Source organism: Natrix helvetica (assembly GCF_964273705.1).
Source record: "Natrix helvetica genome assembly, chromosome: 6".
Lineage (NCBI taxonomy): Eukaryota > Metazoa > Chordata > Lepidosauria > Squamata > Natricidae > Natrix > Natrix helvetica.
The window spans coordinates 30,284,948-30,401,655 of NC_138553.1; the positions used below are offsets into that span (position 1 = coordinate 30,284,948).

General features: G+C 39.0%; 1 protein-coding gene and 1 long non-coding RNA gene across 5 annotated transcripts; one reads left to right on the plus strand and one right to left on the minus strand.

The window, feature by feature from the left end:
- Window positions 1–42,714: 42,714 nt before the first annotated feature.
- PDGFB (platelet derived growth factor subunit B) lies at window positions 42,715–80,742 on the minus strand. Of its 2 annotated transcripts, XM_081958546.1 has the most exons (8): window positions 80,441–80,742; window positions 79,817–79,917; window positions 60,266–60,362; window positions 57,238–57,327; window positions 56,490–56,695; window positions 49,018–49,153; window positions 48,702–48,869; window positions 42,715–45,960 (listed from the first exon to the last, which is right to left on the minus strand). In XM_081958546.1, the coding sequence occupies exons 2-7, from the start codon at window positions 79,904–79,906 to the stop codon at window positions 48,733–48,735; spliced, it is 756 nt and encodes a 251-aa protein (XP_081814672.1). In that variant the 5' UTR covers window positions 79,907–79,917; window positions 80,441–80,742; the 3' UTR covers window positions 42,715–45,960; window positions 48,702–48,732. The 2 variants fall into 2 exon arrangements, with proteins under 2 accessions (XP_081814672.1, XP_081814671.1); XM_081958545.1 differs by having other exon boundaries at window positions 79,817–80,742.
- On the plus strand, window positions 77,237–98,146 carry LOC309394884. Of its 3 annotated transcripts, XR_014175810.1 has the most exons (5): window positions 77,237–77,817; window positions 88,398–88,782; window positions 89,630–89,721; window positions 96,590–96,734; window positions 97,050–98,146. It is a non-coding gene; the product is annotated as an uncharacterized lncRNA (long non-coding RNA). The 3 variants fall into 3 exon arrangements; XR_014175811.1 differs by lacking the exon at window positions 96,590–96,734 and having other exon boundaries at window positions 77,241–77,817; window positions 97,060–98,146; XR_014175812.1 differs by lacking the exon at window positions 96,590–96,734 and having other exon boundaries at window positions 77,243–77,817.
- The last annotated feature ends 18,562 nt before the right edge of the window (window positions 98,147–116,708 follow it).

Genomic DNA, 116,708 nt, shown 5'->3' on the forward strand with positions numbered 1-116,708 from the left:
ATTTTAAAATCAAACCTTATTTCGGTATCTGTATAGTTGGCATCCGCAAGGTGGTAGTCGTGGGAAGTTTCTAGAACAGTATTCAAAATTGAACCCAAAGGGAACGTCGTCTGTCAAGTTGGAGCTGCAAAAACAGGCACCCTCCCTGCAGTGCACCAACTCCGTTAACTCCAGTCAGAAATCGCACATTTGTGCCCCTTTTCCTCCTCCCGTCAGGCGTTTTTTGCACGACTTTTTCTGCAGCTAAAGACAAGGCAGAATTTCCCGGTGTCCCGAGTTCTCGCATGGTTGGGAAAATCTGAACAGCAGAGTCTTCTGTGGGTTTACTTGGAAGTAAATTTGATTAAATTCAATAGAATGTAGACATGAAAAGGATCGATCCTAAATGCGTACCGGTGCCTGCAATTTTGCCTGCCCCTATCAGCATTTTTCACGTACGTCATAATCCTAGGTGAATAATGGGTGAAAAACAAAATGCAGTTTCTGCAGCGGGCGATTGCTTTCATGTGACCGCCCCGTTACGGTATATATACCTTTTTCATAAGAGGCCGTATGATTTTTTTAAAAAAGGCTTGCAATAAACGCTTAAAGGCATCCTGCGATGTTTACAAAGTCGGAACTTTCGTTTTCAACCTATCCTTCTACGTGCCCTTATTGGCCCTCAGTTACCCGGAGGCCTTCCTTCCTAAGCCTTCATTGGCCTGGAGCTCCGTTTGTTTCCTTCCTTTGCACTCTAATTGGTCACGGACTAATTATTTTGGTTTAATTGAAAAATCCTCGACAGATGAACTCGGGATGAAAGTCGGGTCTGGCGCCACGCCCAAGGGGGATGACGAATGTCTCCTGGCTGGAGAGAGCTTGTCCTCTGCGAATAACGGGCAATAATGAGATCTTTACTGAAGAAAGCCTTCTCCACTGGAGACTGCACAATTACAGTCCAGGCTGATATATTTTGTTGTTCTGAAATCTATAGTTTATATTACAATGACTGAGTTTATATTCAGTCACATTAAAAAAAACTACCAAACAAACTCATACCTTAATGTGATGTGTGATTCCAAAGACGACTGTGTGCCACTTGGGTTAGAATGTTTATTGTTCAGGGATGAACAAAATGTTCCTCTTTTTTGTTCTCAACACTGACTCAGACAATAGACTTGCCTCTAAAAGCGAGATTCTGTTCTTAATCATCATACTCTGTATCTTCTGTCAACCAATTTGAAACCATTCTGTTCTAACTAATTTCTCTTGCCTCTTTGTGGCCTCAATAAGAAGTGTAGTTACTTAAAAAGTCCCCATTTGTTTGGCTTTGATTCCATTGCATCTGATGAAGTGTATTTGGATTAATTTTATGTGAAAAAAAATGTTTTGGTTTGACACATATACCAGGAATCTTGTGTTTGTTTCTTGTGAAAAACAAATGTGGCAACCTCCCTTGGGAATTTACTTTTTTTAATTGTTTATGGTTAGAGGAGAAGGGAGAATGCAGATAACTTTTTTGTTGCTTGTTTGAATTTTCAGAGACATCCTAAAAAAAACCCACCCATGAAGGATTGATGTTGATTAATCAATTGTATATAGAAAGCCACGAACAAGACATGAATGCCATAGTTTAATGTGCTATCTATGAGAGGATATGGGTAAATTGGGAGGATTATCAATAATTTATTCGAAGTGTTGCATCCACATGCATTTCCCGTAATGGAATCAGCACCAAGCATCCTGGGACCGGGGTGGTGGGAGCTCATGCATCATATCAAGACCTACTGCTGATGTTTGTTCTGGAATAATCCATTTAACCCAGCACTTTTAAGAGAGGATTTTATTTTTCTCAAATTTCTCTAAATCTTATTTTACATAAAACATTTAGACTGCATGACTGATTATGTGCCATCAAGGCATTGATTCCTAGCACCCACATAAATAGATTTTCTCTATGAGAAACTATCCCTAAACTGGTCTTTCAAGTCTCCCACCAATGCGCTACTAGCCACTGAAACTGAGTTCATCCACTTTGTTTCTGTTTGTCCTCTTCTATTTCCTTCCACCTTTCCCAGCTTTTCCAGAGAGATAGGTCTTTGCATAATGTATCCAAAGCACTATAATTTGAGCCTGGTTATTTGTGCTGATATGTTCAATGATCCATTGTTTTAATTTATTGCTTGTCAGTGATACTCTGAGGAATCTCCTCCAACACCAAAGTTCAAAAGGGTCAATACTCTTTGCATCCTGCTCCTTTAAAGTCCAACTTTCACTTCCATATGTTATAAGAATATCGTGGCTGTAGAATTCTGATCTTTGTAGATATAGACACATCACAGTATTTGAATATCTTTTTCCAAATCTCCTTCATAGCTGCTAAGGTTGTGTTACTTGTTAAAGGCTCCATTGTTTATTTAATAGCCCAATTTTCTGGATTCATACAATACATCTGGCAAAAATGTTCCTGAGAAGTTTAGGCTGTCTTTGTTGTGCAAGTATACCTTACAGAAAGGATTTTACAAAATTAATAATTTGATCTATGTGGCTAGTGCTACTGGAGCGTGCCCTTTACTGTATAGTTGGAGTTCTCACTAAAGGGCTGGAATGCAAACTTGCTGGTTTCAGAAATACCAACTATTATACATCTCAAGATTGCCTGGTAAGATTGGGCATTGCAGACAATGTTTTGCAGTGATCCCAGTTCTTCCTGTTGTGCCACGTTCAGAAAATAATGCTGAGAGTTGATGAGTTATGGTGCCCTTCTGGGTTTCATCATGTTTGTCCTTCTGTTCAACATTTTGATTGAACCATTTGGGAAGGTCAACCAAGCTTGTGGGATGCTCCTTAATACCCATGTCTAAGTAACTAGACAGAAACTTTGAAAGTTGCCTAAGTTTCAGAGCAGGCTGGATGAAGAAGCTAACATTAAATCAAGGAGGTGCTACTAATCATCATAAAGTTGTGTTCTCTTAGAAAGTTCTTTAATTGTTATTAGATTCCAAATGATGGCTGCACCAAAGAAGCTTGGAAGAATTATTCCTGGTTTGCCAGTTGGAAGCCCTCCTGAGCTTCTCAGATTTATTGATGTGTTGGTTTATCTCATCTTCTGCAACATGGGGACACTAAAGTAAGTATCTGAAAGCTGCAGTTGGTACAAAATAGTTCAGCTAACCTTATAACTGGCCTCACATGTTGCAAAGATTTGCCCTGATGCCCAGGGCACACAATTGCTTATGTGTCACAATTGAAGGTGTTGATTCTGATCATGATGGGTCTTTAACTTACTGACATTTCAAGCCCTAAATAGTGTAGAATATGACTGAAGGATTTGTAATTTCCCTCCAATGTTAAAAGCTCATCTTTCTGGCTTTGCCGTGAGTTGCTCCCATGCCATGGAACACAACAGCTTTTACCTTCCATTCTCTCAGCATTTCGGAAATGTACAAGACATCATATCTTTTGCTAGATTTAGTTAGGCTATTTTAGATCAAAGTATTAGTGCTTTTCTTTGGTTTATAATATGCTAGTAGTCTCCTTGAGAACTTGCCAGAATAGAAAGGTGGGGTATAAATAAATAAACAAACCGTTCTGGCATATTCAGTAAAGCATCATCAAACAATGTTTGGCTTAGTGAAATATGTGAATCCAGACCCTATCTGCCTAGCTAAAATGATTATTTTCTTTTCTTTCTTTTTCTTCCTTCCTTCCTCATCTATCCAACTATCCATCCATATTTCTCTTTCTCTATATCATTACTCAAATCATCAATAACTTGCAGTGTTAGGGTGATACTTTTATTTATTTAAATTTGGATGATAGAAAATGCAACTTTTCCTAGTTTATTGGTAAGACAACCTTTATGGAGGAAGTCCCCAGCATATACACATGGAGCTCTCTAGCTTGTCTACATCTTTTAGGCTCTTATTTCTGTGCAATGATTTCTACATGCTGGAAGAGGTTAAACAATAAATGATTGTTTGATTTAATATAAGGCAGCAGAAAGTTTAAAACTTATTTATTATGGCTGTGCAAGCTTCGAAACTCGCTTGGAAGTTCTTGATCTACAAGCACAGTACTTCTTACTTATTCCTTATAACAGTCACCTTTTCCTTTTTGCACAAGGCTGAAAAAATGCTACTTGATAGATGTTCCGTCTTAATAACTTGATTCATTAAAGCAGGGGCTTCTTTCTCAGGCTCCCGCAGAAGCCTAAAAAAAGGAGAAAAAGGCTACTTTAAGGAACAGCAGAGAAGGCATGTCCTTGTATATGTGTGAAGTCTGAAGTATTTTTTCCAAATCATTTTGAAACCCTGCATAACTATAAGATTTATTATGCTGTTCTTAGGTTGATAGTAATAAGATTTGTAGCTAAATTAATAAGGTTTCTAAGTCATAATTATGGCTTGACATAGTATGTGAATCCATCTAGTTAAGGTTTATTCAATAAATCAGGGTTAATCAACCTATGACTTAGTGTGATTAGCCAAGTCATAAGATTACTTATTCTTGTATTGTTTTTATTGACTGCTCAGTTTCTAAGGCCTCTTGGTGATTGACAAGATACAGTTCCTGAAAAATCATGATTGAGTAATGTATTGCTTTGCCCACTAGATGGTACTTTGTCCCTTTGTCTGACAGGCAGCAGCAGCAGCTCTCCTCCTTATGTTTGTTCTGGTAGTGGCTGTTTTGCTTCTGCAGAAGCTTCCAGCGATGGCGCCATTTGCTCACATCCAAATGGCATCTGTGCATAATAGTGCACATCATCAGGAGGGAGAGGAGAAAAAGGGAAAGTGGTTGTCATTTTGACTTTTCGTATTAGGTGCAGAAAACTCTGTAAAACGGAATACAGCCAGAGTTCCAAAGAGAAGATCTCTGCCCGAAGCAGAAAACACTTCAGACTTATTCAAAGACATTGTGAATTTATGCTGCAATTCCAGGGTACTTTTTGCATGACTATTCCTGCAGTTCCCTTACAAAGATTCCAGAACGCCAACAGGGTATTTTGTAGCCTTATCTAGCCTATTGTTTTCAACTCTTAAAATAAATAACAATTCCTTCAAGTCAAGATTGACGCCTGGTGATTTCATGAATGCTGTACAGAGTATTTTTAGCAACAAAAGGGAGATGGCTTGTCTGTGCCCTGTTTGGGGATGTTTCAAGTGTCTCTTGGAGGTCGCCCAGCTCTATCTTAACTTCCATGCCCAGATGTAGTCACATGGGTGCTGCTAGCACTTTTTAGAGAACAGCAAAAACAGGCGTAGAGAAGAAGAGCAATGCAGTTTTCAAAGCATGAGAGAAAAAAAGAGTGCAAATACATTTATAAAATGGCTTGTGATTTCTGTGACTATTAATATGATCACGGCTCCAGCTGGGTTTAAAAGCTGGGAGCAGGATGATCAGAGCCTGATCATATCAGGGATGACTTTAAAAAAATACAAATGAAGGCGAGAGGTCCTTAGTGCTTTCTGAGCTTGTTTGTTTTCTTGGGAACATTTCACTGCCCAAACTAGGTAACATCGTCAGGGCTGGCAAGAAAGCAACCAAGTGTCTGGAAGAAAACAACCAGGCTCAGAGAGCACCAAGGACCCCCTCATTTCAACTCTAAGCTACAAATATTCTCCTTTATTGGTACAAATGAAGGTGCTAACAAGTTGAGGCTTATGACAGTTGCACAAACACATTCCAAGCTATAAGCTATATCCAAAGTTGAATGAATAGATTCCTGGGAACATAGCAGGAATTCCTTTGCTCTCCCTGTCCTTGGACCTGCTCAGGCCTAAATATGCTCTATTTCTATAAGGACTGTAACTACTTCAGAGGATATTTGAAGCATGTCCTTTCATGAATGCATCAACTGGGGTTAAAAATCTGATCTGCAGGCAGAACATCCATCCATCAACATGAATGACAAATTGAATGTAACAAAATAAAAATGGATACAAAAATAGTCACATTAATTACACACACACACACTGTCACACATGCGTGCGCACACACACAAGCACATACAAACACAAACCAATTGCGTGTAATTTATTTGGTTTAGCTTATTGTGTGAACTTGGTCATTTAACGATACTATGTGTGTGAATTCAGTCTCTCTGGCTTGCAAAACAGGTCTAAAAGAAAAATCAGTGTGATATGTGAGTCCAGTATACAGTTTTTAGAAAAGGCAACACTGCTAAACTCACAACTCCGTTATATGTGAAGATGTTTGGGGTACCTGGGGCACAAAAATAATACAGTTTATGACCAATTGTTTATCAACTATTCAAAGTGACAAAAGATCCCTCACAAGCTACTTATCACGCAGTTTCAAAGTTATAGCTTCTGCAGCACCCCCACAATCGTTCACCCTTATAACCATCCACAGAGACACTGCAGTGGGGCCCTCCCACCTACCTGCCCCGTCATCCTACTCCGCCAGGTCCCTGCAGACCTTGGGCCTGCTTTCCCCTATGGGCCACTGCGGGGCTTGGGCCTCTTCCCTACCCACCAGCTGCCATAGTTTATTCTGCAAAGGAAATTCCCATCTCATATCATGAGACAAATCTTTGCAACCAGTCTCACTGCTTACAACACAATTTTGCAAATCTTATTTGCCAAGTTCCCCTTTGGTGGTTTATTTGTTGCTATTTATTTACCATACTACAGTAGTTAATCATTCTTCAAGCAACCTCAGAGCATTCTCCAAGGGATGCTCAGAGGACATGGATTGAACTTAAATAGAATCATTGTTTTCTTTGAATTTCTAACACATAGATATGGCGGCGGAGGGAAGGTATAGGATGCCATTTGCATAATTATTAAACATTGCATATTTATTCTATTTGTATCTCCCAAAATCCAGAGAATCTCAGTGGCAATAACAGGATTCAAGTGGCATTATTGTGGCTTCTACCAGGATTTAACATTCATCTTTTTTTCCAAATTAGAAAATACTCTTGTTTTATCAGCCAGGACATCTGCACTTTCCTTCCATTACATTTTCTCTGTTAAGCTGGATATAGATTTTCAGCCGAATTGAGCATATTGTTTATTTAATGCATGTTTATATTGCTTCCTATGCAAATACATCTCAAAGTGGTTTACCCACCATGGAATGCAACCATAAAAGCAATCGATTGAAGGAATATATACAGTAAAACGTATTCAACAAGAAGGAAAGAGAATCCAAAAACACATTCATGTTGGCATCCATCCATGTGGGGAAAATCCCAATGAAGTGACCAACCTTTAGTAGGTGCTGAAATAATAAAGAATCACAAGTTTCAGAGGGAATTTATATTCCAGAATATAAGTGCCCCAATCAACTAGACCCACAAGTACCAGTTCTCCGTGTCTGTTGTAGAGGACACATGAAGCAAGGGCAGGGCTTCAGTTGTGCATTTGCCATCTTTAAATTTTTGATATTTCCTTTGCCCCTCTGATGTCTCTGGTCCAATTGTATAGACAGCCTGAGAGGAAGCTTTCCCACATAATCCTTTCATCTGTCCCTGATCTACAGTCTCAGAACTGGAGTTTAGACATGTCTGATATGATTCTTTAGATCAGGGGCCCCCAAAGTCTAACTGGCTCGAGAATTCTGGGAGTTGAAGTCCACAAGTCTTAAAGTTGCCAAGTTTGAAGACCTCTGCTTTCGACACTGCAGGTAATCCTTGACCTACATCAACCACAACTGAGCCTAACATTTCCACAGCTAAGCACGACAGTTAAACAAGTTGCACCCCATTTTATGATTTTTTTGTTATGGTGGTTCAGTGAATCACTGCAGTTGGGATTAAGTAAATCATGCAGCTGTTAAGCAAATATAACTTTTCTCATAGACTTTGCTGTTAGGAAGCCAGCTGGGAAGATTACAAATGGTGACAGTGCAATTATCATAAGTATATGCCAGTTGCCAAGTGCCTGAATTTTGATCATGTGACCATAAGGGGATGCTGCAACAGTCATAAGTGTGAAAACTAGTCATAAGTTTCTTTCGCCTGCCATCGTGACTTTGAACAGTCACTAAATGAATGGTGGTAAATCAAGGATTATCTGTATGTCCATTTCCTGCTTTGGGGCACTCCTATCTGCTTATTGCTTTAGATTCTGATCCATTCTCTTCAATTAGCCCCATCCTGAGTTTCTTGACCTCTAGTCCAACGAATGTATTGGGTGGGTGGCAGGTAAGGAAAAGGAAGATTTGAATGGTGCATTGTAATAGGTTGGGACATGAAAATATTTCATCTGCATGTGTGGGAAAGCTTTTTGTTTGGTTTAGGAAGCAATTAGGACTAAAAACGTTACGCTATACTGAACCATGTGTGTCTTTCTCTCTCTGCGTCTGTATAAATATAAAGCATAAGTGTAAAACCAGATTTTTAAAAAATGATATTTTGTCACAATCAATAGTCCATGTTTCCCTCCATGTGCTGACATGTTTCAGGGAGGATACTTGATTGCATCCTTTAACTTTTAAACAAAAATTCAGTCATTTGTGAAAGACAGAAGTGGAAAGAAAAGTAAATCAGCTTAATAAGAAAAGTGGAACTGGGTGCCAAATGGATTTATTCATAAACATTGTTAGGCAGGAGAATAGAAATTGTTATGTTTTCTAAATGGGAATACATGGCCATCTCCATGGTTCTTTATAAATGGGGTAATGCTATCTGGGTCCTTGGTAGGAAAAAAAAGCCCAAAACAAAATATGGAATTAGCATTTTATGAAGGCCAACAAAAATAGAAAAATTGGGCAAGCTTTTGAGAAATTAAATTGAAATAGTATTTTAAAAATACCTAATGATGTAACAGGTAGAAATTTTTAATCACAATCTTGAGAAAGCAATTTGTAGGATCCAGAAAGGAGAATCAAGTAAAGAACAGTAAAACTGCATTAATCAAAAGTAGACTTTCAAAGTTCTGACAGGCTCTAGTTCATTAATGTAACCGATGAAGCCCACTGTTGTACTTCAGTATGTTCCTCTACTTTGCATCTTTAATCACTTTCCTAGTTTAATGTACTGGTTAAGGTGTTTAATCTTCTATTGGGGCGTTTCAAGTTCAAATCTACCAGCAGCCATGGAAAATGCCTTCCAGGATTATTACTATTATTATAACCTTTAATTCAATCACACATGAAACTCAGTCAACTGAACATTTAAAAATGTATCATTAATATCATTGACTGGTTCTGATGGTGATATGGGTTGCTGCCAGCATCCTAGTATTATTATTATAGAATAGAATAGAATTCTTTATTGGCCAAGTGTAATTGGACACACAAGGAATTTGTCTTTGGTGCATATGCTCTCAGTGTACATAGGGAGAATAAAAATACATTCATCAAGAATAAAAATATACAACACTTAGTGATAATCAAGATTACTAATAAACTATCAAATTGTACTAGGAAACAAATAAAAACAATATAAATTGAAAGATACAAGCAACATGGTTATAGTCATAAGTGGGGAGAGATACTAGGAAGGAAGAGAAGAATAATAGTAATACATTTTTAGTAAATTATTGACAGGGTTGTGGGAATTAGTTGTTAAGCAGAGTGATGGCATTCGGGGAAAAACTGACCTTGTGTCTAGTTGTTCTGGTGTGCAGTGCCCTATACCGTCGTTTTGAGGGTAGAAGTTGAAACAAATTGTGTCCAGGATGTGAGGGGTTTGTAGATATTTTCACTTTTTATTTGTATTATTTTTTATTTGTATTATTTATTCATTAAACATGAACATTTAAAAATGTATCACAAATATTATGACTGGCGCTGACGGTTGATACGGGTTGCTGCCAGCATCCTAGGTATCAACCAAGTATCTTCTTAAGATGTGTGATATTCTGAGTAGTGTAGTTCTTAGTAGTTACGCTGGTGTTATTGTAGGAAGCTGTAATTTATTAATGTATTTTGTAAAATTCTTGGACATGGTACCAAGTGCCCTGATACATGTTTCACCCATAATCGCGTAGTTTCAATGGCCAGGTCACGATATTTCATGATTTTTTCCCCCAGTTCTATTTCTTCGACTCTGGCATCATCTGGTACAGTGAGATCAATAAATTCTACACTTCGGTTTTAAACAACTGTAATATCTGGTGTGTTGTGTTCCAAATGACGATCTGTCTGCATTCAAAAGTCCCACAAGATCTTCACCTCATTTTTGACAACTTTTTCCACCTTATGCTCCCATGACATCATCATCATCATCAACCTCATTATTATTAAGAGGAAATGAAAAATGATACTGTGTAAGACACTTTGAGCACATGGAGGCAAGATAAAATGTAAACCTAACAAATAAACAAATGATGCATGCACTCATACATGCATGCAGTACAGGTGAAACATTCATGGTTGGCTGTAGAGGTATTGCAGATTTCCAATAAGCTTAGCTAAATTCCAGTAGAACAACTTGATTTTAATGTATCTTGTCCATAAGAAATAGGTGAATATGTTATATTCATGAATTTGTCAAGTAAAATCCTGACATTTACAAGTCAGTAACGTTTGGGCTGACACACTCTCCTAATTACTCCTGCATGTAAGTGGCTTTAGTATAAAATTTCTCTCAGTGTTAACACAACTTTTTATTTAAGACCTAACTTTTCCCCCTTGTTTCTTTGCCACAATTTTTAAATAGTAGACTTAATGCGTCTTTGTTTTTCATTTATCTAATGTATTAAAATAGTAGATTTTCTGGAACAGACTTTTCTGTTAAACGGTTTTGGCTAGCTGTCTGGATCCTGCAAGTCTAAATGACCTCCAATTTTTTAATTTAAGTCTAGGTTCTGCAACAGATGTTCAAATTTCTCTCTCCCTGTTTCAGTTAGTATGTCAGGTACTTCACTAGCCAAGCCATAGGTTATGAATCAAATACAGACACTCCAAAATCCAGACAGAATCTGGTTTAAAACAGATTATAAGACATATTCCAAAGACTTAACAGCAAGGTTGTTCAGTGGCATCTTCAGATAATTTGCTGCTTAACTGATCCTTGACTCAGATCCTTATAAATAGAGCAAGGCACAAATGCCCTTCCAAAATTCTCACCAAATTTTCAAAGAAATTAGGTGGATTTCTTAGAATTTTGCTAACAATTTCTCATTGGTAGGAATGCCATTTATTGCAGTAAAACTCTGAACTCACCACTCCTAACATTCCTTGCTATTAACCATAATGGGTAGGATGGCTGTTGTAAGATGTAACAATACCTAAAGGGTCACAGACTTTATAACCAGTTTTCTTATCTTAAAAAGTCTTCTCTGTTGTATCTAGTCAAATAGTCAGTTTCAGGACTCAGGTTAGAATGCTATGTCTCCATGCACCGATGCACTGTGTAGTAGTCCACTAAGGCTACATATGAGAACATTTCCACTGATGATAAACTAGCCTTACTACATCTTGTTGATTAAGTCTAAATTCAGATCTTCTGCCATCCCCCATTTTGGCAAGACATCGGCCAATGTCTGGGTCTCCAGAAGTTCTTCAGTTCCAAACCTCATTAGTTCTAGCCACCATGGCCGACAATAAGGGATCTGGAAAGTGTGTTGAACTTTTGAAAGGCCATATGTTGCTCATCCTGAGAAAAATATGACTGATCATAGACAGCAGAAAACATGGAACCTGTATAAAGCCTTGACTTTGCCATGGATGCAACATTATAGAACAGAGGTTTGCCAACTAGACTAGTATAGACTATTCTAATGTATATAACTTCTAAGTTTCGGCATGGCTCCCCCAAATACCTGTGAAATTGACATCATACTGCAAAATCTGAATATATAGACTTTAGCCCTTGTTTCTCAAAATAATATCTTCCATATAATATCATATAAATAAAGACGGAACTGGTAGAAACCAACTTTCTGGTTCACTGTTTTGATCCAGGAGACCAGGAGACCATATATTTTCACTTATTCTCCCCTTCTATAAAACTGAATGCAAGTATTCAAGGAGAAAGGAAGAAGAGTCTATGGATGAACATCCAAACAAGACTCCTAGAATAAAGATGTACACAAAATGGAAAGTGTGTTTTGTTCCAGACATTCTGCCAAAATCTTCTGGATTATATATGGTTTACCAGGAACAAAATCCGCAACATTTTTATGTTTGGGATTTTGATCATAATGAAACCTACAGGAGTTACATAGTGATTTTATGAAGAAGGTAGGATAAGGCGGATATGCATTGCCTCTCCCCACTTCCCCCATCCTGTTCAGGAGCGCTCAGTACTATAGTACCACACCGCACAGGTCATTTGCCCCTCAACCCTTACTACCCCTCTTGGACTTTTGAGGTAGACACTGCAACGAATCCAGAAATGAAACTTTTTTGTTATGACGTATTACAGAAACTTGAAAAACTGCCTCAAAACTTCATTGCCTGTTTTTAAGGAGACCAATTTCAAGGCAGAGCTGTTCAAACTATTCATGCGTTTTCATAGTGCATCAAGAGTAGATGTCTTTTTAGCTGCCGTTTAGCAGCTATGATTGAAGTGGTCCACAAGCTTAAATAGTAAACAAAATGATAAGCAACAGGGCTAGGTAATAACCAAACAATAGCAATAAACAAACATAAACAAAGTTAGCCACATGGATTTTCTTGGCTTTGTATTTAGGTAGAATGCAAGAGAATAAGAATTTGCCATTAAAGTCTTATCATTAACAGAAAACCCCTGAATTGCTGTAAAAAACACTGTCTGCAAACAATCTCAGTCTTTGATACTGTATCAAAGAACATCTGCGATGGAGTAATAAGCACAGTTGTAAAATCACAGGCTTTGATTTTACTCCTCAGTTACGTAAACATCACCACTTCCTATAGCCTTGAATACAGTATATCCCACTTTCTGATGCCTTCTAGCCAGTAAAATCTCTCTCTCTCTCTCTCTCTCTCTCTCTCTCTCTCTCTCTCTCTCTCTCCCTCCCTCCCTCCCTCCCTCCCTCCCTCCCTCCCCCCCCTCCCTCCCTCCCTCCCTCCCTCCCTCTCTTATATTTCATTAATTTTATGTATGTTTTAATATGCAGTGTCTGGGATTTGAGGTGCATTTGTTGCTCCACTCCATATTTGAGATCCCTTTTATTCAAGGATTTGTTCAATGTGAACAAATTAACTACTTGGGTTCTCATAACATACAAAAGGAAACTCAAATATACTCCATTTTGGCTTGTGCAATGGCTGTCTACCCCTCTTTCTCTGCCTACCTAGCTACCTTACTTGGTTGCTTACTTTACAGACAGTATTTGTAATCTTCCCCAGTTATACTGACTCTAAGGAATGTCTACTACACAAATAGAGTGCAATGAAATAATAACAAAACCCCCAACCACCTAAAACTGAAGGCATGTTTGAACAGTTCAAGTGTTTACAAAAAATGTTAGGAGTCAAGGCCAAATGTACCTTTTAGGAAGAGGACACTAAGGCAGTCTGACTGCCCATTCTGTACCAGTTTTCCACTCACCTCCAAAAGGACTCACTCTTACATAACCATCTGTAATAGTGATTTAGTTACATGGTAATCAGGCATAAATTATCACTGCAAAGACACACTGGTTGGAGCAACAGGTCTTACCTTCCTTTTCCTGCTCCAGTAGGAACCATAAATACTGGGGCAGGGTTTTCCCCAAGTCTCATTAAGGGACTTAGAACCTTCTTCACACTATAATATTTTTAGTATAGTAATTTTTTTATTAACTGCATTTTCAACTGAACTCAGTTGAAGCAAAATAAAAACACAATGGACCAAAACCAATAATGCAATAATGTATAACATTTCTAAATCCTTGTACATTTAATTTAAAATCACCAATACATGCTTGCCACTGCAAAGAAAGGCTATTACCGCTTCATAAAAAATCTGGAAGAAGGAATGTTTTAGAACCCCCTTTAACCTCAGAATGCAAACGTACCTCAAGGAGGAGCTGATTTTGAAGGACAGGAGCTAGATGAGAGAAAGCTAATACGTAAAGTGGCCATTCCGTTGGAAGGAAAAACTAACCAAACCTGATTTTATGAGTGAGACAAGCTCAAAAGAACATTAACAGTAATCAAGTTATTCAAATAACTGGGTGTTCCTATACAGACGGCTCAAAGGTTAGCATCCAAATTTTAAATTGGTTACAGGTAATTATCAAGATCAATGTTAGTAGATTACTGAAAAGTTTATGGGTGTACAGCAGCTTTGTCTTGGTAGGATTTAATTTTACCTTGTTTCTCCCATACAATTCCTAACAGCCCCCAGTAACTACTACGGAACGTCCACATCTTGGGCTTGATCTGAGATGGAAAAAGTCACCCAACTGATAACTGACCTTCCCTAGTGATTTCCTGCAAAAGTTGCATAGATTGTGAATTTGAAAGCAGAAAACTTTTTACTGATCTATAAACCAGATTTAGAGCTTTACCAAGTGAATGGCAGAATATAAATATTTTAAATAAAGTAATGAATAAAATTCAGGTTTTGATTCTGCTCACAGTCTCCATGGTCTACCTACGTCTTGCCATGTTTTATCCTTGCTTTCTTTTTCCTTTTGGGTCAGAAATCTAAAAAGAATACCAAAAGAATACAAACAATAAAAAGAACCCACCTCTCAACAGAACTTGATCTAAGCAGATAATTTGGCCTACAGGACTTCTATTCTATGAAATATTGCACTTAAAAGCAAGAGAGGAAGCAATATATTATGTTCATCAATATTTTTTCTCTGTATTTGCATTGTGGTTTTAATGATTTCACATATGCTTTGTCCATAAGCAATAAGTTTATCTTTTGTATGTATGTGTGTGAGGATGTGTGCACGCCTTTGAGGTAATGTTGATTTCTGGTGACTGCCTTGACTGGTCCCCGCAGTTTTCTAGCCAAGGTTTTTCAGAAACTGGTTTGCCATTGTCTCCTTTCTAGGGCTGAGACGACAGAATGACTGGCCCAAAGTCACGAAACTGACTTTGTGCTTAAGGTGCAATTTAGCCTCCTGGTTTCTGTGCTGGCACCTTAATCAGTACAATATAACTAACTGGCTTTCTTGTCATAGTAGGGCGCTTCTTAATAATACTAATAGTAATTCTTTAGGAACTGAGTTTTCCATTTTCTGCAGGGTGCAGTCGAGATATTATGTGCTTGAGGCTGCCATCTTGACTCTTTTGACCCCTTCTCCTTTGATGCCCCTGCCTATTGAGCTCTTCAGTTCAGTTCCGGGACTGGTAATTTGAAGTAGCTATTGAGTGCTAAATAGCACTGTTAAGGCCTCAAAGATAGGTGTGCAATCAGGACTTCTAGGCAGGAGAAGAAAACGGGGAGTGGAAGGTGTGGATTGTGCTAAAGGGAAGAGTTCACTGCTAATATAGCCGTGATAACAGGAGCAATAATCCAACCCTTCGGTGCCTTTAATATAAGCAAAAGCCAGTAAACACTTCTGATAATAACCCTGAGAAATCAAGAACAGGTTGGTGCAGACAGAAGGATTCCTCCTGGCAACAGAGGGCAGGGAGCTTATAAAATACCCCCCTGCTTTCTGGTTGGCAGGAAATCTTTAATATGCATTGTTCTGAGAAACAAAACAGAAGGTCCTTGGCCTTTATCCCGTTATTTGGCCTTTTTTTTCCCCTTTTGTTTTCTCTAATTGTTTTTGTAAGTCTGTATGTTTGTGCTTAGAAGACCTGACAATGCCCATGGCAATTTCTCAACACACTTCCTGTGTTTTGGCATGTAAAAAAACCTGGTCCTTAGGCCTCACTTCCCGTTGCAGAGACACTTTCTGGAACAACAGAAGAAGATGGCTGTCTGTGTTAGGAGCAGAGAATAGGTTACATCACCACAATGGCAGGAGACTCTTGTTTGGTCTTGATTGTCTTCAGGAGAAGAGGGGGAAGAAAGAGAAAGCTGGTGTTAGGAGCAGTCGAATTGGAGTGACTCAATACCAAAAAGCAGCACATTTTTGAAAGCTGACTCATTAGCTATTAGGAAAAAATTCCAATCACATATTTTCCCAGAGAGGTAAACAAGGTCATCACAGTTAGCAAGATCCTGTTTACCTGAGAGTGGACATGTTTTTCATAGAGATAAGAATACTCATAAAACCTGGTATGAGTCAGTAAAGTAGAGGTGTTGTATTTTACCTGGGGAACTGAAAGTTTGATTCTTTGTCAGATATATTTCATAAAGAGCCAATGACACTTGTTTCAGCCAAAGTCAGAAAGTACTGTGAACATAAATACAATATGGATCACAATCCCCCCCCTCCGCTATTTCTCTCATCTTATTCTCTTGTATGAACAAGGAAAACAAAAACATATAGTTTATGTGTAGTAAATTAAGTCTTATATTGAAACATGATCTGAGTTTTGCAGATACAATTTTAAGCTATTATTGGGGCCTAGCTAGACACAAGATAGTTGGGATCATGCTTCTCTTGCTTTCTAAAATAAAAAATAAAAACACCTCAATTTTATACGAGGACAATCTTATTACTACTGTCGTCCTACATCTGCCTGAAGTTAGTAATGGACAAAAGGGAGTAAAATATTACATGATGCTCTCCTCTCTCACATCCCACTTGACATTGATGATAAGTTTTGCCATAAAAATATGAAAAAGTTTTGCAAATGAAAAATTGGCACCTTGACATACAAATAAGGATTTACGTGGAATTTCATGAGAATTTACAGTATCTGCTATACAAAATAACTGAAGGTTTTTCCTTTTAAACACCCATAAATTAAATGATTTCAAAGATGCCTTATAACAGTGATGGCGAACCTTTTGGGCAAAGAGTGCCGAAAAGGGAGCATGTACGTGCTCGTCTGGTATGCGATCCAGAACAGGAGCTGCCCAGGGGGCACGCGCATGCTGGAAAATACATTTCCGGTTTCCACTAGGCGCATGCATGCTGGCCAGCTAGACTTCTGGTTACTGGCATGAGCGCATGCATGCACACCGATCAGCTGGCTGGCATGCATGTTCACTCCGGAAAACAGAAGCCCATGGGTCAGATGCATCACAGGCTGGCCACGCCCACACCTGGTTTAGCGAAAGAGGGGAAAGTCCCGATACATCACATGATGCTGCCGTGACAACGTGGGTTTGACACCCCTGTTCTAAAAGGTCAGCAAAATAAAGGTTTAAATTATAATTTATTATCAAAAATAAATCTTACCTCCTTTTAGTGAATGATTGATATATTAGGCTAAGTCAAAAGTCAAAATAACAGTTTACATAGATTAGTGTTAGTCATCAGTCAGGCCACAATGTCTTCTTATTTCAATGTGATTGATGATTTTGTTTGGATATCAACATGCTTTGTTCTCTCTGCATTTATACAGTACATAGATATTATATATGAGTTATGAATAATCTGGATAAACATTAGATGGCAGTAAAGAGAAAGAAACAACTCTTGGCTGCCATCTCATGGTTGTCTAGATTTTTGCAGTCCATATATGGTAGCACACCTTATGGCAGCTAACAGTTGCTGAGCCCTGGCCAAATACTTTTACCAAGATAATATGTCCAGAGTTTTAATGATCAAACTGGTTGCCACATGATTCATCAACATCTAGACGCTGACTGGGTGTTTTTTCCTGATAACAAGGCTTGCCTCTTCTATGGCTCTGACCCCCCCTTGTTGGTGTATATCCTGTCCTTGTCCTCAGCGCTAGCTGGAGCGGGAAATTGTAAAGTGACTTCACATTCCTGGAATTTTTGGCAGACAGTCAAGGACCTAACTATAGCTAAGTGGCTTTGCGGGGGACTGCGTGGCACACCACAGCTCTAACTAGACGTACCTGGAAAAACAACTTGTCCTTGAGTGACCAGTCGCAACTGTATGAGCCATTATTGCCCCCCTCAAAATGAGAATCCAGTTGGAAGGCTATGGAGTTGTCAATGCTGCAAGCAAGTTATATAAATTGTTCAAAAGAATACTTTTCATATGCAACCAGTCCATAGTGTATATCTGATTTTTGCTTGCTTTTCAATTGAGGAAATACGTTATTTTCATTTCGAAGAATGAAATTAGGTGCTGAAGAACAATTAAATATGGCTAGTTGAGTGAGAGTTTGATGTTTAAACCCACAAAGAGTCATTGCTTTTCCGCTGCCTGATTCTGCATAATGCTAAAAAGAATTACTGTAACTTCAGATGTTTAACATCTGCACCTATTCATTTATATAGATTCAACAATTATAGAACCATTTTATCAATTTTTGAGAACAGGTTTGTAAACTAGACCTTATACTAAGAAGCTGGATCTACCTATAATTAAGTGAGAGAGATTTTCTACCAGCAGCATGAAAATGAGATTATCTGATCCAAAACTGATAGATCTTAAGGGGCTTCTGTAAGATTGAATTCGCAAAGGAACAGAGTTAAATTGACTTGGTATACCATCCACATCATGATCCCTGGCACCAGTGACACCAACATTGATAACACTTTACAAATGTTAAAAGTTGACTCTCCTTAAGTGAATAGGCATTTTTTGGGATACTTTTTATTGGCAGCAACCCACCCCTGCCTTAAGGTATTTGGTTTGGTTGTAGGCATTGAACCTAGCCAACTGTGATTTATTCAATAAACTATGCTTAAACAAACGATTGCTTAACACAACATAGAAACCCAGATTAAAAATTAACATTGTTCATTAGTCAGAGGCTGAACATGATGTGTGTATAGGCACAGTTTAGATGCTTACCATGAGGGCAGGTAGAATGCTTGATTATAATTTCTTAATAGCTTCATGCAATAAAACATTTTTAGCTATACTAGTAACAATGGAAAATATAAAAGCAGAACAAAATTTGGAAAGTTAGCAATAATCTTCTTAAAACAGGAATGGAGAGCCTCTGAGCCTTCAAATATTAAATGCCAGATGGCATGGTCACTTTTCAGAATTGCAAATACAGCAAAATGTGAAAAAGCAAAGGTCTACTCGTATATGATTCCTAATGCAAACCACCCCTCAATCTTAATAATTTGTGCTCATTTCTAAGGAGAAGGTCACAGCATACTGAGACACAAACACACACACATACACACACACACCATGCCAGGGAAGAAATACCTAGTTATAAAGCTCTTTTGTTCTGGTGAAAGAAGGGAACTAAGAGCCTGCATGGATGGATTTTAGAAATATTCTATATAGGAACATTAGGGGTTGTCTAACAATATTAGCTAGCTATCATAATAAAGTTGGTGTGGGAATTCTAAAAGTAATTCTCCGTGGGATTCTAATGTGCATGCATTCCATTGTATACTTTCTTAAAACTCTCTTTAGCTATGGAAAGAAAAGTAATTGTCTCAATAATTTGACATTGAGGATACAAGTAAAATGTATATTGATTCCTTTCAGTTTTGAGAATTCAGAAAGGGTTATTTCTGTCAAACATTAATTCAATATTAATGATTGCATGGATTTGGTTTTTGAGCTATTTAAAATTGCACTGCCTGTATCATTACTTATGAGGGTTTTTAACAATATCATTACCAATAAAATACATAATGCTGATATTTTTCACTCCAAAATAGCTATAGTGAAGAAAATGTATTTATATCCATGCTGATGCATGACTATGTATTTATCTGTTGTTGTCTTCCTATTTAACATGCCAAAACCACGGCAAAAATTCTACTATTTCTTTTCCAGTTTTGATCCAAAGTGACGTTTTATGCCTAGATTATAATGTACCTTATACTCTTAGATAATGATTAAAGAAAGCTGCAATTTGGGGGGGGGGGTAACATTTTTGTAAATACTGCATTGCGACATAAAATAAACGGGTGTCAAGGGAGTTGGATGGTTTAAAGCTGCTGGTCGTTGCTAGGCAACAGCATTCTGTTCACAGGCTGATGGATTGATCAATTTCCTTAGTGATAGTGTTGCAAAGCTAAGAATGTGTTTGATGGAATAGGTGGTCATTTATTAGCGGTTAGAACCTTGTTTGTAAATAAACAATTTCAAATATCAGTACTTTGCTTTAGAGAGCATTTCTCTTAAATAGGCTGGTATTCCTCAACCTTGAGAAAGCTGCCTCAAGCCTGGCTAAAGAATTCTGGGGATTGAAGTTTATGCATCTTCAAGTAGCTAAGGTTGAGAAATAGAATAGGCAACAAGGCGGTCCCCCCCACCCAATACATGCGACCAAGAATGCTTCCTTCCGGTCTTAACTACAGTTTGAACAGGTCAGGAAGATTGACCACAGAGTTTTATATTGGCTCCTCACAGTTCTGCTAGGCCATATTAATAAGAACACTTTCAGCCCTGTTGAAAGTGTGGACGTAAAGGTGTTAATGCAGCTATAGAAAATGAGACTACTTTTCACCGTAAACCAAAAGCAAACAATAATAACCCCTCCATTCCTTTTGGAATGGACAAATTTAAAAATTTAAAAACAGAAGTGATATTTTCTGTGGTTATATTCTGGATCTTCCTCTTTTAGATAAGTCTTGCTTCCTTGCTCCCCATCTGTGATTTTAGTAACTTTTGGAATGAAAGGCAGTTTCCTGAACACTTACTATTTTTAAAATATGTAGAGAACTAAAAAGTGAAAAAGAACTAAATTGTGTATTCACCAGTGGCAGGTCTTTGTATTTGTAGAGAGGAGGATATGTAACATAAAGAAAAAGAAGGATTTTAAACAGTCACGTGGGAACAGGATTTATAATGAACTGAAAATATGATTTTAGAAATTGCCACTCAGAAAATGTTCATGATGTTTTAAGAGCACTTCTTAATGGCATAGGGCTTTGATGCTGAATAATTGCTAGGACTCTTATCATCAAAACGCAATCCAAGATGATGCTGAAAATATATTAAAAAATCAAAAGTCCTGAATACAGTAGGGTCCATCAATTCTAAAAAGTGTGCAGGTTATCCTAGATTTTATCCTACTTCCTCTCCTGTATTAATTATTTTGGGAAGAAGAAATGTTGTAGTATTGTTTTTTAACTTTGGCAACTTTAAAATATGTAAACTTCAACTCCCAGAATTCTCCAGCCAACTTGTTGTATATTGAATTCTGGAAATTGAAATTTATACATCTTGAAATTGCTAAGGATGGAAAGCACTCTGGTCTGTATAGGATGGCATAGGTGAGGGTTCCAGACTGACTTTCTCTCAGGAGAATGAAGCAGATCTAAAGATAATTCCAACATTTACCCAGGGGTGTGTGTGTGTGTGTGTGTGTGTGTGTGTGTGTGTGTGTGTGTGTGTAGGTATGGAAACTGGAGTTGGGTCCTTTGTCCAAGATGCCAAGAAGTGTGCTTTATCCCATTTTCATTGTTTGGGGTTTTTTTGCACTAAATTGTAAGTCTTCATTGTTTGCTCTACTTTAATAGGCTCTTTTTAACTTTCTATATCTGAGAAACACTTTTCAATCTCCAAATTGAACGAATAATGCTTAAGATCACTGCAGACATTGTGTGTCTCAATGTATATTTGCAATGCTTGCAAAACTTGTGTGGGTTCTATGAAACTGTTTTTCTGAATGTAATCAGGGGTGAGTTTCATCCGGTACAGACCGGTGTGGGCGTACCAGTTGGTGCAATTTAGCGTGCCTTAGCGTACCGGTTCTTCCGGAGGCCCCCAACAAGCCCACATGGCATGCGCTGCCCTTTTCTCTCTAATAGCCGCCTTGTTTCCAATGAAGGTGTTGGGGAATCCATGCAGAGGGAGGAAATCGCATGAATTCCCCATCCCCTTCATTGGAAATGTGGCGGCTCTGAGAGGAGAGAGCAGCACGCGCATGTGGGCTTGTCCAGTGAATCCTCCCCTCCTGTTCCTTCTTCTGCTGTTTGAAAAAGCCATGCGGGGCGCGCTCCCTTGTCTTTCACAGCTGCCTCATTTCCAATTAGGGCGGGATCCATGGAGAGGAAGAGAAAAGATGGATTTCTCCCTCCGCAATTGGAAACGAGGAGGCTGTCAAAAACAAGGGAGTGCCCCCTCTGCGTGGCTTGTTCAAACAGCAGAAGAAGGAACAGGAGGGGCTTTTCAAACAGCCAAACTCCCCTCCTGTTCCTCAGTCAGGCCAGATCGGGAGCGCACACCAGGCTGTTGCTCCTACTGCCGGCACTGCTGTTGGTGCGACTCTTGTGAGGGGAAGAGAAAAAAATAATAAAAGGCTCTGTGGTGGCGGGACTGGACTGCCATGGAGTGACCCACCCCGCTGCCTGGTCCGGAAGAGCTTTTTTCTCCCCCTCAGCTCAGCTCTTCTTCATTCCTTCCTTCCCTTAGCACCCACCAAAGCGCTGGCCCGCTCGGCCACCCTTGCTGCCGCCACGCCCCCTCTGTGTGCCCGGCTGCCTTCCTGAGAGGGGGCGAGCAATGGTGGTGTGGGGCAGCTGGCGGCGGCTGCTGCTACTGCTCCTGAGCTGGCTGTGGGTCGCACTGCTCAGCGGGCAGCGCCCAGACTCCGCTGCCGCCACCAAACTGCCTCAGCAGCAGCACTTCCCGCCCACAGAAAGGAGGCGGCGAAGACGATTGATAGACATGGATCCACAGACTCCCCACTTTCCCCCGCCCCACAGCTCTCCTCTTTGGGTGGGACTAGGGAGCGAGCAGGGTGAGTGGAGTTTGCGACCAACTTTAAAGTGAATGGGGCTGTTGTGACTAAATGGGACAGAGAACATAGAGGGATGCAAGGGAACATGGAGGCAATCTAGTCCCACCCCTTCCCAAGGCATGAGTCCTTCCTTCTCTTTGAGAGCTGTCAGTGGCAGACATGAGGGAAATGGGGTGTGTGTGTAAGAGAGAGAGAGAAAGAAAGAATGAGAAAGAAAAAGTTGGAGAGAGAGACAAGAAGGAAGGAAGGAAGAGAAAGAAAGAAAATAAGTGGGGGAGAGAGACGTAGGAAGGAAGGAAGGAAGGAAGGAAGGAAGGAAGGAAGGAAGGAAGGAAGGAAGGAAGGAAGGAAGGAAGGAAAGAGGAAGGAAGGAAGAGAACACGATCACAATTGAGCCCAAAATTTTGGTTGCTAAGCAAGAGCGTTGTTAAATGAGTTTCACCACATTTTCCAACTTGGCCACGCCCACCCGGTAACACAACTGCCAAGCCACTCCCACCCGGTCACATGACCGTCGAGTCACTCCCACAAAACAGGCCACACCTACAGAATAGGTTCTAAAAAAATTTGAAACCCGCCGCTGATGTAGATAACTATCCTCTCTCTGTTTAATTTTTTTCAAGACTTTCCTTTTCTTCTCTGAGATTTAAGAATGTGTTTTTCCTCTGTTATCAGTTTGGTTTTGGGCAACGGGGCAAGGGGAATAATGCTGAAACATGCTATCTTTTTCCTTTGTGTAATTTTACACAATTTTCTTGATCACTTTATCCAGCCACAATTCTGAAAGAAAATGTCAGAAGGTACTAAGCTGATTTTATCATGCTACTAGAATAGTCTGTGGCATTTTGATGATTTGAGGAAGGAAAGAAAAAAGATTCCACATGTAGAAATGGATGAGACTCATGACTGAATTTTAGTTTATCATCTTCAAACACATATAACAGAATAACGGAAGACACCTTGGAGGTCTTCTAGCCCAACCCACTGCTCAAATGGGAAATCCTATATAATTTCAAACAAATGGTTGTCCAATCTCTTCTTTAAAACCTCCTGTATAGGAACACCTACAACCTCTGAAGGCAAGTCATTCCGATGATTAAGGGAGCCTAGCACTAGTTGAATTACCTACAAAGCCTGATTTTTAAACAGAAAGGGACATGGTAGAAGTCAAGAAAAACAACTGACAGTACTCCTTTTTCCTGTATACTATCTTCAAAGGCATCTGAAAAATTGAACCCAATCTGAGAAGTCAGAATAAATGGGAGTTAGTTTTGGTTTCCCCAAAAACCTATTCAATGCAACCCCATTTATATCAAGGGCAAAGCAGAATTACGAAAATTAAAATGTGCCTTTATAATTCCATCAAGGCTCATTTCCTGGGTTTAAGGTCTATATACATTCTGATTTGCTAGCCACACCCAGGACTTCATGGATGGAACATTGTTTTTCTATGGATGGTCTCCCCAAACAGATTGATTTTCATTATGTCACCCACTCACATCCACATTTTATAAAACTGGGAGTAAAAGCCAAGAGAAGAGGCAAAAGAAAAGAAGAAACACCACCGATGTTTTACTTATGAATAAGTAACAGGAGGCTCGGATGATCTTTCTCAATCAGTTTATCACTGCCCTGTTTATCACTGTGATAGCTGGACTACAAAAAGCTGAACATCCATTAGATTAGATACTGAAAACTCCAACTCTGCCAATTAGTGGTTCACCAAACATTTGCAACTCAGCTATGAAAATGTTCTGAAATGTATTCAAGGAAATTGCAACTACCTTAGCTAAGATGCTTGTACTGACTTTACTTTGAATTCTGTGCATTTTCATTGCTTTCCCTTGTTTTCCAGTGAACTCTCTGATGCCTTCCGGGGGATATTTTAAATTATCTCCCCTCCTGATTTGTAATAAGGTGGTCCAGCAGCTGTCATTTAAGGTAACTGCATCACTCTGCCTAATGGTATAACCAGACTTTTATTAGGGAGATCCTCCTTTTTCCTCTTCTGTGTTTTTATGTAAACATTTCCTGAAAAAGGAAGAACAACAACAACAATCCAACAACCCCAGATGTTTATTTGGAGTTTGGGGTTGTTGGGTTGTTGTTGTTTTTTCCTTTTTCAGGAAATGTTTACATATAAACACCGAAGACGAAAAAGATAGATGAATTCACTAATAAAAACAATTTTGCAATCAAATGATTGACGTTTTTCACGTTTTTAGCTACTTTTTTTTAATCTCAAAGGGGCAAGATTAATTTAGGTGATGCTGGAATTGACTACTGATGTCATGATCAATAGATGGCAATGATATTGTATGAAATCATAGACCAGGGTTTCCAAACTCTTCAGCTCATGGACCCCTTCATAAATCTTCAAATTTCTCATCAATTGTCAAACATGTCTTTATTATATGAAAATAATTTAACAAATACTATTTAACCATTATTACTACTGCCACTACTGCTAGTAATAATAATGAAAACTCAAGATCATTATTGACCCCATGAATAGTCCCATCAATACTTTGGGGTTGATATTGACCACTTTGGAAAACCTACTATAGACCAGATGGTACTGATATGGTACTAAAGATAAGAAAATAAACCTTGTTATTTATTTATTATAGTTTTATGCTATGAACAAGGACATCCATGGGGATCAGAAAAAATCGAGATGGCAGCTGCCATTGCACAAAGATCTACCTCTTTTTGCATGTATTACCTGTCTAGAAAACAAGCAATCCTCACATTTTATCCTGTAGAATTCTGTGGGGTAAATTAGGTTGTGAGATAGTGACTAATCTAGAGTCACTCAAAGAGCTTCGATCATAATTCCTATAGACTCCCTAGACCGGATGTTTCCTTATATGGTATGTCTGATTTCTCTGGGTTTCCTCTTTCTCCTGAACTATTTCTTCCCCCTTTCTCTGTGTCACGAATGGTCTTCATGGTGCTAAAATTAAATATTAGCTAGTACACTTATGCAATGACAATGTTGCAACCTTCACTGATTTAATTATTTGCTTTTCTGCAATATATAAAGACAATAGCACACAGAAACTGCTTAGGTTGAAATTTCTTCTTTCAATTCTGCAATCGCTTTCTCGTATTGATTCAGTCCTAAACAAATAGAAACAATCAGGAGTGAGGAGGTGGTACTATGGTGGAGTTTCATAGGAAGAAGAATATTCTGAATGGAGAAGAGAAACAGCAAAGGAATCCCATCAGGTTCACAGTCAGGGAATTTTCTGATAGCATTCATATTTATTCCCCCCCCCTCCCATCTTCTGGACTTAAAATGTAAGGCAATTAAGTTTGGGAATTTGTTAGGGGAGAAACTTCCACAATAAAGATTCACCATAACAAGAACAAGTATAAAGACAAAAGCAATCTTCCACAAATCAGAATTGATTTCTGATAACTACATGGAAACCTTTATGCCATTTTCTTTGCACTTTTCTTTACAGAGGTCATTTGCCGTTAGTTTCTTCTGAAACATTATGTCAATGTCCTAGCCTACAGCAGTTGTTTATGTAACAAACCACAATAGTATCAAAATGACACTATGGGCATTCTGATGTCATTGTGCAAATGCTGCAATTATGCATTGTGTCCTATGGTTTGATGCTAAGGCTTAAATCATAGCAGTTGTATGTTGATGTCACTAGACACATATCATTTGTCCCATACTTGCCTCCACCGTGGATGCCCATGTTCTACAGTTTGGTTTTTTTTTTCTGGTTTCCCATGTACATAGCAAACAAGTCTAACCCAATATGGCTTTGTTGAGAGTAGCCAAAGTTAGCTAAATGTTACTCTATAACCTGAGCAAAAGCTTTAGTGCTGTTGACATGGCACTCCCCATGCCCTATTGCAGTGCTCTCTGAAAACCCATGACTTTCTTAAAGACACACGGGGTGGAGAAATTGGTAGAATATTGGATGATTTCATTTGGTCTGATTCTTTATTTTTTTAGTAAGAGCGGTAACAAAAAATCCTATCAATTTAACTAATGCAGCTGAACTGGAAAAACAACAACAACTGATATTCCAGAACAGATATACATGAATTACTAGGACTACTAAAAATGTGATAGTTTTCAGTGACTTCAGGAAGTTTAGCCAATTATCCTTTGTACCAGGGGTGTCAAATTCAAGGCCCGGGGGCCGGATCCAGCCAGCAGGGTACTGAGATCTGGCCCATGGGGCCCCCTGAAAACAGCAAAGGACCAGGCTGCAATGCTTCTGCCAGAGAAAACGAGCTCCATTTTTTGGCTGCCATGGCCTCCAGTAACCCTCTACCAGTGAAAATGGAGCTTGGGAGGATTGCCCCCCCCCCCCCGAGCTCCATGTTTACTGGCAGAGGGTTGCTGGAGGTTGCGGCAGCCAAAAAATTGAGCTCGGAAACCTGTTTTTGCTGGCAGAGCACTTGGGCCACCACAAGTGCCCCCAACAAGACTGATGTAGAGCTGGCCCCACCCACCCTGGCCACGCCCACCCCGTCTCCTTGAGGTCAAACACAACCCTGATGCGAACCTCAATGAAATCGAGTTTGACACTCCTGCTTTATACTTTTGCATAGATAAAAGTCAGTATGGAGAAACTGTAGTAATGCAACATAGCAAGGAATTTCTACTCAGGCCTTACATTCAGTGGAAAAGATGTGATACCGAGTGGCTGGCTTTCTCTCCAGCTCAACTTTGCATTACACTGCCTAGTCTTTTGAGTCTTGGTCCTGCTGTGGGATGCCTCTAGTTCAATTGTGATTCTTTGCTTCTCAGCCAACACCCACTTTCTATTTCTTCCAGAGCTCCTTGATGGCTGTTACCTTCTGCTAGGCAAAAGAATGCAGTGCCAGCTCCAATTGTGTGTGATAATTTCTAGCAATGGCTTCTAGCCATTATTCAGATATTTTCAAATGATAAAATGAAATGAAGTACCTTAAAAGCACAATATAAATTTTACCACAATAAAAATGTAGATGCAAATACAAAACCAATCCAATTGCTTGTACTGTTATAATACAAAGTTGATCTGATAAAATTAAGAGTGAATTAAGAGCTAAAACCAGCTGAGAAATAAAATGACTCTTTATTCTCCACCTGCAAAATATATTAAATTTAAAATCCCATCGAAGCCCCAGTCATTATTTAAATGCGTTTTCAACTTTAAATTGATGATTCCAACAATTTGGGACCACGTGGAAAAGAAAAACTATAGTGAATAGGAGAGGGAGCTACACAGTATAGGATTAATGTTGATGTTACATTATCTGACAATGGAGCCACTTTTCCCAGCCTTGGATCTAGGCTGACGTTGCACAATCAATATGTGGAAATAAAAGTTCCTGCCTTTCAGGTTTGAAAGGGGAAGACTCCATGGTGCCTATTTGTTCTTTTTGTGATGCATTCATCACTTTTTTGGTGAAAAATGAAGTTACACACAAAATGTACTGCAATCCCCTGTGGAATTAACAGCGGGAAGGGAAAAAAATAAGAGAGAAGCCTTGTCAAGGAAAAAATAGCTAAATCCCTTCAGTTGCTCCTTTCTCTTTCTTGGAGTACAGTTAAAAAGCACATAATTGGACTATTGTACTATTCTTACCCTTCATAGCTAAGCCAAGGAAAGGTTTTCTGTGCCAGAATTGAAGATGGCCAATTTCAACCTCTGAAAAAGACTGGCTTTATTATTTATCTGTGACATCCCTGTCAGGATGTTTTGGTGAAATTTTTGTAACAAGATATTTCAAGGTGCAGTTCTTGAGTATCATGGCTCTGTCACATACAAAATTAATTATTGAAGTAAGTGTGTACATTATTAATTTGAGCATCAATGTTTTTCAACCTTGGCAAGTTTAAGAGGGTGGACTTCAACTCCCATAATCCCCAGCCAGTGCCAATATCATTACTGTGCTGCTTCTTCACTTCCATAGAGTACCATAAGAATATCATGGCATTGAGAGTTCCGGTTCCGGCGGCAGCGGCGACGGGCAGCTCTTTGCCCGCTCCGGCTCTCCGGTGGGCTTCCCCACTCCTTGGGGGGCACAGGACACCCCACAGAGGGGTCCTGCCGGAGGGGCGGCATCGCGGGGAGCTCCTGCAGCGGCGGCGGCCGGCGGGAGGTCTCTCGCGCGCCCAAGGCACCAGGGAGCTAGCTCGGAGGGCGCCTCGCGTTTCTGCGCCTCGCGCCTCGCTAAAGCCGTCTGGAGAATGAAGCAATTGAAGGAAGCAGCTGCGGTGCGGTGAGGTTGCTTCTCTCCTCATGCCCTATTTTGTACGAAGAATTAGTTATAAAATAACTTTAAAATAACTTTCGGAGTATTCTGGAGGCGGGGCTGGAGGGAGGGGGGTTTCCCCCCCCCCTTGGACAAGCGGCTAGGAATAATTTTGCTCTCAGCCCCCGGGGAAGGAGGAGGGGGGAGAGCCAACGAATGAAGCCTCACCCAGGCTGAGATGATTTTCTTTTCAACTTAATTTTACTTTCTACTGTGATTTGTGGACTTTTGGAACTTTTTAAAAACTTTGTTATGCCTCTGTGCCCAAAACTGGCAGGGCAAGATGGCACACTTCCGTTGTCTTTATGAATTGTGAAACCTGACTCCACTTTTAAAATTCAGGCTTCCGGTCTTTGTCTCCGTGTCTCCCAGAGGAATCTCTTGTGGATTGGTATTTTTTGAACTTTCTAGGGGAAACCTTTCATCTATTGCCAGACTTATTAGAGATATTCTCTTCTGCCTGGCTCTTCTGCTACCCTTCTTTTCTAACTGTTTATCTTATATATGGACTGAACTTCTAATGTTATAAAGGATGGCATCCAAAAGACCACCTCCTGGGAAACCTGGCTTTGCCACGTCTGCTCCAACATCTGTAACATCCAGTCCAGCCACACAGTCAAAGATAACAGAACTGATGCAACCTAAGACTATAGAGATGGACTTTCAACAAATGCTTCAACAAATTTTACAGGGCCAGGAGGAAATCAAGAAACAGCTAAGGGAAATGAAAGATGAAATTAAAGAAAATCAAGCCCAAATTTATAAGAACTCACAGAGACTGGATCTTGTGGAAGGGGGGGTGGAGGAGGTGAGGGGGGGGGTGGAAGCTGTGCAGAAAGGGAACAAAGATCTTGACATCCAACAGATGAAATTAGAATTTGAGAGAATGTCCTATTATCTTAGATTTCAAAATGTTATAGAAGAAGATGGGGAAAATATAAGGGACATCATGACAAACATTCTGGCTGACTACACACACAAAGAAAAACAACAGATGGGGTGGGATATAGACCTGGTTTATAGAGTGAACTCAGCTTATGCTAGAACACACAATGTACCCAGGGAGGTTCACATTAAATTCCTTAGAAAAAGCACAAGAGATGAAATTCTGGGTGTACAAAGGGGGCAAGCATTGACATATCATGATATGGAGATAACCATTCTGAAGCAGATCCCTAAGAAGATTAGAGAAAAAAGAAAAAATTATTCGCAATTAGCGAATAAATTATACCAGAAAGGGGTGTGGTTTAGATGGTTGATGCCTGAAGGTATGCTGATATTCTGGGAGGAGACAAGAATTAGAATCAATTCACCCATAGAGGCGCAGGCCTTTATGGAAAAAAATAAAACACTCCTAGAGAAACCACCAGACACCACAACGGACACGCAGGACACGGGAGGGGCCAGAGCTCTGCCAGTGGAGGGAGATGGGGCAATAGCAAGAAGACTCAGATCACAAAAATAAACAAGAAAATCATATTATTATAAATTGACCGAAAGTGAAAATGGAATTATATTTGGATTTTATACTGTAATGTTTAATCTGATTGAATTTAATAATAGAACTAATATGCTGATTGTAATCAATTATATACTAATGCATTATATATAAATGTATACTATGGGTATGGAGGGAGGGGGGCCTCACACATTTTGCAACTGCCAAAATTTGTATACCTGTCCATTTACCCTTTTCCCTATAAATCTTGAAAAACCAATAAAATTTTATTACAAAAAAAAGAATATCATGGCATTTTTAGAGATACCAGATACATCATGACATATGAACATCTCAACGGCTGCTCTACCAACTGCTAGCCTGAAGAATATTTCTTGATTGCTTGTTCTTTTATTGTGGATGGTTGATCTTAAAATGCAGATTCTGTCCATCAGTACCTTCATTGTCAGGCCTAAGGTTGGTTCTTGCCATTAGATTGGTCTTCTTTATATCTAATTTAAGTCCCACTCTTTTCACTGTGCTCCTTGACCTTAACTTCCAGATTCCTGCATTTTGGCTAACAATATATTGTCACCAGCATAGAGCAGGGTATTGATGTTTCTTCCTTGAGTTTTATACTCACACCAGTGGTGGGTTCTGGATGGTACGGCCCGGTACTCCTACGGTGGCTCGTTTGGCCTGCCCCCCCCCCCATGTTCCATACCTGTTTATAACGCAACCAGCCAATTGCACATGCGCGAACAGTGTGCGGTGCCTGTGTGACCTCCTCTGAGCAGCTGGGTGTCGCAGGGGCAGTGGCGTGTGCATGCATGACTAGGACGCTTAGTCTGCACAACTAGGACGCCCCGCCCCATGCGCAGCATACTGGTAGCGACGGGGATCGGAACCCACCACTGACTCACACTCACCTTCTTCCAATCTAGCTTCTTTTAATATATGTTGAGCATTTAGGTAGAATAAATAAGGAGAGAGTATGGAGCCTTGTTTCATTTCTTTGTTAACCTGAAGCTAGTCTGTTTCACTATGTTCACCCATACTGTGGTTTCCTGACCTGTACATAAGTTTCTCATAATGACAATATAATGTTCTGGGACTCCAAAATTGCAAATTAGGATATCTAAGTGCTAATTTTGACTAATTTGAATGATGGCAAGTCTTCTTTGATACATCCATTTTGTCTTTGATACATCCTGTACATTTAAAATCAATAAATCTTAACCTGGGAGTAGCAACGAGAACTATGCCAAAACATTCATTAATCTGGAAGGCATGCTCATACGTTGTAATTCACCATTGTTACAAACATTGCTTTAGGCTTTCCAGTTCATAGTTTATTTAGGTTAAAATGTTTTGCCTGTGGCTATCAAGTTTATGGGACATCAGGGATCCCTTCTCTTCCGTTCCTCCTCCTCACCAGACAGAGGGTTTTTGTTGTTTTATTCTTTATTTTCTTGATTAATGGAAAAATCTGTACATGTAATGTGGAAGGGAGTTATTCTTTCTTTCTCTTCTCATTAATTAGTAAAGCAAACACTTTCCATTATAACAAGGAAACACACTCTTTCCATGTAAATCGTACTCCATCCAGCTTTGAAAAAACAACTCATACTTTTGCACCACTCCGTTCTATTTTCTCTTAGAAATTATCTGACAGTCTGTTGTAATGATGCAGTTCATGGGGCATCCTTTTTGTGTGGTCGGTGGTTCATGGCCTGAATCGAGCCACCCTTGTTGTCATTGAGTGTTCCATGTACATTCCCAGATAGTCTCAATTTAAACATTGCATTTTACTTCCGAGATAAGTACAGAGAGAAGTCCTCTAGCAATTTCAAAGGTGTTATGTTAAAGCAGCCAATAAAATACAATTTCCTTGATGCATTTTCTGTGTCTTTTCTGGCTTAGCATATTCTGGGTTGTTAGTCTTTTTTTTCCTTTATTTTTTTATTCTCCAATGTTTGTGGCCAAGAATCTATAGCAGCTTTCCCCAATCTGGTGTCTTCTGGATATTTTGAACTAAAAGCACCATCAGTTCCAGTTAGCATGTGAATTAGAGTAGTAGCATTGTGATCCAAAACATCAGGAGGGCACCAGGCTAGAGAAATCTGGATTATGGAACATCTTGGCCCCTGGAGTGAGGTTGGCTCCAACTCTCCTGACTTCCCACAAGAGCTTTTAAAGACTTGTCTCTGCAAGTTGGGTTAGGGCTCCAATAGGATTGCTTCACGTTGTGAGTTATTGACAGATAAATAACAGATCCCCCTCTCTGCTCATCCTACTCCCTCCTTCTCTGTCTTTTAGTTAGGGTTGAGTACTTCTTTTTTAATAATATTTTGTTCATATTGTGTATAGGTTTTGTATCATCTTATCCTTTTAATATTGTAAGTGACCCAGAGTAACTGTGGGGTTAGATGGACAGCCAATCAATCAATCAATCAATCAATCAATCAATCATACAATACAATACAATACTACTAAAATGGGCAGAAATTCATATCTCTATATCTAACTCATGAGTCTGCTTCACTGCAGTTTATAAAGTACTGAACAACTGCTGTGGGGTTATGATGTTTCATCAGCCAGGGCTCCAATATTGCTCTTTTGCATACATGATGAGTTTGCGAAGTGACATGCTTGTCTTTTGCAAAGATTGAAGATATTACATGCTATTGAGATGGTAGGTAGTGCTGGTAAGAAGCCAGTGGTTGTGTTGCGCATTGGTACTAATGGCATGAAAGAAATTAATCAACCGATCTTAAAAAGTCAAATTTAGGTTGATGCATAGAAGATTAAGATCTATAGAATATTAATATTCAGACTGTCAAGGGGACTTTCGCAGAAATGCTCCTTGTGCAGAGATAATTAGGCAGAGTGAGCAGTCTCAATGCATGAATCAGTTGATGATGGCAGGAGGATTACTTAGATTGGTGAAGCCCTGGATACTTTTCTAGCCAAACAACAAAATGGATAGGCTGCACTTTAACCTGGAAAGTGCATTAGAGCAACCAACTTTTAATTGATAACAAGGAAAAAAGCCAACAGGCTGTAAAGCACATCTCATTGGAAAAATCACTCCTGAAGGATGAAGGTGAAAGGGACAGTGTCAACCGAGGAAATGATATACACCAGGGGTGTCAAACTCAAATTCATTGAGGACTGCATCAGAGTTGTGTTTGATCTGGGGGGGGGGCAGAATAGGCGTGGCCAGGGTGGGCATGGCCAACTCAACATCACTCCTGTTGGAGGCACCTATGGTGGCCTGAGCACTCTGCCAGCCAAAACAGGTTCCTGAGCTCCGTTTTCAGCTGCCACAGCTGGCAGAGGGTTGCAGGAAGCCATGGCAGCTGAAAATGGAGCTCAGGAGCCCATTTTCACTGGCAGAAGCACCGCAGGCCAGTCATTTGCTGGTTCCAGGGTGGTCCCATGGGCCAGATCTAAGTACCCCATGGGCCCCCAGGCCTTGAGTTTGACACCCCTGATATACACAGTCGTGACAGACACACCCCTGATATATACTTACCCTTTTTTTGTGTGCATGTGGCTTTGTCTCAGCCACACACACAAAGAAAGGGTAAGTTTGCATAGGTACTTGTATGCAAACTGCTCCAAGCCATGGTGGGAATGTAGAAACACTAGATGGTAGACGGAAATATAGATATAAGCATAAGTGAAACCTGGTGAATTGGATATTAGCAATGGGATATAGTTTGCTCCAGATATAAAATCTCCTGAAGAGGCAAGAAAGGGCATGCTGGGGGCACACAGAGTCTCATAAACCAGGACTTAGAAGTGGATAATCTGTTTCACTGAATCACTGCAGACATCCACATTAGTCTCTTAAAGCAAGTTAACATGGTATTACCAAGTTGCTAAAGTTAGCTTACAAGTGGAAAATAAAATTATAATGTGACCTAAAAACAATAATAACAGTAATGGGTCAATTCATTGCCCTCAGATAGGATGGGATAATGCATGTTCTGGACATGACTTCTTAAAAAACTTTAACATGAAATCACTGATAAAAAATATGTAATTTCTAACCTTGCTCTTGGGCAAGGACCGGGAAAATAGCCAGTTTAACCTATAATTTTAAAAATGGACTTTGGAAGGATAAACTTTATCTCATTAACATTCTAGAATGTTTTGAGGGCGTCAGCAGGCATATCAACAGAGGTGACCCTTTAGATAATTGTATACTTGGATTTTCAAAATTCTTTTGAGAATATAAGTCCTCACCAAAGGTTTCTAACCAAATCCATCTGCCCTGTGATAAGAAACTAGGTATTCTTGTAGATTGGGGACAGGTTTAAAACAGGAGGTAGAAATAAATAGGCCATTCTATATTGATAAGATATGCATTGTAAGGTCCTACAGCAGGGGTGTCCAAACTTGGGAACTTTAAGACTTGTGAACTTCAACTCCCAGAATTCCCCAGCATGGCTGGCTGGGGAATTCTGGGAGTTGAAGTCCACAAGTCTTAAAATTCCCAAGTTTGGACACCCCTGTCCTACAGGGATCATACTAGGGTTGTATATAAATGACCTAGAATTAGGATTGAGCAGCGAAGATAATACTAAATAGTTTAAAGTGGTAAGGTCAGAAAGGATTATGAGGAGTTCCAAAAGAATCTGGCCAAACTATGTGAGTCCATTTCAAACTGGGAAATGGAATTCTGTCTAAAGAAATATAGAGTTGAAATAAAAAATACATTCACATTTTATTCTATACATTAATGAGAACTGGCAAGGAGCCAGTAGGAATCATGGTGGGCAGCTTGATAAAAATGTAACACAAATGTAAATAAAAAAGAGGGGATGGAAAATTCATGCTTGGAGTCATTAGGAAGAGAAGGGGAAATAGAATGATCAATACAGGTAGTCCTTATTTAGCGACAAGAAGTCCTTATTTAGCAACAACAACTCAGTCATTAAGGAAGTAATTGCTTCAGCTTTCCTTTGCTTTACAACTTGTGAAGGTCACCCTGGGCTACCTATTCCTACAGCCAGGAAATTCCTCCTGAATCCTGCTCTGAACCTACTTTCCTGTAATTATTCCATGGATTTGGTTCTACATCCACTCTCTCTTCTATATGCTAACCCTTCAAATATCTGAAGCTGCTTTTTTTATCTTGCCTCACCCATATCTTTTGTAGGACAGTATGGATGGTTTTAAAAGGAAGAGATTTGCAGATCAGGCCATCAGCAGCTAATAATATTGATGGCTGTTTGCTACTCTCCAAATCATTAAAGCATCCTTTTAAGTACAGTTCATTGGGAAATAAAAATGGAAAAAGAATGCAGTCTAGGACTGAGAGCAGCCTGAATGAACTCAGTTGACTGCTCAGAGAGACAGAAAGCAGAGCTAAAAGGACCTGTACCCTGATCCAGGGAGCTCTTTTTATGTTTGTATATCAAACCAGTGTATTCTTGAATCAAACAGGGTTAAATGAACCATCGTTTAGCATAAAGGTGTCTAACAGAAGCCTTAAAGCCATGCAACCTTCAAAAGCCTTGAGTGGAATAGCTGCAGAGATCACCAACTCTGAACTCTAAAAGGTGAAGAGGAAAATGACCCAATGTATGATTGGGGAATAATCATATTAATAATCACATTATCTAAATTAAGTTTTAAGTAAACATAAAATGTCAGTGAAAGCAAATCTAATTTTTGCTTTGACTAAATTCTGCCTGAAAAGAGTTAAGCAGTCCTCGCTTGGCATGATACAATAGCTTTTTCTACGTCTATCTGTTTAGCCATTTATATATTCCATAATCCTCTAGAGTGTTTTTTTTTCTTTTTTAGAAAACAAAAGGCCATGAACTTGAAAGAAAACGTTTTGATTCTTGTGGAAATGGGAAAAGTTCAATAATAAACAATGCATTATTTTTTTTTCTTTGGAATTGAGCATTATCTTTGGTATTTCCCCAACGAATCAGGAAATGTATCAGTACATACCCCACCCCACATGTACATATTGTAACTTCACATCGGCATAGTAAAAACAGCTCCGGGATTCTCAGGAATTGAACTGCTTTTTCAGATAATAGTTTCCTGATGGAGATTGAACAGGTAAACTAAGCTGGCAAAAGTTACTTCAATGCCTGGTGTTGAATAAATTGGACTGATTAATTTAAAATATTATACCCTGGAAAAAAATCATGGATTTGTAACATAATACATTATTTGCACATTATTACCAATGGGTTATAAACATTTTATGTTGTTTTAATTAGATGAGACTTGACTGCCCCTTTTCAAAGTAAACTATGTAAGAAATAAAATAGCAGGGCTATCTGCAAGGATGGTCAAAGATGTTAGGATGGCAGCTTTGATCTTATGATTGTGGCAGCCATCTTGATTTTGTTTACTTCACAGTCCCCGGTGGATATCCTTAAAGGTAGCCCTATGTACTTCTAGGTTCTGTTTCTTTATAAGTGATCTGCAGATATATGAAAACTCCACAAGCAGGATGTCCTGCCCATATTGAAATGATTCAACTACTTTGGCACCATCCAGATTTCAACAGTGAAGACATTGCTGCTCTTCGGGCTCAAAATATAAATGCAGAATTAGTATTTCATCTTGAAATGGCCCTATTTCTCTAGGACTTTAGACAAACTTCCTCAAAACCAACAAACATTTGAAATTAAATAAGAATTTACTATCAGTGCTCTAGTAACCTTTGGGCTACCAGGTGTCTATGCTTAATCGCTTCCAAATTCTTATTTGGAAGATAAATAAAGGGCCCATCATCATACAGCATGTACTGTAAGCTTCTGCTCATTTAGCACTCCCAAAAAGATCTTGCGACCCAAGGAATGAATCTCAAGATCTGCTGAACTAAAGTTACTGTCACTCCTTATTTATTTCTGGAGATGGCAGAAGAAGTACAGCTTCTACTAGAGTGGCCTATCTTCTTATTGGTCTCTGAGATATACAGTGTTTAAAAATATAAAGTATCACTTCTTTCTTGGAATGGTTTTATATACCATACACTAAACCAAAAACAAACTGCATTATAGCTTAATATTATGTGTGAATCGTGGCCTTATGCTGAGAGTTCAGAAAGAGCAAAAATGGGGTAGCAGCAAAGCAATAAAGAAAGCTGACATATGGCTGACCAGAAAAAAAATTACAATTCATCTCCATGTGTCAAGCCATTGATAAGTCGTTGGACAAAGACTTCAAAAGCCTTAACACTGGACAAATTCAGGATGAATCTGGACAAACAAAAGAATAGAAGTATGTGACTCAGAACTATCTGGCTGCTTATAATGTAACTGTTTGCCAACAGGCAGTCTGATCTAGACAAAAGAAGTCATTGTGACTCTGCTGTGAACTTTATGGCAAGGTTTCTCAATTCTGTTATTTTTCTCGCTAGAGCTCTGGATTGGTCATTCAAAAATGTCTTGAGTGTGATGACTCTAGTAATCCACTGGGACTTTCCTGTCTATCCATCAGGTGGGTGGGGGTGGGGGTGGAGGTAGAGAGAGGCATATATCTTTCCTAATTCACTGAAGGAGAGCCGTATTAATCTATGGCAGAAAAGTCAGAAGGAGCCTGAAAATACCATTTCCAATTAACACATTTTAGTAAAAAGCATATGCAGCTCTCTTCCTCAGATGCAGGAAGCCACTAGATTGATGTAGTAATAATATTGCATTCAAATTTCAGCTAACTAGCAAGATAATGTTTAAGGTTGGCTTTTCCATTTTGCCAACTCTGCTAATACTCTGTTTTCCTAACCGATTTTATTAACAATCTCTGTAACGGAGAGATCACTGATACCATCTGGTAGTAAGCTTTTGAATTAACGGGATCATCAGGACACACAATCATTGTTATTTTAACTTCAGTTCCTCCTTTCAGAGGAATTTAATATCTGCACAGCTCATACATTTATCAGGTATTTGAGTGTGCATCATTTCAGATGCAAAGCAATCCACACATACAGTAGCTTTCCTCGCAAGAGCAAGTGTCTTTTAATTTCAGGGCTGCAGTTATCAACCGCAATGGTCTTGGAGCCCAAGAAAATAAAATATATCACTGCTTCCATTTCTTCCTCTTCTCTTTGCCAGGAAGTGATGGGACTAGATGTCATGATTTTAATTTTTCTAATGTTTAATATTTGTTAATAATCAAGCCAACTTTTGCACTCTCATCATCAAGAGGCTCCTTAGTTCCTCTTCACTTTCTGCCATTAGAGTGGCATTGTCTGCCTATCTTAGGTTGTTGGTATTTCTCCTGGCAATCTTAATTCCAGTTTGTGATTCATTCATCCTGGCATTTCAGTGATGTTCTCTGAATATAAGTTAAATAAGCCCAGTGACAATATACAGCCTTTTTGTACGTTGCCACTTTTCACAGAAGATTAGACATTCGAGATTGTGAGTGAAATCTCTGAGAAGGTACATTGACAGATTTCTCTTCCCATTTCACACAAGGTGAGCACCTTTTTGCCTCGGGGAAACCAGTTTAGTGGAAGCTGAGCCATGTAGAGCTTTAAAGATAATCACCAGCATTTTGAACTGGATCTGGAACAAACCGAAAACCAATGCAGGCAGTCTGGCCTTAGTGTGTAGGCATTAAATATGCTATCCCTGATTAGCAAATCCATTTTGGACCAGTTAAAGTTTTCAAGCCTCAAGTGCCTGGGAATATACAATGTCATTGTCTAGTATGGACTGTAATTAATAATTGTTATTAATAATGTCTTATAAATAACAATTAATGCTGTAGTGGTTAAGGCATCAGACTAGAAACAAGGAGACCTTGACTTCTAATCCCGCCTTAGGCACAAAGCCAGTTGGATGACTTTGGGTGTATTAGTTTCACTCAACCTTAGGAATGAAACAATGGCAAAACACCTCTGAATAAAGTTGCCAAAAAATTTCAGATCATTTTGAACAAGTGTATCTCATAAAGTTAATTTCTAGAATGACTTTCTGGACAATTTCCAGAAAAATAGCCATATTAGCGAGTTCACACACGGTATATATTCATCATTTAGTACATGATGAGTCAATGCTAACTGTTTCCACTTAAACGTTTTAGGCTGGATCCAGACCACGTTAGTTGCTCTTTATTTCATTGAAATCTGTAAAACAAATTAGCCATGGCTAAGTCACACTGAGTTTATAAGAATATAATTCAACGATAACTTAATCATGACTCAACCAATTATGTTTTAGGTTTATGAAAACGTTTAATACGTGATGCCATTCCTCATAAATCATGCATCACTTGATATTGGGATCACATTAAACTAAGGAATGGACTTACTCTGTGTCACAGCAGGTATTTTGCAGAGCTGAGTTTCCATCCTTACTTCTGGAGTGTTGTCTAACCAGTTCTTTGAAACTGGATCTATATTTTTCTGCTTATTCTGGGATTCTTTCTGAAGCTTGTCACAGGGTATCCTGGGGACTGGGACTGTGCATTCCCTGTGCATTCACTCTGAGCAGGCTGCTGGTTGTGCCTCCTGTATTTTTTTCTTGCGGGTGGGGTGGGAGCTTGTGATGGGAGGCCAGGGCAAGGTGCAGCTTAGAATAACATTTTTATAAAATTGCAAAAGTGTATCCAGTTCCCCTATATTGAAGTGTGAATGACAAAAAGTAATTCTGTGCTTGCAAATAAGGAGGAGAGAAAATGGGTCTGGATTGACTTTGTTTAATGAGATGTATGTGCACTCTTCAACAAAACGTTGCATTTCATTTGCAAACAAGGGTGGATTTTTTTAAAGAAGAAGACATGCAGCCAGTTGTTGGAACCGGTTGTTGCCTAGTTCAGAAACACCGCTGCTTGGTGCTTCATGGAACATCTGGCCAAGCCAGTTTTGAGACTATGAGGTGTTTTCAGGTGTTTAAGATCTTATTGTTGATCAGATGAAATGTGTATGGGAATTATGTTGTCTCAAACATTTAGACAGAACCTGATGAGCCAGGTAAACAAATGACTGGTTTAAGTAATAAAGCAGCCTCATATCATGACATATAACTTGAGTTCTTTTTTTGCAACAAAAGAAGAAAGGACACAGCTGGTAGTGCTACTGTAGAAAATCACTGCAAACTTCCCCATTTCATTTAATATGAGTCATTTTAGGCAATACATGTATTTGGAGGTCAGATTGCTTGAAGTACAACAGACCAAAAACAAAACAAAAAACCCACTACAAATAAACAGGTTTTGTAAAAAGAACATTATTTCCACCTTCATGTGCAAAATCAAATGTCCATTTCAAAAGATCTTATTAAAACTTCAGATTTATTTTTCAATCTCAGCCCAATAGTAAAAACCCAATGTTGGGTAAAAGAAGAGGAAATAGGATCCAGTAGTGAAGCTTTTTAGAAAAAGAATCCAGTTGCACTCGCAGAGCAGGGTCTTAACCAGTACAATACTATTAATACCTATTGATACGCTAATTGCATTGTGGCATTGGATGGCATACAGATGCCAATACATGGAACTACATCCTTTACATAGCGGAAAGAGACACAACATGGGCTTTCGAACTCAGATGAGCTGATTGTCTAGACCAGGGGTGGGTTGATGCCGGCATTACTGCCGGTTCGGTGCATGCAAAAATAAGACAGAGCATTTGTTGGTTGAGATTTGAAGTTGCCAATGGCTTCACCATTCTGACACATAGTCAAGGTCTTTTGGAAGGGTAGCAGCATTGTTGGTTTAACATTTAAGAATAGTGTACTCAAACTGATTTGGCTTCATCACATTTAAACTTAATTAAAATGTGTAATATATAATTATTCTCTAGCTATGTATTTCAGAATTTTATCTTTCGAACTCAGTGGATTTGTCCATGGCTAATTTGTTTTACAGATTTCTACACAAACAAAGAGCAACTGCAAAGGATCCTTGGTGCTCTCTGAGGTTGGTTGTTTTCTTGCAGTTCTTACATTGTCCAAACTAGGTAACATCATCAGTGCTAGACTAGGCTAGCACTGACGATGTTACCTAGTTTGGGTAATGAACTGTCTGCAAGAAAGCAACAAAGCTCAGAGAACGTCAACCAGTGGTGGGTTCCTACCTGTTTGAACTGGTTCGGCCAAACCAGTAGTAGCTTGGCGGCCTGGATCGCTGGAACCGGCAGCAACCCAGACCTGCCACACCACCAAATCGGTTCTCCCAGCGGCGCCATAGGCAGCACCATCTTGTTTTTTGGTTCTGTGCATGTGCACAGCAATTTTAGTTGTACTATGTGCGCGCATGGTACACTCCTGAGCAAACCGGCAGTAGTCTCTGCCAGGACCTACCACTGATGTCAACCCTGACGTACAAATATTCTCCTTTAAAGAGCAACCTGGTTTGGATCCAGCCTAATATTTTCAAGTGGAAACCAGTGTTATTGGTTCATTAAGTACTAAATGATGAATACATATATGTGAATACCCCTAACATGGCTACATTTCTGGAATTTTTCCAGCAAGGCATTTTGGAAATCAAAGTTATGTCATAGAGTTGTTCAAAATGATCTAATCTTCTGCATGGATAGATCCATCAGTCATACAATGATTAATTAAACCAATGGCTTGTGCATATTGAAGCATTTTTATAAGAGGTCACTATTACCATAGGTTAAATGGATACACTGTGAGCTCTGCAACATTATAATTCATGATTTGACGAAATCATCCCTACCTCACTTAGTACAGCACACTTTTCCTATGTTGGCTTCACTAACAGCAATTTCCAAATGCCACTGGTGTGATGGTGATATAACAGTTGTGTGCTCAGTTTTCCTGGAGAAGACAGAGGAGTATTTCTTATAGATTTTTTTTCCATTCAGTAAATTCAATTTGGGAATGAAGCAAATATGAAATACTGCACTTTCTGTGATATGTAAGCATTTGAAAATCAGAAACCTATGATACTAAGACCTGCATTTCCACATTCCTTTTGGCATTTATCAATGATGCAGAAAGAATTCCATCAGTTACAGAATTCCAACAGTTTTGCTGTTGGCGGTAAACATTCATTTCTGGAGATGATGGAGTGGTCCTAGTGATTTGGATGATAAAGTGTTTTCACCAGAATGACAGAAGTTGGACGGTGGAATTCTCTTTATTTCAGCTATCAGATTGCTGTTTAGCAGTACCTTGTGAGAGTATCTTCAGGGCATGATAAAAAAAAAAAAACCTCAAAATGGTGGCCACAATGGTACAATTCAAGCTCAATCTATTTCAAGACGATAGCTGTGACATGAATAAAAAGTGGATAGAACTTCAGTTGTACCATTACAACTACTATTTTGATCCTACCATTCCTTATGGACCCCCCTGCATTTTGAATGCAGAAGACTTATGAAAAAGAAAGACTAGCAATAAACAATAATGTTCAATAACTTCTAAATGTAAAATATATTTTGGCTTCTAACACTTTTCACTTTTTCTTCAACCTGCATAGTGGAATTGAATACCAATGAAACATAAAACCATTAAGACTTTGGGTTTTAAGATTTTTTAAAAACAATTTTAAATACAGTACAGAGTATAAATTAATTGTACATAAAATGAGGGATGATGAAAGACCTCTCCCACCTTACAAATAAAAGTATGCAAAAATAAAATAAAACTACCAAAAACAAATGGCCTTTGAAAACAAAGTGAAATAGGACTGAATAGCAAGTATTTTAATATCAGAAATAAACCATTGAGTATAAAGTGAGTAGACAGGAAATGCATATTTCCAAACTGTTTTGAGCAGATTTTTCATACATCTTGGTGCCATGGAATTACATTAAGAGACCACAGCTAGAGTATTAATGCTTTTCCCCCCTTAGCCAGTACAATCTGGCTAAATACAAGTAGTTTATTTATTAATGACCACAAATCTCAGTCTTATCAGGTGTTAAGAGAACCATGGATGTTTTCATATGAGAAAAACTGGGCTGAAGCAAGATGTGTCATAAAAATTTATCTAGGGCACCCAAGTATCAATAGCATCACTCAAATGAAAGTCAAGGAGAGTATTAAGCTCCATTCTCTTTGGACAACAAAATCTGAAATTGGAGGTAAAGTATGTATTCCAACTAATTTTCTATTCTGCTTCCATAGGGAGATGGATTGAAAATGGAATAAGAAAGGAAAAGGTGCATTTTGAGAATCCTTCATTAAGCATGGGAACATGACAGAAAACAGTTTTCTCTTGTTAGAGCTTTAGTTACTCCATGTCTCTGTAGTAACTGTTACTTAGTTTGCCTGATTTTAGCATCTTTCCTTTTGTCTCAGCTGGAATAAAGTAGATTGTTTTTCAATTTGCACATCATACAACATTATCAGGTGGGTGGTTGCATTTGGCTTTAACGTGTTGCACTGTAATCTATAAACCATGGCTAATAGCTCAGAGCTAGGAACAACCCCAAATATGGCTTACCCAAAAATGTAGAGTTACCACCTGAGCTGCAAAAATCTGCATTGGATAGCAGTAAAGACAAATGGTAGAACTCTGTTCTACCATTTAATGATCATCTGGAGTTTTGCAGTACCAGGACTGCTAACTCTAACCAACCATGGTTTGCATAGCTCATTTAACATGTTTTAAAGATTGCAAAAGGCCTTATTTCTTGTCTTGATGTCTCCTTACCAAGAGATTTTCACAGTTTTAGCTATTTAGACAAGATTCTCTTAACAAAGATGTTTGTATTGCTGCTGGATTCTGTCACATGTTCAGTCACTGAGGATGAAACTAGAATGTTTTCAGTTAAAACTTAAGCACGTTTTTCCATCATGAGGCGGCCAATAATATAGAAATTATGGAGTTAGACTTTAAATGCCCAAACCTTGTTCAAACTCTGCCCATCTATGACCTCAGCAATTTTCTTTTTGTCTTTCCTCTTTTATAACAACACAGTAAATGACCAGGGCTAAAAGGTAATTGAAAAGGGGATGTTACACATTCACATATCTTTTTCTTTTTTTGTTCGGTATTCTCTCAGTAAAGGTCCACAGGCAATTAAACTTCTTTCTTTTTCTTTTTCTTTCTTTCTTTTTCTTTCTTTCTTTCTTTCTTTCTTTCTTTCTTTCTTTCTTTCTTTCTTTCTTTCTTTCTTTCTTTCCTTCCTTTTTCTTTCTTCCTTCCTTTCTTCTTTTCTTTTCTTTCTTTTTGATAAAGTGAATATCTTTTGTTGTTTTTACCCCCTGATTCCTGGAAGGAAGGCTATTGTCTTGACAGAAGACTCAGTGAATTTTGCATTCAGTGACAAGGAACAACGTATTTATCGTCTTTTCAAAGAGAGTAAATCCCAAGCTGGAGGCCCAAAGAGAGATAAGTCTGCCATCTCCATCAGATATTACTAATTGGACTGGGATGGGGCCAGCAGCACTTTGTGTAATGATATTCAGCACCACTTAACTTTTATACATATCCAATACATTGTGCAGCATTGTATGGCTTTTCTAAGATTTTACACAGATTGGTTTTTATAAGATTGGAAGATATTAACCTGAGATTAGTGCTGTAAGACTTGGGGTATCCAGGATTGGGGTAGGGTCAAGATGGCAAGTGCAACTGCCATCTTTATTTTTTTTTAACTTCTGACCCTTTACCCAATCCCACTTACGCCCCTGTATAAGACTGCATCTGGGCAAAAATGACTATGCTAGATGAAAAAAATGACATACAAATGAAGGCTGATGCTATATACCTGTATTTGAACAATGATTGATTGAAACAGCTGCTATTTACCTGGAGTAGCAAGAGTTTTTGTGGTCCTAAGCAGAGACCGCTTTACCTCCACTGGCACTTGAGATCATTTATTGAGATGCTGATGCTGAGTGCCTGTATATATTACTGCCTAATCTTAAAACAACATGCTGGAACATTGCTGTGGCCCTGTTTACTAAAAAGCAATGCTTTATTCTAGCAACTACGGAGGGAGTGGCTGCAAAAATAGCCCAACAGTGGTGCTAGAAGCCCCAATTTGTCCATGAGTCGCCACTCTTACTTTCCTCGATGTAAATTTATTAGCAGAAACATCTCTAAACTCAATTGACAGGAGGAGTCAAGTCTTTCTTAACCTCACTTTCAGAAATTACTTCTTTGACCCATGAGGAAGCTTTGAATGGGGATGGGTAAGATGGACTCCCAACATAACTCCTCCCTGCCTGTTTCCAGAAAGGGTCAGGAATGGGTATTTAGTATTGATTGCTTCAGTTCCCCAAGGCATGGTATGAAAAATGAAATATACACGAAGACATTAAACGTATCAGTGAAAACACGACAGGAAAAGTCCTTAGTGCATCTGCTGTCACGGTTTGCCATACTGACTTTCTTGACATGCCCATTGCCACAGTAAACAACCTGAGTCCAGTTAAGTCCAAGATGGGGCAAGGAAAAAAAAAGGAAAAAATAACCTTGTTATATTCCTGTTTTCCTCAAACCCACCACTTCCAAAATGCATTTGAGCCACAAGTCTTGCAACATTTCAATAGCGTTTGTTGCAGCAAAAAGCATGTTGTCCATCCCCATTGCTGTCGTTTTGCTCTTTATTTCCTCTCTCCTTTTTTTCTTCTTCAAGAAGTGGATGTAATGCCACTATGAACTTAAATGGCAAACTTTGGTGAGCAAACATTCAGCGAATGAGGAATTGGGAAGCACCGTTGGCCGTCCAAAAGGGCATTGAGGCAGATGGACGGAGAGAAACTTTTGATAACCCCATGGGGGCTATACAGCAAATATATTAAATAAACCTGGAAGAAAAGGAAAGAAAAAAAAGAGGATTAGCAGTCCATTCCAGAGAATAAGTCATCTACTCATGGTGCCTAAATGAGGTTGGTTGTGGTTTTCTTATACTACTACACATTTTCATATCCAGAAGATTTCTGCCCTGACAGCTAAATTTGAGGATTGCTTCCATAAAAAACAGTCACTAGGTGGGCGGCATGTAAATTTAATAAATCCATAAAAGGTACCCATAAAATTCAGTGTAACTGTGCTGGATCAGACCACAACATTTTGTGCCCAACATTCTGCCATAATAATAGAATGGTGTGGTGGCCAAGTGGTAAAGATGCTTGCCTCCCACTTGGAAGGTTGAGAGCTCAGTCCTAGGTAGCGACAGATGTTTCCCTCGCAGGGCACAAAGAGAAAATACCTGCTGCATACTCTGTGTAGGTATCAGGAAGGGCACCTGGCCAGTAAATGCTCAACTCCATCTAGTCACCCCATCTCTATCCTGAATTAAGGGATTACTTAAGGGCCACAAAAAATAAAAATAAATTATATCATAATACCATCAGATGTCTACCAGGACATGATTGTGGGGACACTCTATAGAAATTCATACTGAATTTCACAAATAATAAAAATCCTTCAAGAACATCCTAACAATGTTGATGCCAATTTGTAGCATTCTGATTTTCCTAAATTGTCTTGTCATTTTTCCAGTTATGATTTATGACAGGATAATTTTGCTTTTTTTTAAAAAATAGCACTTTTTAAAGATAACAGTTTCATTTTGTTTGATCTTTGCAACTTTCTCATGAATTATATATGAATTTCTTGATTGGGCTGGATGGGCTTTAATAACTGGCTTCATTTCATATCACTGTCCACAAATAAAGCTTGACACAGTAATGGAAGGTTCATTCACTATAACTTTACCATTCTGAAAATATTACAAATAACATTGCACAGCATATTTGTTGAATGGCAGTAATTGAATATTGTAGAAATTTGATCATGTCAGGGGCACTGCTGGGCAATTGATTGGCTATTTCGAGTTAAATATCACAAATGGAACAAAAGTTGGCATTTTAACAGTACATCATTTTGAGTGTCTTGGGTGATTTGGTTTACTGTTGTTTCTCAGGTTGTAATTAGCTTATTTTATCTATTTCTTTTTCCTAGGACAAGCATAGGAAGCACTCATGTTTCCACTGCAATAGGCGGATGCTTGACGGGGTGAGAAGAAAGCAACCATTGAAAATGTGGACAGGCATAAGATAGTTTGCAGCTGCAAGCTGCCAGCCGGACAGGTAAGTTACAACATAAAAATGTTACTGTCAGGCCTGAGAGTTACTGTACGGGGAGTTTAGAGTATCTGTGGATGGTTGAATTAAATAGTGTTCGCCTTTATTTTGCAGAGAGGCTAGCTATGCAAAGGTGTCTTTGCAAACACATGCTACTGTGCTTCATAAACAAGTGTTGATAATATATTTAAAGTTTTGTACCTGCAAAGAGCACTAATATAAACTTGGCTTGGTTGGGCTGTTAAGCTTTCATGTGCATGCATGCTTTATATGCATGCTGTATATTTTTGTGTTGGATTCTTGAGCTTTAGTGTGTTTATTGTTGCTGTAATTTTAATAGAATTTTTGCAGTAAACATTTTTGCAGCAGCTTCTATCCTCATTTGCAAACAAACAAATCAAGGAGTTCATTTTGCTAAGGTTATATCTGGCAATGAGGCACAAAAGAAAAAAGACATGCCAAATCTACTGATTGATTTTACAAAATAGCTGGTATAAAGATTATAATCTAAATTAAATTTGCAGTAGCTAATTGCAAAGTTAAATTCACATTGTTTCCTTTAATAATTTCAAAAACATTTCAAAACTCATCTTTTTGGTTAATTTTCCTGCAACTTAGCTAGACAGAAGGCGACACAATAGATTGTCCTCATAGTCTTGTGGATCTGGGATAAGAAACACTATTGATGGGGCTTTTTCTAAATTCACAGTGTTTCTTATATTCCTATAATCAGAATATTTTATTTGTTTTAATTTTAGTTCAGCTGGAACACAGCCAACTGTTTCAACAGACTGTTTGAAATTGGACTGTTTTGTCTCAAACTCATAATAAACACATATTTTTGCACTCCCCAAATAAAATAAGGAATTTGGTCATCTGAATTCCTTCTCCGGCCAACTGTGAAAAAACAACGCTTGAGTAATTCAAATGGATTTAGTGTGAAAATAACCTTGGCTAAAGAGGCTCCCAAAATACAGCAACCAAACAGGACAGGTTCAAACTCCAATGTACAGTTAAGACTGCAGAAATAAAAATTGCAACCACCCTGCCTTCCATAGACTTGCATATTGTGTGGGTCAGAAGGAGGGCTGATTGTAGACTGTTTCAACTCCTCCCCTCAGGACGCCATTATAGGCCATTGCATGCCCAACAACTAGACAGAGGGACAGTTTCCCCCCTCATGCCATCACCCTGTTGAACACTCTGCTAATTCTTACAATGCCATCTAATGTCTATGTATACTTACCTATGTAGTATGGCTGTATTTATCCTTCTTATTATCTACTCCCCCTCTTATTGGTATTATTATTATGGCGATTATTATTATTCTATTGCTTTGCATAGGCACAGAGTGCTTCTATACTGGAGATAAATTCCTTGTGTGTCTAATCACATTTGGCCAAATAAAATTCAGTTCAGTTCAATTCAATTCAATGAGTTATTATATTTGCTGCATTTACCTGACATTTGTACTTCTGCCTGCCAGCATTTTTATGCTGGGAAAATTTCTTTCAGTGCTTTTTTATCATGTACGTGTTTGAACTTTCGATGCTTCCTCTTTTGTGACAGCAACCTGTGTGCTCTTGCCCTTGCTGGAGGAGAAGTTACAGCACTTACTGGGGTCTCACCTGCCAAAAAAAGAAAGGGTGCACAAGAAACATCAGTATAAAAGAGCTTATTGTCCCTGACAAACATATTTCTAAGGAATTCTTTCTACTTATTATTTCAGACTTCATATGTACCCAATTCTCATAAAGCATAAATTCCACTACTCACCTCTGTGCTCACGTGAATTTTCCCGACTGGGAAGCCTGGGTGATACTGACTCACATCGACATGCCAGGTGGTCTTCTAAGGCTACAATTGCTTTATTAAAGACTGGCTTCTTTTCAGCAACTTCAATCTTATTTACCTATCAAAAAGAGAGTAAGAACAAACTCTGTGATACATAGCACTGTGAATTCATCTCAATTCAGCCAACATTATTAAAGATTTTGCTTGTACATTTTAAAACGTTTTCATTGAGATAAAGCCCAGATGCAGCATGATTTATCCCAGTCAAAATAGCATCTTAGATTATTCCATTAGCATATGCTAACGAAGGACTGAAGCTAAAGTCCAAACTGGGAAAATTGAAACATTTCACTCAAACGATCAAATTCTCCTGCTTAGAATATCAAATTATTTCACTAAAACAAACTGTAAAAATGCATCATGAAAGGCAGTGCTGGCTCCTATACATTGCTGAAGGCAATTCCTCTTAACTGATCCTGTAATAACCTATATGGATCTGAAAAAGACCAAGAAGTTACTGGACTTCTCCTTGCAAGAAATTGTCATCCATTTACTTGCCTGTCACCTCCTGCCACTTGGGTCAAACTACAAGTCGCTGTCACAAGTGTAACAGCAGATTTCTTATCAGAAGACAAAGAAAGGAAAGCTCTACAGCAAACTACTCTAGCTAATGGCTGCTGTTTTTCTTAACATTTGTTCCATAGCATTGCAGGGTCTAGCTGCATTTACACTACACTTGTGTAGCTCTTACAGAAAAGCATTCAGTGCATGATACAATAAGGTTTCTTCTTTATCAGAAAGCCTGTCATATTGATTAGGGTCAAGAAGGAGTAATTGGCCCAAGTGTCATCCAGTTGGCTTCTATATTTAGGGCCTGGATCTTCCCATTCCTAGTCCAGTATTTTAACTACCATACAACAAGGGATCTCCGAACTGCCTCACATAAGGGTAAGAGAGTTAAATCTGCAGTGTGACCGTGGGCTAAAGAAATACTTTTGGAAGAGGAAGGATGCAATTCTACTGAAGTCTGTTTTAAATGTGACGTGTGGCTATTGTTTGCACAGCACTCTTAAACAAAGGCATTTTTAGTCCTATGTGCCATGGAAACCAAGTACCTAATCAATTCAAGGTCAGAAGGAGGACCACTTTAAGCCCCAAACTTGGAGTCAGTCACTATTCAAAGCATGTTTTTGGATAAGATAGTATCACACGAATTCAGAAGGCCAGAAACATCTATACCAATTCTCCAATGAAATGCGACGAAAACACACAATTCTGAAAAAGCAACATGCTGCATTATAACATTCACTGACAAGATCTGAAAGTCACAAAACATACTTTTAAAACAGTGAATGTCTGCAGCATCCAAACTGCTTGTGTGTCTAATAGGGAAGCAGCATGAATGTAATGAAGTTTTGCCAACATTCTCCTGGCATAATGGGATGGAAGAAGTGGATGGGATTCCTGTTCCTCCAGATGGCAATCCTTGAATGAGGTTGTGTGACTGACTGGTGCCCATCTAAGAATAAGGAACCACAATTGTGTCTATCTGGTTAACATGTTATGCAAGTGCAGCCATAAGGTGTGAGTATGATCTCCCCAGGAACCTAGCAGTGACCGAATATCCCCTCGGTTTAACTTTCTTAAAAAGCCAAATTCTACAATAGCACACAAATTGCTTAGTAGACACTGTTTCTGAATAAAAAAAATACAGGCCTTTCTATTTTCAAAGAAAGCATTTCAGAATCACATTCACAGAATATCCTAGGAACTCTTTGTTTTTTTCCACAACACTACCACATCCCTATCATTCCACCCAACTTCATTCTCTTCTGCTTCATAAAATTTTATGGAGAAAGGAATTTCCCACTTAGAAATGGTGTAACATTTTCCTTCCTTTGTGCATTGTTGTATGAAAAAATCCAAAGAATTTGTTCTCATACAGATGTCAAGCAAGGCATTTGTATTTTAAAAGGCTTTGTCCAGGAAGAAGCATAAAGATCCATATTGGCTAGAAACTGAACAGCACCAGAAGAGGTAATTTGCAAGATCCCTATTTACTATACATCCAGTGAAGATAACTTAGAAGAGCAACTGGGAATATGATACTTGTTAAGTGCACTAGCACAATAAAAAATCAAGCTGTTTGTTAGTATGCATGTTAGTATGTTCATTTTTGCTAGTTCTACCACTGGACTACTGGATTTTATTATTGTATTACATATTAAAGGATAATATGTTAGACTGAGTACCCTTCCTTCTTCAGAAAATTTAAAATAAAGCCATTGATTGCTGTCTTTGCAATCTTTATAAACAAAGGAGATCTTAACATGGCTTTTTAAAAACAGGCATTTATAGGTCAGATTATATATGAAATATATGACCCAAAATGATGGCAATATTTGATCCAAGCACTATGCAGGAAACAAACTCTTGAATATTATGATAAATAACTAAATCCTTATTAACCTTATACTCTGAAAATATTTATTGAATCAATTCCTGTTATATACACGACTTCCATTTCAACTTACCTAAAGTCCCAAAAGTTCAAAGTTCAACTTTCAACCAAAACTTTCCAGGGACATTAAAACAATATCCCTGAACCCATTCATCATCACAGGTATCACACCATTCTTCTTTTCCCCTCAAACTTGACAATCATATTAATTTTTATGCTCCACTTGTATTATTTGTCCATAATATGCAGCTTTCTGCTTGCTGATCATTATCTGTAGCAAACAGTTTTTCTTTTCATAACCTTTCTGCAACCTATGGTACTCTTAATGACTGCCTGCAGGCTCATAATTCAAATACAACTACCTTCTTTCCACATCATTTTCTCTGTGTTCACCTTTCACAGTGGTACAATATTTGACTTTCATAGCAGTGGGGAAAAAACCTGTTCCTATATCGGTTGACATAAAAAAAAAATCCCCTAAACCTTTATGATCTTGCCTGAGTTTGTCTTTGCTTTCCTTCTTAAGATTAATTTATTTTTCTCTTGTATACTATCCATCTTTACCTGTTCTTCACTCAAAAAATCCAGACCTATCTACCATATCCGTACTCTACCATACCTAATGCTTCCTTATGTTTTAGTCCAAATCACTATTTTCACTTTCCTGATGTTCTTCTGCTGTTGTTTAAAGAGCTCAAATTCTTCATTCAGATTCCAATTTTTACAATGTTTACTGTCATTTCTCTCAATCCCTCTAATAATATACTTGTTGTGCAAGTTTAACAAATAAGGAATTAATATACACCCATTTCCTCCACCTTTCTGAACTACTTTATTTTTCCAAATTCAGTTTTTATAATAGCTTCATTGCGAAATTTATTCAAAAGAATGGCATTCTGACATGCCTAGTAGTTTTAAAATGTCCCATTGATATGATCTACAAAAGAAAAAAAAATTCTTGCTGTAGTTAAGAAATAAATCTTTCTTAAACTTTGGACATTCTCTGACATTGGATTTCTTTAATATAGATATGTACATTTACATTTCCAAACTCTACATCTCACAAACATGTCCATTATTTATTGACTATAAACTCTTTTTTCCCTGAGACTTTAAGCAGTTCAACGGGCATTTCATTTACATCTAATGCTTTTCTGTTCGACAGTGTTCTGATGCTTTGCATCTTACATTTTCATAGAGTTGTTTCCTAAATATATTATCTCCCTACAAATATCTTTATCATCCCATAATCACATTGGTAAAGAGTTTAATTAATTTCTCAAGCAATTTTAGTCTCATTTATTTCAATTAGATCCCTTGCATAATTACTCTTGGATATTCCTATAACCTTGAATTTTTCTGAGTTCTCTTATTTTCTTAAAAGTACCACTCATCTATCTTTTCTTGTTATTTTCCTCTTTGGGTTGACATTTTTGATTGATATATATTTCCTTGTCCTTACTTGCTTGATGTTGGAAGTTTGTGATTAGTTACTGTACTTCCTTCTTGTTGCCCAAGGCTTTCATAATGTCTGCCTGTCAAGATAACTTGTTCTGGAAGCCATTCAGATTCTTGATATTTTGAGAATCTTTTTTCTATATAAATGTTTGTGACTCTTATTTCTTCCCATAATTTCTCAGTTCTTTTTGCTATAAGTTAATCATTACACTGATCTTAAGCTCTAATTGTACCAGGTCATATCCTCTTGGCATAAATGCTCTCTTTAATTTCCAAGGTTTAACTCATATATTTTACACAATAATTCATTATTGGTTCCTCAATGTGCACCTGGAAGTTCTGGCTGACTGGATTGTACTTTCCCATCTTCTGTTTCCTATACATAGCCAATCTGATTGCAGTGACATTTTTCTGATGCTGTCCAGGTGTACTGTTTCAGTTCTATTGTTTTAAACAGGTGTTGGCAAATGAACAAAGAATTATATTTGCAAAAACAATATTAACCTATCTTCTGCATAATTTTGACCATACATTGCATCATGCTTTCTTTTTGTTCTTTGAATTTTATCTTATTCTTTTGAAGGTCTCATCAAGTCCACCCAAACATGATTCTTTTGGGAAGGAGCAGTAGCTTGCAATTCTGATTCTAGACAGAATCATTGTGGACAGAGAGGACCGATGGTTTGAAAGAGAGGTCAAAGAGCCCATTTAATAAGATCGAACAGTCTCTCAACAGAAGGGGACGGATATGACAATACCTATTCCCTGTTTACAACACAGTCCTTTTAGCAACTCCAAGAAAGTCCCACACCTATTTGCACTATTCAGGTGATCCTGAGAGCACAGATAAACCTCCAAGTGGCCTCAAAAACTCTCAGAAAGAGTGCTAAAGACAAGATGACTGCAAGGAATATAAATCTTTCCATCTTCCTCCATTCAGTCAGAACCGAAGAAGCTTCTTGGATGAGAAGTGAAATATCTTCAAGGAAAAACAAAGTCCAGTTGCTTTTTGAAAAAGCTTGTTTGGGACAATCATGACCTGGATAGCTGAGAATCTCCATAGACATTTCACTAGCAACCGTCCCTGCCTGCTTCCCCATTGATTTTCTGGGGAAGCCAGCAGAGAAAATTGCAAATACTGATCACATGATTGCAGGATGCTAGGCAATCAGACGTAAGTGTGAACAGGTTGCTAAACACTCAGATCATGATCACGTAACTGTAGGGGTGGGATGTGATGTTTTGAAATGGCCAAAAATGCTTTATGGGGCATAAACACCCATTCCAATACTATTGCAATTCTGGACCATCTTTAAATGAATGGCCATAAGTTGAGGATTAACTGTACTACCTGTTACTTGTCTATCAGCAGCTGCAAATCTTACAAATTTTCCATTCATTTCCCCATGTTTGGAACATAAACATGATTTGTTTTTGTTTTTTTAATGCTACGTGATTTGCCACTGTGTCCTACGGTTGCTTTTAAAGATCCTTTTGCTGGATGAGTTGGTTTCCTACATACTGTATCTGCAGAGGACCTAAACCCTCTATGGATTATATTTAAGTTTCCCTTCCACATTCCCTTCCACATTTGACCCTAAAACAAGAGAGAAACTCTACCAGAATTCATGTTCCTGCCAGTACTGTTCTTGGAATTATTAGAGCTACTTCGCCATCTCAAAGCAGTAACTCCTGAAATAGTAATGCATCTACTGCAAATAAAATAAAATTATCTACTCTAAAATCAGGTATGATCAAAGCAGAACAACATGTAGATTCCCCATTTGATAAAGCAAACACATCAAGTCTTGAAATAGTGTAGATGCAAATTAAGCAATTCAAGACACTATTTATAAAGATAACTGTAAAATAAAGATATGTAGTCTAGTGGTTTTTTTCTTTTTGACTCAGCCTGTTATAGAAACCCAACCAACAATATTATTTCATAAATTATGGAAAAAGAAGCTATTCCTTACCAGAGTGTGAACCCAACTGCAAACAATTCTATGCATATATACTGAGAAATTCTATTGTGTCAAGGTGAAACAGTTATACTGTTATATAGGTATATGCATATATGTATAGCTTTGAGACAACTGTTTATGACAGGATTAAATTTTGCACTAATGGTGATCTTTTGATCCAATATGAGGAAGCAAAGGCTGTCAAAGAACATTATTACAAAAATAAATATTTTGCTATAATTTGTGTACCTTATTTTATTTTGTTATTTTATGTTATTTTACTATTTAAATTCATTGTCCATTCAACTCCAGTAGGCACAAATAATGACAGATATACCTGTTGTAACAAAATGCAAACTAAAACATTTTTGCTATATTCATATAACCAAATCCCTAATTCATAATGAGATTCCTTAAGTACTATTAGAGCACTTTCAGGTACAAAGCTGTTTCTATGGAGGAAGGATTGATCTGCATGATCAGCTTGACCCTACTATCCATTTCTTGAAGGCAGCAACACACAGTGTCATCCTCCACCTGTACCCAGGCCATCAGGAGGACAACTTCTACCTACCCAGATACTAGCATGGAGACTGGTGTGAGGTGGCTTAGAGACCTGTTATTAACAGTGGGAGAAAATGACTGAAAATGAGTGACGTAAAACAGATCCCGTGGAGTTCAGGATGGGGGCAATTGGAGTGTGACAGAAGGATGCTGCCATGGCTGGCTGAGCTGTGGTGCTTGAGGCAACATTTCTCAGTAGACCAAAACTCGAGACCTGGGGGAAGTGGCAGCTGGTTAAGATTGCTGAGGGCCCCAGGCCTTTACTGCAGCCCCTGTCCAGTGCTGCCCACAGTGAGTGCCACTATGCAGGGTGGCCAAAAGGGCATAGACCATGGGGTAGACGGGTGGATTGGACAAACTGCAACACCCCTGCAGTCATAAGTGCTGAGGACCGGGTAAACAGCTAAGGCTTCCCAGGTCGTGGCAACTTTGTGCCATGCTGGTGAGTTGGGTGGATGGCTAAGATATCCTGGGTTGCGGAAACTTTGCACTGTGTTGGTAGTCTAGGTGGGCTGCTGAGGTTTTCTGGGCAGCTGCAGTTTGTGCTGCAGTGCAGTACCCTTCAATTTGCATGAAGCCTATACTGGGCCTCCCCCAACTCTCCAAGGAACCCCTGCACTCCTTACTTAGGACTTTGATTGTTTAATGACTGGCAATTCTTGCTTAACAACCACAACTAGGAATGTCAAGATAGTGGATGTTGAGTGAAGCGATTCCATGATATTCTCGCTTAACAACCATTTTGCAACAACAACTGAGATTCCAACACCAGTTCTGGTTGTAAGTTTAGCAATGCTTCAGTCTTATTCAAGAAACATTCATAACCATTAAAGCCAAAGTTGTTCCAACACGAGGAGATAATTTAGGCATGGTGCAGGAGCACAGATAGTAACCTTGTTTTCAAAAAATGTCAGATAGGTTTATTGTACTTAAACTTTAAAATAAGATAAAGTAAGATTCAAAGAAGATTGAAAAACTGGGAGAGAAGAACAGAGACATCTGTATACCTGGATATGTCGCACCCGAATCTGTGTGGGACGACATTGCATTGCTCGGGTGTTGCAACAGCCTGTGCACCGTTGCACTTCTACACAGGGTGGCCACACAAGAAAATTGGCATTTGTTGAATCCACCATGCTCCGGGAGATTTCAAAGACTTCAGACCGTGTCTTGCACTCAGCAATTACTGCTGGCTCAATAGGTTCTGCTCCACCTAAAAAAATGCAGAACAAAAATTCCTGGTGAAATCAACTTTTAAACTCATCACTGTTTTCTTTATTGTGTAGTTTACTGTGTCTCATTTTATTCAGAAGTGTTTGGGGGCATTTCTGCTATATATTTTGAAGTTGTTAGAAGAGTCTTTGTAAGTTTTCTATTGGGCAGGAGGTGAAAATATTTCACCAAATATATATCTTAGTTATTTACCACTTATCTTACATATCCCTCCATTATAACCAAATTTATTATTCTGTTCCCTTAAAAAAACCTATTTTAATTAGTTGATTCGATTAAAGGGTTATGATCTTCTATTTGCAGAATCTAATATTCTTTTAAACGCATGTAATTAATCAATATTCTGATGTCTGAACTGGCAGAAAAACAGATTTAAAAAATTGAAACTGTAAAGAAGACTTTATTTGGTTTGGTAGAAGATAGGGTTGGTTTATATGTGCAAAAACTAAAACTTAAGTATTCCTGGACTAAATCTAATCCCATACTTGTTGAAATATAGTAGCTAGCATGTCTACAGCCTACCTAAACTTCGTCTTCCACGGGACAAAGGAACAGGATTTTCACCAGCATGCATCTGGGTAAAATTCATGTATGAACTAGAGGTATCTTCATCTGCAAAAAGAGAAAAAAACAATGTCATTAAGTAAATTAATATATAGGTTGCATCACTACAGCAAATACCCAAAGGTGCACAAAATCATAAAGAATGAAATGACTGATTGCAATTTAGCAAAATATTATTAAGAAGGCCAAGAAGTATTACAGGCAATATAATAAACTCAGTAAAATTCTATAACCTGTAATTCTACCTACCTTCTTAATTCTTCTCAAGATATATTATATAAAATAAAATATATAATGATTATTCAGCATAGGTATTTTGAAATAAGAAGGTGAAAATGTGCAGGTATTTTCCCCTGTAAGAAGGAATTATAAGTGATAAGCAATGATATACCTGGAGACTGCAGAGAAAATGCAGTAATGCATTCCAGTATGACCCAAAATGTATTTCTAAGCAAGGAGAAAAATAAGAATGTATGTTTTGTATTTTCGTTTTTCAGCTCCAAAATGAGACTATAATTTTGTAGTAGAAGCCAAATTCTAGCAATCTGAAATTGTGGCAGTGAACCTCAAAATCTGCAGTTCTTATCATATCCCTTAATAGCCACAGTGGAAACTATTTGACAGTTTATTCCAAGTTCAGATAATGTGGTGCTTACCACCACAAGACCATTTCAATGGAAGTTGGTAATAAATAGCACAGCAAATTAATTTGATATAAATTTTACAATATATTTCTCTACATTCTGTGTTTATTTCCTGATATCCTCAGGTTACATCATATTTTCTATTACATCATATTTATTTTATACCCAATAAATCACTTTAATAATAACACTTATTCTTTAGATTATCAACACTTGCCCGTAATAAAGTGCTGCTTGCATTGGGCATGTTTTAGTTATTTTTTATTTTTTAAAAAACACAAAATTGTAAATATGAATAAACCCAAATGGTAAAATAAATTATTTGACTGATTTCAGTTGCCTTTGAACAAATCTGGCTATTTATTCATCTGTTCAGGTCTGTACTTTGACAAATTAGTAGAGACACTTCAAGAGCTCAGGCTTTTGTAATTTTATCCTCCCAAAGTGAAGATGTAGGTAAGTATAATAGTTCTGTCCCTCCTACGGAGGATGTATTCAATTTTAGCCAATTGGGTCTTCTGGGGGGATGGGTAAAAGATAAGGCTGCCAGCTTTCTTTATAAACATTCTCTAACATTTTCCCATAGGAAATGCTGAACAAAGCAATTCCCATCACATCAGCCAGAGCTTCCTTGGAGTCAACAACCCCTCCACCCCCGCACCCCCAGATTCCAAAGTCAATGGCAGTATTTGAAGATAGTTCTTACACAGTTGCAGGCTTTTCATTTATGAACTACTTAGAGTAAAGCAGGGCAGATTTTATTTGTGGGGAATAATTCTGAATGTAAGAAATAAGTAATAGAAAGCCTATAAGAAAAAAGGAGAACGAAGGCAAAGTTCCTACAAGCAGCGGATTGAGTTCTGTGTTTAAGGCTTAAAGAAATAAAGCCTCAGGTTTTCTACATCAGATTCTGCAGAAATCAAGACTCGATATATTGGAGATTGAGCGCTCAGCTATATAAAATTTGATTCTATAATATTCTAAAAGGCTTTTATTCCCAGATTCATTGTTCCTAAAAAAAAAAAACCAACTCTCAAAAGAAAGAGCAAGATGAATCATAACATCAAAGCTTTATTACTAATCCATGCCACTGAATTTAATTGGATCTTCCCATCTTCTTCCAACCATCCCCCATTTTCTGGAATTTTATCAGGGCAGGGTGGGGGCTGTATTTGTGCAAAGGTTAAACAGACAAGGGAAAAAATAGCCATGCTGTTGACTTGAAACAAATCTTCTATTGAAAAACAGAAGTCTCCAGTTAACCTCACCCTTCCCCCAAGGGTGTCTTTCCAGATAGGGCAGTAAAGCTACTGCTGACCAGGGCAACAGGCCCAGCTGTGGAAAAGCCAGTGCTGCTAATTTTGGAAGGCACCCTATTGTATGGCTTGTGTAGCCGGGACAGGCGGGTGGAGAAGCCAAGCAACTTGAAGGGAAACAATAGCAGAACACAGCTGGTGCCCTCCCTCTTTTTTTCCCTCCTCCCCTTACAGGCATTTTGAAAGGGAGCGGGAATGCTTTTGAGAACGTGCCAGTGGTCCAACTGGCATCGGAAACAAAGACAGGAAATTCTGTTCCCCCGTAGATAGTGTCTCGGCAAAGATTACAAAGCTACCAATAGACAAACACAAGAGAGAAGGCAGGGGGTGGGGAGGGGACAGGCGGGAGCAGAGGTTGGATCAGAATGGAATCTGTGAAGAAAATGTTTATAAATACATTCCAGGGCCAACCCAATGGCCATGACGCGTGCTCACATTCCTGCACATGCCAAAGCCTATTCAATCTGGTCTGTGTGACCTCAATTCTGAGACAGGTATCCCCAACTCTCTCTGCAGCCTTGTCCAGTCACCACTGTAAAACAAAACATGAACTCTCCTCTCATTACCTGATGTGTCATTCATTTTTTCTTTTATATAGACTAAAAATCAAAAGCCAGGGAAATGAATAATGGATGACTGATATCTGATTTCAAGCACAGAAGATTATAACACCGCAGTCTCATTTTTTTCCCCAAACACTAGGAATCATTACAGACTGATGAGAAAATAATAAACATTATTAAAACCTATTTGCAAGTAATATGCCCCTGTTACATTATGAATTGCATGTTAAACTCTGTTCAAGCCAAACACTAAAATATGCTATAGAATTATTCTATGGGTGAACTGCCATGGGGAGGAGAAGCTTCTTAACCCAGATGCAACCTATGGTTTTATTTTGTGTAACCTGAATCTAGAAAACACAGAACTCACAATGGCAGTTCTCAGGTGGTATACAAATGCATTTGCTTTACTGCTATAGCTGTTGAGATTTATTAAAGAAGAACATTTGGTGTGGAAATTTACCTACGGATTCTATCTGCAGGACCTGCTGGAGGTCTCTGATGGAGCGCACCGAGCTGTCACGCAGCAATTCATATATTTCTTCAGGAATGGGGTCTCCCTGCCAAGCCAAAAAGAAAAAAAAAAGTTATGTTAAATAGCTCTCTTGTGACAGTTTTATACCAATTTTATACATTTCTCACAGAGTAAATTCTTATACATACACCCTTTTCCAACCTGGTACTCTTCACGTATGTTAGAATTGTAGTTACAAGATTCCAAAACTTTATAGTCTCATTGCACCGGGAAAGAAATATTTGATTAAGAAAGGCTGAATTAGCGGGGAAAAAAGAAAATGATAAGAAGAAATGTGCACATATTTTAAAGTGCAAACATTAGGAATAGTGTGTTCACCATCCATGTTAATAATCATTCCCATTTTCTCTTTAAGAAAAAGAAGTGTATCTTTGGAGACCTTTACTGTCATACATCCAAGGATTCTGAATATTCCATTAATCAGCTGATCTTGAGATTGTTCCAAACTGCCTCTATCTGTAAATGGTTATTATAGTATAATCTTATTCATATTTATATAGGTCTACCTATATTTATTGGACTTTATTCCCCTGTTTAATACTGCAGCAGCCTTATGACGACTCTGATATTAAAACCAATAAATAGTTTTTAATCTGCAGTGCAACTTGATGTTTGCATTAAACTGTTGAGATCATGCACTGTTAAAATTAAAACAAGCTTTTTTTGCATTTGGAAGGAAAAGCCCAAACAAAAGCAGTACCTATTACATTAAAGTTGATTAAACTATGTTGCTTCTATCTAAAATGCTATCATATACATTTTATCAAACACTGGACTGTAATGTCAACAAAGCTGGATACTCCTTTAATTAAGGAGCAAATTACATATGGGAAACTCAGCGTAATTTGTTTAAAAGAAAAGCAATTTTAAGACAGAGCAATGGAGAGTACAGGATTTTACTGCTGGAGCGTTGCATTTTCTCCCAAAAAAATTCTTCATTAATGTTTTTGCCAAAATTCTATTACATTTCAAGTGCAAAATAAGAAAGCAGAGAAATAAGAAATAAAAAGAAAGCGGGAGGAAAAGTGAAAAAGCAAAATTGAGGAATGTGGGCAAAAAAGGTGAACAAAGATATGGCAAAAATTAACTTTTGATTTTCTTTGATACAGATAAAAACCTAAAAATCAATGACACTTTAAACTGCAATAAACGATGAAAAATAATACTATCAATATAAACAAGTCTAGAAATCAAAACTCAAAGGTAAATTTTCATTTCAGTTTCAAGCAAAAAAAAAATCCAAAAGTGATTTCCAAGTAGAAACTAATCTAGATAAAGCTTTAATACAAGCAGTCAATTTTGTCATTTCCACCAACTCCATTAATTTCACCATCCAATCTTGCATGAAATTAGTCCTTCCATCTTTGGACATAGATAAGGCTTGCTGCTGTTGACATATATAAGAGCAAAGTTCCAAGTTTTGTTGATTGTTTGGGGTTTTTCTTTTTTAGAATTTCTTCATTCTAAACAATAGTTGGTAGTACTGCTCTCCTCAAGAAGTTCTTCCAAATTAAATGCACATTCCTGTGGGTAACACTGGGATAAATTATTTGAAGTTAAAATATAGAAAATGGGGAAAGGGTTAAATATACCAATGTTCTTCTTTATATACTACAGTTAGCAGCTACACAACCTGTTCTGCATTTGTCAGACTATTGTCAAATGCATACCCTCTCTCCCAATGCTTCTAGCGTATTAGCTGTAACAACATTCTATTAATACAGCTTTGTACATGCAAAGTTTTCACTAGTTAGCTCCATTCTCAGCATTGCAGACAGTATGGCTGTGCATGCTTCACAATTCTTGAACAAGTGCAAGCCCAGCATCTCTCTCTGATTCAGAATTGATAATACATGTCTTCTTTTAGCTTCTGTCTGAGACTAAGAAAAGATGCGGCTGCTTTAAAAATCAGTTTAACAATAGTTAATGAATTGATTTCAGAAAAAAGACCATGTTCCCTTAATAAGCACAACTCATGCCCCAAAATTAAACTGTAATGCAAAAACAGCCTGAAGAGTGCTGCAGATTCACATGATAGGACAACTGATACTTTTAGAGTTAATAAAATGTTATAAAAATTAGCACAGCTCAATTTTTTCTTCAATTGTTAACATCTAATACTTTATATAGCACAAACCATTCTAGATGGTGTTTTGGGTGCACCAAATTAATCATCACCTTGATAAAGAAGGAACTGAAATCCCTAGTTTGTGATATCAAATACAATTTTTTTTAAAGGAACCTAATCTTTCAAAAATCATCACAATCTTTTTCTAGTAGTGATTTGAAAAAGAAATATTGCTAGTGAGGCTAGGATCAAATGGAAGCAGTTTAGATGCCTACTTTAAAGACTTGCATGTCCAAACATATTGGGCTTGAATCACTAAGAAGTTTGGCTCATCTCAAAATTGAAATCTATGGAAGCCACTTAAAAGAAGATAATGCTTCTGGTCAGTACTATGAAGCTCTACCAGGATATAGGTGGAAGGAGAAGTCAACTTGTGATCTCCATGCTAACCACACTCCGAATTTTGCAGTCTCCAGAGCTCCATAATCACACTGGCTAAATACAATGACAAATGGTGATTTTTCAATGGTACTATTTTTTTCTCTAAAAAACAGTTGGTAAGCTGTAACATAAATCTGTTGCATTTCCAGGAGACTTCATGTATCTGCTTTTCTGTTAAAACGTTAATTCTGTGCTCTTTAGTGATACCTTCACATCACTATCAAAGCTCATTGTAGTCCTCAAGACTAAAAATAACTTTGGAAATAGAAATGCATCCTCTGGAACAGCTGACTAGCCCTGCATTAGAGCTTGCATTGGAGAACCCCCTGTTATTTTGCAATCATAGTCAATAGCATAAAACCCAGTATCCATAGGAACGTCTCTTGTGCTGAATCAGATCATTAATAACCCAACAGTAACTATTTAAATTTTCAGACAAGAATCTTTCCAGGAACTAAGCCTCGGATTTTTTGCATGCAAAGCATGTGCTCTACTACTAAACTATGGCATCTTTCCTAATGAATAAGTCACCAATGCTTTTTTCTTTTAAGAATTCATTGCATTAGTTTTAACCTTTGCTTTAATAATAAATTGAGATCTATTTTTATGATACAATCCTCACATTTGGAGGCCCAACCCTGATGTATTAACCACAGTTAAAGACTAACTGCAGAAAACATTGCAGGAAACATTTCTGCATAAATGTTTATTTATGATCACAGTACTCCCTATTGTTTTCCTTAACTGAAAAAAACAATGTTTTAAGTGCTGTACTGGGATGTGAATGCTAGGGATTTTGTTGTTGCAATTCAGGATGTAGCATGTGGATTAAACTAATGCACTTTGTAGGACAAAATGGGTTCTATTCAAAAAGGACATTGCCTATATCTGAATATTAACTTTATGAATCTTTCCAATTTCCTCAACATTTGGCTAGATTATAATCAGAAGTATAACATTAAGTGTGGAAATGTACAGAATACCATCCGTTCATCACGTTTCCTTCACAAATCACTCTCAACTCCAGATACCCAAATTTAAGGTATTAATCGAAAAATAACAATCTGGGATCATCAATTCTTATTTTGCATGTATAACTTGTTTACAACCTTCCAACACACAAACATTTGAGCATATGCATGTAAAATATTCATTTCTGGACATACTTTATATGCCTGAATTATATATTGCATTGTTTTGACCTTGATTTGGAGATCAAAAGTATGTTTGAGACTGCTAAATTATTCAGGAGACATTTCCCTCTCTTCAACAAAATCAAGCATCTTTTGGTCTTTATAGCAAGATTGTCACTAGATCATTCAGACACAGGAACTTTTTATTTTAAATATAAAATAGAACTAGGCATATCTAGTTCAAATCTTTACTTGGATATGTTTCCTGAGTAACCTTGAGCCAGTTACTAAGGTACCAGCCTATTATTTTATTAGGAGGATAAAATGGGATGAAATGTGGGGGATAAAGGCATGTATGCAATGACTGGAGTGATTCTCCATATATTATTGAACTACAGTCAGCATTACAAATAGATACTATGAGTTTCACAGAGCTGCAGGATTTCAAAGGATTAGTTTTACTATAGTTTCAAATGCAACACAGCTGAGCCAGAAATAAACTGGCTCAATTCTCAAATATGCCTTTTTTGTGAGATAAGAATAGTCGAGAGTTGCTTTCGAATCGTTGGAGAATCCCTGGGAGAAAAAGGTTTTCAGACTCATGGTTTATCTACAGAACCACATATTCATCTACCACTGACAAATGCCACTTAAGCTTAATGGATGAAACACAAAGTATAATTAACTGGTCAGTCAAATTAGGAGTAATGTAAATATATATCTTCCCTTTTCTATAATAATTTAAAGCAGCTTCTATGGGGATCTCCTTTCATTTTATTTACTGAATAACCTCATCAATTGTCCTATATTATATAGAAGATAGTTCTCTGAACATTGTTCAGCCAAAGTAAGATTTAAAGGTAAAGAAATATATTAATAGTGAGAATTACACCCTGAACTACCCACTTGTAGTTAGCATCTGGACAATAAACTGATTAGCTGAGCATTCTAATCTTATTTACTATAGTTAAAAATCAATTTTGTGTGTGTGTGTGTGTGTGTGTGTGTGTGTGTGTCCATCTATCCATACAACTTGAGAGGTCTAGTAGTTAAAGTACCAGGCTGGAAACCAGAAGATTGTTTTAGTTCTGCTTTTAAACTCCTTCCTTCCTTCCTTCCTTCCTTCCTTCCTTCCTTCCTTCCTTCCTTCCTTCCTTCCTTCCATCCATCCATCCATCCATCCATCCATCCATCCATCCATCTTTATTTTCAGCCCAAAACTTTAGCCTGCATTAGCTTAATAAATAGGAGTGCTTACAGAGTATTTATCTAGAAAGGAGAAAGCAGTCTTCTATCCCAATCAGCCAAAAATATTATGGTTTCTCAAAGTATTGTGATTTTTCCTGTGATTTTTTTTTTTGGACATTCTTAGATGCATATTTATTGAATTTTTATCCTGCCTTTTCCTTTGGGAGTTCACTATGGCATAGGCAGGTATCTCTATTTTATTCCCACAATAACCCCCTAGAGTAAGCTGGAAACAGTGTGACTGGCCCAAAGCTCCCCAGTAAATATCATGTTTGCCTAGGGGCTTTAGAAACAAATAGACACATCTGGAATTTTAAGAACATACGATATGCATTAGGGCTATGCAATTCTTTGGATTTGAAGGAGAAAAACTGTTTCAGAGTGTGCATGGGTTCACACATTGCACCTGTTGACTTCTTAAACCAAATGTCTTTTCCCCAGGATTATACTAGACATGTGCTCCCAGGAAAAGACCCAGCTGTTTTAAGGAATTGTCCCCACCCCCAATCTGAAATACCATTTCCCCTTCAGATCCAAAGCCCTGCACTATCCTTATGCAAGCCCTCACAAAATGGCTGCCACAGATGACTTGCCTATTTAACTAACTTCCCAATCAATCATAAAGCATAATTTTATTAGAAAATAAGTTATTGTCCTCTGTCCGTTAAATCCTATCCTCTATGTCAGCTTAATTTAGATTGTGACAGCTTCATTTTGTGTTAAATGCAAAGTTTTCAGACAGGCAGGTATTTACTTCTCTTCAAAGCACATGGTGGCAGTCATCAATGGGCAGCTATTGGGAGGAGGAGCCTGGCCTGCTAGGGACCAAAGGTTAGTTTAAAGAATATAACTATCCAGACCAGCCAGATAGTGAAGCATGATATTGAGTTATTGGAAGGGCTTTTGCCTGGGAGAGGAAGAAGTTAGTCCATGGGAGGGGGGGCAGGATTAACCAGGCAACATGTGGGTTGTGTTGGGCAAAGGAGATATGGCAAGTGATAGGAGTGGATGTAGGTGCTTGGCAGGGTCCATGAATGTGGCCCTAGCAAGCCATGTACATTAGTATCCATAGAATACCTCCCCCCCTCCCCCGGCAACATTATTTTTCTCTATTGTAAAATTCCTTGGGACATAAGAATGATAATTAAGACAGTGAGATAACAAGAATGGTGGCCTTGGGTCCAACTAACTTAAGCATCAATAGAAACAAATTGAAAAATAGTTTGCAGAGATCTGAAACATACAGTACTGATTTGAAAAGAAAAAGAGGGTGTTATCAATTAAGGCTTGGGGTTATGCTGTTACTAGTGAATGTTACTATGGTACAACATTTTTTGCCGCTTGAAATAAACAGAATAGTTTTGAAACATCTAAGTAAATTGTGTGACCACATAAAAGACACTACTAGACCATCCTGATACTTAATAGACAAGACAGGACATTAATTTAAAGTCAAGATACTCACAAATGCTGGGTTAAGTGTTGAGTGCAAAATAATAAAAGTCAGGTGACAAAATGCACTGTGATAATCAGAGAAAGGGAACTTGACAAGCATTTATAGACCAATGCTGAACTGCAAACAAACAGAACATTAGAAGGCAAGCGTCTAAAGAATAGATTATAAGAATAAACTCCACTCCCTGTTCAGAGAGGTATGCTTAGGTGCCAACTCTTTCTTGTCAGAGATGTTATCAGTTGGACCAAAGCATGACAACACACCCAGCTTGTAAAGTTCTTTATCCTCTGCCTCAGAGAAGGGTGTGCAGCCCTGGGGTACAATGTCTCTTTATTCTTTTTTTGGAGCAGATCTTATGGTTGAAGTTCTCTGCGCTTATGTTCAGGTGTATGTACCACTGAATACAGATATCCTTTTCAGTTAACAATACATTAGATATTAACTTGTATACATTTTTAAATTTCTCTATATTTAGCAGGAAACTGGTCCACTTTAAAATGCTTCTGGGAAGGGACATAGTCCATTTCAGAAAAGGGGCTGTATGCAGGAGATGATACACATAAGCTCCAGGCAAGGAGGTTCTCAAACCTAATAAGGAAACATATGGTCTGCAAATTACCATTGGAAGAAAGGTAGAATGGGAATGAGGAGGTCTATCCATGAACCAATCGGAGTAGTAAGAGGTATTTTCTGCTCAGATGCTATGAGGTTAAGGTTGCATATAGAGTAGATTAATAATATCTTTTTAACTGTTAAGGAGTTCAAAGAGGGGTCTTGTCAGGTTAGCTATCTGGTGCCTTGGAACTGGCTTTGCATCCCTGCAGGGCTAAGGATTCCTAACCCACTGGGCTTTTTAACTTCTTTTATCTCTTTGCCTTCCCTTCAAAACTTTCTTGTGGTTTTCCTGTAAGGAGGGTCTACTGGCAATGCCCACAAGCTAGTAACCACACCCATCCAAGGCCATGTGTGCACACTAGAAATGGCTGATGGCCTTTACTATTGTAGAAGTCAATACCTGGACCGCAGCATGCCTCTCCAGTAAATTGCTTAGTTTAAATTGCTTAGTTTGAATCAAGGTAAAAAATTCATTCCATTTCAGCAGACAGATTCTTCAAACAAGGACAAGCAGTCAGTTACAAATCAATTTTGGTGTCAAGACTTCCAACAGGTCAGCATTTTTTTTTCATTCTTAAGAGGGAGGGGGTTGAGCCAGGTTGTTTTTGCTTTCTCTACTTATATATATTTTGGATTCACAAATCCAAAATATGTCTTATTTCTTTTTGCTTAGTGCATTGTATAAAACCAGTCAATGAAATTCAGTCTGGAAATGCCACCCTATCACTTAGCACAAGTGAAAGTGTCAATACAGGCATTGTAGTTATTCATCAACTCATCTTTAAAGCATACCTTTTAGTATATTGTGCGTATCCCACCGGCTGACTTACCCCACTCATTCACACACATTTAGCTCAACAATGTAATTCATCCCACTCTTTCATAAACATCTTCATAAATATCTACTTTTCCTTAACCATTACAAACTTGTTTATGCTAAAAGCATGATTGTGTGATATGGAGATATTTTACTGGAATTGCAAGGGAATTAAAAGGTTAAATTCTCAATTATTGACAAAACTCTTACTGTATTCCAGCTTGAGTGAAGCCTACAAAAGGCATAAGGGTCATATAAAGGCCTCATTTATACATCACAATAAACTATAATATGATTTGTACTGTATGCAAAATCATAACGATACAAATGCTGCACAAAAATTAAGTCCCTTGCAGATATAAATGACAGAAATGGAGAATAAGGTAGATCTGTTGAAAATCAACTCAACAAAACCTCAAATTTGGCTTGCCTTCCCTCCTTAGTTGCAAATAGTCTGTACAATTTGATTCCACTTATTTTATAAACATTCTTTTTGATGTCACAGTACTAGGAATGACATGCAACTCTTTCAACTTCTCTCCTACCACAGCTATTGCAATTTTAGCTCTAGGGTATTTTTTCCTCAGAGCGAGACTTTTGCCTAGCTACATGGAAGCTTGCTTCCTGGTTTATTTAAATCAACTCTAAGATCCAATAACTTGATCAAAGGTTTTTGCCTGGAGACAGGCTGCCTGTGCAATCTCTACCTAATAGTCAAGGTGAAAATAGAAAACCCTACAACCATGTTTCCTCTCCTCCCACTAGTAACAAATATAACAATAACTTCCCATTGTTTCATGACCACTCTAATTCAGCTGCCTAAAGTAACTACTTCCTTCTTTCTTGTGATAGGGCCAACCCTGTATTTTCATTCCCCATCACTCTTTGTAAATTAGGTATCCCTGATAATCCTGAATATATGATGTGCAAACAGAAGAAAAAGCTCTCTGCAGGTGAAATAAAGACAACAGTATAGAAAAAGCTAGGAATTCCTCTGCACAGGATTTATACGAAAGGTGGAACATTAAAAAGTACTGGGTACTCCCACTAATCAAAATCATAAGCAATCGTGCTACAAGATTCCTCTAGATTTTTAAAAGTTCAGCGGTTCCTTATATTTATTCTGAACTCCCCAATGGAAATATATTTCATTCCTACATGACTTCAAGGAAGCATACAAATCTCAAATAGGTTGGAGATATTTTTAAAGATGCTTTCCCAAAGGTTATTTTTGGAAATTGTTAGGACTGGTTTTGAATTCTTAAAGCTATAGTCCTAACACATTCCCACAAGGTACCTTGTTGGGGAAGGCTGTAAAAAATGAATGATACGCAACTGTATTTTAAAATCTTGTATTTGGATGCTGAATCTGAATATCCAGCATGCCAAATCAGGGCATGCAAGATAACAAGGAAGAAAATAACTTTAAGTTTGTAAATTCTTCTACTCCAGCTCCTTTTCTGCCCCCAAAACTAGAATTATTTTATTATCTCATTATTGAAGTGAAGGGAAAAATATATTAACAGAAACAGAGCAAAATCTGGTTGCAAATTAAAGCAGAATTTCTATATACTTTGATGGTACTAAGGTATTAAAGGCTACTTATAATGATAACTCCTTTTTTTCCAACAAAACAGATCATCCGTAATGTTGAATAGTCCAAACCCAACCTTGAAATCCAATTTGACATTCACTCATTCTCTTGTGCTATTCAAACACTTTGCAATATTTTGAAAAGGGGTGGATTCTTGTTAAGCCAACATTCTTCAAAGGAAAATAAAAAAGATAGATTGAAAAAAGATGGGGGCTGCAAAAAGAGGACAGAACACAAAAAATCAAGCATGAAATATTATCCAGGCTTCAATATATGCAGTCTGCCAGGTCCCCACCAAACATATATGGACCAGAGTTCCGTACAATAATTAAAAGGTATGGCTGTGTGCTAGACCAGGCTGCAATGGGTATTATAAAGAGAAAAAGAAAGCAATAATATATCATATATACACTGTATATAAGCATGCATATGTTTGCATAGACACAGATGTAAGTATGCATATGTTTGCATAGACACAGATGTTCTTCCCTCTGAAAATTGTGCTTGAGGTGTTAGTGGGAAAATACCATGACATTCCTCAGCATGGAGTAACATCAACGAGTCCCAGCAGAACCTGACAAGAGATACTTAAACTGTCTTAACCCCAAGGGCCCCAGTTTCCATGCCTCAAAGTATGTCTTTAACTCTTCTGTTGCCATAACCAAGAAATGGTACCCCCTGAAATTTTAATGTATTTCCATTCTCACATGTTGGTGGACAAGCCTTTGTTTTTTGAAGTTTTCTTCCATGAGTATGGAATCAAACACCATTTGAAATACTATTTTTAAAACAAGAATATTTAAATTGCACTCTTCTATGGCTTTATGTCATTATATTCACCCAATATACTGAACCACAAACTAGCCAATCATCTTTTAGCTTAGTATATTGTATGAAACTAGCTCATGTGATTATATTATATTTCACATATCATGTGAATGCAGAAGTATGTGTCTAAGCTAAGTTATGGAAATTCAGCCTTCTAACTTTTACTCTCCTTCTGAGATTATCAAGAACATATTCCGCCCTGCATCTTTCAAGGAATGGCACAGTCCAACTAAAAGCAAAATGGAGGATCTTTCCCAAAGCTGGATGCATACATATGAAACCTGGCAAAAATGTCATTCTCAGGGGCACATCACATGCAAAATTTGTTTTGCAACCTGCTATCTGTTTTAGGATGCTGCGGGCCCATTTCTTTTCCAATCACTAGGCACTCCATGACCATTTTACTTGGGTTGCTGGATTCCCGGCAGATGTATCTACCTACCTAATACCTGAATGGGATTACAATGGGCTCCTTATATATGCCAATTTTTTTTTACTTCTCTAGAAAAGTGCTAGACTTATTTTTGAATACAGTTATTCACCTTTTGAAATAATATTAGCTCTTTCTTTAAAAAGATGTAGCAGCCTAGCCTGTTTAAACCACGAAAGAATCCAGGTTCTGCAAACTGTGGTGATAGTTCCATCAGCAATAAATGGATTACAGGCTCTCTCTCTCTCCCTCCCTCCCTCTCTGTCACAAATACACACACACACCCCAACAAATGGCTTGTACAGCCATACTTATTGCTAATTTGATGGGGGACACCATTTTGCGCACCTCAGTACCTTAAAGACTACTTCGAGGTGCAGCCAGCTGTAACCCTTCACTTCCAGCACTTCCATTCTCATATGCACTTACCAATTAATACTTAGGGGCTGGGGTGGAATTGAGGAAGTTCTACCCCTTTCTGAGCCCAAGTGACAGGTCAGAGGTATAGTAGAGTGGCATAGGATGGAGCAGAAAGGAGATCAATGCAACCCTCCAAATAACCACTGACAGGTTAATACATCAGAGTTGGGCAAAGGATGAAACAGGAGAGCTTCACTTATCCCTCCTTCTCTACTCCACTATTAAAAGTCCACCACTGAGATAATATACTTATGTTCAAAAATCATCCAAATGAAAAAAGTTGTTTCTTCAAAAGGCAACAGGACCATGTTTCTTCCTTGAGGAAGAAGACATTTTGCTTCTCGTCATCTTCTTCAGACAAAAAAACATTGTCCAGTTGCCTTTTGAAAAAGCACCTTTGAGACAACCATGACCTGGATAACTAAGAATCTCCATAGCTATCCAAGTGACAAATTATCAACACACCACCAATGACCTATTAGTCTGGACAATTGGAAAGGTGTTTAAAGTTTCTGTCTCAGACACCAACTCCCAGTTACTTAAGTGTGGCCAATCAACAATTTCAGGGCAGTGACTGGAAGTTGTTTTTTTTCTTGCTAACAATTGATGTATGGAAGGGAAAACACAGGCAGAAGACTCTATCAATTGCTGCCCTTCTCTTATTCTACATTAAAACTATAAGGGCAGCATCAAAGGACAGTTGTGCGACAAAGGCAGTCATCTGACTGTCAGAGCCATGCAAATTATGTTGAAATATTTTTGGGCTGGCGCAAGGATGGGAGGAGTCACATTAATGTGTTGGCCACAAGGAACATTCAACACAGGCACCCAGAGAGACATATGAATTGTCTGCTAGCTTACTTTAAGCATTTTTCTCACACTTTGATTGACAGAATCTCTGCTCTTCACATATAAGACTAGAATCCAAAATGTTTAATAAATATACATATAAGCAAATTTTGCTCTCTGAATATTATTTTGCCCTTCATCCTAATTAAAAGTACTCAAAATCCTTCCTTTAGCCCTTTCTCTCTCTCTCTCTCTCCCTCCCTCCCTCTCTCTCTCTCTCTCTCTCCACACACACACACACACACACACACACACACTATACTCCCAGAAGAATGCCATCGAATTCATAGTCTGAAATTTCATTCAAAATGTAAAACCTGTAAAACTTAGGCATGATTGGAGAAGCCATCAAGTCTTCTTCAATAAAAACATTCAGACCCTAGCAAAGTAAATTTAGATCCCAGAAAAATAAAAATAGTCAGACACAAATATTTTTTATTCTCATCTATGCATTGTAACATAGGACAGTTTTACCACAGACATATTCCTGTGAGAACTATGTGCAACTAAAATAGTGAATGGTAATGGAAAGACCTTCACTGCAGCGAACACAGAACTCTAGATGGCCTTCCCTGGCATACTGAATGAAAGTAGGGAATTCCTAGTGGGCAGATGACATTTGCAGCAAAGGGGTAGCATACACTGGGATAACATATACTGCCAAGGACTACAACTCCTGCAACCCTGTACTGCACTCAAATACAAAGCAGCACATGAGCAGGCATCTGAAGGTACAAGCTTAAGGCTGATCTGTATGATTAGCCAAATGCTATGGAGAATCCTGGTTTCGAGACTTAGACTACAAGAACAAAATGGAAACAGGAGAAACTATAGTTGGCCTATATGTACAAACCAGTAAGCCCAACTCTTTAACCGCATACCCTTTATGGATTGTGTAACAATGACATGACTCTGGAAAGTTTCACAACCACGTTCTTGCGGCCATAAAGGATTTGTCTGAAAGGAAGAACTGACGTAATTCTATAGAATTTTTAAGGAAGTAAAATCCTATAGCCAGCATCCACTTGTTCCCACACTCTGCTTTACTATATCTTCATATCTCTTTAGACCAGTGTTGGCAAACCTTTTCTGTACCAAGTGCCGAAATGGGAGCACATGTGTGGGGGAGCGCCAGAAAGTGGAAGAACAGTTCCCTGGTACACATGTATACACCAGGAAGCTGAGCTTCCAGTTTATGGTGTGCATGTGAAGACCAGCTGGCAAACAGAAGCTCAGCTTCCTGATGTACATGCGCATCAGGGAACTGCTCTCCCAGTTTCCAGCGCTTCCATGTGTGTGAACACCAGCTGCCTGTGCACACGTGCAAGCCGGAACCTGGAAGAACAACGGACGATGGCTGATATGCCAGGAGAGATGGCTCTGCATGCCACTTCTGGCATGCGTGCCATAGGTTCACCATCACAGCTTTAGACTGTTAATTGTAGTACAAATATAAATACAATAATACAATAGTAGAGTTGGAAGGGACCTTGGAGGTCTTCTAGTCCAACCCCCTGCCTAGGCAGGAAACCCTATACTGTTCCAGACAAATGGCTATCCAACATCTTCTTAAAGACTTCCAGTGTTGGGGCATTCACAACTTCTGGAGGCAAGCTGTTCCTGAAGTGCATTTAGGATTTTCAAGGCCCAGGACAAAAACACCCAGGAAGATTTTTAAAAGAAGAGGACTATGCAACCTGCAGCCATATATTCCACAAATCTTTTATTATTATTTTTCCAGCCCCTGATTACTTTATGTATATACGTATGTACTGTAAGATTCTTGTATGCTCTTATATGTAAGTATCATACATATTGTATATAGTGCTAGCACTGTAGCATTTAGACTTATATACCACTTTATAGTGCTTTACAGCACTCTCTAAGCTGTTTTCAGAGTCAGAATATTGCCCCAACAATCTAGGTGCTCATTTTACTGATCTTGGAAGGGTGGAAGGCTGAGTCAACTTGAACCAGTCAGGATCAAACTCCTGGCTGTGGGCAGAGTCAGCTTGCAGTACTGCATTCTAACCACGATGCAATCATGGCTCTTATATACAAAAGAGTAACAGTGCAAACTCTTGGACAATGCCATAATTTGTTGGCAAGTTCTATTTGGAAGCCAAGCAAATGATACATCAATCAACATGTCACGTGTTTGGATGGGCTTAGCCCATTTTTAATTGGAAGAATCCAGAAATCCTAAAAAACAAAGGGGGGGGGGGAACCCAGCCTACCCACTTGCTGCCCCATCTAATCCAAGAAACCTCAAGCAAAATCCATCTCCTCCTTAGGAAGCCACAGGTTTAAGGAGATGGTAGATCTATCCCAAAGATTTACAAAGGTGTAAAGTCATAAGTCAAGAAAAGCTGGCTCAAAAGGAGTCAGTGTTTCAATCAGGACCAAACAGGGAATAACCAAATCAATCTCATGTCTATATCGACTTCAGAACAAATGTAAATAGCATGAACTCTATCCTTATTCTGAAAAGCATTGCAATAGACTTGTAGACTTTGCATCACTGATTCATATGTGTAAACATGCTGTTTCCCCTAAAGATGTATTCCTGCCTGAACTGATTGGAAAGCTGTTCCTCCCTTCAGTTTAGGTTAAGGGTGGGCAATTAATTCTCCCAAGAGACTACATGAGAAACTGGGACTGTTGTAGAAGGCTGAACCAATAGGGCTGTGAATGTCTATAGGCACACACACATATGTAAATTGGGAAAAAATTAGCAATTGCCTTCAAAATAAAAGCAACGCAGTTGTATTGAGTGCTTGGCGTACACTTATTTACATTTGATTTCTAATTTCAGATTGATTTCACACAGGCTGGACAGGGACTGCCAAAAGGCTAGATGTGGCCCAAGGGCCATAAAATGACCAGGTCTGATTTAGGTGAGCAGCTGTCCCATGTCTTTTTTAAATTTTAAATTTTTATTGTATATTGGGTTTTTATTAAACGGGGCATGTTAATGGTTTTAATTTGTCTAAATGTTTTAATCTATTACCTCCTCCGTGCATGTATGTCTGTGTATATATGTATGTTTATATATGTCTTAGTGTACGCCGCCCCGAGTCCTGCCCGGAAAGGGAGCGGCTAATAAATCCAAATTTATTATTATTATTATTATTATTATGTATGTTCCCCCCCCTCTTTCTTTCCTCCACTGCTCAGATCTCCCCACCTTTTTATTTCTTGAAATAGGCAAAGCTTTTTTTCCTGAAACTTCTTTTAATGACAATTGCATGTTCCCAAGGGCAGAAACTCTGCCTTTACTTGTCTCTTGCATATTCTGGGATACTTAAAAGCAGGATGCACATGGTACCCGAATGCAGGTGTTTGATGGAATATCGTTTATCTAACTATAAAGAAAATAGATGGCTGATTTAGCCTTAAGCAACTCACATGTATCTGTTAAGAGTGATATCCAGCTCTGTCTTCAAGAGATCAAGGTGGCTTATAAGGAGATTTGATTTTATCCAAACAACTACTGTGTGAGGCAGAGTGGGAGATTATTAATCCAAAATTGCCATACTTTTTCCATGGCTGAGGACTGTCTTGAACCTGGGTCTCCCGAGTTCCATTCTGATACCTTAACGATCACTTTGGCTCTGTTGATGGTATTTTAGCAATATTAAAAACAAACAGCTTTATCTGGAAATTTTATTCTTCCTATTGCAACAGTAGCAGCAGCAGCAGAATGCTTACCTGTTCCATGAGCTAAGCTAATTTATCTGTCAGCAAACAAAGGGGGGCCCTTTTATACTGTTCTAATACCAAATGTAGTTTTTATTCTTCAGAGCACATACAATCAAATCATAGCTCATATCTTTAAGAGAAAAGGTTCAATTTATACGAATGCACCTTTTATAAATGTATGCTGTTTTGCACCTTATTCATGCCTTTAAACAAAGTGTTAACTACTCTTAACTATGGCAACTACGTTGGAAAAAAAGACACCAGCTTTCCAAAAGAGAAAACAAGGTAAATTACAACATTCATAAATCTACCTTCTCTCTCTAGCAAGGTTCCTAATAGAATTTTAAAAAGTTCACAGCCTACTGCACTTTTTTTTTTAAAGGCACAACACGTAATAAAACGTATGATGGCTACATAGGCAGCAGCTGTATCATTGCATTGCAACTTAGAATGCATGTATTTAGAAGTATTTAGAAGTGATGCAACACTAAAGTTACATATGAATAGTTCGGAAAGCATTTTGTAAGTCCTGGAAGAGAATTTATCAATAAGCTACCCTTTTTCCTACCAATCCTGCTCACAAACCAAATTTTATTTTTGCTAATTACTGGAACAGGTGGAAGGAAAAGCACGGTCAGCAATAAAGTGGGCATACTCAACCACAGCAATGGATGCGACCTTGGAAAACCTGGAAAGCCAAGATAGAGAGAGAGATGTCATGGGGAAAGTCTATCTATATGGTGAGATCCCACACCAAAATAATTTTGGGGTGTCAAAGTGGTGCCCTGCTGGCCGGATGCATCACACGCAGGCCACACCCACCTCAGCTCTGCGAAGGGGAAAAACGTCATGAAACATCATGTGACGGCAACATGACAACGGCGAGTTTGACACCCATGAACTAGATGATACAGAATACACCAAAGTCGAGACAGGGCGAGAAGGTCCTTGTCTGAAGGCCAGACAAGGGATAATGAATGGAAACTAAACAAGGAGATTCAACCTGGAAATAAGGAGACATTTTCTGACAGTGAGAGCAATCAACCAATGGAACAGAAGTTGCCTTCCGAAGTTGTGGGAGCTTCATCACTGGAAGCTTTCAAGAAGAGACTGGCCTGCCATCTGCCAGAAATGGTGTAGGGTCTCCTGCTTGGGCAGGCAGTTGGATTAGATGACCTACAAGGTCCCTTCCAACTCTGTTAATCTGTTAAAGGTCATTTACCGCACAGCAAGGCTCTAGGAATTTTTACTGGGGCCTCAAAAGCCCCCTTCACTACTGGTCTTTACCTACTGTTAGTAACGCACTACTGTAGTTTACTTTTTTTTTTAAATAGGTCACCATTCAACTTGCCACTCCCTGCAAAGAGAGGCGCAGCCGCTACGCTACTGTATATTGCTGGATACTTAAAACCTCTGGTTTCATCACCGCAGCAGACATTTATGCCAATACCAACGGGGAACCTCTAAGGCGACCAAGAGGACTGCAGCAAGGACAACAGCACTGGGGAGGTGCCACCCACACAGGTTCACTGCCACTGGAGGCCGAGAGGGCTGCCCACTCCGAGAAAATATCTCTCCCCACGCCCCCCCACCCGCCCCCAAGGCTGTTTCGGTTTAACTCGGGAGAAGAAGCGAAGAGGGGCCCAGCACCGCCCGCGAGCAGCGAGAGGAGGGCCCAAGGTGCGCCCACCCTCCCCGTCCCTCCCCTCCGGCTGGGTAAAGCCCGGGCGGGTCCGGTGGTTTTCGTTGCTACGACCACCTCCAGCGGGATTCAGCGGAGGCCGTCGAGGAGCGCGTGACGCACCTCCTCCCCCCCCCTCTCTCCTTCCCTCCCTCCGCTCTCTTCTCCCGGAGAACAAAAGAAGAATTCTTTGCACAGGTTTGTGGGCACACAAGTAACCTGAGGTTTGGCAGCCTCCCAGGTATTCTCTTGCTCAGGAAACTGCAGACCGATTTTTTCTCTAAAACAAATCATCTGGGAGGGAAGCCTCTGTCGCTCTAGGAAAGTGGGGGGGGGGGGGAGGAGGTGAGCCTCAGCGATCCCCGGGGGAGAATCCACCCCCACCCCCGCGCCAGGGTTCTCTTATACAGCATTTCATTAATTTCTGGGCCAGTCTTAGTAATAGGTACAAATTAAGGGCAAACGCGAAGTTTTTTTGTGTTGGCTTCCTTCCACCTGCTTTATTTGGCAAAAAAGGGGTGTGACCTTATACAGCTTTATTTGAGCCTCTTGCTATTCTCTGTAAATGATATTGCAAGAGTGCCTCTTTCTCCGAAAAGGGAGGCAGTTTCCATTCTTTAAACGATCCTATTGTGCAGTCTCTCCCTTAAACTAGACGTTCCCACCTCTGTGTTCTCACAACCCCCTTTCGATTATTACTCTGCCCATACCTGTGTGCCTACATTCTAGGCACACAGGTATGGCTTCTTGGCAGGATAATGGTAATCTCCTTGCCATCTTTGGATTTGTGAAGGCAGCACACCTACTCAGCATTAAGGAACTGGAGCCTGCCTCTTAAATTGATATTTCGTTCAAAGCAGCTGGCTATACCGTTGTTGTTGTTTTGAAGAAGAGAGCCAAAGACTACCAAAAAATCCCCAATGCCCACATATAAAAGAATTTTATATAGGACCAAAAGTAATGCATATAGAAATTGCAGGGACTTTCCTGCTGAAATCAAAGGGAAATCCTGCAACTCTGGCCCTTTAAGAACTCCTCCCTACCCAATCTTCACATTCCCTGTCTTTCCTCTTGGGCATTTGTTTGGAACCGATACAGGATCTCTCCCGTGGCAGCTCCAACTTGGAACAGCTGGAAGACTACATCCCCAGCTAAGTATCCCCCAGTTGGAATTCAGCTGCCAGCCAATACTCTGGCTTCTCCAACTCCTTTTACTTTGACCCTCCCACTGTAGGAGTGTGTGAGAGAGAAACCTTTGCTTGTTTCATTCAGACCAGTTCCCTTGGGCATCATAAGAAATATGCCAGGCTCCCTCCATTAACTAACAGAGACTCTCCCTCTACCACCCCCTGTATGGCAGCTACCTGGGCTGAATTCCCAAGTAGAGTTCTCCAATTTCATCAATGCCTTATGTTAGGGATCTTCCAAGATAATCTGGCATTGTACACAATGCTCCTTACCTTTCAAAAGCATAACAAACCATAAGCATTAGATATCAGTGTAGCCGGAATACACTGGAAATGAGAATGCCAGTATAACTTTTTTCCTTCGGTATTTGAGAAATAAAAATCACTGGTTACAAGTGTATCACAGATGGACAAGCGAGTGTCACAGCCATCAATATTATGTTCTCATGTAATATGATATTGATAGCATAACTTGAAATCTTGAAAAAAAAAAGGTTTTTTAGTTGCGACAAACAGGCTGTAGGTGCATTTTTTTCCATGTTAGGAGAAAATGAAAAGGCCACATGGACTGTATTTACCCAAACTGGACAATCATAAACAAGGCACTTCCAGGAGCAGCTGTTTGACAATTATTATGATTAAAGTCCAATTGTATTAGCACTTTCTGGGGCGTAAATCACATTTAATTTCCTGGGAATTCCAAGTAAACATGCATAAGATTGTATTGTTTTTTCTAAATATTGGAATCAGTAACTTCCCTCCAGAGAATAATTCTTTCAGGATTTTTTCCCCCCAAAAAAGGAGACCAAGATGTCAGTTTAATTTAATAGGTCAACATTAATTTCTGCACTCTATAAGGGAAAAAGTGGGGATATCCTGTGCAAACTCTTTCACTCTGACCTCTTGCTGGCAATCACTTACTTGTGTTTCCTACCCTTTGCATATACTTTTATCAGTTTGATGTTCACCAGGAAGTTTTTGTTACAATTTTTTAAAAGGCAAGTACTTACCTCACTGCTGATGAGTGGCAGGTAACAGAGAGACACGAAAAGCAGTCCAAAATTCATGCCGACTCCAATCCCCAAAAGTTCCAGACACATTGAAGGAGAGTCTTTTTTAAAAATAAAAAATAAAGAATTAAGGTTTCCCCAGTTCAGGCAGTCTTGAGATTGAGGATCTGCCCTTACTGTAATTGGCTGTATATCAAGTGTAGAGTTCTTCACTGCCTCATTTCAGTCCCAGTAAACTTTCTCCAAATATATATATATACTCTTAGGGTGGAGGGAATTAACAGTTCCAGAGCGGAGGGACTTGATTGCTAGTCTGCCTTCTCTGTAGAGAAGAAAAAGGTATTTGTAAAAATAAAAATTTAGTCATGTCCCCATCAAAATCTTAGCCATCCAAAATCAGTCTCTTCCATCTACATACCCCTAGTAGTGCAGTGCAAGGTCGGTGTCCCTAGATTTGGCAGTTCACATGAAATCAGGTCCTCTTAAAAGATATTTTAAAAAAGTCTGCTGGCAAAAGCAAAATTATGTAGACTGTTTCTTCAAAGCATTAAACTTCAACCATTGAAAACCACACAGGGAGAATGAAGATCTTCAAGTCCCTCATTTTTTCCTGCTTTGACTTACACTAGCCCTTTGCTTGGAATCATTTGGCTGAGCTTCCCCCCGCCAGCCGTCTTTCCAAAGAGCAGTGGTAGCCTTGGTTGAGGAAGAGTTTTGAGCCTTCAGTTGTTATGTTGGCAGACAGGTGAGCAAATGGTTCTTGCTGCAGCAAATATGTGTGTAAAGTCTTGCAAAACCTCCTAGAATTGCTGCAGTTGCTCTCGCTGATCCTTGCACTCTGTTGCAGCAAGGAAGCAAAAGGTCCGCTCTCTGGTGGAAGCAGACACAGCACCAAGGAGAGAGCAAGTTTGGGTCTCAATTTTAGTCTGCAAGAAAATAAGGTGCTAGTATTACAGTTCCTTCTTTTAAAGGAGACGAGGGGGAGGGAGAGGAGAGGGGGAGGAGACAGGGCTGCCAGGAACTCCTCTCTTGGCTATGAATCAAAGAGGGGAAAAAGAGAATTTAGTCTCAGTAGAATTTTTCAAAATCTTTAGCTAACAAGCACAGTGCGAATGGAGAAACACCTCTGCTTTCTGAAAGACAGAACCTGGGAGATTCTGTTCCTTCAGGGCAAAGTGAAAAAGGAGAGGATAGTTCTCAGGCTAGCATTGCTGTGTTGTATTTTTGGCTCCTAATATTCTCTGTTGAAGCCTAGGTACTTGGCGACAAGATTAATACATGTTCTTCTAGCTCTGCTACTTCACTGAATCTAAAAAGAACGAGCTTGAATATCTTTGATCTGTCTGCAGAAGCAGCTAAAAGAAAGCCAAAAAGATATACATGATATTAACAAAAGAATCCACCGAAGTTGGCACATGTCATTGCCTTCAGTGCTGGAAGGCAATTTGTTGTTATAGTAATAATTTCCAGAATGTGATAAACATTCAAGCTTCGGAAAATTGGAGACATTTACTGAGGGAAGTTGGGGTAATTAGTTGTTAAATGAAAACAAAACAAGAGTCAACATTTTCTATTAAAATAAAAAAAAATAGTCCATCGTGGTTATGGAAACTACATTTGATGCTATTTCTTTTCTACTCACATTCCAAATCCCTGCTCAAGAGGATTAATTCAGTTTACACACGTTAAGCCCTAATAGGGCTTTATTTTGGCTTACGATGCTATATATTATGAGAATCCAGACAGTAGCTATCCATTTGCAAACCAAAGTGATCCATTATGTTATGGGAAAGGAGCCAATGGTGGTTTACTTAAACCACAGATTAAACCACTATATGTGAACTTGGTCATAAAAAGCCATTGTAGACGCTGCTCTTAGAACGTAATGCTGGTCATAATCTGTGCATCTAAATTTCCTCTGGTAAATTGCTAAGATCCTTTTCTGCTGTGTCTAGTTATGTGATATTCCCCAAGAATAATTTGTTACACTGCAAGTAAATACATTGAATAAATAAATTCAATGCCTTTTTGCAAACTTGAGGCTTTCCTTGATCTATGATCTAACTTAGTATTGTCTGCTGCAACAGCTGCTGCTCATGCAGAACTCTCTCTAAGTGCATCTGTTCAGACTCTTTAAACTCAGAGTGCCCAGGGTGGGGGATTCCACATACAGCATCTCTCTCTCTCTCTCTCTCTCTCTCTCTCTCTCTCTCTCTCTCTCTCTCTCTCTCTCTCTCTCTCTCTCTCTCTCTCTCTCTCTCTCTCTCTCTCTCTCTCTCTCTCTCTCTCCCTCCCTCCCTCCCTCCCTCCCTCCCTCCCTCCCTCCCGTCTATCTATCTATCTATCTATCTATCTATCTATCTATCTATCTATCTATCTATCTATCTATCTGCTGTACTGTTGGTCTCTGGCCATTCTGCCTGTGAAATCCAGGGTGCTGCTATTCATTGTTTCATTATTTTTCTGGCAGTTTCATGATGTTTCAGGGCAAGTGATTTCAGAGCAGCCCACTCCCCAACCCCAACCCCCCGCATGGTATTTGTAAGACCAGACATATGCACATAAATTTTATATTATAAAGCTTCTCAGCATTGGAATGAGGCATGAAGTCTCTGCTGTAAAAGATTGATTAGATGCAGAAACCAAGCAGCATTTCTGCCAACCACTTTGTTGCTCTTTAAATGGAACCATTTTTACCCTGTCATTCCTTTTTTCAGCAGATGTCATCCTAAATGTTTTCTCATCAATATGTCTGGATCTGAGTGCAAGCGAGCACATTCCAGTAGTGCTGCCTTCTCCCTCCTGTGAAATGATGTAGCTACCTACATCTCCTTCCACTGGATGGTAAAAGGGCCAGGCCACCCATTAGCAGTGAGCCATCCTGAGGACAATTAGCTTAGAGATGTAGTTCTATGGCATCCAGCAGGCTCACTGAGAGGGTTTTATCTATGATAAAGACAAACTGCATAAGAGCAACACAGAGAAAGTAGGATGATTTTGATGGTAGCCTGAAGAATCCATCTATTAATCAATGGCTCTCAGGATTATGATCCTACACTATGGATGTTCCTAAAGGTTTAGAGGAAAGGGCCAAGGATGAAACAGCTGGAAGCAAATGGATTATATAGTCCTTATTTGATGGGAGGCAATATTTAGTCTAGATGTTCCTCTTCAGTTGTGCCTTAAATAGAACTATAGGGATTGTGCAGATTCATAACAGCTCAATAAACCAATTCCTATTTATCCAATTGGTACAGTTCAGACATAATATATATATATTATGACAAGGAAGTATATATATATACTTCCTATATATATAAGTATATATATATATAAGTATATATATATAAGTATATATATATATATATATATATATATATATATATATATATATATATATATATATATGTATATATATCAGTATATATATATATATCAGTATATATATATATATATATATATATATATATATATATATATATATATACATACATACATACATACATACATACATACATACATACATACATACATACATATATATATATATATACTGATAAGGAAGAGAACCCATGGCTTAGTGGTTAAGACTCCTGCCTAAGATATATACAGCCCGGGTTCTAATCCCAGTAAGGGTATGGCTAGCTGATGAGAGCTAATTAGCTCGAAATAGATCTATCCTAGTCTCCCTTTATTTATTTATCAGTACAATTACAACACACACACACACACACACACACACACACACACACACACATATATATATCCAGAACTCTAAAGCCTACAAACTTGAAATTTGGCACATATGTTCCTCTTGATGCTCGCTAAGAAAGGATTTTTCGAAATGACAATGAGGTCATTAGTATTACTTATCAGCGATGTGCAGTCAGGTGAGGCAGGGGAGGCTCAGCCTCACCACTGTCGTCATGAAAAGAAAAAAAATGTAAAAGGAAAAAGGCGAGAGCTGAGGTCAGGCTGAGCTAGTTACTGCCTCACCATGGATGATTCTGCTTAACTGTATAAAAAAGCCTCTAAAAAAGCGCCCTCTACTATGAAGCAGGAGAACTGCATGCCTCATCTAGTCTGACTTTAGGCATTTTATGATCGCTCAAGCAGAGTTAAGCAAGGGTTAAAAGCCTAAAAATTCCTGATGTAGGTGAGGCACGCAGTTCTCCTGCCTCATAGTAGAGGGCGCTCGTTTGGGCGGGGCTTCTTCAGAGGACCTGAGTCAAGAGCAGAGTTGAAATCCTCTCTGAAACAGCTGGAAAAGGTACATTTGGGTCGGAGGGAGGGGGAGGAATTCAAACTTCATCCTCCTGGTGCGGGGCTTTGGGCAAAGGCTCCTGTGGTCTCCTCGCTGATGCTCTTCCCTCCAATCCAACTCTGTGTGTGTGTGTGCGTATTTGTTTGAGAGAGTGAGTGAGTGAGACAGAGGGAAGGGGGTAGGAGAGATAGTCCAATCCAACTTCTGTGTGTGTGTGTTTGTTTGAGAGAGGGGGAGGGAGGGAGAGAGGGAGGAAGGAGGGTAAGGGAGAAGAAAAAGAAAAAGAAGAACTTCTTTCGCAAAGGAGAAAAACAAATGCTGTCGCTTTAAATCGGAACTGAGCATGCCTGGCTGTGGAATTCTGGGAGTTGAAGTCCACAAGTCTAAAAAAATTTGAAACCCACCACTGTGTCAGTGCCTCACCAGCCATAAACCTCACCGCACGCCACTGTTTCTTATACAGTATTAACACACTCTGATATTAAGGAGTTGGACATTCTACTCCACCTCCCCACCTGAAAAGAACTCTGTTCCAACTGCCAGTTGCCTTATTCTACTCCCCCTCCCCACCTAAAAAGAACCCTGTTCCAACTGCCAGTTGCCTTATATTAACACGCTTTGATGCTATAAGCCCAATCACATTGTTTCGTAGCGATATCCAACACGGATATCCAGCTAGTATATAATTAAGTGGCACAAGCTAAACCCCATTCTGCTTCTCCATCAGCTCTTGTAAGGTCGTAGAATATGCTCTAATGTCAATTTATATCTTGGGATTTAGACATTCTTTACAAGGCAGAAACTAACGTGGCAGAGAACAAAGCCAAGTGAACGGAGAACCTACAGCTGTGGCAGGAGTTCAGTTGTCAACATCAGTTGCCCGTTTTGTTAAGGCTTTGGGATTGTCCTGTTATCTATGTAAAATACCAGGACATTTTGTTTGTGCATTAAAGTTTTTCTTAAATGCTATTTATCTGAGCCATTCATTCTTTAGCAGGCAGTATTGTGACTTCACATAACAACTAGAGTTGCCCAGGATTCAGAGATGTGCATGATTGTACATGTCATAACCGGGTGCATAGCTGCTTCATAGAACCTCTGATTGTGGAACGGCACTCAGAAGGAAAACCCTGCAGTAACATAAGACGTTGGTTTCGCACTGTAAATGAACACATTCATTGCTTGCTTAATTATAGTTTGATGAATAAATCAAAATGTGCTGAGCTCAATCTGCCCTCCACATCCCAACTCTTCAGGTGCAAAGTAGCTTGACTCCCAGAATTTCCCATTAGCAATGCTTGTTGGGAATGCTAAAAGTTGTAATCTGACTATGTTTGGGAAACATTTCTAGTATTTTGACCTTGAGAAAATTATGTTGCCTTCAATTTGCATTTTAGTACAGTGAGAAAGCTCCAGCTGGCCCTCACAATGATTGCTATTTAAAGTATGTAAACGATACAATTGGCACATTTAGTTCCATGCAGTTTTGCAGTAAGTTGTAGAAGACAACCTTGGGTCATTTAATTTCTCACTACTTTGCCCCAGCTGCAGTGGTTAAATTTTATGTACTTTTAATAGGCATTTAGGATGAAGAGATGACTAGCTTTCCAAGCATTGGAATATCCCCTAGAGGTTACAGTGGAAGGGATTCCCTCCCACCTACCCCCTCCAGAAGGAAAGAGCAGCTGGTTTATTGCCCACAAATATTGGATATTTCACAGTACCAGAGAGAACATAGCCCTTTACAGAAAAAAAAAGTTGCCTTGACCTTGCTTGAATATATGTTTAGTTTGAATTATTGATGTATTCCCATGTTTATTTCCTAAACTGTGGGCATCTTCTGATCAGCAATGCTAGCACCGCAACTTCAAGAAGTCCCTAAAACCTAATTCTAAACAACAACAAAAAGCAAAACTTTTAAAAAATGTTTCCTTACATTGCATTCCCACTGAACAAAGTAGGAGTAAATTACTTTTAAATTCAACTTTATAGGACCACACTGTTAAGCATCTAGACATATTTCTCTAATCTTCATAAGTGTATGCCACCAAGATCAGATGAAAAACTATTTTTTCATGGTGTGAACTTCATAATCCCTTTTAAGTACATCAAAGTGAGAATGTGCAGAGTCTAGGGTCAATATAGTAGGAAGAGTGATATTTGTGGCATGAAAATCCCAAGTTTTGTTTTTTAAGTCTTTGGCGCACTGTCTTTTCCATATCCGGCTAAATTACGTGACATCTAATATAGGGGAAAAGGTTATTTATTTACACTTGGATGATGTGTGACAGCATTTTTAGAATCATAGCTTTAAAGACAAGCTAAATCTTAGCAATTCAGACAGTGAGGAAGAGGATGTTTAGAAAAAGACCTAACAGTTCTGGATGGGTCTGAGGTAAATACAATTCAAAGAGCTAAAGCTTTCTGTGGCTATTTATTTATGTATTATTTATTGAATGTGTACAGAATATAAAAATGGATATTTATTGAACATGAGAATGAAATACATCATCTTTACCTGTAGGAAGATGGATGCTAAAAATCAGTTGTCCTTGAAGAGTATATTATAGCTTCTCCAAAGCAAACTTTTCAAATCTGGCAGGTTCTAGATTGGGGGGGGAGTGAAATTTTACAGCAAATGTGTCAACGTCTTTTGGCCTAAAGTCCTCACATGGACAGGAGATTAGCCAAAGACAAAGATATGGACAAAGTTAAGGTAAAAAAAAAATTAAAAATAAAAATAAGTAAATTAATTTTTTTTAAAAAAATTATATATAATTTTATAGTCAATCAAGTTTATAATTTTGATTACTCCTATACACTTTTTTCTTCTTGCCTCACATGAAAATAGAATTAAATGCCAATCTGGAGATCTCTAGGAACTGCATGTACCCGCTATATGTAGAAGTTATAGTAAGACATAGAGTTTCTCAGGACCAATATGTTGGTTATGTGGTGGAGCTGTGATAGCACAGTGGTTCGAATACAGTGTTGCAGGCTAACTCAGACCACTAACCGGCTCAAGGTTGACTCAGCTTTCTATCCTTCTGAGGTTGGTAAAATGAGAACCTAGATTGCTGGGGGCAATATGCTGACATTTGTAAACTACTCAGAGAGTGCTGTAAAGCACTATGGAGTGATATTTAAGTCAAAGTGCTATTGCTATTGCTATGTCAACAGCCATTGGTCGCTAACCTCTAAGACTGAGAAACTCAAGACAGAATGTCTATTAATCTGTGGAACAGGCAGGGTAATGAAGTGCAAAAATGAAACAACTCCAGGTATAAGAAAGTCTCAACTTTACGTTGACAGAGAGTATTATAACTTAACGATTAAGCCTTATAAACAATATAAATTCTTATGTCGTCTGACATGACAACTATTTGGATAGCTTCTGCCAAGTTTAAACCACGGGGTCTGACATCATATGTCTTTCTGAGACCCAGCTACAGTAATGCCAAAATGCCAAAATGTGTGTCAGGACATCACAGTATAAACTCTGCTCTTTCATACTTGTGAGTCTGCATGCACATCTGTAGAAGGCACAATTTCTGACACAACATAAGTGTTGTCAGTTGGCATCTACTTGTTCCTCCACTGCAGCCATCCATGCCGACACATCATGTTGTGAAACCTCTTCTAGAGTATCATAGTTATAGCCATCGTGAAAGCAGATGCTAGAATCTCTTGCAATTGAAGTCCATGTACATGAAAATGCATTTTTTCAATCCAATATTGTAGTGGTTCTGATTGCTACAACTAATAACCAACCCACCCACCTCCAGTGCTTCTAGATAAGGTAGGTGATGGTGATTAAGATAGTGATCACATTAATACCCTTGAGCAATCTATTCTAGCCTGGTATCTTCCAGATGCCTTAGATTATAACTTTCATAATCTTCATTTAGCACAACCTATAGCTGGTGATGAAGAGATATATAGACCAGGAGCTCTGGAGGACAATGGGCTGGGGGGAAATGAGCTCCTGCTTAGAAAACTGCATTTTAAAGAAGTGTGGAATATTGGCATATTGAATTAGGAAATTAAAATACTTTGGCACTTAGTAATCTGTTCTTGTGCTGAAATCTAGAGAGAACTTGGAAAAATGAAGGAAAGCTTTGGGATCCAAAATCTTTCCAGATGTTAAAGGAGATTGTGGCATTTGGAGCAATGTGCCATAGCACAGCAGCATGGCAGAATCTGTCATTCAGAGTTTCTGTTTCTACGTCATTCATCTGACATGAAGAAATAGATTTAGTAGAGAAATAAATTGACTTGCACAAACCCAAAACTTGTATCTTTAATTCTACTTTACAGGTTCAACAGGATATGTAGATTGGTGTTAAGAAATTCTTCCTTAATATAATGACAGTCATTTTTGCCTGTCCAGCAACAGAAAACATCACAAGGATCAGACACCAAAAGTATCTCAAACCCACTTGAGAACCAGTGACCCATATGAACTAAAGCAATTGGAAAACCAATTCCAATTTCTCAGAATGGATTTGGAATTCCAGAAGGGGAAAAATATTTTAAAGTGGAAGTGGAGAGAGAGAGAGGAGGACAGAGGAGTATGAGGAACAATTTCAAAGTTTGGAACTGGAGAGAATGATGGAATGATGCTTATCAGTTAAGTAAACAGAGGAACACCAATCCAACATTTCCCAATGCTGCTCCTAAGGAAAACTGGCAAGTTTCCAAGGTGAAATTAGTTAAGTGAACCTTACTATTGTGAACCTTACCAGAATTTGAGGGTGAAGTTTTATCCATGAGAAAGAGGGATGCCCCTTATGTAACTACTGTATGTGGGTAGCATATCTTTTCCCAGGTACATTTTGGAGGAGTTCTGAGGGCCAATGGAATATATTTAGTTTTCTCCTCTTGAGAATGTAGATTCTACATTGTAGAGGATACAGTCAGTGGCAGTTCCATCACCACCTCTTCTTTCCAGAGTTAGTGGAGGATGAGATTGCATGTAATAATTTTGTGGATGTAGAAAGAAAACACAATGCCTATCAAAAATGAGGAGAGGAGAAGAGAGCAAGACAGTTTTCCTCAAATGTGTCTTCTGCTCTCATGTCTCCCTGTTCTCATCAACAAAGAATTAACAGCTTTTCCCTTAGAAAGTTACGCATGATTCTACTTTCATTTTTCTCTTTTGAGCTTCAGGACAGAATTGAACTCTTCAACCATGAAGAGCATTTGCTCAAACAATTTTCTATCACTGCTAGTTATTTCCTGTTTTGATGGAATGAAAAAATACCCTATTTTCCTTCTTTATTTTTCCGAAGAGCCAAATAACACTGGAAAAGAATATCTCCCACCTGCTCCTTTCCATATTAATCCGAATATAATAATAATTTATGTTATTTGTGTGTGTGTGTGAATTTCCCCCATCACATGCTGTTTCTTTGGGATCTTAGCATATTAATCATCTTGATTTGGTTTGGTGTGTGTGTGGGGGGGGTATTTAACTTCCCTTGTTCCAGTCTGCATCACTCTCCAGTCCTACTCCTTCTACCCCCATTCTTTGTATTTGTATTCTGTAGAAGCAGCTGAAGAAAGGAAGCCTGCTGTACAAGAGTAAAAATAGATCCGGCAGTTACTCAGCTCCTGAGAACATTTTGGTATGACTCATGAGGTAAAATAAAGAGATGTGAAAATCAAAAGCTGTTGCATTCCCCCCAAGCATTACACATATATCCCCCCTCGCTTTGCCTCCTACCTGGAGAAGTTTATGGCACCTCAAGTCTAAAAAAAACCCAAAGGAAAATAAATTGTTGAAGTTCCAGGTAAAAGCAACTGGGTTGGGAACCCCTAAAATCTATCGTGAGGCCTGGAAGCCATCTTTTGCATTGGGCCTTTAGGCCTGCCACATTTATTGCTGTGGGAAACTGGGAGGGGGGGGGTTATGGAGTGGGGTAGATATAGTCAAAATAACATTCCTTTCTCCGTGAGTCAAGGACTACTTGCCCTGCACCTGGAGTGGTGTGACTGGGAGACATCTCCAGTTGGGACGGTGCTTAATTGGACCATATGATGGACATATGGGTGCTGAGCAGGAACTTGAATTTTCGTTAGGGTGGGGAAAACCTGGAAACTTTCAGATTTGGGTTTTCCCGGATGTGCTAATATGACATATCTAATAAAATGGAACTTTGAGGAATCTCTAGCCTCAGAGTCTTCTTTCGTTGGAGGTGTTCCTTGGAACCCTGACGTCTATATTTCTATACTCCGCTTTCCTGCAAATTCCGTTGTGTCTTGGAAGAGACCATGCATGAGGGGATTCATTTACTTTTGTTACAGGGTCCTTTGAAATTAAACCAGTGGTTGTTAGGATGGGGACTTACTGGGCCCACTTACCTGTCCCTGCATACTTTGTCTTGGAAATATAGAAGATGTTAGGCCTTACTTCCAATCCATGGAGGTTTTATGCCTTTGTTTGTCAAACTCAGCAACTTTAAGATGGGTAGATTCCCAGAATTCTCCTGCCAGCATGCTGTCTTTTACTGTTTCGTTGTATGTTTCAGAGGACTTGAAGCAGTACTTCAAGTAGAAACATCCTTTTATATTCACACAAAACTGCTGCACTCTGGACCACAATTATAGTACCTCTTAAAAATAAGTAACTATTTTTTTATAACTAACATGAAAATAAGTTTGCAAACTTGCAGGACATATTTTACCATCTCAAAGTCATATGTACCCGGAGAGCTTCATTTTATTATGAACGTAGCCTTCCTAAAGTGGTGCCCTTTATGTGAACTGAATACAGTTTCTATAACAGGCAAATTGGTGCCTGGGTCTCCTCCTTTTCCCACTCCCTGAATTGTTTTCTTTTGGTATGGGTACTGATTAAAGGTCTGAACCTTTAGATTATTCTATAAACTAAGCCATAACTTGTCTAATGATAATGTATTGAATGAAACTAGGATTTGTAGAAGACACTAAGTCACAATTCCTGTTTTACAAACTGCATCATCATATACGTACCAAAATACTATATCTCAGATGCCTCTGTGAACCTAACTATTATTATATGGTGGTTATATTTTTTTAAACTTCTTCCAGAGGTCTTGAAGTTTGCAACCCATACAAATAAGGATTACACAGTTGTCACGTTTCTAGTTTTTGCATTTTCTTTTCTTTCTTGACTTCAGAAATCCATCTTATTTTTTTGAAACACTTTTAGAAACTTGAAGATTTGCAACCTCTTTCATAAACCTATCTCAACTTTCCTTAATAATGGTATTTATATTAAGTAGGAATTTGGATTTTTTTTTCCTGTATAACTAATAGAGGTAATTCTGCTTTTTCTATAAGGTGGTTGTCAGAAATCTTGTCTCCCATACACTGAGCCCTTAATCTTCCTTGTGAGAAGTGAAGTAGCCTTTTGGAGCTATAGTCACCTTTTAATGAAGTTCATCATTTCAGACTCATTTTCACATCATCCTCAATTACACAAATGAAATATCTCTCTGGAGAGTAACAATACTGAACTTTGTAAATCCAGTGAGGATTCCATCTATCCCTCCCTATATATTCTGTGTACATTCTGTTGATCCTTTCTATCTTCCAAGAGATCTAATTATCACTTAACATCTTTTTCTTTGGTGAGTCTGTCACTATTTTTTGTAGCTGAAGAAACGGGATCCAATTTGTTCCTCTGATATTACAGCTAAAATGTAAACTGGTAAAGAGACAACTTTTCTACCTTCCGCTCCACCCCAATCCCTTTTTAGCCATTTCGAGAAGAAGAACAATAGCTCAACGCATTCAGCACTTCCAAGTAGATCATCTGCTCAAACAAACTGCCCCAAACGCACATCCATCCCATTGGAGTGAGCTAGCATGTCTTACCTCTCCCTCCCTGGCTCCCTGAGCCCAGACAAAGTGGCATCTCTGCAAACAAAGACTTTCAATAGCTCTCCTGCCCTCTGCCCTCTCCCAAACAATGTAAGTTACAGAATATTGTCCACCGCTGAGTAAAAAGTCCTAAATATAGAACCTCTGATGTATTCTTGGTTTCCTGCCTGTCGGGCGTCCATCTCCCCCCCACCCCCTTGCTATTGGTTATACTGTCACTAATCTCACACACTCACAACTAACACAAAGGGAGTGAGATCACCAAGACCACCACCTTTCCACCTTAGAGACATAGGGGATTTCCAATATTTTGCCCTTGCTTTTAAGCCAGAATTGGAGTGGGAATAAATGTCACCAGGCACAAGTGCTGCATGCAAGGCAAGCTCTCTCTCTCAAACGCTCCTCTTCCTCTGCACCTGTGTTTAATTCTGGACCACCCACATACTCCTGCCACTGAACGTGGCCTTTAAGGTCCATGCTGGACCTTAGTAACTGTGAAAGGGATCTTGGAGTCCTAGTGGACAACCATTTAAATATGAGCCAGCAGTGTGCAGCAGCTGCCAAAAAAGCCAACACAGTTCTAGGCTGCATAAATAGAGGGATAGAATCAAGATCACGTGAAGTGTTAATACCACTTTATAATGCCTTGGTGAGGCCACACTTGGAATACTGCATTCAGTTTTGGTCGCCACGATGTAGAAAAGATGTGGAGACTCTGGAGAGAGTGCAGAGAAGAGCAACAAAGATGATTAGGGGACTGGAGACTAAAACATATGAAGAATGGTTGCAGGAACTGGGTATGTCTAGTTTAATGAAAAGAAGGACATGGGGAGACATGATAGCAGTGTTTCAATATCTCAGGGGTTGCCACAAAGAAGTGGGAGTCAAGCTATTTTCTAAGGCACCTGAGGGTAGAACAAGAATCAATGGGTGAAAATTAATCAAGGAGAGAAGCAACTTAGAACTGAGGAGAAATTTCCTGACAGTTAGAACAATTAATCAGTAGAACAGCTTGCCTCCAGAAGTTGTGAATGCCCCAACACTGGAAGTCTTTAAGAAGACGTTGGATAACCATTTGTCTGAAATGGTATAGGGTTTCCTGCCTAGGCAGGGGATTGGACTAGAAGACCTCCAAGGTCCCTTCCAACTCTGCTATTGTATTGTATTGGATCTCTGCTCCATTCTGTCAAGCCATGTTCGCTCCCCCCCTTCCTGTTATTGTACTCAAGTTAACATTGACAAATCTGTCATACCAATTTGAACTTTCCTCTGTACCACAGTGGGGCATGCAGGTAATAATGTCAAGGAATAATCATTTCACCCATAGCGCTAGTCCCTAAAGCCACTACATACAGGCAAAAGTAAACCCCTGTATCTGGATCACACATCACACTAAGCCAGAAAGTGTTTTGTTTAGTTTTTAGATAGTATACATGAGTCCAACCATTGACTTGATGCTCAGGCATGTGCCAACTGTCATTTGTTCAACCAATTGTTATTTTGAAAAAAAAACCCGACATTGTTTAAAGTGAAAACTCAATTTATGAGTATAATTTCTTATTTACTTGGCAATAGGCTGAGTGCCCCAAGACGTCTCTGTAGAGAGATTAGAAGATAACCAGCTAATGGATATTAATCTCTAGTTTGGAATAGCAGAAAATACTCCCTAAAGAGTCTGAAAAATTCATCATACGTTGAAAAAACCAAATAGAAGGAATTCCATTTTTGTCGTTTCTCTGCCCCTACTCCCCAAGATTTTGTTAGGTAACTTTATTTAAACAAAAGAACAAGTGAAAAAATTATACCACACCTTTATAATTTATTACATCAAGGGTTGTTGTAGAGACGGATTTAGCCCTACACAATTTATTATTTGCTGGATTGACTCAGGACTTCAGAGATAAGAATTCTACTTCATTGGGAAGTAAGTTTCCCAAAGAGGCTGACTTTCAATTAAATCAGGCACGCTCCTTTTGTAAAACTGAGGATAGTTACTTAAAGGAGTGGTGGGCCTGCCTGCAAATATCCAACAGCAGGCTCAAATGGCATCTTTCTAATTACCTTCTCTTTAATGACGCTGTGTCTGTTCCCTATCATCACCTTTTCGCCAATGCTGGTTTCAGAAGAAAATTCTCATTACAATGTTTCCCACATGCAAGGCTGCATGTTTACAGAATTAGCATAGGATTGATCCAATATGGTTAGATTCTGCATTCCGGGCCTGAAGGGAGTTCTGCTAAGGTTTAAGGGGGGCTATTGAACCTACAGTGGTTGCTGCTGTTTCAGACTAAAGAAAACAGCATTATGACATTAGAAGACAAGCTCCTCACCTTTGAGGTGTGCAGGAAACATTGCAGTGCAGGTAGGAAAAAGGGCAGGGTCTGCATGTGATGCTGCTGCAATGCTCCCGATATCAGGCTGGCCTCCTTGTCTCTTCTCTTGCCATAGACGCTGCTGTGTCTGTATAAATTTAATTGAGACGCTTGAGAGAAATGGGGCTTTAAGGGAAGAGAGGGACTGTAGGGATATGTCTATATCTCTCTATGTATATCTACATACTAATGAACTTCTGGAATATGTACATTCACACACGCACACACAGTATGTATGTGTGTGTGTATATATATGTGTGTGTATGCATATATATATATATGCATTAGTGGCCAATACAACTGCCTAATATGTAATACAGCCCAGGTTCGATTCCCAGTAAGGGTAGGGCTAGCTGATGAGAGCTAAATAGCTTGAAATAGATCTATACTAGTCTCCCTTTATTTATTTATCAGCACAAATGCAACACAAATGTAACAAAGGCAACATTATATATATATGTGTGTGTGTGTGTGTGTGTGTTGTATTTATGCTGATAAAATATATATATGTATATATATATATATGTGTTGTATTTATGCTGATGTGTTGTATTTATGCTGATAATATCAGCATAAATACAACACAAATATAAAAAGGCAACATTAAAAATAAAAATATGGGTTTCTGCCTGGATGGTTTTCGTTGATGAGCCGAAAGGACAGAAAGAGGGAGGAGTGAGCTCCCTCCCATATTTAGGCATACCAGGGGTTGTAACACAAACACACACACACACACACACACACACACACACACACACACACATATATATATATATATATATATATAAAATTTGTTTTCGTAGATTTTCACGGGTGTAGGTATGCTGGTTTTGTTGTATTCGGGTCTTTTCCCGTGTGGGATTGAGATTGTCTTGGCAATGTTTCGGCAAGATCTCATTTGCCATCTTAAGCCCAAACCTGAAGATGGCAAGTGAGATCTTGCCGAAACGTTGCAAAGACAATCTCAACCTTACACGGGAAAAGACCCGAATACAACAAAAACAGCATATATATTTCTATATACATATACATATACATATACATATACATACACACACACACACACACACACACACACACACAAACGTACATACATACACACATGCATGCACGCACGCACATATGTGCTAGCCGTTCACAACTCTAGGGGGCAGTGCTCATCTTTGTTTCAATTTTGTCCATTATTGCTTATGGAATTTCTTTAGAGATCATGGAAAGACGACTCTCTACACATCTAAAATAATCACCTAAGCCATTGCTACAAAGTAAATGTGTTTCAAAGCTCCATTGCTCATGAGAGTATTAAATCAATACTTTGTTGATAAATGTACCACCAATATTTTTGCAGTGACAGAGGAAAAGACTTTCATGGAAAAGACTTAGTCTGTAGGCCTCCCCATCTTCTTTATCATCACAGTTTTTTCTGCTGAGCAAAAACAGATAGAGAATTTGTATGGCTGGAGGGTATTACTTTAAAAGGGGCTCTTTGGAAAGCATGTGAGTGAAGCACACCACCTTGAAGTTTACATGCGTGCCTGCATGGACAATAGTCCTGGAACCAGTAATGAAACAAAGTGACTATATGTGCAATAAATAGAGGAAACCTTTGAAATAGTAGCTCGGGGTTTCTAGAAGATAAGGCTGCTTTAATGTTTGAAGGGGGCGGGGGGGCTGATGCTTTGCTCATGCTACCATTGCAGCATTCCTGTGGTCACGTGATCAAATTTGTAGCGCTTGACAACTGATACGTATTTACAACAGTTACAGCATCCAAGGGTCATGTGATCACCATTTGCACACCTTCCTAGCCATTTTCTGATCAGCAAAACCAAAAGGGGGAAGTCAAATTTGCTTAACAATTGATATTGATTTGCATAACAACCATGGCAAAAAAAAATCAGGTATAACTCACTTAACAAAGTTTGCTTTGTTGGAAATTCTGATCCCTTTGTGGTCATAAATTGAAAATGACCTGTAAGGCAAACCATTTATTAAAATAACTGAGTAACTTGTAGCCCCAGGACTGCATTAGGCTTCTGAGTCACCCAAATTGCAGTTCCATTTTTTTGCCATCAGTGGGAACAGATAAAAACTGATGTCTGGCCCTAACAAAAATAAGAAATAAAACGCCCTTTCCATATGCATTCCTACATAATTGTTTTTCCAGATTCACTCTCATCCATATGTATGATATACAGTAGCTCCCTACTCTTCATTAATGTAAAATGTGGTCCTTGACTCCTCAATTGTTGTCCATTCTTTTCTTGACAGTCTACTTCTCACCGGTGAAAACAAGTTTCTAATTACACTGACTCTTTAATTGAAAAAGAAAGAAAACAAAACCACAGGTTAAAGAAAGTAAAGAAGTTGCCATATTTTACATGTGCATCATCCACTCAGCTCCAAATGCTAATAGGTAATGTGCTTTCTTTTACAGATTCTAACATTTGCAATTTTTCAGAACTATTCATCAAGGACTTTATAAAGAGGAGTGTGTGTGTTCTGTTAAATAAATACAGAAGACTGATTACCACTTCTTTTTTAAAAAACAAACAAACTTTTTGGCAACTGTAGCCAGGACCAGCCAATTCTTCTTCCCTCTCCCCACTCCCCATCCTGTATTCATGCAAGGAACAGGTGGAACATGCTATGCATTTGCAGAGTCCTGTTTTGTTTTTGAACTGTAAAAGTTTAACATTTTCCTCTCTCTCTCTCTTTTTTTTTTGCCAAGAATGGAAAAGGGAGGGGGCATTCCTTTGGAATGTGGCTTCTATCTCCCATGGTAGTTGATTATCCATTCAGCAGAAGCATGGAGGTGGGGGAAGCACCAGATCTGTACTATCCAAGAAGCGGGGGAAGAAGAAACAGCAGCTACAATCTGAATCACAGATGGAAAAGAAATAACAAAACTGAGGAGCAGAAAAGGGGAAAAATGATTTCCTGTAAGTTATGGGGAAGCTTTTCAAACAGGTAAGAGATGAAAAGCAATCCACCCGTGGGCTATGCAACCAATGATCCATGAATCACGGTCTCTAATTCTATCCCAGACAGAAAAGGAGGATCAGGCAAGCAGTGATGGAGAATGATGATATACCATAATGAGGACTCAGTGGTGGAGAATGAAAACCTCTGCTTAGAGAGAAATTCTTTCAAACTTGGATGGAGTCCTGGAGGAGATTTGATGCACCTGGAGGATGCCCTTCGAGCTCCAGTACACAGGCTTGCTTCCCTCCCTAGATAAGATCCAAGTCAATTAGGTGACTGCTGATTTGAGATTCTCTCAAGTCCACATTGAATTTTTGTTCAAAGATATGAATTATTCTGCAAATATGCCAAAGAAGAAAATCTGCAAACTCACTGCAGCTGCACACAAACATTCCCAGAAGACATTTTCACCATTTATATTGATGGTAGAATTTGCATGCCCCTTGTGTGTCTACAAAACAGGAGCCACTTTTATCTGCCTCCGTTTCCATGTTGTTTGTTGCTTGTCAATCAAAACGTTTCATGTAAAGGCCATGTTCACTTGTTCAGCAGCCAGAACAAAGAAGAAACACAGCTAGTAAGATGCATTTGAATGAATTATTTTTGAGTTATGTTTCCCTGCCTTTTGCAAGATGCTGAGTTCCCCCTACTAAAATCCATGCTAAGAGGCCTTTGTTTTTAAAATTACAAATAATAAATGAACGGCTGTTAAGATCCTGGAGGAAAATTATATATACATTTTAATCACCTCCTTTGAGTCAGTTTCCCTTCCCATCGGTCATTAGCTGACACAGGTGCCAAAATGACCTTCTAATGCCTTATCTATCAGTGGAATAACTTCTTTATATCCTGGAACACCTGGCATTTATTTATGGTATGATGGGTACTTAAATCTATTACCACAAAAAGCTCCATCATAATACTGTATGTCAACTTTCTGAACTCACATCTATATATATATATATATATATATATATATATATATATATGTATGTATGTATGTATGTATGTATGTATGTATGTATGTATGTATGTATTTGTGTTACAACCCCTGGTATGACTAAATATGGGAGGAAGGTCACTACTCCCTCTTTCTGTCCTTCGGCTTATCACAGAAGACCATGCAGGCAGAAAACCATATTTTTATTTTTACTGTTGCCTTTTTATATTTGTGTTGTATTTGTACTGATAAATAAATAAAGGGAGACTAGTATAGATCTATTTCGAGCTAATTATAGCTCGGGTTCAAATAACAGCCCGGGTTCAAATCCCAGTAAGGGTATGGCTAGCTGATGAGAGCTAATTAGCTCGAAATAGATCTATAGTAGTCTCCCTTTATTTATTTATCAGTACAAATACACACACACACACACACACACACACACACACACACACACACATATATATATATAATTTATTTATATATATACTTGATTTATTTATATATATACTTGATTGGATGATTGATTGATTTCAGCACTAGCTGACTCCCAATTGACTTGGGCAGTTTGCACTATTAAAAAAAAACACCTATATTGTTTACCCAAAGGTACAGAAAAATGCAACAAAATAAGATAGAAATCTAGGTAACCAACATCAAAATACAGTAAATGCCAAATATGTCCGAGAAAATCTTCCATCCACTACTACCTCAATGGCTGGGAGAACAGCCAGGACTTCAAGACTTTCCAGAACTCCATCAGAGTGGGAGTCATCCAGATCTCAGAGGGGGGGGGGTTGTCCTTCCAGAGAGCAAATTAAATTAAATTAAATTAAATTTGGAGGTAGAATGTGTAGTAGACTACCACTGCTATAATTGGATGGTGTCACCTTCTCCTTGTGCTGATCTTCCAGCCTCATTTATATTATGAATATATGCGTCAAACCAGACTGCATTAGTGCTACACTATTCATGATGACGCCTACTAACTTTTCTCCCAAGCAAGACTGGCAAACAAATTTTGACCATTTTCTCTGTAGCTTCTGTAGCACGAATAGCTAAGGTGGTTTTTTGAATCAATAGTCGGTATCCATATCCCGAATGAGTATTCTCTTGTGGCTAAAGACCCACAAAATATGTCTAAGCAAGATGGGAGGTATCAATAAAGGGGAATATTCATAGCTTAGGGTTGAAATGAGGGGATCCTTGGTGCTCTCTGAGCTTGCTTTGTTTTCTTGCAGATGTTTCATTATCCTAACAGCGCTAATAATGTTACCTAGTTAGGGTAATGAACCATCTGGAAAAAAAACAAGCAACCTCAGAGAGCACCAAGGTCCCCTCCATGGGAAGTACATAAAACATCAGGTGTATGGATTAATCTGTATTATTGAAACCCTGTTCTAGATTCTTGCAGAAGTACCGACCCACTCCCCAGAAAAGCAAACTTAAAACAAAATTTTGTATTGCCTCACGACCTATATCATGTATTTCAGTCAGAATGGAGCAGGGGTGAAATCCAGCAGATTCTGACAGGTTCCGGTAGCCAGTTCTCTAGAACCTGTCAGAACCTGCTGGAGTTTACCCCTGCTCCATTCTGACTGAAAAACATGATATAGTTCAGAGAACTGGCAAATGCCACCTCTGGCTGGCCCCAGAGTGGGGTGGGAATGGAGATTTTGCAGTATCCTTACGCTGCCACCAAGCCACACCCACAGAACCGGTAATAAAAAAAATTGAATTTCACCACTGAAATGGAGGCACATTTGATCTCAAGTGATCCCTTTTAAGTGCAGTAACTCCATGTGAAAGCTGACCCATGATCATGTTAAGACAATGGCAGTGTTATACTGAAATCTAGGACACTAGTAAAAGTTTATGGCTCTCTCTATTTGCTGATGATTTTGTTCTTTCCTAAACTTGGCCAGGCATCTGACCAGATCCAAGACCTTTGCCAGGCCTTGCTGTTCCACTTACATCTGTTCATTGCATCTTTCCTGTCTTTTCTGGGTATGCAAGTAGAACAAGGAACTGAAATAGCATCTTCCATTCACCTGGCCTTCTCCCCAGAGAGACAGGCTCTGAGTCACAGATGTGCTATTTTTCTCAGCTGGGGACCACACTTGACATTGAGTGCCACGGTGGGCAATGTGCTAAACAAAGTAGATGGGGCCAGGAAAACACTGTGGGCGAGGTAAGATCAACAATTAAATCTAACATTTAATTTACAATTCAGGAAAAATAAAGTTGAGATGATTAGTCCCAATGCGTTCCACAATTTTCTACTTCTGCCATATTAAAAACAAAAATTATTTTTCATCAGCTGATGTCTCCAAGTCACAATTGAAGGTCAGTTCAGACGCAAAGTATCGGCTCCTGCCACAACTATGGAAGGAGTCTGAATAGGTCACTCTTATCTCAAGAAAGCATAGTAGTAGCCAAACACAACAATTAAGTCAACTAAGTCCCTGTGCTTGTCACCTTCTCCAGCCTTCCTTACAAACATACTTGTGCTCTTTCCCCTCTTTTGTTGCATGGACTTCATCATAACAAATCCTTTGCCACAACACCTAGCTGGTGAGCAATGCCAGTGAAACAAGTGAGAAGAAAGACTCCTTGGGTGGGACCAGGCCCAATACCCCTCTTGGAGTCTGGCACCTGCTCCTCAATTATCCTGATTGAAAAAAGCCTCTGAGCAAAATTCCTCAGCCAACCCAAGAATGCTTTTTGGAACAAGGGAGGGAAGGCTGGAGAAGAAAGTCATGCAAATAAATGAATGTTTGCACTCTCAAAACAAACACATCCTAGTCCTGTTCTAAGGGAAGAATATTTTCTGATCATCTTTTAGGATTTAATTGAAGCCTGAGAGGCTGCAGATTCATGGAGACATGACTCTAGAATAAGAAAGGACATTCACATGTGTGCATCCCTTGGCCTCCTCATTAGTGAACTAGTTTAAAAACACAATACTGCCCATATGAGGATTTCAGTGAAATTCACTGTTTTGCTGTAAAATATTTATACAAAAGATTTTGTATTATCAAATTGAATCAAACTCATGGGAAAAATACACACTAATTCTACTACATGGTGTTAAACAATGTAATAGGCCAGATACCTTCCTGAAGCAGTTTTACTTAATGTTTATAGTTCCAAATTGGCGGCTCCTACCCTCCTCCTCCTCCTTCCTCCTCCTCCTTCTCTTCCTCCCCACTCCCCTTCCACCATTTTACCATCTATTAGAATTCACAGGAGACAATTAGCTTTTTTATTATTTCAAAGACTGTTCTGCCTAGCTGCTGTTCAGATCAAGTTTCATTGCCACATAACACGAACCATAGTGTTCTGTTCAATAAAAACCCATCAACCAATACCCATGATCTGGACATTTCATGGGAAAGCAATCTCCATGCAGAGGACAATTAATAGCCATTAGACTTCTTGAATTCCATTACTTAGGAACTATATAGCCTACAGTGGTAGGATGACAATAGCAAAAAGAGCTTGAGCTCTCCTAGGCCTATGCAACCTTCTTGCAGTCCCTCCCAGATAAAAAGGGAAGAGGAAACTATGCATCCCCTTGGGGGCAGTGGGTGTACAGTATGTGGGTGAGGGCAATAAAGCCCAGTCATCCCCTTGCTTTTGTTAATATGCAATAGGAGTCACATTATTTTATGTAAAAGGCATTCTCTGCATTCCAGGGCTTGCAGCTCATAGTTAAGCTTTATGGTTCATTGGTATGCTATATGGTGGTCAGTCTGCTTCTGAAGAAACATTTCCATCCTAGGAGGAGAAATCTCTCTCACTGCAATAAGAACCTTTAGGACTAAGACTAAAACTTCCAGCTTCTAGCCTGCTGTCATTAACCAAGCACCAAATAACTCTCATTCCTTAGTATTACTTTTCTGCTTCAATAATGTCAGTGCCATTTTATCTTATTCTCGTTTGTAGACCTCTGCACACCAGTTTGATACTACTTTTCTCAAGTTGGAGAAGCAACACCTACTACATTTCTGTTCAATATGCAGAGGAATATGTCAGGAAACAAGAGGAAGGGTTGAGGGTAATCTCATATAACATGTTTTCTACTGTCAATGAAGTTTCCTCATTTGCCTTCCTTTTAATTTCCAAGCCCCCCCCCCCCCCTTGCTATTCCTCTTCCCCTTGCCACTTCAAAAAAATAAAATCCATAACAAAAGGCAGAAAATGTGTTTTCTACTACTCTATTCTAGCTAAAATACAATAATTAAATTTCAACCACCGATTGCTGTTCAAGGCAGCCAAAACACCTAATTGGTTTTGTGAGATAAAATATAAAATTGCGTAGATTGAAGAAAAGTGGTTAAGGTTCTAACTTCTAGCCATTGTAAAAATGTTAAATTAATTCATTAATATGAATATATTTGCATATAGATAAAACTTAAAATATTTGTTTAAGAATAAAGAAAAAACAAGATACATCATAATAGGTGCCACCTTAGAAAAAGCCTATACTTCCCACAAGAAAGATAGAATGTCTCTTCTAAAAGGGTAGCTATCATACAAGAACATATTTCCAGACTTTACGAAGGATTAATTTAAGAAGGCAGCTCCAGAATTTCCACAAAAGTATACTGTTTTGCCATTTTGGGGAAGTTCTTAGCAAAGTGAGAAATTGTGCTTTCACTGAAATTTCAACTTTTAAATGTATCTGTCCACACAGGCTTTTGCTTAACCCAGTACTGCTTGATGGTGTTGCCCTCTGTTGACATAGTTAATTTCCATTAATTGTGTGTTTTTACATTTTTAAAATAGTTTTGCCAATTGTGTGTTTTTACATTTTTAAAATAGTTTTGCCACTTTGACAGTGTTAAAAAATGTAGGCTATAATTTTATTAAATAAATAGATGTACTATAGAAGTGTTGCTTTGTTATAACATCACTTTGCAATAAAACCTTCAGTCAAGATTATGTGATACAACCAACCAGTATCAGTGCTAATTCAATGCCAGAGAATATATTTCAACCTTCAGATTTCTCTTATTGGGTTCATACCCACTTATTTTTGCTGCCTCTTAGGTTCTCATTGAGAAAGAAAGGAAGGAAGGAAGGAAGGAAGGAAGGAAGGAAGGAAGGAAGGAAGGAAAGGAAAGGAAAGGAAAGGAAGACTTAGAATAACTTTATTGTCACTTTGAATGTACACTAATCGGCATACATTAAAATGAAATTTCATTGCATACAGGTCTCAAAGGATCTCTACCTCCATTATACACTACATAAACATGACAAAATAAATAAATAAATAAATACGTACATAAATACATACATACATACATACATACATGTGTGTGTGTGTGTGTGTGTTGTAATTGTACTGATAAATAAATAAAGGGAGACTAGGATAGATCTATTCCTAGTCTCCCTTTATTTATTTATCAGTACAATTACAACACAAATATAAAAAGGCAACAGTAAAAATAAAAATATGGTTTTCTGCCTGCATGGTCTTCTGTGATAAGCCGAAGGACAGAAAGAGGGAGTAGTGACCTTCCTCCCATATTTAGTCATACCAGGGGTTGTAAAGTCTCCCTTTATTTATTTATCAGTACAAATATAACATATATATATATATATATATATATATATATATATATATATATATATATATATATATATATATATATATATATATATATATATACATATATACATACACACACACACACATACATACATACATACATATATATATATACACACATATACATATATACATATATACATACATACAAAATTATGCATATATCCACATTATATGGCAAAGAAAAAGAAAAAAGAATGAAGGAAACAGAAAGAAAGAAAGAGAAAGAAAAAGAAAGAAAGAAAGAGAAAGAAAGAAAAAGAAAGAAAGAAAGAAAGAAAGAAAGAAAGAAAGAAAGAAAGAAAGAAAGAAAGAAAGAAAAAGATATAATCGAGTTCTAGCTGACAGACTTCTTAGCAAGAGAATGAAAGAATAAGTGGAGAATTGAGGTTGAGGTTCGTCGCACTGTAGTGGAGCAATTCTAGTCTTAGGGCAGGAGCCCACCCAACCCCACCCTGCCAATTATAGCTTATGATGTAGATAAATAAGTAGCTAGACTGAATTTCTTCCATTGGATCCAAATTTGCTAGAAAAGAGAAACTAGTATAACGAAGATGGGTGACATCAGTTTGATCCCAAAGTCATTGGCATAAGGAAGCGAGAAGTTTGAGAAATTGGGTTCAAATGAAAGGGAAAACTTTGTTTCCTTTTTTTCTCCACAGCATCTCCCACCCACCCACCCCACTCTCATTTCCCAACTGTATTGAAGCAAAGCAGAACCTCATGGTCTTGTCATGTCCAAGGCGAAGATCAATGCCTTTGTCTTGACAGTCACATTTGGCATTCCCAATCAATTTCAAAGGCAGCTATTGTCCTTGGGAAAGGTCATCAGTTTTTGCCAGACATTTTGGCTGGGCCCAGAGCTTCAGAAGAAGCTTGTCTGGGAAAGATATTTGACTGGAAAAATAGAACTGGAACTAAATATGTCATTAATCCAGTTACTCCATATGATAGCCATTCAAATTCCAGTCTGCAGTTTTCAAGATTCACTGCATCTATATTTTTCTTCTTTATTAATTGTAATATTCACCCTCTGCAAAACAAAAGCTTAGTCCTTTGAGCCACACTGCATAGTTGCATCTATATCTATCTGTCTGTCTGTCTGTCTGTCTGTCTGTCTGTCTGTCCGTCCATCCATCCATCCATCCATCCATCCATCCATCCATCCATCCATCCATCAATACAATTTATTGCTTGCCCATCTTACCACCAAGATAACTCTAAGCAGCTTACAATGTTACCTCTACTGTGATCCTCCCGCATTGGAGCCCCAAGATAACTGGAAGAGCCAGGTCTTGAGGCACTGATAAAAGGTCAGGAGGGTTGAGGCCTACCTCAAATCCAGAAGCAAGATGCTCCAGAGGGCAGATGCAACCAGCAGAGAATACCTTTCTCCTGAATCCTGCCACTCAGAGTAATCGGGCCCACAGCATGCCTCCTCTGCCGGCATGGGTAGGACAGGCCAACCCAGTGGAATGAGAGGGTCCTTCAAGTAGCCTGGACCTATGATTGCTTCCAAATGTTCTGATCAATGGTGGGATTCAAACATTTTGACTGCTGGTTCTGTGGGTGTGGTGTGGTATGGCTTGCTGGGTGTAGCTTGGTGGGCGTGGCAGGGAAAGGATACTGTAAAATCTCTATTCCCTCCCCACTCCAGGGGAAGGTTTACTGCAAAATCCCCATTTCCTCCCGATCAGCTGGGACTCGGGAGGCAGAGAATAGAGCGGGGCCAGGCAGAGATGGTATTTACCGTTTTTCCAAACTACTCAAATTTCCACTACTGCTTCTCCAGAACTGGTCAGAACCTGCTGAATGCCACCTCTGGTTCTGATGTAATATTCATTTGAAGCAATGTTTGACAATGTAAGTGATGCTTAGCTCTTCAGTGGTACACAGTGGCAGCTGAAATCTACTAAAATTGGAGGATATCTCTATAGCCCAAGATCAGGCCCTCATGATAATCAAAGGGAACTTGATTTCTACCTACCCTTCTCCCCCACAAAAACACTTATGTCATGCTGAAAAAATAATATTTAGAAAAATTGCCAAGAATCATATTTTCTCTGCCCCAAAGGGCTTAAAAGAAAAAAAAAGACATAGGGACAGAGATTAATCACGAAGTATGCATATACATGTATATGCACATAAACATCCATGCCTGTGCCTGCTAACACTGACATTTAAAGATACATATGAGTGGTGGGATTCAAAAATGTTTACTACCAGTTCCGTGGGGCGTGGCTTGGTGTGGCTTTGTGGGTATGACTTTGTGGGCATGGCAGGGAAGGATACTGCAAAATCCCCATTCCCTCCCACTCCTGGGGGAAGATTACTGCAAAATCCTCATCCCACTAACCTGCTTTCCAGCTCCGTTGTCCTGTTCAGGGCAACAAAAGATCACCTGGGAGGCAGTGGGGACAGGGGCGGCTTATTTGCCAGTTCTCCAAACTACTCAAAATTTCTGCTACCGGTTCTCCAGAACCTGTCAGAACTGGATGAATACTATCTCTGATACATATAGATGCAAACTGAAATCTATAATTTTTAAAAGATTTTGAACACAAAAGTAGACATCTGTTTAGAGAACCCATAATTATTAATGGCAATCTTTCCTGCAATTTAAACATGAAGCATACATAGCAATGGTTTTCTTTTAGAGGAGGAAGCCTGCATAGAATGAATCCCACTCCTGCATCCTATGCTGCAGAAAAAAAATATTTGATGCTTGCTCAGAAGTCAGCAGGGTTTTCATATCCTGGAGCTGTGCAAAAAGACTCTAAAACATTTAAAAGGCATTATTAAAAATTTCTGCTTCCCAGTACCAAGGAACAATAAGACTCTTCCAGAGATTTGCAGTTCCCAGGAATTAAATGCATACATCTAATTATTCACATGCCTTTTGTGTATGGATACCAGATCAGGGCTACAAAAATCCTAACAGTTCTAGTAGCAACAAACAGGGCTGTCTAGATTTTTGCAATCCAGATCTGGTACACCTGAGCTATATAAATATTGCTGAAAACGTTGCATTTCTGTGAAATGTATTTTTACATGTCTTAACTGTTCTGCTTGGGAGAGGAGAGAAAACGAAATGAAATAACAAGAGCAGTACCGCCAAGTATTTGGGAGGTGTCAAATGCCTTTGATCCAAGTGTGTTTGTTTTGTACTCTTTCCGCTGATATATTTTTCTTTCTCATTCATTCTTTATCTGAAACCCAATTAAGATTCTGGCAAGTCCGTCAGCCTGATGGGAAGTCATTGCATCTCAACCACTTATACCATGGATAATAACCCATAGCCTTTTGCTTAATTTCAGCCTCCTCAGTTTTCAAATATTGGAGTAAGCTGTAGGTCCCATGCATGTGGTCTACTGCCTAGGAGAGAATGAAGAAAAGATGAGAATAAAGAAAAACAAAATAAAGTATCATGTGCCAGAGAGAAAATGAACATCTCCATTTCTTTCTTTCATTTATTTCATCCCAGTTTGCCAAGTGGCTCTCAAGGGATTGTCCTAGAGGTAATACAGCTCTCAACAACCTATTCTGGCATATGTTCTCTAAATGTAGGCTTTGAAAGGGATAGAAAAATGGCCACATAACACTAGCCTGAAAAGGATTGCACTGCAGAGCTAATTAGTAGAAAGCTCACTCACAAACAAAAACTGTACGTTTAGTTTATTGAAACTCATTTTGCAGTGTTGAAGAGCAAGTCATGTAGTTCAGTTTAAGAGTTATGCCTGTTTTTTTAAAAAAAATTATACAGTGCATTCAGAAAGTGCATCCTTAACATCTGGTTCTTGGCAGGGGTGGGGTTCAAAAATTTTAGCTGGGTGGGTGTGGCCATGGTGGGCGTGGCAGGGTATGCCTCCTGCACCATGGTGGTGGTGGGCTTTTTGTCCTCCCTGGGCTCTGGAGGATCTCTTTGAGCCTCTGGGGGGGGGGCGAAAACGTCTTCCCCAGGCTCCAAAGGCCCTTTTCTGGCCTCCCCAAACTTCTAGTAGGCCCATTTTTTGCCCTCCCCTAGCGCGCCCTGCACTTACCTGCATCCAAAACAGGCCGCGTGGTGACTCCTGGGAGGGGTGGGTGGGGCCAGCCAGGAGTGGGATTTTGGGGTTCTCTGAACTGCACAGAAACTTAGCTAGAAGTTCTCCCTAACTCCTGTGAACCTCAGCAGCCCACCTCTTGCATAGGATATCTTGCATAGGGTACTACAAGTCTAAATGTTTGCTTCTGGATTTCAGAATAGCCTGTTACTGGCCCTGTGAGCTTAGCTAGCAAGGTTTTTATACGTTTCATATTAAAAAGAAACAGGAACAACAGCAGGGCTGTCTGTTAATGAATACAGAGAAAATTAGGAGTAGTATGGTTGATGCACATTGCTGTGAAGAAACGTCAAAATGCTGGGAACTTGTTAATTTAGGAAAACAAAAAGCAAGTTTGATAAAACGTGATGATTTATTTACGCAATGCGTATTATGCCTTTTGGTCCCTGGAGCTCAGAGGATTATGTTTTAGATTAAACCAAACTGTTTAAACAACTCATCACAGTTGCTTTTGTAACTGTGCTGTTGCCAGCTATCCACAGCGTGCAACTCTTGACGCACCTTGTCCAGCCAAAGAGTACATAACTGTCAGCCAAATAGTTAGGGAAACATCCATTTTCCAGATGACTTATAGCTCATTGTTGGTATCTTTGAGAAATTTTAGTTGGGAATTGTAAATGACTATTTGTTTCTTTTTCCATCTGTATCAGTTATAGGTATATGCATGCATCTATTTGGGTGATTAACATATTTTGAAATTTAAATCATTAAGACATAAATCTGGGTTCAATGAGTCTGCACCAATGTAGCTATATTATAAGGTCTGGATCAGAGATGGGTTGCTACCGGTTCGGCCCGGTTCGGCCCAGTAGGTAGTGACTCGGCTGGCCACACCCCCGAACGGGTTCTATTGTTTTTTTGCTTCTAGGTATGTGCATGCATGCCCGAAGCATGTCACTGAGTGAACCAGCAGTATAAACTTCCCCAGGGAAATGCAAAATATTCAATTATATAAAGCTGTTTGTATATTTACTGGATATTATTTCTACAATATTATCCAGAAAATAAACCTATCATGTAGCCTGGTTGGCTCTGAATCAGGGGTGGGTTCCTGCCAGTTCTAACCTCTTCTATAGAAGAGGTTACACAAATCTACAGTGCCATTTAGAACCGGTTCCAGCTCCCTCCCCCCGCCCATCCGCCCATCATCAAGATGAAGAGCGAGAGGAGGAATTCTGGGAGTTGAAGTCCACAAGTCTTAAAGCTGTCAAGTTTGAACACCCCTGGGGTTCTTTTTCTAAGAGGTTAGGAGATGCAAGGGTCTTGTAACTTGACAACTTTAAGACTTGCATGCCTCAAATGCCAGAGTTTCTGAGCCAACATTTTGATTGCTAAGCAAGAGCGTTGTTAAGTGAGTTTCACCCCATTTTACAAGTTGGCCACACCTACCCAGTCACATGGCTGGCAAGCCACTCCCACTCAGTCACATGGCTGGCAAGCCACTCCCACAAAGCAGGCCATACCTACAGAAGAGGTTCTAAATTTTTTTGAAACCCACCACTGCTCTGAATGTGCAAACACTTTTGGACTAGGGACCATACTCAGTCTTTGGCTGAAAGAAGGTACATTCCAAAAAGAAATAGCTGAATGAAATTTGATTTGAATTATTCTTAATTAGTAGCACAGTAATTAAATAAAGCTAATGTGATTGCTTCCTGTAAAGGTAATCATTTCCCCCTCTGGCCACTTTAAAAAGATTGTTTGAAGCCCAACACAGCTACAGCCCAGACTATGGGGGAGCACCATTGAGGGTAAAGAAGGAAGGCTTCATTGACCTGGGGAAAACAGTTCCAGAGCTGAGTTGGTCCATTACTTTGTGACCTTTCAGCAAAGAGTAAGTGTACATTGTCAAAACTGAACCCTTTAAGAAGCCAAATTATTTCCAGATACTAGATGCCTAAGGTAAAAGTAAAGATTCTCCTTGCACATATGTGCTAGTCATTCCCAACTCTAGGGGGCGGTGCTCATCTCCATTTCAAAGCCAGCGCTGTCCGAAGATGTCTCTGTGGTCATGTGACTAAACGCCAAAGGCACACAGAACGCTGTTACCTTCCCACCAAAGGTGGTTCCTATTTTTCTACTTGCATTTTTACAGGCTTTCGAACTGCTAGGTTAGCAGAAGCTGGGGCAAGTAATGGGGGCTCATCCTTTACGTGGTGCTAGGGATTCAAGCCGCTGAACTGTTGACCTTTCTGATCGACAAGCTCAGTGTCTTAGCCACTGAGCCACCGTGTCCCTTACTGGATGCCTCTGTGCCTCCAAATTTACTGAAAGTGTTTAGCACAGCAGTTAGCCTAATAGTAATCAAGTAGGATTTGGGAGAAGGAGGGAAAGTGCTGTGGGACAACAGCTGTGTGTTGAGTGACACCTGAGTTGCTCAGGTGAAAAGAGAGGGAGGAGGAAGATCTCTTCAGGGAACAACAGCCCACTGAGACTACGGTATCTCTCTGGGGCAAAGGAAACGGAAAATAGATAAGGAACTGTTTTGGATCAAGAATTCCTTCTCACTTTCCACTTTCTGTTTGTCTTTCACCACAGATAAAAACCTGTACAATTTACCTGTATTCAAAGCTGCCAAGTCTAATGTACTTTCTGTTATACTTTCTTTAAGCTGAGGGATTGTTGTTTTAATCAAAAGAGTAGGCACTCCTAGGCTTAGGAAATGGTGGCTGAGGGTGATGGGAGTTAGAGTCCACAATGGTTAGAGGTCACCAGGTTGGGGGAAGGCAACTGCTGTGTGCCCTGCACTTGCATTTCCTCTCTCGGTGTCCTCTTGAACCCTGCATCATGCCCAACTAATTTATCTTGAGCTACAGTAATCGGAGGAGTGATTCGGAAAATAAACAGAAGCAAAGCATGATAGCAGGCAAGGCAATAGGGAGAATTGGAACGCCAAAAGCCTGATCTAGAAGGGAGAATATTTGGGTAGAGTTTTATTTGTCACCTGCATTTGCTGTTGCAAGGGGTACACAGGAAAGGATACTATGGAGAGGGAAAGGGGAGCTGAAGTATTCAGGAGGCCAGGCCAAAGACTCTCTCTTGGTTTTGAAATGGGTGGTTCACTGGTTTAGACTCATAATGGGCCATATATTGCTTCTATTTCCACTTTGACTACCGCTCTGAATTTTACAACTTTATTTTTTTGCCATCTTGAGGTGGAAATAATTACTTTCAAGTTGAAATAACAGTGGATTAAAGAACAGATATAAGAACAACAACAGAACAAGATTGTGTTTTGGCACCCGCTCTGTTCAATCTTTATATCTCAGATACGCCAGCTACAAGGGGTATTTGGATATGCAAGTGATCTGGCGTTAGTAGCACAAAATAAAAAGTTTTGGACTGTCTCCTTTCTGAGGACCTGAAATCCCTGGGTAAATTCTTTGCTGACTCATACCTAGTGTGAACAAAATGGTATCCACCTGTTTCCATCTCAACAACAAACTCGCTAATGCCACCCCAAAGGCCTACCTGAATAACACCCTACTCCCTTATGATTCCCACCCCAAATACATTGGAGTAACTTTGGATCAGACTCTCTTCTATAAGAAACACCTCAAGAACATGTCTGCTAAAATCAATACCGGGGACAACTTACTTCAGAAACTAAAAGGATCAAGACGGGGAGCCTCAGTCTCTACTCTCAGAATATCAGTACTAGGGCTGATCTACTCCACTGTCTACACAGTGGAAAGACAAATGGGCTGCTGAATGCCCAGATACAGGCAGTTACGTAGATGATCCTATACAAAAGGTGCCAGGTTCCACAAAAGAGGAACATTTTGACCTTTCTCACCAGCATTGGTCAACTCTGAACAGGATCCTTACCCAAAATGGTGTCTGCTAGGACTCATTGTTTAAGTGGGGTCTTGTCTGTACCCCTCAGTGGTGCTCCTTGACAAAATATCCACCACCTTGTTCTCCAAATGTCCATCAAGCACTTACACTGGCCCAATGTCTGATTTTATTCAACATAGACCACCCTGTCCTTGAATGGCTGGATGGACTGGACATTAACATTTGAAGTATTATAAGTCCATGTATTTGCCATACGCTAAATAAAATAAAAGAACAGGTAGAAAATTCCTCCTATTCTAAAATGGAATGTTCCATTTTTCCTCCTTAGTTCTCAAACTCTACTAGTCCATAATTTTTTTCTTCTGTTCCTATTATTATAAACACATAACTATAGTTTTAATTTTGGACAAGTTTCTTTTATTGTTTGTGGGAAAGCTTCTATTCCACCAATTCAGGTATCCTTTCACTGATGCCATTAATAAAATCTTTTCCAAGCTTCTGATTCAGTAAGAGCAGAGTTATTTAATGCCAAAAATTCATATGCAGTTTGTAACTTCCATAAAACTTTACCCTCAGCATCAATTATGTTTGTGCAGCAAACGAACCTGTGCTAGCCCTCTGGAAATGATTTAGGGTAGATAATATATAATTTTTCTAAAAATCAAATGAAGGCTTGCTTCACATTATTGTTTCCTCGCTCCATAGATAGATGAAAGAATTTAAGTTTGGCAGGGCTCTTATGGAAAAATTCGGCATTTGGTACCTCCTAGAAGCATAACTGCAACTCCTAAGAGACTTTTTCATTCAATTTATTTATTACAATATGTTAATGGTTTTCTTTGATCACATACTCCATTAGGAAATTGATGGACTGCTGCATTTTCTGACTTCCACTTAAGCTAGAGAAAATGACAAATTCTTCAATTTTATTTTTGGCTTGTTTGCCACTGTTCTAGTTGACGTAGACAGCCTAAAAATTAAAGGAACACAGGAAGGCAGATGAGTCAACTCCAGTGGCCAGATGGTGGTTATAGCTAAAGTACACCTGAACAACTCCAGAGTGACAGGAAAGAAATCGGAAGGGTGAATACTCCTAAGGGATGGATTTGGGAACTCCAAAATAATAAGGATTTCCCTACTGTATTGTTTGTCTCTGCATCTGGAAAACCCATCAAGCCATAGCGTTGAGCTGAGCTCATAGAAAAGCAGGCAACGGAGGCCTTGTATTGTACAAGGAGGTACAAGGATGAGAATACCCTGATGGAAATGCAGACATAGGTTACACGTTCGCATTCTCATTGTTTACTGATCTGCATGAGCTAAACAAAATCCGTTCTTTGGCGTTACAATGTTTTTTTCTTTCTGGAATGCTCTTATGAGATCTGATACACAGAAACATACAGGGGTGGGCTTCAAAAATTTTAGCAAGAGGTTCTCTGCCCAGTTGCTTGATAGGCATGGCCTAGTCAGCCTCCTGCACCTTGGCGGAGTGGTGGTGGCGTTTCCCTTCCCGAACTCCAGAGGCTTTCCTCAAGTCTCCGGGAGGGTGAAAACGGCCTCCCCAGGCTCCGGAGGCCCTCTGTAGAGCCTTTCTTAACTTCCAGTGGGCCTGGTTTTTGCCCTCCCTGAGTGTCTGCGCGCGCCCTGCACTTACCTGCATCCGAAATGGGCTGCGTGGGGACTCCTGGATGGGGAGGGGTGGGCGGGGCCAGTCAGGAGTGGGATTTCGGGGTTCGGGTCCGAACTGCACAGAATTATAGCTAGAGGGTCTCCCGAACCTCTGTGAGCCCTCAGCAGCCCACCCCTGGAAACGTAGTAAATTGAAATCTCCCTAATTTAACTATGCACCTAATTTCCATGAATTTGTCAGCTTTCCCAGGTAGACCAGAGAGGAAACAAAACCAGGTGAGCTAATTCTACTTCTATATTAACAGAATCTTGCAAGATAGAAAGTACACATCTCCCACCATCTCCTTTATGCACTTAAGAGCTAGAAAGGATCCTTCTGAGCATTTCTCCCCACCCCCATTATGCAGCAGTGAATTATGGTCTCTCTTATCTGACCGTTCCTTAGGCAACATTTCTTAGCCCGACACTCAAGGTCTATCTCACATGCTATTGCAGAATTAGACAAAGACAAAGAAAAGTAGGAAACTGACCTAGTTACCTTGTCTTTATTGTGCTACAGAATAATAAAAGTTAGCAAATGGTATTTGGACTCAGCATTCTACCATATATCTGTAGTTCACCCTTCATAAACTCATGCTTTATCTCCAGTTATCATCCAAACCAGTTTCCCATATGGCTTTGATAACCCATCTTCCCATGCCTCAAGCAGCTCCTTGTCATATAATGTTAAAACCCCGGGGTGGAGCAATGATTTTTGGATTATCTTCAGGCATCCTAAGTTCTTTGGAAAGTTATCAAAGGTTTTGCCATGAGAAAATCTTCCCCGAAAAACAAAATTGTCCCACTTTATCAATCTTTCCTATAATGAAAAGCCTTGGAGGAATGCTAGGAACATTTTAGCAGGTAGGTGGGGATTTTATGTTTCAGCAAACAGCTCATTCATCCTGGGTGATCTCTTCTGTCTTAAAAAATGCAAGGCAATTTCAACAGACTTTGAATGTCTCTTCATTCAGGCAATCAAGAACTGATTAAATGAAAACCAATTCTCTCTTGAAAAAATGCACCAGCAGTTCCACCTAGCCATCTATATGTACTATTAAAGTTCTGCAAATCAGTTCTAGTGGTATATTTCAAAACTGTCCTTCAGCATCTGATTCTCCGACCTGGCATTTCCCAGTTGTATGGGATAACAGCTATTATCCTAACCCAAATTGAGGGAGGCTAATATAAATGTGAAGAACTTTCCTTCCAGTTATCCGCATTAGTTTGCTATAAATTCTGTATTTTTTAATAAATGCTTTCAAAATAACTACACTTTAGCAAGGGATAGGAAAGGGAGAAATGCCAGAAGCTAGTGAAAAGAACATGCCATTTGACTGAAGGATTCTCCTGATGCCCTATATACTATAGAAGCAGCAATTTTTCATTTCTTGGCCCAAGAAGGAGATGGGATATCCTTCACATCTTGTCTAGTATCCGGCCTCTTCTTGCCCTTGCTGAGTTCCTGTGCCCTGGAATGTGGGTGATGATCTAATCTTTCATAATACCACAATGATACCGGAGCTTCCATTGCTGTCCTCGGCAAATCAGTGCCATCCTGAGCCGGAAATAAATCTGCTACTTCAGAGGAGCTCTCTTTTTCTCTGGCTTAGTTTCTTCTAGACTAGCAGCTTCCTGTGATTAAATTATAACTGAACTCTATTTATGCACTGAATTTGACTTTCTTATTTGAAGCAGCAATCTGGCCCTAATCCCAAAGGATATTTACTATGAAAATTGTGATTACTCCAGAATGCCTTGCTAAATGTAATTCAGCTGCTCCCACTTGCAAAACTTGTGACTTACGGTTTTGTGGCCTATGGTCTTGGAGATCCTACATTCTTAGATATTTTCTTATATTTCTATAAGTTCTATTGCTAATGTATTTTACCTTGCAGTTCTTTTTCTCTGTAATTTTCATGCTACCTGAACAAAAATACATTACCATATAACAATGGGTTGCATGCCTTATGTTTTCTTCTATGATTCTGTTTCCTTGTCTATATACTGCCACTAAAAGGTTTTTTTTTTAGTTCTACCTGCAGATTTGGGCACTGAACCTCAAATTTTCTGAATGCAAATAAAACGCTCCATCATGAGTTAACGTTTTCCCCCCTCTACAAAAATAAGAGTGTAGAATATTGCCTACTTTTAAGTTGAACTACTGACACACTAGGGCCAATATTAGTGATACTGATTTACAGTGATTCCGCTGGATTTCTGAACAAATTTACTCCCACCGCTCAGATTTCATGTTGGTGTATTTCAGGTTCAAAGAAAATGCTCCACCACTGAGTTGAGGCTCATTTCTGCAAAAACAGGAATTCAGAGTGTTATCTATTTTTAAGTTAAATTGCAGGCACACTAGGCCCAATATTGATACTGATTGATTTTGCCGGATTTCTAAACAAAATTACTCAGACAATTCAGATTTCATGCTGGTGTATTTCACTGCACTTTCTAATTTCCTATTCTTTGTTATGCAGCACCCCACACTAACCAGTAAGCAGGCTTTTACATTTTGCATGAACTACAGTTTCTGGGCAGCCTTCAAATACAGTCCCAGATGAAGAACATAGATATATCTGTCTACGGACAGGTCATGATTGTCCCAAAGGTGTTTGTTCAAGAGGCAACTGGTCCTTCTTGTTTTTCTTTGAAGATGTTTTGCTTCTCATTCAAGAAGCTTCTCCAGCTCTGACTGGATGGTGGGGAATGGGAGGATTTATATTCCTTGCAGACAACTGGTCATTTGTATTGTTTTTATAGAGTCCTTGAGGCCACTTGGAGGTTTGTCTGAGTCCTCATGGTCACCTGAGGAGTACAAATGTGTGTGGAGCCTTCTTGGAACTGCTGGGAGGACTGTGTTGTGGAGCTGTGTATTTTACAGGATATTTTCTGCCCTGTGTGCCTTCACTGTTGAACACAGGGGCAGGCTGCTGGGGATGAGTCTGTGTTGTCTGCATCTCAAACTGAAGTGCAAATGGTTCCATTCCTTATCATCCAGTCAGAGCTGAAGAAGCTTCTTGGAGAAGTGAAACGTCTTCAAAGCAAAACAAGTCCAGTTGCCTCCTGAAACCTCTCACCTTTGAGACACATAGATGTATCTTACTATAAGGTCTTCAAATACTAATTCCTACTGTCCAGCTCTTTGCCATTACAAATTTCAGTCCCCTTAACCTTTTATCACATTTCATTCTCCTTTGTCATGTTTATAACTCAAGCACTGAAAAAATTGTGGGTAGTAGTACCATATAAACATTGTTATTCTAATTGCTC

Coding starts and splice junctions, on each gene's coding strand:
- PDGFB (XM_081958546.1), bottom strand. CDS start 79,906: ATGTGTCTGGAACTTTTGGGGATTGGAGTCGGCATGAATTTTGGACTG. Junction 60,363..79,816: donor TGCCACTCATCAGCAGTGAG/GTAAGTACTTGC, acceptor TTGGCTTGGCAG/GGAGACCCCATTCCTGAAGA. Junction 57,328..60,265: donor CCTGCAGATAGAATCCGTAG/GTAAATTTCCAC, acceptor CTCTTTTTGCAG/ATGAAGATACCTCTAGTTCA.